The following is a 144,179-nucleotide window of genomic DNA, read 5'->3' as shown; positions in this document are numbered from 1 at the left end:
CAGCACGCACAGACCTAGATGTTCTGCATGGGGTGGGTGGGGAAGAGCAATAAAGACATGCTTACAGATTAATTAGCAAGACTGAATGACCCGACAAACAAGAATGAAGTTCTTATATTTCTTTTCCAATGACAAGTATATCCTCCTATGCCTTTTCGTCCTATATCCTCCCCCACCAAGGAGCAACCAAAACCAAACCAAAGCTTTAGTCTAGACAAGAGCAACTAATAGTTTGAAATTGTTGAGTTCTTGTCTATATTCTTCCACACAAGGAAAGTAATTTATAATGAGGAAAACAGGAAGAGGAGGATGAAAAGACAAATTGATTTAACACCTCATTACTAGACTCCCAATCTCCTGGAACTTCTAGTTTTGTTAGATGGAGAATGTCCTATAGCGCAGAACATCCTTGAATGCACTGTGTAGCTGTGAACCAAGCTGACCTGGAACCATGGGTGATCCTCCCTCCATCCTTGGTCTCTAAGTACTGGGATAACATGAACCACTATGTCTAGTTTCTTGAAATTTTCAGCAGGTGGTCTCAGAGTCACCAAGCACTCTCCTCTTGGCATGGCACCTAGACAAACCTAATAGAAAAAGGCACAGACATTTTCAATTCATGGTGTGGGAACATGTGTGCTCACCTTCAGGAAGGGGATGTTATTTCTGACCCAGGAGCCAATTCTATCTATAAGGTAGAGGCTCAAAGATCCCTGAATCTCTCCTGTCTGTTGAGCTGGGGCATGGGTCCATTGGAATGGGACCTGCCTGATTTGATTTTCTCAGATCCAACTACCAGCATAGGCACAATTCAGCATCTTGGCTATTGGGTGAAAAGGGAACCTTCCCTACATGGTAGGCAGGTCATGGCCTGTGAAGGTCTATATTTGTCCTCCAAATCCTCTCAGGACTAGCACCTGGAATTTGCACCTCTTTCTCTGATGCCCAATGTCATTATGCTCAGATGCTCAGAGAGGTGATATCTGTCTCTTCTAACCATCCTATGAGGGCTAGTGTGAGACATTCATTGAAGGGAATGGGCCACAACATTCAAATTGAGTAATTCAACTACTACTCCCTATGAGTCAGAGCACAGAACAAATGCTAATGGTTAACTTCATGCTAATTATTTAAAATATTTATTTCTCTTAACATAGAATAACATGAAATACCAGCTAGAAAAGACAATGTACTATGTATGTCAAGAGGGATATTTTATTCTGTATTCTTGTTTGAATGCCTTCTCTGTTTATGGATATATGTATGGGATCAAATCCATCCAATAGTTCTATCCTTTGGCCTGAAGGTCCATTGTAATAAATCTAGGGAAGTATTGAGGGTTTTGTAACCTGTGCTAGGACAGAAGTCCTCTTTCTGTTTGCATGGTTTTTACCTCCAGACATTAACTGCTCCATTATAACCTACTCAGCTTCTTTCTCTAATCCCCAACAGAGCTCAACGTCCAAAAAGATACCATTACACCATATACAGGACACATGTATATAAGATACAGGATGCATGGTATATAAAATATTAAATGCATGGATGATAAGAGACAGTATATGATCAGTGCTGAGTCAGGACTAGAGAGAGAGAGACCCATGAGAAAAATGTTGTAACAGTGTTTTCTAGATCACAGTTCAGGTTAAAATTTTCCTACAGGTTGTAAGGGCTCAGAGCAAAAATGCGAAAACTGTTAGGGTCCCATTTCCAGATGTCCTTGGATCTCCATCTAGGTCTGTGTAGCCCTGGCTGTTCTGGAACTCACTCTATAGACTAAGCTGACCTTAAACTCAGAGATCTGCCTCCTGAGTGCTGGGATTAAAGGTATGCACCACACCTGCCTGGCTCATATACTTGTCTTGCAGATCTCAGGAAGCCATCAAAACCTTGTGAGCCAATGTTTTCCAGTGTGGAGGTCCCCTAGTGTATCATAGTTTGACTTACAAGTCTTCACCCATTCACAGTGAGACAAGTGATTTGCATTAAAAAAAAAAAAGAGGCTTAAAACTTTTAACTTTCCCAGACTTGCAATGTGTGCAACAATATTCTCTCAAGGTACTAGGCAGTTCAGTCTACCTGATTATGACAAAATAATTGACATTCTCAAGTACAGCACACTGCTAAAACAGACAGGGTAGGTATATCCAATGCATTTTCTTAAAGTATCTACAATCTATAATGAGTTTATCAGAGCAAAACCCCAGACACTGACTGGATTAGTTTTGCCAAAGAATAAACAGTTAACCCTGAAGCTATATATTTGCAGCAAATATTTCCTTAATTGAGACTCTCTGTTCCGTCTGCCTTCCAAAATCACAATCACAAACCCAAAGGATCCAAATATAAGAGGCAATTAATTTCTACAGCTGCCCCAGAGAGTCCAAGGAAGTTGAAGTGTAAATCTTGATTTCAAGAGAAAAAATGCATATGGTGTTAACATCTCAATAATTGGAAAGGGATTTAGGTACTTTCAGTAATGATGTCTGATGTGCTTCATGGTGGCAGTCCTATTCTCAAATATGGATCCAAAAACTCTTCTTAAATAGGTGAACGCAAGGTGTTCTATCTATTTCTTGGGGTCTAATTTCTTCTACCAGGAACATATTGCCAGTTGAAATGGAACCAGCATAGACTCATCTAATCTCCCTGTCCTTACACACACACACACACACACACACACACACACACACTCACACACATCTAACAACATGCATGACTCATGGTGAATTATTGACTTGGTGCCAACCTGTCACCAGCTGTGTTATTAAACACAGTGCTCTAGCCATGCCCACCTTGCTCCTTGCCCTCTGTCTCACCTCCCACTGACCTGGCTGCCTTTCATTTTTAATTGAAGCCCTCATTATGGGAATCGAAGAGAGTTCTTTCTCCATTGAAAAAGAAAACTTTTACCCTATGATCTCTGGTTGGTTGTCTCTATGTGTCTAATCTTTCCAGCCACTGCACAAAATCAAATGTGGCACATTTCTCCACAAATACACACTAAAATGGGGGTGGAGTGCTCTTTGCCAATTCAAATGATAATGGAGACAAAAATGGTAAATTCTATAGTTCAGCAGTAAAATAATAGCTTGTGATTCTCTAACTGATATGGCTAACAATTCTGTCTTGAAAATATGCATCTGAAATTTTCTCTTCTTCACAAAGACTTTTACCTTCCAGAAATACAGCTAATAATTTGGTTCATTGAATTTTATCATCTATGTTCTGGATTGACAATATGTTCTCAGAGAAACAAAGCCAACGGTATTGGAACCAGTCATCACAAAAACTGCAGCTCAAAGGTTTTCCCTACTTTAAAGATAGCTGACTTTCCCCAAAAATTATGTTCTACAATATTTTTATAAAACTCAAAAAAAATCGCTTCTGACATAAAATAAATAACTCTTTATAGATTTCTTTCATGTACCACTTTCCTTTCAGGGTCTCTTTTATTGCTTATGCTCTTAGGGGATTCTGTGATGGTTTGCACTAATGCAAAATATGGAATTATCCTAAAAGGACAGGTTCTGTGCATATTTGATGTTGGTTGTAGGGTCACAGGAAACCCTCATCTATTTTTTTAAACTTAAAAGAATAAGCTAGTACAAAGTAATGAGTCTCATTTCAACATTTACATACCTGTGTGTCATTATATTTGTCCTCACTTCTCACTCACTGCTACCACCCACCTCCATGCCCCCTCTGCCTAGTCTCCTTTTTCTCCTAAGTAGTATTCCTACTACTTTCATGTCACATGAGTTCCATTACTTTATCTTTATTGTCCTCCATCTTCTCTAAAGACCCCTTTAATGGCCTTATGGTTACCTTTCTACTTTCATGATCTACACACACACACACACACACACACACACACACACACACTATATATATATATATATATATATATATATATATATATATATATATTCTATGCATGAGAGGAAATATTCAATATTTGTCTGAGTTTGGCTTATTTCACTTAACATAATGATTCCAGTTCCTTCTATTTTCCTGAAAATCTCATGATTTCACTTTTATGATTGAAGAAAATGTCTTTGTGTATGTGTACCACATTTTTTTTACCCATTCATCTTTCTTTTTCTTTTTTTTTTTTTTTTTGGTTTTTCGAGACAGGGTTTCTCTGTAGCTTTGGAGGCTGTCCTGGACCTGCTTTGTAGACCAGGCTGGCCTTGAACTCACAGAGATCCACCTGCCTCTGCCTCTGAGTGTTGTGATTACAAACATGAGCCACCACCGCCCGGCCCCATTCATCTTTCTATGGGCATGAGCTGGTGCCATTCCTTAGTTATCCTGAATAGTGCCTCAATAAACATGGATGTACATGTATCTATCTCCATGTTGAATTAGAATCCTTTTGTTATAGACCCAGGAGTAGTAAAGCTGGATCAATGGTAGTTCTATTTTGGTTCTTGAAAGGACATTGAGAGTGACTGACTACAGAGGAAGAGCAAGTCGCATATAAAGGCAGGCACAACAGAGCCACACCTGACTTTTTTATTTTATAATTTATTTTAATTTTACATATCAGCCATAGATTCCCCTGTCCTCCCTCCTCCCGCCCCCACCCCCACCTTCCCCCCAGCCCACCCCCCATTCCCATCTCCTCCAGGGCAAAGACTCCCCTGGGGATTCAGCTCAACCTGGTAGATTCAGTACAGGCAGGTCCAGTCCCCTCCTCCCAGGCTGAGCAAAGTGTCCCTGCATAAGCCCCAGGTTCCAAACAGCCAGCTCATGCACTAAGGACAGGTCCAGGTCCCACTGCCTAGGTGCCTCGCAAACAGTTCAAGCTATTCAATTGTCTCACTTATCCAGAGGGCCTGATCCAGTTGGGGGCTCCACAGCTATTGGTTCATAGTTCATGTGTTTCCATTAACTTGGCTATTTGTCCCCCTGTGCTTTTTCCAATCCTGGTCTCAACAATTTTCGATCATACAATCCCTCCTCTTTCTCGCCAATTGGACTCCTGGAGCTCCACCTGAGGCCTGGCAGTGGATCTCTGCATCTGATTCCATCAGTCATTGGATGAGATTTCTAGCATGACAGTTAGGGTGTTTGGCCATCCTATTACCAGAGTAGGTCAGTTTGGGCTTTCTCTCTACCATTGCCAGTAGTCTATTGTGAAGGTATCTTTGTGGATTTCTGGGTACCTCTCTAGCACTTTGATTCTTCCTAATGTCATGTGGTCTTCATTTATCATGGTCTGTTATTTCTTGTTCTCCCTCTCTGTTCTTGATCCAGCTGGGATTCCCCACTCTCCTAAGCTCTCTTTCCCTCGACCCTTGCCCTTCATTACCTCCACTCACGTCCAGGTTGTTCATGTAAATCTCATCCATTTTGTAATAGCCAGAACCTGGAAACAACCTAGATGCCCTTCAACTGAAGAATGGATAAAGAAAATGTGGTACATATATACAATGGAGTACTACTCAGTAGAGAAAAACAATGACATCATGAGGTTTGCAGGCAAATGGATGAAAAAAATCATCCTGAGTGAGGTAACCCAGACTCAGAAAGACAAACATGGTATGTACTCACTCATAGGAGGATACTAGATGTAAAACAAAGATGACTAGACTGCTACACAACTCCAGGGAGGCTACCTAGAAAACGGGACCCTAAGAAAGACACAAGGATCACATCTGACTTTTAATGGAAATTTTGGAAGCTAGAAGGGCCTTGGCTGATGCTTTACAAGTTCTAAAAGACCACAGATGCCAGCTCAAACTATTATACCCAATAAAACTATGACATAATCAAAGGGTAAAGAGAAAATATTCATAATCAAACAGATTTAAGGAATTTATGTCTAAAAAAGTCAGCTCCATAGAAGATTTTAGAAGAAAAATTTAGGTCAAAAGAGAAGATTAAACTTAACCAAGAGGACCTAGAAATACATAATCCCAGAATAGCTAAACAAAAGAAGTCAAAGAAACTCCACCATCACCATCACAAAATAGCATGAATATTTAATACTAAATAATAACTCTCATCATTAGTATTAATGGCCTCATTTCTCCCAATAAAAAGATACAGACTAACAGATTTGTTTAGAAAACAATTCATCTTTTTGCTGCTTCCAAGAAATACACCTCACCATAAATGATAGACATCACCTTAGAGTAAGAGGATGGAAAAAGGTGTGGTTCTTTGGATGGAAATGACCCTCACAGGCTCATATACTTGCACACTTTGTCTCCAGTTGATGAACTGTTTGGAAAGGATTAGTAGGTATAGCCTTGTTGGAGGGGATGTGTTAATGAACGTGCACTTTGAGATTTCCAAAGCTCACACCAAGCCCAGTATCACCCTCTCCACCTGCTGCCTGTGGATCAGAATGCAAAGCTCTCAGCTCCTTCTCTGGCATCATTGCCTGCTTGTGTGCTTCCTGTCATGGTAATCATGGTGACCTTCTGAAACTGTACGTTCTCGATTAATGCTTTCTTTATAAGAGTTGCCTTGGTCATGGTGTTTGATCACAGCAATAGTAATCCTAAGATACAAGGAAATAAGATGGGGAAAAAGAAAGTGTAGCTACTCTAATATCTGACACAATAGACCAAAACTAGTCAAAGAGAAAGGGAAAGACATTCCATATTCATTAAAGTGAAAATCCACTGAGTAGATATTTACACACAAACATAGGGACACTGATTTTCATAAAATAAACATTATTGGAGCTAAAGTCATACATTGGGCTGGGTTTGGTGTGCATCCCTTTAATCCTAGCACTTGAGAAGCCAAGGCAAGTGGGTCTCTGTGAGTTCAAAGTCAGCCTGGTCTACATAATGAGTTCCAGGCCAGCCAGGGTTATTATACGGTTTGACTCTGTCTCAAAATAAATAAATATAGAATCATAGATTCACTCCAGCACAAGAAAGAGTGTGTGACTTTAATACTCAACTATCACCAATAGATAGATCATCCAAATAAAAGCTAAACAAAGAAACTTTAGAGCTAAATGACATCATAAATCAAAATAGATCTAACAGATATCTAGAAGGAAGAAGATAAGGATGTTCACTCTCTCTGTTCCTGTTTGATATGTAGAGGGTTTGAAGTCAGCTAAAGTAATAAAGTAAGTAGAGGAAATAAAAGAAATACAAATAGAAAAGAAGTAAAATTACCTTTATTTGTAGATATATAATTCTATAAATGAAAGATCCTAAAAATGCCACCAGAAAATTCCTACACTTGATATTTTCGGTGAAGTACTAGGATACAAAATTAACACAAAAATTAGTAGCTTTCCCATATATAAATGATAAACCATGTTGAGAAAAAATTATGAAAACCATCTCATTCAGAATAGGCTGGAAAATAAATAAATAGGACTTACATACTAAAAACACTAAGAAATTAATGGAACAAATTGAGGAATATACCAGGAGATGGAAAAGACTACTCATGCTCAAGGATTGATAGGATTAATATTGCAAAAATAGCCATCTAACCAAATGCAGCTTGCAGATTTAACGTAATCCCCATCAAAATTGCAATTCTTCACATAAATTAGAAAAACAAATTGAGGAGCTGTAACAATGGCTCACTGGTTAAGAGTACTCATCGCTCTTTCAGAGGCCCTGGGTTCAACTTCCAGAATCCACATGGTTGCTCGAAACCATCTGTTACTCCAGGTCCAGGGGATCAGATGTTCTTCTGACTTCTGTGAGCACCAGGCACAGGTGGTATATATACAAGCAAAACACTCATGCACATAAAATAAATATTTTAAAGAAGAAAAAATTGGCTTCATTTGGAAACACAAACTACCTAAGACAGTCAAAACAGTCCCAGACAATAAAAGAACTGCTAGAGGTATAACCATGCCTGATTTTAAGTAATGCTATGGAGTACAGTAATAGAACCAGCATAGATCTGGCATATAAATAGATACACTGGTCAATGGAATAGAACAGATAGAAGGCCACATACCTACAGGCACTTGAGATTTTTTCAAAGAAGCCAAAAACACAACTAGACAACATTGTGAACAAATGGTGTGTCAAACTGGATTGGCTGCTTGTAGAAGAATGAATACCACACTGCTCAAACTCAACTCCAGATGGACCGAAGACTTCAACAAAAAGCCAGATACCTTGAATCTGACTGAAGATAAAGGAAGGAATTGTCTTAAACTCATTGTTCCAGGAAAGGACTTTCAGAACAGGACACTGTTAGCACAGGCACTAAGACCAACAGCTGATAATGGAACCTCATGAAGCAGAAAAGCTTCTGGCTGGCAAAGAACTCTATCATTTGGGTGAAAAGGCTGACCAGAGAATGGGAAAATAATCTTTACCAACTACACATCTAACAGAGAGCTAGTATCTAGGATATGCAAAGAACTCAAAGAAAGGGGGTACTAAACAGAGATTTCTCAAAAATGAAATACAAATAACTGAGAAACATTTTTCAAAATGTTTAACATCTTAGGCAAAAGGGAAATTGAAACTGAGATTTCATCTTACCCCAGCCAGAATGGTCAGGATTAAAAAAAAAATGACAAAAGATGTTTCTGAGGTTGCAAGAAAGGTATCACTTAACTTATTCACTGCTGGTAAGAGTGCAAACTGGGAAAATCTATGTGGAGGGTGCTCACAAAGATGGAAAAATAGATCTAATGCATGATCCAGCTACACCACTCTAAATATACCCAAAGGACTCTACATCTTCCCCATAGAGATACTTGCTCATCCATGCTCATTGCTACCCTATGCACAATAGCCAGGAAAAACATCCTGGATTTCCATAAACTGGTGAATGCATAATAAAATATAAGTATATACAATGGAGCATTACCCGGCTAGTTAGAAAAATAAAATTAGAAAATTTACAGGTAAATGGATGAAGCTTAAAAAAAAAAATCCAGAAGCATAAGGACAAATTGCATGTTTTCTTTCATTTCTGGAGGCTAGCTTTTAATCTTCAGATATGTGTATTTCATTTGGAATGCTCATGGAAGTCAGGAATTTAGTATGGGGCCAAAGGAAATGGGGCTTTCAAGGGAGAGGAAATAGAACAGTTACTTCAAAAGGTTAAAGGGGAATAAGAGAACAGGAAGAATTAAATGGGGTGGAGGAAGAAACAGCAGGGAGGGAAACACTAAAAGCTTTTTTGAAGCCAAATGAAAATCTACTGCAACAGAAGCTCCCTAAAGCATATGCATATTTTAAAGAGAGTTTAATGGCGTTGTCACACTGCAGGGGACAGCACCACACTAGGTGACTCACACTAGCAAATAGAACCTCAGTACCAGAAATGGATGCCTTTGTCTTTGGTTTTCCGAGACAGGGTTTCTCTGTGTAGCTTTGTGCCTTTCCTGGAACTCACTTTGTAGCTCAGGCTGGCCTTGAACTCACAGAGATCTGCCTGCCTCTGTCTCCTGAGTGCTGGGATTAAAGGCGTGTGCCACCACCACTGGCCCAGCGGATTAACTTTTTTTTTAATTGTTGGCCAATTGGTTCCCATAGATTACCCAAGCGTTGTAAGTTATTACCAACACTCTCGGATACCATCCAGAGTTTGACATACAGTTATTGGTGAATATACCACATATTTATTTCACAGAACATGGGGAAGTTTCATCCAACAAGCTAGCTTTTATAGTACTGAAACGTGTTATGAATCTGACTGGAGAAGAAAAGTAATCATCAATCTCACTCAGTTGCAAACCCTAAAATTGTAACAATGACTAGTCTGAAAAGATATGTCCATTGGTGCAACATTGGCGCAAATGTTATGGGAACAACCAATCACTTCTTGATTAAAGCCAAGGCCTACTCCATGAAATGGAACCCATACTTGGCACTCTTAATGGGGCCAAGAACCTGTGGCTAGTTATCCTTAGAGGAGAGCCCAGCACTACTATTTTGATAAAATGAATATATGATTAAAATGATTTCTTTTCATTTTTCTTTTTGGGTTTTCAAGACAGAGTTTTTCTGTGTAGCCCTGGTTGCCCCTGAAACTCAGTCTGTAGACTAGGCTAATGAATGCCTGCTACACAAATGTATCAGCGCATCTCTCAACCCTCGTTAGAATAACTTCTCACAGTAGATGACAATTATCTCGGAGACCCTCAACTAGGTCAATGTGCAACAATTAGAGATGGCAGAATGTTCAATTCTAAATATGATGTACAAATTATACCCCTCCTCCAAAGACTCACGGATCTTCTCCAAAGAGGGGGAAGAAAGATTGTAAGAGCCAGAGGTGATGAATAACATCAAGGAAACAATTTTCCAGATATGACATGGCAATTAAAAACATGAACTCATAGCTGTTATGACAGCAAATATAAGACTTGTGCAAGCTCAAACCAGACAAAATTTCAGCATGGAGGGGAGAAGGTGGCTACGAAATCCCGCTAATAGTTGAGGAGAATTTGATCGCTTCTGGGAGAGGGAGAGAAAATTTTCTTTAATGATGTGACCCCTGGTGGGTTGACCACACTCTAGGGTAGGCCTGACTCCTAACTCCTAAGAGTAGTTTGGGAAAACAACCTGGATTTGATGGGGTGGGGGGTGGATCTTAAAGGAGAAAACTTGGTTAGGTAAGTAGAGAGGGTATGAGAGGAGCTGGGGAAAATCGATTAATAGGATAAAAATAATACTACACAGCACTCTCTGTTGGGGGCCTTATGGAGAGCCTGCTCTAAGGCCACCTCCACAGTAATACAAGAAAATGCATGAAGGCAGCGAGGGCTAGACTTTTTCTATCTGAGGGTATTTAGGAACAAGTTTCAATCTACCTGTGACTGGTGAAGTAAGGAAACACACATGCTTTCTGATGATAACTTTCTCTTTCACGCCATCCTAAAAATAGTCTCTGACTCTTTCTGTCTCTGCACAGCTACATATCTTTACATACATACATTTTTCACCTGGCCACACATCTTTCTTTACATACAGTTTTCTTCTACATCTCTTTTCTATACAGCTTCCTCTTCCTTGCCTCCACACAGCCACAGCTAAGCATCTCATTTACGTATCACCATACAGCAGCGCTTTACACAGTTCCTAGGCACAGCACAGCTCCTCTGCACAGCAGCAGCTCTTTCACATAACCATCTCTCTCTGTCTCTCTCTCACACACACACACTTCTCTTTACTCATTCACTCTTTCACCCACCCACTTCCTCACACTTCTCTCATGATGCTTCTTTTTCTTCATCTCTCACTTAGTACACACACCCCCACACACCCACACCCTCCCCACTACACACACTTCACTTACATTCTGCAGCAGCTCTCACATACTTCTACACAGCCATCTTTCTCCACACAACCGCTGCTGCTCCCTCACAGCCAAACTCTGGATGATTACAAGTTACATTTTCAGTGCCCTATCTATTCTCAAAACACAAAATAAGTCACAGTTTCTCTTAGGCTAGTCATGTCACATTGAGCCATGCATGTAGCTGTAAGTTGGTGAGGGGTCCCAGACAGTAAACAATTGGCTGTCTTGAGCAGTCAGGGTACATGCAGAAAGGGAGCTGCTCCAAGGACTATGTCTTGATGTAAACAGCCTGGCCTTGATTTAGCAATAAACAATACCTGGGAATTAGTCTTTGTGTATATTCTATCGGGACAGCTTAGTCTGCTTTGGATTAGTCCTTTCTTCCTTTTCTTCCTTTCTTCCTTTCTTAACTTTATGTGCATTGGTGTGAAGGTGTCAAATCCCCTGGAACTAGAATTACAGACAGTTGTGAGCTGCCATGTGGGTGCTGGGAATTGAACCCGGGTCCCCTGAAAGAGCAGCCAGTGCTCTTAACCACCGGGCCATCTCTCCAGCCCTTGGACTAGTTCTAAGGTCTTTGAAAAATGTGTAAAAGGCTGTCTTTGAGACTGAGAATACTGTTACTTTTCTGTGTCAGTAAAGAGGAATATTCTGATATAATTTCTATACTTCAGAATTATACAGCTTAAAGAGAAATCATAACCTGGCCACCCACAACTATAAGTATGCCCAGAGATGTAAAACACACCCCACAGCTGTCCTCATTAGGGAGGCATAACAGTGACATGAGAAAGTTACTGACAGAAACAACCGGTTTCCACAGCCAGTGACCCACAGCTCTGCCAGGTGGGGCTCCCAAAAGGGAGTTGTTCATCTGGTGGATCAACCTGTCCAACACTAGTCATCACCTGCTGTATACTGCCACAGCTCTCGGCAATTTCCAAACAATACAGTATTGTTTTTAAAACTTAGGCAGCTGTAGCTTTGTGAGATTTCTCTGGGTGTTCTTTGCTGTTAGTCTAATGTCTGTTTTTGTGTCCGTGCTATGTTTTTATTACTATGGCTCTATAATGTAGTTTGAGATAGAGTATTATAATACCCCCAGCATTTTTTCTTTTTAGGATTGCACCGGCTATTTAGGGACTTTAATTTTAAGACTGTCTTTTTCCAATTCTGTGATGAATATGCTTGCAATTTTGATGGAAATTGCCTTAAATTTTTAGATAGATTTGGTGAGACAATGATTTTTACAGTATTAGTCCTACCAATCCTCAAACATGGAAAGTCTTCCCATCTTCTAGTGTCTTCTTCAAAGTCTTAAAGTTTTTATTGTAGAGGTCATTCACCTATTTGGTTAGATTTATTTCCATATATTTAAAAAAAAGCTATTATGGGTGGTTTTCCCCTTTTTTCTCTCAACAAGTTCGTTTACTGGTATGCCCACCTAGTTTGCTAAAAACACGTATCTCTCATCGAAACTAAGAGCTTTCTGGTGGGGTCTTTATGGTCTTTTGAACCACAGGACCGTGTTGCATGCAAAGTTCCTTTCCTGTTTGTGTCCTGTTGTCTCATTTTATTCCTCTAGATAAAAACTCAAGCACAGTATTGAGCAATAGTGGTTAAGAGTGGGCACTCTTGTCTTGTTACCTATCTCAGAGGAGATACTTTCAGTTAACCCCATTCTACAGTATGTTGTAACCAGCTTTTTAATATAGTCTTTATTATGTTGAGATATGCTTACACTGAAACAGTCTTATATCCCTGAAATAAAACCAACTGGGTCATGCTGTATGATCTTAATGTGCTCTTCAACATGACTAGCAAGAATTTTATTGAGAATCTTTGAATGTATGTTTAACAAGGAAATTGGTCAACAGTATTTTCTCTTTGTAAGTTTAGTGAATTTTTGTATCAGAATAATACTGGTTCCATGGAATGAGTTTGGTAGTATCCTTTCCTTTTCTATTTAGAAGACTTTGAAGGATATTGGTAGCTCTCCTTTAAAAGTTTGGGAGAATTCACCAGTAAACCTATCAGGTCCTGGGATTTCTCCCCCCCCCCCCCCCCTTTTTTTTAAAGATTTACTTTATTTTAGTTATATGTATGTGTGTGGTGGTTATGTGCATGTGAGTGCAGAGTCTAGGTGCCCATGGATGCCAGAAGTGTCAGATCCCCCCCCCCCCGGAACTGGAGGTATAGGCAATTGTGAGTCTCCCAATTGGGAAGCAACCTTGAGTTTTCCTTTTTTTGTGTGGTTTTCTTTCTTTTTTTTTCATTCAATTTTTTTATTCATTTTACATACCAACCACATATCCCCCTCTCATCCCTCCTTCTGATTTCCCTTTCTCCTCCACCTCACCCCTATCCCCTTCTCCAAAAGGGTAAGTTATCTCATGAAGAGGACAGCTAAGCCTGGTACATTCAGCTGAGGCAGAACCAAGTGCCTCCTGTTGCATCAAGGATGAGCAAAGTGTCTGACAATAGATAATAGGATCCAGAAAGCCAGCTCATACACCAGGGATAGATCCTGATCACACTGCCAGGGGCCCCTCAAACAGACTTAGCTACACAACTGTCTCCTGTATGCAGAGGGTCTAGTATGTTGCCATAGAGGTTCCACAGCTGTCAGCCTAAAGTTCGTGAGTTCCTATGCAAGCTTAGTTTTCTGCAAGAACAGTATGAGCTCTTAACTGCTGAGCTGCCTGGTATCTTTGTAGGAAGCAATTATACTACTTTTTCAACCTCATTGCATGTTATAGATCTGCATACACATACACACACATATACATGTATGTATATATATAGTCATGATTTAACTTTTGTAGGTCACATGTGTTTCCTTTGCTGTGAAAAGCTTTTTAGTTTTATGAGATCCTATTTATCAGTTGTTAGTCTTATTTCCCATACTATCAAAGTCTTTGCTTAACAAAAGCAGTCTATAACTATAATTCAGTCTCATTCAAAATTCTAGGGACATTCTTCATAGACACAGAGAAAACAATCCAAAATGTATGTGAAAATACAAAAGACTAAGGATAGCCAAAATGGTCCTGAACAAAAAGAATACCACAGCAGATATCATATTTTCTTTCTTTCTTTCTTTCTTTCTTTCTTTCTTTCTTTCCTTCCTTCCTTCCTTCCTTCCTTCCTTCCTTCCTTCCTTCCTTCATCTTTTTTTTTTAAATGGGAAACTGCTTTCTCTTTATTTAGACCTTAGAAGGAAAAAATTTAAAAAAAAAAAAAATCCAGTTTTACATATTTGTAAATACACAGGACTAAATGAGCAGAGAAATAATTTCTTCTGTAAAAACTGGCCAAATTTTATCAAAACTTAACCCTACAGTGAAATCAAATTATATAAAGACATTTTTGCTTGCAACCTTCTGAACGATGTGACGGCTGCACCTCCGCCCACCACTGTCCTGTGCTGGCTCCTGTGCTGCTCCGATCTGAGAGCAGAGACTTAACAAGCATGGACTGTCAACAGTGGTCTGCAGTGTGGCAGCGTGGCCAGCGGCAGGAATATCCAGGATGGGCAAGGACAGGTCTACTTTAACAAAGTGGAATCAAGGGAACATTTCTCATGAACACGTCACAGTATCAAATGAATCATATAAGAGAAAAATAGGAACAAACCTAAAACACAAAGATGAAAGAGCCACCACAAACAAAGTAAGTGCCCCCATAATGCATCTGCAGGGGTGGAAAGGTGGGGAGAGGGCTGACATGCTACTGTGAAGGGAGGGAAGCTGAGTACAGTATTTACTTCTCATTGTATACAACTCTGACTCTTTACAAAAACGGTTATAGTCATGCCCGGAAAAGTGTAACCCATGGCATTTGACAGCAAACACTCTTTGTAGTTATTTTAAAGGGCCTTTTGAAAAATTATAACACAAAGGTCTGTGCTCAGCAGTCCTCCACTGTGCATTATAACAATACCGCTGCCTTTTAATACAAAGAGTAAGTGTTTAAAAGATATGAGCCACTGGACTTGACAATATCTTATAACTGTTCTTCGCATCATTTTTTTGCTCTTTGGGTTTTCTGTGTCATCAGGATGCTCAGCAGCATGGAGTTCTTCTGCAGACTCCTCCTTCTCAGGCTCAGAGTCACTGTCTGAGTCATCTGGATTCTCAGCATCAGACAAGTCGTCGTCATCAGCATCATCATCTCCAGCCACATCACCTTCCCCATCATGATCTTCTACCTCACTGAAGCCAAGTCCACGGTGCCGCCAGTATTGGCCTGATAGTTTACTGTCCATGCTCTGCTGTTACTAAGACTCCAGCTCTTCATTAATGTTCTTGTCTTTGTCCTCTGTTTGGAAGTGAGAAGTTGATTTGTGATCTCCTATAACAAGATGATCAGTGTGCTCTTTCTTTCCTGTATCAATAAGTCTCAAGAACTTTTGTTTTCTCTCTTCATTGCCTAAGTCTGCTGCTTCCCAATTGCAGGATCTTCATCAGGGGAGGATGAACGCTTCACCCCGTGTGGGTGAGACTCCCTGGCAGCACTCATCATGGCTGGGATCCTGACCTGGATATGCTGAACACACTCGCAGTTCTCCTCAAATGCGACACCAGCAGCCCTCACTCAGCCACCCATCCAAGCAGCACCACTCCAGAACGCAGAGTCCCTCCCACCATATCTTATTTCAAGTTCTACTACAGAGCTATAGTAATAAGAACAGCGAGGTGCTGGTGCAAGCAAGCATGTGCACGAGAACACACACACACACACACACACACACACACACACACACACACACACAGAGATCAACTAAACAGAAGAGAGATCCCAGGGGCTAGAAGAGATGGCTGAGGGCTTAAGAGCACTAGCTGCTCTTCCAGAGGACTCAAGTTCAATTCCAAGCACCTACATGGAAGCTCACAATTGTCTGTAAGTCTGGTTTCAGGGCATCTGGCACCCTCACACAGACATACATGCAGGCCAAACACCAATTTGTCTATACAATTAAGGCTGAGCTGGGGGTACATGCCTATAATATCAGCACTGGCTGTGTGTATATGTATGTCTGGGGGTTGGTAAATAGGTAGAGAAAGGCATACCATATCTCTGTAAGCTCAAGGCCAGCATGGTTTATATATGGAGTTCCAGAACAGCCAGAACTACCCAGAGAGATAAAAAATCCACACAGGAAAAAAAAAAAAAAGCATCTTCAACAAATGGTGCTTGGAAAACTGGATATCAACATGTAGAAGAATGAAACTAGATCCTTATCTCTCACTCTGCATGAAATTTCAAATGGAATCAAGGACCTATTGAGTTCTTTTGTTGACTCAGATAGGGCCTCATGTAGCCCAGGTTCTGTATTCCCTATGAATCTGACGTCAGCATTGTCTCTTGAGGTTGTCTCTACCTCCTGAGTGCTGAGATAACAGACATATGCCACCATGCCTCATCCCAGCTACTCTATTATTCTTAGGGGGATAAAAATAATCAAGAACATATCTCAATATTTAAAAGGGAGAGATTAGTTACAGCTGGGAAAATGTAATAGAAATCTAATAGTAGAAATCTAATCATGGGTGTTAGGCTTTGGCCACCCACTTCAAGTAATAGACCTATCTATCCACTTTGGTTTAACTAAGTAGACCTCTCTCTGAACATCCATCTTTAAAAAAAATATTTTTTAAATTCTTTAACAATTATATATATAATTGTTATATATAATTATATGTATAACTATATATATATATATATAATTGTGATATATATCACAATGAATTTGCTATTTACCTCCAATTTTCTCTCACACTCTTCCAGAGCCCCAGTGTATACCCTTTCCACCTGCCTTTGTCTTTTTCTTTTCTTTAATTATTATTTTTTAAATAGTCCACTGAACCAAATTAGTGCTTACGCATGAGTATAGGCAACATACCAGTGACCACATCTCTGGGGAAAAATGGCTTCCCTCTCCCAGCAGCCTTTAGTTGCTAATAACTCCCAGCTAGGGGTGGAGTCCCATGATCAACTCTGCCATCCATGCTGGAATTACTAGTTGGCTTGATTGGATGCAGGTCTTATGCAGGAAGCCAGAACTTGAGCATCCCATCTTTGAATGGGAATCTTTCTCTACCTACCACTCTAGCCTAGCTCTGAGACATGGCTTTCTATTCTCATCTTGAAATGTTTTATTCAAAAGGGATGGAATTTGGGGACTATATGACAAACAAACTCCTTGAAAGAAAGAAAAATAGTTTTTAAATTATATACTCACATTGCTTCTCCTTCATCTTCACACATGTGAAGATTCTATATTTCACACCAGGAAAATGCTAGCAGATCAAAGAGAACCAATGAACCTTAAGTTAAGGCCCATTCAAAACTGCCCAGACATCTACTAACTTTTACATTTTAGGCAGATGGATTAAATTCTTGGTGGCCCAAATGCCTATGTCCCCCATTCTTTTAGGAAATGTATAGGATCCAAAGCATTTTTATTAATTACTTTCAATTGTACACACAGGGATCCAGTTGGTCTTAGGAGTGCAATCCTTGGTGGTGGTTTCTGACAAATTTCCCCCATTATCCCCTTCCATCCTTTCTTGTGCACTCTTCCCTTCCTAGAAGAGTTCAGTTTTCAATGTCTAAGTCTGTTTATTGCACACAAAGGAAACGAAGGGTTTCCTACCTCCACTTTTTTTTTTGCTCAGGGCATCTCCAGACACAGACATGCCACACAGCCTTTGTGGAGCATGGTTTCCTTTCCTTTTCTTCTTCTTTTTTTTTAATCTTTTTTTTTCTTTTTCTGGAGCTGAGGACCAAACCCAGGGCCTTGTACTTGCTAGGCAAGCGCTCTACCACTGAGCTAAATCCCCAACCCCATGCATGGTTTTCTTAAAGGGATGGGGAGCACAGATTCAATCTAGTTGGCAAGAGTGCTGGGCTTCACCCTTGCTGCCCAGCATGAGAACAGAAATGGAAGGGTCCTCAGGTTACATGAAAGCAAGGAAAAAAAGCACAATTACTCCCTGAAGATTGCTCACCAGGCCAGTAATTGGGCATTAGTCACAATGATAAAGAGCCAGCATTGAACTCACAGGACACGTCCTGGAGTTAAGGACCTGGGTGATTTGGGAATTGATTTTCCATCATGTAATCAATAGGATGCTTGATTATGACTCACCAAACCCCACAGACATTCCCTGGAGGCATGGGTGATGCCTTGCATTAAACTCATCTCCACAAAACAGAGAATGCAACTGTGTGATTTCACCACTTACTATAAACCCAGAGACAAGAAAAAAGAAGAAAATAAGCAAGCAAAAGTAACTCCTCACCCCAGTTAGCACATCTTCTTCAGTATAGAAAAACATTTTATTTCTCTTCTTTCTAAACCTGGATTTTGTTTAATGGATCATGCTCCATCATATACACCCCCTTTAAAACTTGTTTTAAGTTTAGACCAAGTAATCATCAACAAATAGAAAATCATGAACTGTAGCTATGTTCATTTACAGCACAAGAGAAGAAAACTAAATATGTCTAGTGCTTTTAACAGATCTTGCCTGATTAAATCTCAAATATTAGACACACATTTCTTATGTGCTCACCAGGAGAATATGAATGTCATGCCAAAAGACCAGAAGATGTGCATAAGGCAAAAAGTAAAGTTTATCATTCAAAACCATGAACATAAAATGGAGAACTTAGATTACAGTCAAGGCTTGTGGACTTGCATAGAAACAGTAAACCATGGTCTCCTACTGAGAAAAGGGCTAAAAGTCAGGCCAGTCACAAGTCCTGTCACATTGAGCTGACCAACAAAAAATGGAATTGAACACGGTGAACTGGATGCTCAATATTTGATGTGCTGAATCAATAGCATGGAGATGAGTACAAGAATGGGAAGATGGACTGTGGAGAGCTGAACTCCATAGCAGCATTGATTACTGATGAAACCATTTAAGATCAGGAAAAGGCATTGAAAGGAAAATTCTCAACTTCGTATGGAAAAACAAAAAAAAAACCCCGGCTAGTTAGACAATCCTGAATAATAGAAGAACTGTTGGAGGTATCACCAGCTCTGATTTCAAATGGTCCTACAGAACTATGGCAATAAAAAGTGCATGGTATTGGCATAAAAAATAGACATGTTGATAAATGAAATAAAATAGAAGATCCAGACCTAAATCCACACACCTATGGACACCTGATTTTTGATAAAGAAGCCAGAAATATACAATGGAACAAAGAAAGTATCTTCAACAAATGGTATAGATCAAACTGGATGTCTACATGTAGAAAAATGTAAATAGATCCTTATTTATCACTCTGCACAAACCTCAAGTCCAAGTGGATCAAAGACCTCAATATAAAACTAGATACACAGAACCTGATAGAAGAGAAAGTGGGGAATAGCCTTGAACTCATTGGCACAGGAGACAACTTCCTAAACAGAACACCAATAGGGCAGGCACTAAGACAGAAAATAAATGGGACCCGATGAAACTGAAAAGCTTCTGTAAGGCAAAGGGCATTGCTGAAAGGACAAAAGAACAACCTACAGAATGGGAAAAGATTTTTACCAACTCCATATCTGACAGAGGGATAATGTCCAAAATATATAAAGACCTCAAGAAGCTAGACATCAAAAAATACAACCCAATTAGATATGGGGCACAGATCTAAACAGAGAATTCTCAATAGAGGAATCTCAAACAGTTGAGGAACACTCAAAGAAATGTTCAACACATTAAATTGTAGCCGTATGTTTCTTGGATCCCCTTGACCCAGGACAGTCCAGACAAATCTATCTCACCTGTGATCCTGCAGCTGCTCAGACCCAATTAAACACACAGAGGCTTATATTATTTACAGACTGTATGGTCTATGACAGGCTTCTTGCTAGCTAGCTCTTATAACTTAATCCACTTCTATTTATCCATAAGTTGCCACGTGACTGTGGCTTATTGGTACTTTCACATCTTGCTTCTCTTGGAGGTACTGACGTCTCTTTAGATTCTGCCTTTCTTCTTCCTTTCTTTCTCCTTGGATTTCCTGCCTGCCTCTAAGCTGCCTTGCCATAGGCCAAAGCAGCTCATTTATTAACCAATGGTAACAATATATATTCACAGAATACAGAAAGATATTTACCAGCATTTAACAATCAGGGAAATGCAAATCAAAACCACTATGAGAGTTAATCTTATACCTATCAGAAGGGCTAAGATCAAAAACACAAGTGACAACTCATGATGGTGAGAATATAGAGTAAGAGGAGCACTCATCCATTGCTGGTGGTAATGCAAACTTGTACAGCCACTATGGAAATAATATGACGAGAAAATTGGGAATTGATCTACCTCAAGACCTAGCTATACCACTCTTGGGCATGTACTCAAAGGACATTTCATCCTACCACAAAGACACTTGTTCAACCATGTTCATTGAGGCTTAATTCATAGTTGTCAGAAACTGGAAAAAAACCTAGATGTCCCTCAACCAAAGAATGGATAAAGAAAATGTAGTTCATTTACACAATAGGATATTACTCAGCTATTTAAAAAAATGACATCATGAAATTCACAGGAAAATGGATTGAACTAGAAAAAAATCATTCAGAGTGGCCAACCCAGACCCAGAAAGACAAATATTCACTTATAACTGGATATTAGCTGTTAAGTAAATGACAACAAAGCTACAATTCATAGGCTCAGATAGGTTAGGTAAAGAGGAGGGCTCTGGTGGGGGACACATAGATCTTTTGGGGAAGGGAAAATAAAATAGATTTTTGCAGGTAGACTGGGGGTGGATGGGGACAAGATTGGGAAGAATCAGATTAGGGGGAGATAGGACAGAGGGAGAAGAGTGCAGGAAGAGACAGCTGGAATTTGGAGGGGCACATTTTGAGGGTAGTGTGAAAACCAGTGCAGTGGAAATTTCCTGGAATCCATGAAGGTGATCTTAATGAGGACTCCCAGTAATGGGGGATATAGAGTCTCTTCTAGCCAGGCAAGGCTTCCAGTGACAGGATCTGGGTTATAGTCAATTGAATTGTTGACCAAGGGGTCCCTTGGAAATTCCCAAATAACCAAGGCTGACACTAAGACAAAAGATTGCTCTCCAAAAACTGACTGAGGACAAAATCCACACAATTCATTGAACATTGAGAAGTCAACCTAGTACCTACACTGAGCCTTTACCCCTGTGTTCTAGTCTGTTTGGTGTGGGAAAGTACTCTTGTATGGTCTGAGAAAATGCTGAAGGAAGACCTCAGACTCAAATAGTATGTAAAAGCAAAGAGTATTTATTAATATTCCAGCATATGTGGGGTCATTCACCTGTACAAGATGGTGACGACCCTAAGAGGAGTGTGTAGGCTCCTTTTAAGCACAGTTAAGAGAAGTTTTAGAAACAATTAGGTCATCTCAAATATGATTGGTTAAACAAGCAGCAGTTATATTAGTATATTTTTAATTAGTTTAGGTTTAGTCTCATCATTTTTGGACATATTTGCACAAGTTTTGGCAAGTCTGGATGTGGCTCAGAAGGGGGTTGTTGGGTTTGTCCTTGAGACACTGTGAGGCTGACTGAAGCCCTGTGTTTGTTCTCTTCCTCGACCCTGAATGTAAGGCCCTTGTGGATAAATAACCCTTTGTTGGGAGAGACACCTGTTTTGTCCTTTATAGAGAACTGGAACTTAAATTCAGTTGTGAGGGTGGGAGAGTCTAACCCCTTCACTTCTAAGGTTACAGAAAGAGAAAAATGAGAATACAAACCCAGCCACAAAGCCTTTGACTTACAATCTGTCCTGTTCGCAAAATGTGCTAGGGCAATGTAGCACAGAACTCATGGGAATAGTCATCCAATGTCTGATTTGACTTAAGGCCCATTCCACAAGAAGGAACTCATACCCAGACACTGCTTGGGTGTAATAGGAATCTTAAAGAGTCTTATTAATAAAACTCGAACATGAGGCCAGTTATTGGGGTGAATGCTGGAAGATCAGAGACACAGAACAAGCCACAGTTTCCTCACCTCGCCAGTCCCTCAGCTGGTTTTGTTTCGTCAGACTGGAAGCTTCTGAGTCCTCCTTCCAATGGCTCTCAGCTAGACTGTGCTGCTCCAAAGCCCTAATACTTCTTCAGCCAAATGCTTAACTAACTAAATGCTTAACCCTTAGTTCCTGGCCCTCATGCCTTATATACCTTTCTCTTTCTGTCCCCACTCCCTGGGGTTAAAGGTTGGGTTTCTGGGATTAAAGGCATGGGTCACCATGCTTAGCTGTTTCTAAAGTGGCCTTGAACACACAGAGATCCACCTGGCTCTGCCTCCCAAGTGTTGGGATTAAAGGCGTGTGCCACCACCACCCAACTTCTGTTATGGCTTACTCTTCCCATTTTCTAGCCACCATTTTTGGCTTTGTTCTAGTGGCTGTCTGTTCTCTGACCCCAGATATGTTTATTTCAGGGAACACACAATATTTCAGGGAACACAATACCCACCACATTTCCCCTGTTTTTGTCTAAAATTAAAAAAAGGTTATAACTAATACAAGAAAAATCATATCCAATAAGTATATATAATATACATAGTCAAGATTACATTAATGATGTCTAGTCCATTAACATTTGACAGATTCAGGGGAAAAACTCCATTATATATAACAATGTCCAGTCCAGTAACATTTGATAAACTCAGACAAAAATTTTTCATTACTTATCCTATCTTTTTTCTTTTCATAGTAGATTCAGTAGTCTACCTTTTGTCATTTTTTATATCTTCTCCTTTTTCCTTTTTAGAGTAGATTCAGTGATCTACCCATTTATCCTATTATTTCTTTATCTTTTTCTCAGGGTAGATTCAGTGATCTACCTCATATCTATATTCTTTTTTCTTTTTTCTTTTTAAACAAAACCTCTGAATCTAATCTCCATGTTCAGCTCTTTTCCTGACCATTAACAATTAACAACTTGTAACCAAGCATCATAAACAATGACAATATCCAAAACTCATTAAACAACCGAAAACCTCCCATCCCACTTTTTGGGGATGTGGGCGTCATCTTCTTAAAATTACTTCCATCTTTAGAGGATCCTGAAAAGAAAATTTTTGGGTTAATTGTCAAGTCCCGTATCATTTGTCCCACCGCTGCATAATGAGAAAGTTCAGGGCTTGTTTCAAGTCCTTGTTCAAGTAGTCTGTTAGGCTGGATCATCTCGAAATTGTCCTGAGCAGTTTGTAGTCCAGAGTCGATCTTTCCATGGTGTTAATGGCTTTACCATAGTCCATGTGGCATCATAGTCCATTGTGGAGTCCCATCATCCTTTTGAAGATTTCAAAGTCACTGTTAGGCATGATCATGGTTCCCTTTAGAATCATGGTTCCCTTTAGATTTCTTCTTCTTCTTTTTTTTTTTTTTGGTGCTTCCTCTGTGGTTTGGAGCAATTACAATCTCATGTCTGTCTGTCTTTCGGAACCATGAACGTTCTTCCCTAAAAGAGAAAATCTTCACAGCAATTTCTCCCCAGCATTTCTCTTGCCAACCTTTTCCAAACTGACCTTTGCCGATACTTTCTTCTAATATGCTGGTCCTGGCAATTCTTCTCTGAACAAGCAGCAGTAAATTCTTTGTTCCAGGTAGCAGTATCACCAAAGTCACCAACACGATGAGAAACAGCCAGTAACTCAAAGCAGCAGCCACTGCCTCCATGGTCCTACCGACGCTGTTTCTGTCTCTGCCCCGGCTGAAGCTTCTCCGTAGCTTCTCCTAGGCTGGCCTCAACTTGGGATCCTCCTGCCTCTGCCTTCTTCAGTAAATCTTACCGGCATGTGCCACCACAGCCGGCCGAGTGTACCTCGGGCCTGAGCTGAGCCCACAAGGCCACAGGCAAGAGGCTATTTCATGAATTCATACCACTAACGTTGGGCGCCAGATGTAATAGGAATCTTAAAGAGTCTTATTAATAAAACTCGAACATGAGGCCAGTTATTGGGGTGAATGCTGGAAGATCAGAGACACAGAACAAGCCACAGTTTCCTCACCTCGCCAGTCCCTCAGCTGGTTTTGTTTCGTCAGACTGGAAGCTTCTGAGTCCTCCTTCCAATGGCTCTCAGCTAGACTGTGCTGCTCCAAAGCCCTAATACTTCTTCAGCCAAATGCTTAACTAACTAAATGCTTAACCCTTAGTTCCTGGCCCTCATGCCTTATATACCTTTCTCTTTCTGTCCCCACTCCCTGGGGTTAAAGGTTGGGTTTCTGGGATTAAAGGCATGGGTCACCATGCTTAGCTGTTTCTAAAGTGGCCTTGAACACACAGAGATCCACCTGGCTCTGCCTCCCAAGTGTTGGGATTAAAGGCGTGTGCCACCACCACCCAACTTCTGTTATGGCTTACTCTTCCCATTTTCTAGCCACCATTTTTGGCTTTGTTCTAGTGGCTGTCTGTTCTCTGACCCCAGATATGTTTATTTCAGGGAACACACAATATTTCAGGGAACACAATACCCACCACACTTGGGTAATCAAGAACCAAAGACTAGATTGCCCAAAGATCCAGGATAAAACGAAACATGACTGGTCAAAAAAACAAAACAAAACAAACAAACAAAACCAATAAAATAGTCCCTAATGATATTCTGCTGTACTCACAGATCAGCACCTTATTCAGTTATCATCAAAGAAGCTTTCTGTGGCAGCACATGGGAATGGATGCAGAGACACACAGCCAGACATTATGTAGAGAGAGTCTAAATGGAAGTCTCCATCAAATCCCTCTGCTCAGAGCTCAGGGAACCCTGCAGAAGGGGAGGGAGGAAGAATATGAGAGTCAGAGGGATCGGAGGACACCGGGAGAACCAGCCCTTTGAATCAAGTAAGCAAGGCACATGCCAGCTCACAGAGACAGAGACTGAAGCAGGAAGCCCAGGGCCTACATGCCTCTGCATTAGGTTTTCTGTGTGTATATCACAGCTATTAGCTTAGTGTTTTTATGGGACTCCTGACTGTGAGACCAAGTGCAGCTTGGACTCTTGCACCTGCTCTTGGGACACTTTTTATCCTGTTGGGCTGCCATGTCCAACTTCGATAAAGTTTTTGCTTGATCTTATTACATTTTATTTTGTCATGTTTGGTTGTTGTCTCTTAGAAGCCTGTTCTCTTCTAATAAGAGACAGAAAGGGAGTGGATCCAGAGAGGAGGGGAGGTGATGAGGAATTGGGAGGAGTAGAGGGAGGGGAAACTATCATCAGGGTGTACTGTATGGGAAAAGAATCTATTTTCAACTAAAACAAAACAAAACAAACCAAGAAGCCATGATGGAAAGAGCATGCAGACTTAAGTAACAAAGGAAGCACTTCCCTTTGTGAAGACTCAGCTCTAGTTTCTATGGGGCATCACTTTGTTGTTTCCTATCTGTGAATGTCTACCCTCCACTTTAGCTTGTGGATATTTTTATTCATTGTACATAACAGTCCTTTCAAATCATAGGTTATCATCTGCCCACATCATCAAGGCCCATGCTCTGATTGATAAGAGAAGTACTGGATAACTAGCAGTTATGTGTTCTCACAATGGGCATTTCTCTACTTAAACACGTCAGAGAATAAAACATTCCCATCTTTCTTTTTGCCAATACTGGGGACTAAACCCAGGCCTTACACATACTAGGCACATGCTCCACCACTGAGCTGTATCCTTGTCCCATCTTCTATCATCAATCAAGCCATTGTGGTGACGCCTAAGTTCTGAACAACAGAAATCCATACTGTGTCTGTAGATACCATCCCTGGATTAACCCCACCATACTTAATTTTGCTACTTCATGCTATTCAGCCTACACCAGTAATTCCCATGAATCTTCTCAGTGAAAAAAAAATATTTCTCTTTTTCCATTATTCACTTCATTTTCCTAGACTTGAGGACCCCTAGTTTTAGTTCCCCAACATTTATCAATTCTTACTAGCACAAAAAGTGACATCAGAAGAATTTTGGGGTACAGTCAAGGTGAACCATTATCAGGCATGGGAAGGAGTGATATTCTATTTCTCTCTTTTCCTTATCTATGAACACATACATTTCCCTCTGCAACTCACTTTGGTATGCTGACAATTTCTCCTAAAGGGAACATGGGCATGGGACTTAGGCTGTCATTTTTTACCTTTTTCATTATGAGGCCCTGCTCCTGCTACTTCCCCCTTCCCTGTGTACCCCTAACATAGCACCTCCATGCTATTTCTCCAGCACATCTCACCTATGTCTTCAGCTTTATCAGCATCCTCCATAATCAGTGTGTCTAGGAACTAGACTAAGATTGAAGGCATGAGAATGAATCCCAGCTCTCCTCCTTATTCCTTAGTTTCCTTATCTGGATAGAGATGAAGAATTCAAATAGATGATTTCTAAGAGCCTTCCAACTCTATCAATTGACAGTATTCTTCTTACATGGCAAAGTCTTGCAAGGGTTCATGTCCCATATGTTTGTAATAATAGGTACCCAGGATGCACTTAATAAATGGAGACTACCACTGCCTCCTGCATGAATATCAATAGTTACATTGTCTCCGGGCTATAGAAATGGAAAGACTGCATTCTTCATGATCCCAGTTAGCAGGAGACAGAACAACATGGAAAGAACATTCCCTATAGAAGGGATAAACCAACAGGACCACAGGACCACACTTACTTTTTGGTGCCTGTGGATCAGAGGTCTGGGCCCATAGATAGTGGCAGCTTGTATGGAAGCTGGAGGAGACTGAGACTGGGTTTCTTCCTGCGGTCTCCCATCCTTAGTAACATTCTTATCTATCTGGACTTTACACGAAAGAAATCAAGTGGGGACGATTTCCAATCTTCCAAACGGATGTGAGCACCTTATAATGGCTTGCTAAACCCGATGGATATGGGTGATCATAAGAAAACAACTTTTGGAAGTCCTTATAATTCTGTAGAGATTCTGAAGGTACATCAACTGGCAAGTGAGAATTTGAATCAAATTCACTCAAACCTTCAAAAAACATGAACCCTATCTGTCACTTATCACTTATAATCTATTTCTCTGTTGGTAACTGGGGCACAGGTGCACCCTTGATCTACTAAAAGGTAAACATGATGAGCTATAGTTAATGTGCTGAAATGAGATAAAACTTTTTTTTTTTTTTTTTTTTTTTTTTTTTTGCTTATCACTAAGCCAACACTCAGCAAAATGAAAGTATTTCCTTTAAAGCAGATGGTGACACAGGTCTTGAGACAAGTTTCTTTATCCATGAAGATAATCTGCCATAATGAATTCAGTAAGGGTATTTGATTTTATACCCACACAAAGTATTAACTATAGTTAAAGTTTATAACAATTCAACAGTTAATAACATCTAAATCAAATATACCCATAAAAGAAAACCAAAAAAATGGTCAGCATTATTTTGAGCAGGAGATAGAGTGAGGTGAAAGTAATTCCACTCCCCATCTCCCCAGAAACAGAGCAGTTATGAATATACTCAAGTTCATTTAATAAGATGGAACAACTAATGTAGAATTGGCATTCTCTCTTAAGCTCTCAGCTACTCTTGACTGAAACATAACATCTAAGCCCAACATCTCAGAATGTGCTTAACTTAGCAGTAGGATCATTAAGTGAAAACCACCCTGCCCACAGTGTGGGAAGTGGCAAGCCAGAAAGCGAGAGAGAAAAGAAGTCGTTCTGAAATTAGCTTCCAGAGGTACCTCTTGCCCCCAAATAAAGACTTTATCATGTTTTCCACTGATTATAAAAGAAGCATATTTTGTTCTAGATGATTAAACAATATAGAAGAGGTATTCCGATGTCCCTTCTCATAAGAACACAAAACCCTACAGAAAGGATACCACCCTTATGAAGTCTTGTAACATCATCAACAAAAAGGCTCTATCTTCAAACAGTACAGTTGCATTAAAGGTTAAGCCTTCAAAGAATCCACAACACTTTTCTATTAAGGTTTAGTAGATGTTTAAGTTCATTTTAATGTAGGTCTATATGATCACTAATAGTTATATATTATTGTTGTCATTTATTGTGAGATTAGTTCCAGGATCCCAATAAAATATTTATATGCTCAAGTCCCTTATTTAAACTGGCACAGGGTTGGTATATTGCCTATGTATACCTGTCCACACGCTTTATATCTCCAGCACGCCTGAAACACCAAATACAGTGTGATTAGTAAAAGGAACAGATGTGTAAGACACGGCCCCCACCAGTAGCCATCACACCCTAGGAGCATCCAGATGCTGCTGCAGCTGCCCCAGTCACTGTCGCTGCATGCAGAACAGGAGCAAGGCAGAGGCACAGCAGCTGTCTACTCCCATACCACCTCAGGGATGTAGCCACTGAGGCTGTCACTAACTGCAGCCAGCAGTACACAGGGTGGCTTCTGTTCACAACACATGCCCAGCAGGTCATCCCTCCAAAAAAGGTTTATGACAGTAAAATGGCTCAATGAAATGACTGGATATGGTTTCTCCCACAGGAATGACAGCAAGGAAAATGTATTTGTACATCAGATGCCCCGGAGAATGACCCCAAGAAGTACCTTCACAGTATAGGAGCCAGAGAGCCTGGGGCTTGGTGCTGGTGAAGGAGAAGGATGTGGAGACCGCTGATGTTACAGGTCCTGACAGGGGCCAGTTCACAGCAAGAACTACACAACCAGCTGTAACCACTAAGGATGCTTCTTGCTCTTGAGGAGCACTTGCCAGGAGATGACCAGAAGAGTAAAGGGAAGAAGGAGGTATTGAGATTCCCTGAGGCAAGGTACAGCAAAGCCAGCCCTTTCCCTGGTCAAGGTTCCCACCTCACCACATATGGAAGCCCTGTGGTTGCCTCTCAGAGTTTTCAAACCTGCCTGTGCAGGGAGAAGTGGCCACAGGTACTGAAAATGAGGATGCAGAACAGGTAGCAAGAGTGAGGCCGAATTCGTGGGGCTGCAGGCCATGATGTCACCAACACTGCTCACCAAAGAGGCCTAGAGAGGATGGCAATCAAAGGACAAGGAGGGCCAAGATGAGACCCAAGGTCAGTGGCAAGGAGTGTCAAGATGAGACCCAAGGTCAGCAGCTGCCTCAAGGTCGGTACCTACCACAGCAACTTCATTTGCACACAGTTGCCCAGGGAAACTCAATCCAAATAGCAAAGAGAAAGATAGATCCGCCAGCTGAGAAAGCCGCTGCCCCTGGCAGGCTGAACAGAGTGAGTTCCAGTACATGAAGCTTACATACTCACCATCATCCACTTTAGTGACTGAGCAAAGGGAAATAAACACACAATTTCAGCAATAGGCAATTCCAGCAATAAGAACTGAATGAGGGCTGGGGGGTGGTGGCGTGGTGGCGCACGCCTTTAATCCCAGCACTCAGGAGGCAGAGCCAGGCGGATCTCTGTGAGTTCGAGGCCAGCCTGGTCTCCAAAGCGAGTATCAGGAAAGGCTACACAGAGAAACCCTGTCTCAAAAAACAAAGCAAAACAAAAAAAGAATTGAACAAGGGACCAGGGAACTGGCTCAATGGACTGCCAAGCCTGACAACTGGGTTTAATCTCCTGGACCTATGTGGTGGATGGAGAGAACATGTTCTCTCCTCTGAACATACACACTGAAATCTGAATTTTCAATGTATCTATACATGTTTTCAAAAATTCTCCCATCTGTCACATCTCATAGTTTTTCCACTTATTACTACATGCATTTCTGAGCAAGTTTCATCTTTATATTTAATTGATACCTGGTTCATTGTATTTTATAATGAGGTTCAGTCAATAGCTGTAAAACCCATAGCGTACCAGTTTTTTTTTTCCTGCTTTTTGCAAAATTACTTCATTCAGGTTCAGGTTCCTATTTAATGTTCTACATGATTAGCAATATTGCACATATAAAGCAATTATTTATCCCTTACATTCTAGTTATTTTAAACCACCATTTTAATTGAAAATAAGTTCGTAACATGATTCTTTACTGAATCTTTGGGAATTTCACATCATACAGCCCAATCCTGCTCACCTCCCAGTTACTCCGTATCTGCCCCTCACCCCTGTAGCATCCCCCCAAAAGAAAATGCCCCAACATTAATTAAAAACAAAATAAAAAGCTCACCTTGTTCCTCCATTTTTCCAGCACCTCTTCATTCATCCTAGAGGAAGCTGTCGTGTGTCTGCAGTATATCCTATGGTCTAATCATCCCCCCCTGCAAAATGTTCACTGCAACGAGTCACTGGTCTCATTCAAGGCCTCTGGCACACCATCATCACTGGACCCTCACCAAAACTCCTCTCCAGCATCCTGCTGTTGCCTCGAGTCACGGAAATCCTGTGGCTATTTGGTAGGATCAGTCCCTTCATGTACTCCAGCAGGTCATAGATGGGGTAGATGTTAGGGTAGGCCAACCCAAAGCCTAGGATGTGAGTCTGGATGGTAGCTGAGCTGGTTAATCTAGGCCACTTCCGGGACTGCACCCCTCAGGCAAGGGGCAGAGCCAGCCCTCCTAGGTCCATGCTATGGAGGCCAGCTTTCCTATGCCTATGGTCTCCCAAATGTGGGACCAGTTCTCCTGCTGCAATGTCCAGTGAGGGGCAGGGCCAGCTCAGCACAGTGCTCAGATTTCAACACATGTGGCTCCTATGACCCCCTGTGGTAATACGGGCCATGGATATCAACAGAGACCCCACACAGACATGGCCCTAGGCAGTTCCCGGCCTAGATGTTATCATGGTCTCAGTGGCAGCACGGGCCACCCAAATCAATATGGCCCCAGCAGCAGCAAGGCCCTTTCAGGGTGCTGACCAGACCCCAGGCATCCACACAGCCCTTGATGGTAACAGGAGCCATGGACATCAACTTAGACCCTGGCTGCTGCAGGGCCATGAACCTAGACATGGCCCTAAGCAGCAGCCCAGGCCCGGATGTCACCATGGCCCCAAGTGGCAGCACAGGCCATTCAGAGCAGGATGCCCTCCTCCCTCTCCCCAGCAGGTAGCATGGCCCTCAGACACCAACATGGTCCTAGATGGGGGCCCAGACTCCTGGCCTTAGCATGGCCTTTGATGGTATCAGGAGCCACAGACATCAACACAGATCCTGGCTATGGTAGGGAAATGGACCCAGACATAGCCCTCAGCAGCAGCCCCAGCCTGGGTGACAGCATGGCCCCAAGCGATAGCACAGGCCACTCAGATCCACATGACCCTGGCAGGGGCATGGCCCTTGGGCACCCACATGGTCGCAGGTTGCAGCCTAGACATCAGGCATCTGTGTGGCCTTTGGTGACACTATGGGCCACAGACATCAACATAGACCTGGGCTGTGGTAGGACCATGGAACCAGACATGGTCCTTATATTTTGATCATGTTTTTCCATTCCCTCAATTTCTCCCAGGTCCTCCTCTCCTCCCTACCCACCCAACTTTATGTTCTTTTTTTTCTCTCTTTAGAAAACAAACAAAACACAAAGATTATATTTTATAGTCAGCCATTTAACTTAATTTTTACTGAGCTTTTTCAGTCAATTAGTTACAAACAATAACCATATTTTTAATTTTTAATTAATTTATTTAAAAAATTTTTTCATTGATGTTTTGCCATGGTTGTTGTGTCCCCTGGAAGTGGAGTTACAGACAGCTGTGAGCTGCCATATGGGTGCTGGGAATTGAACCTGGGTCCTCTGGAAGAGCAGTCAGTGAACTTAACCACTGGGCCATCTCGCCAGCCCCTTAATTCTTTTATTTTTTGAGATGTCTCACTATGTAACCCTGATTTGCCTTGAACTCATAGAGCTTGACCTGTTTCTGTATTTAGGTGCTGAGGTAAAAGGAGTGTGACACTACATCGGGCTGAATCTTGGCTTTTACTCTGCTGAATTTAGGGTACCCAAATAAGAGAACTGAAAATGATGTGTTCAGGTAACTGGATAACTTTTAATATAGTTTCTGTGCAGTATTTTAAAATGTACCAATCCTGAAAATATTTCTTACTTATCTGACACCCAAATTGAATTTTTATTGGATAGATCTGTCCACTCTAGTTTTCATCTCTAACACTGCAAGGATCGGGCCAAATAGTGACCATAGTGAGGCCATATGACCTCATATTTTACTAGCAATTACTTTAGAGTGTCTCATTCCATGAATAAAATGAAACCAGAAATTATTGTAAGGGCAATCCTAGAACAGCACCTGGCATACAGTATGAAGTCAATGGGTTATGATTTATTAACAAAGTTCATTAAACCTTGACAAAATTATATTGCTTACATTGTACCACTTTGCTAAAGTATGATGGATGTTTCACTCAATAGGAAAACTAGGATAACTAGACACAAAGTAATATGAGAAGTTAATAGCAATTGAGGCTAGATTGAGCTGGGGGTGCTGGCATGTGCCTGCAGTCCTAACTATACAGGAAGCTGCGGCAGCAGCATCACGTCAGTCCAGAAATCCAAGACCAGACTGAGTAAAGTAAGTAGTAAAACCTGTCTTCATGCATCAGAATCACACCATTTAGGTTCACATCTAGCCTCTACTTTTTTTAAATGACTTTCTGCTTCTAGATGATTCTACTGAGTCTCACTTTGAACATCTATAAAATGAAAAAAAAAAAAAAAAGATCGTGTCTACCTCACAAGATGGCTACCAACACTGATGGAGACAGTTAGTGGAAACTTAGCACAGTGTTTGGCGGATAGCATTTTAGTAAATGATAGCTACTAATAGGTAACTGCTAATCGTTATTCTAATAGGTATTCAAGGTAACTGCTATTCACTGAACAGTTGGTAAGAGCTTATACTGTCCCAAGTATTTCTATACATCTTAAACAATGGTGATACCATCTACCTCTTTTCTCTACTTCAGAAAATCAAAACCAAGAAAACAATTCAACTCTCTCAGAAGTCTGTACATTGGTAGTAACAGAGGACTTGCAAAAGTCTTAAATCAGGCAATGATTTTCAAACTGTATGCCAAGCACACGAGTATTCCCAGGTGTGTGGATTTTCTAACAGATCACCACAAGCACATTGACTTGAACAACACAAAAGGATTACCTCTCAGCTTCCAGAAGTCACATGGGTCTCTGCTTAGTGCACCCAGGCTGAAGTCCAATCCTGCACAGGGCAGCACTCTTTTTCAGAAGTTCAATAGATGAATTCATCCAAGCTCATTCAGGTCGTCAGAGCTCTGTTGCTTGTAGGACCAAGGTTCCTGTTTCCTTGAGTCCTTGGGGAGTCACTCTTCACACCTAAGGGTCAACTTCTTGGCTTGTCACCTTCTCCATCTTCAAAGCCAGCAAGAGCAAAGTGACCCTTCCTCCTGTTACATCTCCCTGACTCTTCCTCAGTCTCACAGCCTACCTCTCCTGTTTTTAAAGGCTCAGTGATTTCATTGGGCACACCTGCACATTCAGGGCAAGCTCTTGATTTTACAACCAGCTGATAAATGCCTTAACGCCATCTGCAAAATCCCTTCATAGCAGCACCTTAGTTGGTGTTTAATTATGGGTGTTCTTAGTAGAATATCTTTAAAAATCTGCCTATGACCTATGGGGAACTTTCAGACACTCATTATCAATTATTACAATTTTAGTGTTAGTGGTGATGAGACTCGGTTGGATTTTTAATTGACACAAGTGAGAAATTTTTACTTTTTAAAAAATTTATTTTCATTTTTATGTGTGGAGGTTTAGCCTGCATGTACATCTCTGTACCACATGTGTACCTGGTATCCGTGTACAGGCCAGAAGAAGGTACCTGATCATCTAGAACTGGAGTCGTAGACAGTTGTGAGCTGCTATATGGGTCCTGGGAATTAAACCCTAGTCCCCTGGAAGATCAGCCAGTACATTTAACTACCAAGCCATGTCTCCAGACCTCAATTTTGTTTCTTAAAGCAAAAACAATTATATGTACCTTCTGGAAAGGGAGTCTAAGGAGAAGTTCTTCATCATGGACCAAAAAAAAAAAAAAAATATGCATGCTTAAGAATGCATGAGCAGGGCTCAGGTGTTTAGCATGTTTTATTGGTAAAGTGTCAGTTGTGCAAGCATGACTCGAATAAAAGCCAGTCATATGGAAGGACAGAGGCAGGTGGGTCCCCAGCACTCATATGCTCCCAGCTCAGCCAATTGGTGAGCTCCACATTCAGTGAGAGACCTGGTCTCAAGAAATTAGGTGGGGATGATAGAGGGAGACACATACTGTTGACCCTGGCCATGCACATGACCACATTCACCACACACATATATACACCATAAATAAACACATACACATGAAGCCAGGTGTGGCATTGTATGTCTATCTGCCATCACAGCTTTGCGAAGATGAAGCAAGAGGGTCAAGAGTTTGAGGCCAGCCTGAACTACATAGCAAGACCCTGTCTCTCTATATATATAACAAGAAGAGCACATGAGGAAATCCACAGTAGAGCTGGGATTCTCTTCATGTCCAGACAGCTCATAGCTCTGAAGGGCTGAACAGGGCCTCTCAGAGGCCATTGTTTGCTCATTATTTGCCTCCTTGGTTTGCCCCTTTGCTTCTCATGGCTCCAAACATGGATGTCTCAAGTGAAATGCAATCTGTACGGAAGACTGTGTGGTGAATGAGTGACAGAAAAGAGGAGAGAACATGGGAGCTGCGGGGGAAACAAATCAGAGTTCATTTCCCCACTAGCCAGACTACACATTCGCAGGGTGCAAACCCAGGCTGGACGGTTGACTTCCTGCCTACACGTGTGGATCCTTTTGTACCCCAGGATGGTAGTACATGTGTTAAAGTCATTGCTACATACAGAATAAGATGGCAAAACATGTTCTTGCAAATGAAATAGCAAAATAGAATGCAGTTGTTCCAACCAACAATATAATATGCTTCATTAGCTCAGTAGCACTCATACTAGGTTATAGATCTGATGTAGAATCAAAATTATATCTCATATGCCTTACAACCTCAGCAGAGTATGGACATATAAATGACTCTGTTAGCATCCCTCCCTCCATAGGATCTGGATTTTAGATCAAACCCCAAAGCCTAATTGGGGCTATGCTGGCCTAATTGACCCACACTTTCATTAAACCAGTCAATTGTAATGTTTTACATCACTGAGGTTTCAAGACATTCATTTGGGGTTAAATAATTATGAAATTTGTTTTCAGGTATGATGGCAGAGTGGATGTCCCTCCAATAAGCTTTAAATATACCCCTACTGAAGCAATCTGGCTGTCAAAGCTGTTGAGACTCGTTTGTATAGTACAAAGGTCTTTGCTAACCTTTTTGTCTCCCTGTGTATTTCTGAAGCTGAAAGGTTTGTTTCTGTTTCAAGCCGGTGCTACACATCAAAGTAGGCTCAGCCTCGGGCCCCAAGCCTGTGTTATGTCCGTTTCCATCGTTTACCCCAAAGGATCAGTGTCAATGTGGGGTGTCAGTAAGTCGTGGATCTCAGAGCTAAGGGCAATCAAAAACAATTTAGGCAATAGCAGTTAACTATCTAGAGAAGGAGTCTTTTTGGGAAGCTGCTGTATGTGAGAGGAGAAAGAAGAAACCATGCCACACCACAACTCTGAGCAGAAATCTGCAGGTCTCATCCGGGCATGCTGGCTTGATTATCTGCTTTTTAGCTCAGTGGAAAGACAAGCCCCTACTCTTAGCCCTAGTCTCCAATTGCTCCAGGCATTTTATTGGCTCATTAAATACAGGATTTTGCTTGCATTAAGCCAAAGCTGATGTGTTATCCAAACAGAAAGTATGATGAGACCTAAAATACCAGACGCAGGCGCTTCTCTTTCCCTTGCTTATGCAGCTCAGGTCCCAAATGTCCCACCTCATTAGAGCCCAGGATCCCTTCTGAGAGGACCCGGGAGGCAACCCCTGCAGGCTGCTCCAGCCCACTCCTTTATTTAGCAATGTTTCCAAACCTGTGTCACATAGATGGCTCTGTTACTTCAAAGGACCGACAGAGCAGATGACGGTGAAGAGATGTGGAGGACTTACCTGGCAGAGGCAATCGGCCAGGAGGCACGGCAACTGCTCTAAGCCGGAAGTCAGTGTTGAGCAAACTGCTAGAGCTGCTTTAGAAGCTCAAGGCAAGTCTAGAAGTTTCCACCTAGGTTAGCTGTCCAAGGAGGGATAAGGTGCTCATCGGATTGAACTTCGCTGTGAAAAAAATGTTTAGCTCAGTTTATACCTGTGACTGACTCTTTCACATACCTGTGACTCACTTTTCACAGGGACCAACGGATTGAATGGGTAAAGTGAGCCTGGCACGAGAGAGCTGGCGTCCCATCCCAGCCGGCCTGGAACTTCCTTCCTCTCCTCCCAGATTCTTCCTTCTTCCTTTGGAAGCAGCAGTTTAGAAAAGGTGAGAAGGTATGTCTTAAAGCAACCTGCCCCCACATTTGGCATATACCAAATCCTGCTGGGTTACTTAGAAATAATGAATGCTGAAATGACGTAACTACTGTGAGGGATGCAGTAAAGTCAAACACACTCACAGCATCACTCTGAAGGGATGAAGCCCCAAGAGCAAGAGTGTGTGTCACAAAATAAAAGTATGTTTATACAGTTTGACTGAGGGATTCCCATCTTGTGGAATTTGTCCAATAATAAGGACACAGTAGAGAAAGTCATAGACTGAATTTCTGTAAGAATTTGAAGGAAGTCATAGACTGAATCTCTGGCAGAACTTGAAGGGCTGGAAAGATTGGCTCAGTGGTCAAGAATGATTACTGTCCTTCGAGAAGACCTGGCTTGGTTCTCATGCACACACACACACACACACACACACACACACACACACTCATCATCGTCACCACCACCACCATCATAATAAATTAAAAAATTATCAAGCACTATTTCAGCCCTTTACTTAATATTCATCTTACAAATATAAAAAATAACGTGTTTTTACTTATAAACTTCAACCCTGCTTTTATCTAATGAGGAAATAGAGAGACCTAAATAGTCACAATATACTAAAGCAAACACCTTAAGAGTACCACAGGAGTGGAGGAAGAAATACAGGGGCATTTATTTATTCAATCCAAGTTGCACAGCAACTTCTAAGGGATGTGCATGGTTCAGAGAGGAGGAGGAAGAGGAGAAGGAGGAAGTGGGGGAGCAAGATAAATCATGCCTGCACTCACGGTGTCCACAGTGGTCTAGAGACTTCAGTCGAGGAGAGCAGCCCATGCACTGACCCTCAGGGATGCAGACAATTAGCATCCAGGAGTACTTAAACGTACTGCAGCATCTCTGGAGCACAGAGACAAGGTTAGAGCAGAAGTAAAGTGAGAGGAGAGGACAGGCTGGGGAGAACCTGCTGGCCACACACATAAAAGCCTGCAAACGGGGTCTAGCCTTTGGATGTGGTATAGCCACTGAAGGATATGATAAGAAAGTAATGATGAAGGGCGATGGTTAATGTAACGGTCAAATTGACTGAATTTAGAATCACCATGGAAACATGCCTCTGTGTATCTGTGCCTCTGGGTGTCTATGGCAGTGTTGGCAGAAGAAAGAATGCCCACCTTGAACGTGGGTGGTACCATGTTGTGGATTGGGGACCTGGACTGAGTAAAAGGAGAGAAGGCAAACTGAGTATTTGCTTTGCTCTGTGAATATGGATCCCACGTGACTAGCTGCCTCATGCTCCTGTCGCCTTAAGGAATTGTACTTGAGCCATGAGCTAAGCCAAGTCCTTCCCAAAATTGTGTTGGCCAGGTTTTCTCACAGCAGCAAAGTAACCAATACACAGGGTCAGATTGTTTTTGTTTTGTTTTTTTTTTTTGTTTTTGTTTTTTTGTTGTTTTGTTTGTTTTGTTTTGTTTTGTTTTTTGAGACAGGGTTTCTCTGTATAGCTTTGGAGCTTGTACTGGATCTTCTCAGTTTGTAGATCAGGCTGGCCTCTAACTCACAAAGATCTGCCTGCCTCTGCCTCCTGAGTGCTGGGATTAAAGGCATGCACAACTACTACCTGGCCAGATTTTCTTTTTAAATAGGGATTTTGTTACCTGCGTGAACAATGAGGTGGGTGGGCCTGGACAGAGGCAACCAATGAAAGAGGGACAATAAGACCCGATGGGAGTCTGCTACAGCAGTCCAGAGGAGTCACATAGACTTGAAGAAGGTGATTGACAAAGGGGACAGGTGGAAGAGAAGCCCTTGGAAAGTCTGCTCTAGCAGCCTTTGACCATCGCAGTGGACATGCCCTAAAGATATGGCTGTGTTTACAGAAGTGCCTTCCTTTCTCCCGAACACCTTTCCATTTAGAGAGTTCTGCCTGTGCCTATCTGAAGCCATCAGTTATGACTTTCCTTTTCACTTGAACATTTTTAGTGTTCCCTCACCATGCTGAAGATGGTGATAGGCTTTCCTGAACCACTGTCAAATAGACACTCCACTCATGTACCCAGATGATGCTCTTTCCAGGGATGCCCAACCTGCAGCCTGTGGCCCTCACACCCCGGTACAGCTATAGATGCAGCCCCACACAAAATTGTTGGCTTACATAAAGAATTGTGAAACTGTTGTGCGTTTCCCCTGTAACTTAATTGTGCCATTCTTGAGCATGACGTTTGCAGGTGAAGACATCATATTGCAAATGTCAGAGATGTACTCGGCTGTTTATTCTTCTGTCATTACCCCACATAGTCATTTCTTTACAGAATCACATTTAATAAGAAATAAAGGCTTGTTTGGTGATTTTAAAGACTAGGGCATGCAAGCCACTGTAAGCCCTAGAGTGGGGGCAGAGTGCCTGACAGTGTGACCTGAGACACAACCTAAAGAGACGAGTGGTTCATTCTGATTTGTGGTTTCAGGAAGTTCAGCCTGTCGTGGGCAGCTGCTTGAGTAGTGAGCATCATAGTGGTGGGGACATGTGGCAGAATCTACTGGCCTCAGGGTGGACAGGAAGCAGAGAGAGGGACAGGAAAAGACTGGAAATAAAAGACCCCTATGATTCCAGCCCCAGTAGACTGCTGCCTCCAGTATACCTCCTGAAGTTTCTAGTATTTTCTAAAATATCACCATAAGCTGAGGGGTTATGAAGGGAATATTTCATGTTTAAATCATCATGCCACCATCATGGTACATCATGTGTCTGAGCATATAATGCAATAATGCTTATAAAGCAGTTTGTAAGAGTATATAGACAGCTTTCGAGAACTATTAGTCATATAGAATAACTTAAAGCAATGCAGGTATCAAATGATTTATCTTCATTCTAGTATCAATGAAAAAAATATACATGTAGAACATGAAGAACCTCAAAACTATAGTAAAGTAAAAAGAAAAAGGTGAAGTCGCACATGCATATCTTTTTCAGATAAAGAAGTTTATGAACAGTTTTGTATGAGGAAAACAACAAATGCTAGAGCTCATAGATTGTTTCTATTTTAAAAATTAAATGATGAAAAGAAGCCCAATTATTTTAGGAGAACAAATCCATTCTTTCAGGATAATGTGGTTATTAATATCACCTGACATTTTCACTGTCCTTTGCTGGAAGTACAAGCTCACATGCTAAGCGATATGAGCTTTCAAATGTTATGAAGATGTTCTTAGGTTCCTATCCTGCACATGTGGATTTCCAGTGTTAGTTTCTCTCCTCCTCTTCCTGCTCTTCATCTAACCTTTCAAAAGTTTACATGTCTATCAAAGGTCACTTAATGTCATGAGGATTCATGCAAATTGAAGTTCTTACCTCTGGTATAAAAATAAAGGTTATCACCTACGCGAACAAACGAGGTTCACCTCTCCAAAGGTTGCCTCACATCCTTCATCATCACAGTGTTGTAAATAATTGCTTTTTAAATGGACAGATTCAAACTTCTTTCAGGGACAGAAATTTTATGGCAAGGGATTCTTGAGATGCAGATTTACAGGAGTGAGAGCTCTAAGCTAACCAGCAACATCAGCATCCATGGATGCTCCAGTCTCCATGAAAGGCCAGGTGAGTTTGAACCAGCATTCTAACAGATCTTGTAATCCAAGCACATTGAAGTTTGAGTTTAATTACGCTTAAATCTGTGGCATATGCCTATAAGCTTTTATTTATTACTTCCATCACTATTATGTGGTCATTAACTTAGCAATTTGGATGTATATACTTATTTTTTTCTCTTTATCATAGAGTCTCACATAGTCAAGGCTGGTCTTGAACTCAATAAATAGCCAGAGATGATCTTTAATTTCTGATTTCCTGCCTCCAACTGTTAAGATTACAGATAATGTCCCACCACGGCTAGTTTTATGGAATGCTTAAGCACATGGCTTTTCATATACTAGACAAGCACTCTATCACATGAATTATATTCCAAGCTATTTGAGTATGTATTTCTAACACTGTTATTTTTCTTAAAGAAAATTCATTTGTTTGCATACTTATTTGTTTGCATATATTTTTAACAACTGGGTGGTACTAGCTGCTGTGTTTTAATTATGAAATGCTCCCCTTAGGCTCACCTGTCTGAATACTTAACCCCCATAGTGTTGTTGTTAGGGAAAGATATGGAATCTGTAGGAGGTTGAACCTTGTTGGAGGAAGCACATTACTGGGGGTGGCCTTTGAGGTTTTATAGTGGGGCTCCACTTCCTGTTTGCTTTCTGTTTCCTGGGTACAGATGAGATGTGATCAACTAGCTTCCTGGCACCATGCCTTCCCTACCATGTTATACTCCATCATTCTAGGACTATAAGCCAAAATAAACACTTTCTTTTTTAATTTGCTGTTTTTATGATATTTTATCACAGTAACAGTAAGGAAACTAGTACACTGACCATTGCTTGGATTGAGAGAGGAGAATACTGAGAAAGGTAGATGGCCTTTCCAAGTGGTGCAGGAATAGTAGTAACCACAAGGACAAAGATGTGCTGACAGGCACGGTTCTCACGGTCCAACATAAAGGCAAGTGCAACAGGAACTGCTACAAGTAACTCCATTTCTGGCTGAGGCAGGAGCACTTCCTGGAGTCCATGGATGAAGGGAAGATAAACAGTTTGGGAAGAAAAAGCCATGGGTTTCATAGCTAGAGATGCTGATCCCCATGTAGTTTCCAGGTTACAGGTCTGAAAGATGGCTGAATGCAAGGATTGAGCTAAGGAGGAAAGTTTGAACTGAGAAGATGATGAAATGGATAATGAATGAATGCTTATGCATGCCCCAAAGCAGCCTCCTCCAGTATCTGTAGTAAAGCTGCTTTATCATGCCATCTCTACCCAACCCTTGCCACAAGGGATGTGTGTCCAGATGCTTAATGTCCACGCAACAGACAGATTGGCATGTCTCAGTGAGAATTGATGTGCCCACCATGACTTCACAGAAGGAATAAAAGAGGATTTTGTCTCATTAAGCCCAATGTGGGCAATTTCTTTAAGTCAGTAGCAGAGTTAATGGGATCCAGGAAGAATGAATACAGATCCTTGATGCTATGCTAAGTGAGGCTGAAGACTAGAATTCCCCACCACAAGTTTTCAAACTTAGTAGTTCAGGTTCTCAGTCAGCTCTCCAAGATCCAAGAACATGCCTTTCTTCTCATAACATCCAAAGCAGGGGTTTCTGTGAGACGCTGTCCGTCAACAGTACCAGTGTGCGTACAAGCAAATCTGACCTGAGACTAAAGCAAAGGTTAACCTCAAAGGGTCAAGGGTGAAAAGCTTCAAGAGAGAAATGATAGGCACATGTTAGGTGATGTCACCTACCTGTGTGAAATCAATTAAAAAAAAAAATCTTTCAGAGGAAAGTTCACTTTTTGCCTTTATAATTATTGGTTTTAAAAATTTCCTAGCAAGTGGACAAATGTTAAAAGCTTGATATATTAAGAAATGAAACACAAAAAGAAAAACTATATGGCATTTTTTTTTAAAACTTTGAAGTCACCTGGTATTTAATAACAACTTTAGAACTGAGGCTTATTGGGATAATTCTTTCTTCTGCAGAAATTATCACCTCTAGATAGGTATTGCAACTGTTACCGCATAAAACCAAAGCTGTCTTCATGCCCACTTCATCTCGTTCTTCTAAATTAAAATATTTGAATTCCAAATATAGCCCAATTTAAGCAGGCAGAAAATACCACTTCTTTGGTAGTGCCCCCTTCTCTCTGCTTGTCTGGCACTTTTTCCTGGGCAGGCAAGAGGTGCTAAGAGTAAATTTGACTTTATCACTAAAACATGCATCTTCCATTCATACTATCTAGCTCTGGATAACAATGATCTCAACAAAATCAATGAAAAGAGAGAAACATTTTTAGTCTAAGAAATTGGTCAGTAACCATGCATCTTTTACATAAACTCGTGGAAATGACTCAAATAATTTGTGCAGTTGTTGTGCTAGGTAGCTTTTCAAATTACCATCGGATTATTTACCCATAGTCAGTAAGGGTGTGTGGTAAGCACCAATGAGATCAAGAGACCAGAATCCTGCCAGAAAGAATGGGGTCACAGAAATACCAACTGCGGAACACCTTCACCTTGTGGTCATTTTGGTCTGGAAGGAGATTTTTCGTAAGTATCACATGATTGCTAGTTCTGTGACTGTCCTTCTCTGACAGGTGCAGAAAAATGCTGGCTTCAAAGACGAAGTAGATGAGGACCCATGGCCTTTGCCCCTCAGCTATGTCAGGCCATGGGTTCCAGCTAGAAGCTATACAGACAGTATCTCTGATTCTTTGCATGTACCAGGCAGGTGTTATCCATGATATTTTCTATACAGCACCTCACTGACCTTCAGTTGTCAGTTCAGTTATAGGGACTCCTATCACCTTTACTTTATTCTATTTGCATCTTTACCAGTACCTCAGCAAAGAGTAGAGTATCACATGATCAAAGCCTGACCCATCAAATCATAGCTAAGTAGACCAGAGATGGACAGCTGAGGTCAGGTAAGCTAAGACAATACCACTTAAATTTGTAGGGATTTACACTTAGTCATAGATAAAATATTAGAACTATCAAATACCCTAAGGGAGAAACCATGTGGGATCCATTTGCAAGCTTCTGCAGAGAATGAAGTTATTTGAAGTCCAAAGCTAACTTGGCTATGGTGCAGGCTGACTCAGAATTGCCATTCTTTCCAGTTCCCACACTCACTTGCTTCTGAGGCCACCACGCTTTCTTTCTGTGTGGATTTCTAAGGCATTCTGTGTCCTTACAGTGAGCTTTCCTTTCTTCCCTAAATTACCTGGAACAGCCTAAAGGAAACTACTTAATATAGTCAGTACAACACTATGGTCTCCAAGAAAATGTCCTTATCCTCATTTTCTGGACAAGGAAATAGAGAATCTATACAAGCAGTGTAAGGTGAAGTAAATTCATGTCTCTATGACCGATAGTTTGTGGTTTTCAACCACCAGAATGGCTTAGATCCAAACTTTTCAACACCTGTTGTCTGCTCAAGCCATCTCAGTACAGCATGCACAAAACTGTGATTTTCAGAAGTTATTACTATCTTACTAGTTAGAATTAAGATCCCAAACAATTGCTCACTGGCAACAGGCATCAAGCATCTGTACTTTCAGTCTGAGATGGGAAGCTTCCTGCTCCCTGGCCGAGTTGGCCTTCTTTCAAAAACTCCGACTCTAATGGTTTCTGCAAAAGTTCTTCATTTCTAACTAGCTGGACTCATCTCTTCCCAAAGACAAATTTTGAGTTTTCTGGTCAATTTTGTTTGCATAATTGATCATCACCAGACCATCCCTGTTGTTTATCTTCATGAACTTCTTCCCAGAAAAAAACTGACCTGTCCTTTTTTCTTCCTAACTAGGCGCAAGCCCAGAGTAACTCATGGAGCCCCCCAATTGCTCAGCTTGAATGTTCAGCTTTTAACCTTCCTTTATGGAGGAAGCAAGCTCACTGAAGTGATCCAGTTATCATGTGTAAGCTCCCCTGGCTTTTGTCTTGGAATGTGAGACTTCACCACTGTATCCCACTATATATAACTACTTGAGTCACATGAATCTCCGACTCAATGATTACGTGTGAAGCTTAGTTAAGATGCTTTCACTGTAATACAAGCAGAAAGCTACCACTCTACATAAACACATCAATTTCAGTAAATTGGTTATATATTCATAACAATATGTTATTAGCAGTAATTTGTAAAACAACAGCAACAAGAACAAGCAAGGTCCTAAAACATAACCAGCTAGATATTCTTTTGCCTGACAGTGATTCCACATGTATCCATCTTTCTGGGCAAAAAAATCAGACAGAAGATGAGGGGAGCTTTCTTCATGAATAGCATCCAAAAGCAACAGAAAACTCAGCTGGGAATCACTGATGTGACTTTTCATACTGTGAACAATGCAGGCCATAAAGGGACATGCAGCACAAGTTGAAGCTAATGTTGTCTCTGGGTACTCAAAGTTGTATGTCTCCATGTTTTCACCAAAAAGGTCCCAATGTCTTCCAGAAGAATCTACTAAGTACTGTTTTCTCTTATCCGACATCAGCCAAGACTTGAGAGTACTTCAGGTCCTTCTGGCCCTGGACATCTTGTAGTGCTCTCAGATAGGCATCTCTTGATAGCAATTTAAGCCCAGAGAAACATAAATCCAGGCAACCAAAACCTATTGCTTATTCTTAGAACACACTTACACACACTTTTTGACACAAATGTTTGTTTCCTTATAAAATGCAAATGCATTTTATTATAAAAATACAAACACATGGACCCTCAGAACAACAAGATGAGCAGAAGGTGTTGGGTGGGGTGGATGAGAGTATACCTAGAGTTGCTTTTGGTTTTTTTTTTTTTAGATTTATTACATAGTGTTCTGTCTGCATGTATCCCTGCCCACCAGAAGAGGGCGCCAGATCTCACTACAGATAGTGAGCCACCATGTGGTTCCTGGGAATTGAACTCAGAACCTCTGGAAGAGCAGCCAGTGCTCTTACCTCTGAGCCATCTCTCCAGTCTCGAGTTTCTTATTGTGCTCCTCATCCTTCAGCTTCATCTTTTTCTAAATCAAGTTCTAGTTCAAAAAAGCCTTGTAATCCCATACATTATTACTGATTTTTCGAACGCCACAGCACACCCCGTCGACATGTTTAGAATATTTGACTCTCAAAAAAGCCTGCTTCTGTTGGAGTGTCCTCCTGGGGCTTACTTCATTCCGAGCTGGGCCCTCTCCCTGTGGAAAGTCCTTCCTGTAGCATCACAAGGACCTTCTTGCTTTTTATCACGACCATAATGAATTGTTGCTCAGGCGTTTGGTGATTAACAGACACAATGATGTTACACTTAACTGTTTCCGGGCCATTTCCTATGCTCAAGACGAAGTGAATGAGTCAGTTGGTCACCTTGCAACCAAGATAGTAGACTATTTTGAACCATAGCTGCCATAGATTTAATGAAGTCAACACCTTTACCCAGCAGGTACAAACTGAGTATGGGTACAGGCAACACATGTGCCAGCAAACATTTACTAGGAAGGGGACCCTGTGCCACGCTTCAGTGAAGTGTTACAGATTGTAGTATAATTAGTCTATTGAGAATGGAATACATCTGTAAAGTCACTCTCCCAATAGCCAAAGTCACCTGTTCTCAGTCTCCTTCACCACTCTAGGCAGCTCTCTCTTTGCCCCTCCCCCACTTCTGCCATAGATTCACTGACACCCATAATTCTCATTCTCCTCACAGGGCCGGCCTGTTCTCTTCACAGCTGCCACTGCCTCCTGCTTCCACAGGGCAGTCACAGAAGCCAGGTGCAAGTGTTGCAGCTCTGAGGGGAAAGGTATTCTGGCAGGTGGGAGCCAAGGGATACTGCAAAGTCATACCTCATAACAAACCTCACACAGAGATTTACTGGAAAAGACACAAGAGGGTGGCTGTGGCTGCCTCTGCCCAGGCAAGCAGCAAGGAACTGAGCAGGAGACAGGCTTATATAGGGTCTCTTGGGGGAGGAGTTTTCTTGTGGTGGAGATTTCCATGGTAGGGATTGGTGGGATTTCAAGCAAGCCCAGGGACTGGTGGAATTTCTAGCTCCAGGATTGCGGAGCTGAGGACCGAACCCAGGGCCTTGCGCTTGCTAGGCAAGCACTCTACCATTGAGCTAAATCCCCAGCCCCCAGGATTAGTAGGTTTTGATAAGGTTTCAAATCTGGATGTGGGCTCAGACCTTTTGCCCTACACCAAGCACCCACAGACCTCTATATGTGGCTTCTTGGTATTTCCTGGGACATGTAAGTAAAGGAAAATTAAGCTGAAGTAGACTGACTTCTCAAAGGACATTTAAAGGCAAGGATGAACCTGAGCTTCAGATACACCCAGGACAGCACTCAAAACATTAGATTTTTGCAACGTTTTTCTGTAAATTTAATTTTTTTCTGCACATTTCATTTTCCTTTGAATTAGTCTTGTTGAGTTTTTGTTTTCTTGGTACTCTGAGGGGTCAAACACTGGGTTTGGTGCAAGGCAAGCGCTTTACCATTGAGTCACATCCTGAGCCCTCAACTCCAGGTTATTAACTTAAGTCAGTGACTGGCTCAGCTAACACTCAGGTCTTGAATCCATTAATTCTTTAGAGTGCTAGAATTACAGACATTTGCCATCACATTCTACTGTGTTCAGACTTTCTCCTAAAAATGCAGGTAAATGTATTTACTTGTGCCGTTCTAAATCACTCATTCCTCTATTTCTTAGATATAATCCACAACTCAAAATTTTGGAGACATATAAAAATTAATGCTTTAGATGACATAACCTCTTACCAAGTGGCTTAACTACTCATAATTGCCCTGTGTTTTGGATGTAGCATATTTTCCCTTGTCTAGACTGTCTTTACCTTACGAATATTCAGAGAAAAGCATTCCCTATAATGTATCTCAGTTTTGACTGGCGAAGTCCATGAAATTTTCTCAAAGCATGGTAACTGATCTCCCTCCAAACACACTCTTCTGCAGACCCATATGAATTCCCATTGTAACAGGAACCTTACAATGGTGCGCAGTCCCTTACCTCCTAGTTTTCACCCTTGTATAATCTCTTCTCTAGACTGTAGGCTGAACCTAGTGTCTTGTTTTTAAGTAACAGAATTCAGCAAATCTGATATGAAATCACGTTCACAATTAGGATCCAAGGGTCGCAGATGCTGTCTTGCTGGAAGACTCTTTAACTTTCTTGGTTTCTACACTTTGGTAAGGCAAGCTAGTCCACAGTGGAGAGCACAGCGTGATTAAGAAAACAAGCAACAAACAGAAATTCTCTTCATTGCTAGCATTTAAGTCTGGAAGCTAAGGCCTTCTCCAGCCAAGCCTTGGCATAACCTAAAATATGGGACTCAATTAAGTTCAGCCTAGATCTGAGAGAGGTGTTGTTTTGAGTGGTCACATTTTGTTTTAATTTGTTACTCATCAATAAATGATGAAGTGACACAATTTCAAAGGTAAAGCTAGTATAATTTTACCTTTTTAAATGGTTCATGTGGTGATAATTTATTTATGCTGAAATGTGCCTCGGCCTTCCGAACACTTTCTGGATAGGAACTATAGGTACATAATATTGCATCTGGCCACCACACAATGCTGTTTGCACACACAGCACAGAGGAAGCAACGCACAGAGGGAAGAACAATCAGACAAGAAAAAGCCATGACCGGGTTCAGAACACCACGCTTCAAGCCTGCTCTGTCCCTGGCTGTGTGGCTTTAAGCAACCAACATTTGTGCATTCTCTTTTCCTCTGCATATAAGCAAAATTCCTAACTGTTTAAATAGTTCCACATCCTAAATCCTCTTTCAGATTTAGAAAAGCAACTGCAGGAGGTGGGCCTATAATAGCAGCACGTAAGTAGAGGCAGGAGGATCAAAAGTTTAAGGTCATACTCAGCCACTTAGTGAATTCAAAGCCAGCCTGGGCTACATGATCCCCTGTCTTCAAACACCAAACAGAAAAGGCAACTTGCAGTCCACAGCTCTTGGACCTTTGCATGTATGTGTATGAGCACCCGTTGTGTGTGTGTGTGTGTGTGCGCGCGCGCGCGCTTCTGGAAGCACTAGGGAGGATTTCTAATATCATAAACTTCAATGTTTGAACACATTCTAGAGACAACATCGATATTATAACATTCATGGACAGGACAGTGTTTTGAAAGGTGGAGGGTGTCAGGATTGAGAAATGAAACTGTGCTTTCAGAGCCGCAAGCTCTGCAAGATTCCTGAGTAGGATTTTTAAGTATTTCTGTAAACGGAACAAAGATATCAGAAGAACGACATCTGATATTGCGGGAAAGGAAGGAGAAAAAGTGGCTTTTCCATGAGAAAAACATTTATGAAATAGAGTAGTTTGGGATAAGTAGCTCTAAGTGGGACAGATGCCCTTTAATACCATTTTTATGAGACTATCAATTGAGCTGTTTCTATCAGATCCACATGGTTCATGTGCCTCGCCTTTTTCGCTATGTGCCAGTCACTCTCCTTAGGTTACTCGTGGTCTCCCATTAGTGTGCTGCTCACGTCGTTTCTGATCTGAAACTCTCCTTCGAGGTCAGGAGGTCACATTTGAAACATGGAAGTTATTATCGGTAATTATACCCAAACTCTGAAGAAAGCCGTTCTGGAAAAAGAATGTTGGCCTTTGAGCCCAAGTCTATTTTTATTATCAAGTATTGTGTGTTTATTTTTGTCTCATATTGTATAAAAGGCAGCAGTAAACATGTGATGTTCAGGCTTGAATGCTAGCCTTGTTCCCAGGGGCATCCCAGAAATCTTGTGTGAGAACTCCCAAAATGTCTTGACTATGACTGCTAGATAAATTCCTCCAGAGAAAAACCCCAATGAGTAGCATTAATTAACCACCGTGTGGGCAGCAAAATGTTTTAGGTAGCATTAAGAAGGTCCAAGAGATATGTAAAGAACGGGAGAGGGGATGCTGCTGTGTCTGTCTTGACCTAGGCAGGTGTTTATCACATTCATTTAGACTCCACAGCAAAGCAGGTCATTTAGAAAGGGTTTTAAACCAGCTTGAAATGGTGAGTAGGATTTTAAGTGAGAATAAGGCAAATTGGGGGAAAAAAGAAATGTAATATTTAACATTGTATCTTGGGCTGGAGAGATGCCTCAGTATAATGATATTTTATTTGTATTGAAATATGATTTTATTTGTATGTCAATAAAATTGCCTTGAGGTCAGAGCAAGCCAGAACAGAAGCCGAGCAATAGTGGGGCACGCCCTTAATCCCAGCCTTGGGAGGCAGAGCTAGGCGGATCTCTGTGTGTTCAAGGACACAGCCAGCATAGCAGACACACGCCTTTAATTTCAATACCAACCATAGAAGACCTGGAGGTCTGTACAAACAGGCAGTGACGAGGAGGTCATGTGGCTGGGTTACAACCAATGAGGGAGGAGAACAGAAAGTCTTTAAATAGGACGCACAGAAGTAGGTCTCTTGCGGAGAGGAGGAACCGCAGAAGCAGTGAAGGGTAAGGTTTTCTGCTTTGGCTCTGACCTCATGGTTTTTAACTCTGCAACTGGCTCTGTGTTTCTTATTTAACAAGCAGGATACATCTACACCTCAGAGGTTAAGAGCACTGACTGCTCTTCCAGAGGTCTTGAGTTCAATTCCCAACAACCTCATGGTGGTTCACAACCATCTGTAATGAGATCTGGCGCCCTCTTCTGTATACATAATAAATATCTTTTTAAAAAGATAAAAGGAAAAAAAACATTGTATCTTAAGATTAATGAATTTCCTAACTCTAGGGATGGAATCCATACACATTAAAATAAAATAAACTAACTTAAAACAATTGGTACAGGGCTGGCAAGATGGCTGAGTGTGTAAAGATGCTTGCCACCGAGCCTGACAACCAGCATTCGATCACTCATCACACACACACACACACACACACACACACACACACACACACACACATGTAATTTAAAACCCTGATACTTGAGAGTTAAGCTTCCATTTTGGGGGAGGGTGCCCTTAACATGAATGGATTCTTCTGTTTCAAAGCTCTCACTTGGGCTTTTGGAATGAAAGAGAGAAACTCCTCTCAATGCTTTGAACAGCAGCATCAGAAGACACACCAGGTGCCAAAGGCCTGTGATTTCCAGCACTCCACTCACCCTTTATAAACCTAATATGATTAGTCAAACAGAAAAAGTATCCATCTTTCTCACAGGGCACCGTATCAATGTAATTCAACAAATAAGAATTGCTAATGTATAAAACAAATGCTTTAAAAACTGTCATAATCATAATCAGTCTCAGTGATTCTATAATTCTATAATTCAGTAGGAGAGATGATAGGAACAGTTCTCAAACAAGCCAGAAGGATCTAAATACTATCCATCAATTACAGTGCAGAAAAAAACTGCTTTCCTCTATCGGGGCTGGGGAAAGTCTCAGAAGAGGCCACATTTTCGCTGAGTTTAAGGATCAGAACCAGCTCAAGCAGCAACATGAGGACACCACGAAAGGGCATCAGGTGGTCTCGGTGTCCGCAGCTAGACCTCTGTTCCATGCCATCATTAGGGAACTTCTTACACAGAAGAGGCAGGGAGCAGTTTCTGGGCTGCACAGATCAGTATGGATCTGACCGGGAGGGGCAGGGAGCTCAGTTGACTTGCTGGTTTGGTTGGTTTTGTCCACTTGAGGATGGACAGATGTTGACATATGAGGTTGGGCCCTGACTCCCAGCACCCACACTCTGCTCTTCAGCTGTGAACTCCTGCTACAGGAAGATGATTCCTGACCATCCTCAAGTACAGGGCCACAGCTCACATCTGCCACCCCATGTTTGAGGCTTTAGCCGATTAAGACTATAGCATTCTTCGATGACTTCTTTCAAAACTGTTCCCATCTATTTTATTCACTTTTAATGCAGTGTCTCATTGAAAGCGTTACAACATTATCTGCATTTCAAACTTGAGACAGGTGATGGGAAGGAATAACTTAGTCCTGCAGCAGGCTCTCCCTTGATTGAGGCATCTACAGTGCCTCCACCAGTTAGCTCAGCACACATTTTCAGAGCCCACATACAGATTTTTTGTTTGAAGGTGAGACTTGGGTCTCATATTCAAATCTTAAAACAAATCACAGAAATCAATAACAACATTAGAATCCAATAAAGAAGCAAAGAAAATAATAGGGAACATTTAATCTATTATGAATAGCACTAAGAAAATGGTCATTCTGACAGAGAGCTCCGCAGACCTCACTGGCAATCACCAACACATACCTTGCACAGCACACCGATGGAAGATGGACATGACAGAGGCTAAAAAGAACTTGAAGATTGGAATTGTGTAATAACATGATAATGTAAGGCAAAGGGCGAGACATAAGGCATGCCCTGACCTAGCTCACAGTCACGGACTCCTTTCTCAGAATAATCATCAACACAATTAGTGAGCACACTGACTCCTAACAGCGCGTGTTCACGGTAAGGGGTGGACCCCTCCGTAGGACAGCAGTGCTAATGGCAGCAGGTATGGGATATCCATGAGCACGAGACCACGAAACAAACACTGTTAAAACCCTGACATTTTCAGTTTGGGGAAAATGAATCTTGGATAGTGACCTTCTGAGTCATCCACCCATGGGAACTGACTTCGGGTACAACCTAACGGCCCACCCGGTGGTCACTTTGGGCTTTCTCATCTGTTTAGACAGTTTTAATAATAATACACTGTACTATTTTCCAGTGGTTTTCCTTTCTAAGTACTTAGTATTAAATTTATTCAATTTAATTGCCACACAGGACTGGGCTGGGGAAGATTAAATTAGATAATCTGGAAGGCATTTCTAAAATAATTACAAGAGACCAACTCAACAAAATGTGATTGTCACCATAACAATGGTGACAACTAGGGTTGGTGTGGCCATCCTTTGCAGAGCAGAAGTGATGCTCTAGGTTTGATCCCCAGTTCCACAATAGTAACACATTTTTTTTTTTCCAAGACAGGGTCCCTCTGTGTAGCCCTGGCTGTCCTGGAGCTCATTCTGTAGACCAGGCTAGCCTCAAACACAGAGATCCACCGACTCTGCCTCCTAAATGCTGGGATTAAAGGTGTGCATCACCACTGCTGAGCATAACAATGATTTAATTAACTTTATGTATTATTTATGAAAAATCGAAGCAAACTTTGACCAGTGATGTGTTACCTCTTGAAAAGTTTTGATAAATAGGTAGCCCCTGGGTACTGCTGCCAGGGAAGGGGAAGCAGGCTCACCTAGATATGTTCCTTTCAATACACTGAAGATATTCTGTTCGCACAGGTAGACTAATCTAGCCCCTCCCTGAAAAAATCAGCTTCCTTTTTTTAAATTGCAAGGTTAAGTGTTCTTTATTCTCATTTTATGTTTTATTTTCACAATTTAAGTCAGGGCCTTGTTAGGGTTTCTATCACTGTACTCAAACACCATGACCAAAAGCAACTTGCAGAGAGGGTGCATATTAGCTTACAAACATTCAGGTCACGCACGCTCTATCAGTAAGGGAAGTCAGGGCAGGAACTCAAGGCAAGGAGCTGAAGCAGAGGCCATGGAGGAACACTGCTTACTGGCTCGCTCTCAGGGCCTGTTCAGTCTGCTTTCTTTTACTACCCAGGATCATCTTCCAGGGGTAGCATGGCCCCAATGGGCTGTCACTCCCTGCCTCACCCCCATCCACTAGCAAATTAAGAAAATGTACCACAGTTGCCTGCAGATAATCTGATGGAGGCATTTTCTGAATTACGGTTCTTTTCCCCACACAATTCTAGCTTATATCAAGCTGACAAAAAAACCAAAACAACACCACCATCCCCAAAACCCACCAAGCAGGACAGTCAGCATAATATTAAAAATATATTCCTCCTTGGTGCTTTTTGTCCCTCAACAGAGTTCACATATTCCCAAAGACTTCAAGAAAACATTGCTGGGGCTGGGGAGACAATTATGTCAACACGAAGACCCAAGTACCATCCATCCCCTGTAAAAAACCTAGCATGGTGGCATGTGATTATAATTCCAGAGCTGGGGAGGCAGAGACAGGAAGCTCCCCGAGGCTCTTTGGCTCACCAAGTCCTGGGTCCCAGTAACAGATCCTGTCTCCAAGAAAATGGTGAGTGATGCCTGTGGAGTAATGATACCAGAGGTTGTCATCTGACCTCCACATGTACTCCACATACTTATGTATACTAAATATTTGCTCGTGGTTTAACCATTATAATCTGTCTTTATCTTCATCTGTAAGAGAAGGATGCTATTTTGCCTTCATTATAAGCAAGATACATCATGCATAACAGGCTGAAAAATCCATGGAATGTACACCTTAAGAGTCAATAGTTCAAATCCAGTCTCTGAAATTTAAACTTTGTTGTTGTTGTTTTTGTTGTTGTTGTTTTTCGAGACAGGGTTTCTTTGTGCAGTTTTGCGCCTTTCCTGGAACTCACTTTGTAGACCAGGCTGGCCTCGAACTCACAGAGATCTTCCTGCCTCTGCTTCCTGAGTGCTGAGATTAAAGGCATGCGCCACCACCACCCGGCAGTCTCTGAAATTTATTAGCTATGTGATGTTGGGCAAGTTATAGAATAATTCAGAACTCCAAATACAAAGTGAGCAACACCAGTTTATAGGGTGTATGCAGCATGCTGCTTTCTAAAACACACCCTGATACACCAAAGGTGCACAGTAAATGGAAAACAGTATTGTAATGCCAAACAGTGTTTTGCCAACCCCAAAACATATTAGTGAATTCAATGATCATGAAACCAATAGAAAGGGAAAGGAAAAAAAGCTATGGTTACCACCAAAAGGGTAACACAGTTGTGGGGGTGTGAAAATACATGTCTACAGAGTGGGTAGCACAGCAGGGCAGAGGATACATTTCTGGAGAAAATGAAAATGCAGTTTTTATTCTCAGGAATAAAAGAGTTATTGAAAGTATTTTCAGAAAACCTAAGAAAATAACTGCTTGGAAATATGGAAGATGAGATTGGAGCAAAGCTAGAGAGGGAACAGTCACTTGGTAAGGAGGCTTGAGCATGAAGCTGAGCTAGAGCCATGGGGACAAGACAGAGGCCCATAGAAGAGACTGGGTGAGGGGGTGGGGGAATGCCTGATGAAGGAGGGCAGTGGATGTGTGTAAAGGAATACAGAGGACATTCATGAATGAGGTGCGATTCGGTATGATTTCAAGGAGGAATTTAATCCCATAAGTTTGGACAAGAGGAGTAAAGGACCTTTAAAGAGATGTCTAAACAGAGTTCTTCCTCTGGGGATCTGAAAGCTCCATGGAGATGAGAATTAAAATCGAAGGGATGAAAAGAGTGAAAAGCTGGAAGGGGTAAGGGCCTCTGCCACAACAAATCACAGGAAAGAGCTTTAATGCATATAACACATTTATATAACAACGCTAAGAGGACAGCTTGGTTCAAAAAGCCTTTATCAGTGATGGACTTGAAAAGAATCAAGAAGTATGTAAATAATAATAATAGTATTGGTAAAAATTTTATTGTTAAATTTATGATTTTTACATTTAACCAATACAACATTTAGACGTGAAGTCATTAATCAAACAATGCCTTTAGATTTCATTGTGAAATCTTTTTTTCTTTTTCTTGTATCAGTAAATATCTAAAAGACAGAAAAGTTCAAATGTCAGTGTTTATTTACAAGTTTATTTAAAAAGTTTTAGAACAATGATGTTTTGACAGGAAGTCATCAAATGGGCTGGGCATCAGCTTGCTTCTCAAGAGCACTAAGGGAAAAGGAGCCTCAGGAATCCTCAGAGGTTGAAATCTTACTGCAGTACCTCCAGTGTCCCCGTCAGTTGAGGAAGTACCACCTATCTTCTGTTCAAGTGTGGGGAGGGGGAAGAGAAAGGAATGAAGAGGGAAGAAGGAAGAATGAGACAATGTTTAGTTTACATCTGTAGGAACTATTTAGACATTAGTATTAGAATTTTTTCCTTTTTTTTTTTCTTTTCTTTTTTGAGACAGGGTTTCTCTGTGTACCTTTGGCACTTGTCCTGAAACTCACTCTGCAGACCAGGCTCTCCTCAAATCCACAGCCTGCCTCTGCCTCCTGAGTGCTGGGATTAAAGGAATGTGCCACCACCGCTTGGAGTCTATATAATCTTAGCATGTCATCTCTCTACTTAAGATTAGCTACTGCTTCCAGTTCTCCTATTTTCTCAGTTGACTCAAGCCCCATATAAAACTACATTAAAAATTCTAGAGCCTGCTCATGGTATTTTTCTGGCCCCCTTTGGAGGCATTTTAGTCACTAATGAACAATGCAGACGTTAGCCCTTTAGCAACAATAGAAAAACTTCTTTGCTGTAAAATCTGATTGTTCATTAAATACCCAAAAGGAGATATACTGCAAAGAAAGTCTGACTGGCCAGCAGATAAGAATCATACCTGCTTTCCTCTAGAATTGAGTCTAGGGACACCCTCCTTCCTAACCATCTCACAGCTGGATGAAGTAAATTGTTCTCATTTTCCCTCCAAGTTCATTAAATTGAATATCCTAATGTTTTTATATAAAAAGGTCAAAAGCCTTGTCATATTTTGAAAGATACATTGTATGTATATATGCTTACATTCTGAAATTGTTACTGAAGAATACTTCTACTTGTTCCTCAAAGTGGCTTCAAATAATGATAACCAAGGACATGGAACTTAGTTTTAACCCTATGATATATTTTGGTTTTAAGACTTTCAATTAAAATAAATGACTTATAAAATGCCTAGAGATAATAAAAGTATGTCTTTTAGACTCAAGTTTCTGGAGTCATCTGAAGTTTATCAGAACCGGCAGGAATCTCTCATGACTCACACACACACACACACACACACACACACACACACACACACACACACAGAGCTGCAGTATGAGCACCATCACATGTGTAAGCCACACTGCAACACACTATAGTAGCAACGAGAAGGCCTAAGCAAGTCAGATGGAGGGGCTTAATCACCAAGTAATCCAATTATCTAGGCTCAAAATAACAAATGTGCTCCTCATTTCCTGAAGTTGGGCAAATGATACTTTATCAGAGCAATGTAATGACCATCTGAAATCTACTTAATTTACATAACTCAAACTAATTTTATTTATTTATTGGTTTCCATTACTATAAACAGATTTGTACATTTTGCTCTCAATAACTATAACAGGGCCAGTGAGATAGTTCAGGGTGAGGGTACCTGCTGCCAAGCCTGGTGACCAGAGTTCTAACCCTAGAGTCTCTGAAGGAAGGAGAAAGACACCCCAACAGTACACACTCCCATTCTCTCTCTTAAAAATCACAAATAACTTTTAAAAAGAAACATACTGTACCTTCCATATCGCTTATTTTACTCATTGAAGGTGTTGGGATCTAAAAGATAAAACAGTAAAGAATTAATATATTCAATATTTATATATGGAAAGTGAATCCAAAAATATTTTTTCATGAGATTATAGAATAAAACTGTACTCTACCTTCAAAAAAGTAAAAAATCCTTTGCTTTATTGGGCTGTTCACTCTTTCTAATGAACAAGCCTTGGAAGTAGAGTCAAATAAAAGAAAGCATGCTCAGAAAATTTTTCTATCAGCAGCCCAAGTGGCCAGCCCAGCACCCCATAGCTGAGTATGTGAAGACATTTTCCTTCAAGCCACACTTAGACAACAGCCCACAGGAACCACCTTTTTATTTTTATTTTTTGTTTTTCAAGACAGGGTTTCTCTGTGTAGCTTTACGCCTTTTCCTGGAACTTGCTTTTGGAGACCAGGCTGGCCTCAAACTCACAGAGATCTGCCTGCCTCTGCCTCCCGAGTGCTGGGATTAAAGGCGTGTACCACCACCGCCCAGCCCAGGAACCACCTTTAAGCAGTCTGTACTGTTAACCTCATCCACACCCAACTTAACATGGTTGCCATCTCTGCGGTGGCATTACCCAAGCAAAGATCTTGATCGGTCATCGATGGAATCCTTCTAGAATTCCATCAGTGTTTTATGATCTTCAGTTAAAGCAGGGGCAGCAAGCCATAAAAGTAGCTAGAATGCCTTGGTCTGTTGGCTGGTGTCTGGAGGCAAAAACAACACTTTGATGTTGGGATGACTATCACTAATAAATGTATGTGAGAGGATTAACTACAATAAGCACAATCTTGGCCACTGTGCCATGCCCTCAACAGCCCTGCCCCACTTCAGCCCAAAGCTGTGTAGGGGCATCCTGGGGAGGCATGTACCCTCCACCTGGCTCGATCAGGCCTCCTTACTGGGGCTATAATATGATGCAGTATGTGCTTACTCATGTGACGGTGCTCACTCTGCAGCGCACAAAGGTTTCAGCTTGTGGCCGACAACACTATTCAGTTTTGTTGGTAGCAATAAAATACCGAGAATTGGGGAATGACCTAAACTAAATGTGAAGAGAGTTTGGAGTGTGAAGACCATGCAGAGAGGTATCCCCGTATGCACTGTAGCAACCACAGCCAAAGCCAAGTTTGTGATGTTGAGTTGAGAAGGGGCTGGACTTGATGGCAACGTCAATAGTAGTAGGCCCAGTGGGTTAAACAGTTCTAGAATTGTCCTTTACATAAATGTGGAAGTGGTGAGCCTGTGAGTACTGATGTGACGGCAGTTGAGGATTTGTGGAAACAGTAGGTAAGTTAAGGGAGAGGAGAATTAGTTGTCATAGAGAATCTTTACTATGGATAAAATTCCCCATTCTTGAACCGGATGCCTGGGAGGACTGTGATGCACAGGAAGCCAATGCCAGGTCCAGGATGTTTCGGGAATGACAATTAATTGCTGGCTAGGAAAGCAGCTCCAGTCACATTGTCCCTGTCCTTCAAGACTGTAGTTACTGTGGAATGGGACATACCTGACTGGTTAATAACAACTAATTTTCAACCTGATAATCCTTAACCACTTTTTCTTGCACTTCTATGGCAATCATTTGATATGGCTTCTCAGTGGCAACATTAGCAGTAGATTTGATCTCATTAGGGGCCATGATAGAGAGCAGAGCAAGCCCAAGATAAATGATATAAATAAATAAAAGATTAACACTTAGGATGTGTGGGGCTGTTGCCAGTGTAACGCAGTACACTGTTTACTGCAAACTCTTAAAAGGCAAGAGTATATTCTGTAACAATAAAAAGCATCATATATGATGTAGCATTATATGAAGCAGTAATGACATAATTATTTATCATCACTGTCAAGTATGACGTACCGATATAGCTGTATGTGCAATCCTTTTAAATGACTGGTAGAGCAATAGCTTTGGTTAAGCCAACATCACTCAGCATTTTTGAGCTCTAAGATACATATGAAACCACTATCATGTTCACGGTCTGTCATCGACAAATGGTGGCATGAATGTACACATAACCACTGGTTCTATTCCTCTGAAGATCCCTAATAATTTTTTTGTTAATTTTCCTTGAAATATGTGGAGAAGGAAGAGCAGGCAGAGGATTGCTACTATTATTTAATAGTTTCCTCTCTCACACAAAACATGCTCGTGGGCGGTGGATGTAAGAGTAACTGCAACAGGCACCAACCTCCCACTCGGGTGAAGCATTTGAAATCTGATGGCAAAATTCTCCTACACAGATTATAACCTTCTCATTTTTTGACATTGTTGTATCTTTTTAAGTCATACAATACCTTTTATAAAATTCTTTGGAAAATTCACTGGTTAGATTTCCTGTCTAAAATTAACATCTGTTTCTAACTGGCACTGCCAAATGCTTCAGAGAGAGAAAATGAATGGTACACACACACACACACATAATCAAACAATTGAGCAATTTGTTAGCCTAAAAACCACCCCAAAAGTAGCAAACAAGTTCTCTTAAAACATATATCATGACATTACTTGAAAAAATAATCTCAAGAATTATTTTTTCATTGTTAGGACAGATTTCTTGACTGGATGAATATATTCAGAACACATAAACTCTTATTTAAAAGAGAACCACCATTATGGAAAGTCAGATAATGGCGTTCAGAGTTTTGTCATGGACAAGAAACATGTTTTTCACATTAGTGAAGAGAATGATATTTAAATTTGAAAGTAACAACAATGGTCTCATGAAAAGCAGCAGACATTTAACTCTTCATTATTGGTAATGATTTCCTGATATCCTCCTAACCCACCCAACTCCACACCTTTCTGTCCTGATTTATAAACATGACAAGTATAACAGTGCATGGGGACAGTTGATTTCCATAATTTTATCAATGGATACCTAGTTTCAAATTTTCCCTGTCTGGCTTTATAGGTATATGCATTAGTATGTCTATAAGACATATCTAGAAGGCCAACTGCAGAAAGGTCAGCATCTTCAGTCTCCATAGGAACTACTTAGCGTTCTTTGAAGAAATCACAACAATTTATATTGAAAGGTACTCATTGAGTACAGGGCTTGTAAACATCTATTATCATCAGACTTTGTAAACTTTTGGCATCTGATAACTGCAAAACTGCATTGTATCTTGTGATTTATTGGTTTTGTGAGACACAGTTTCACTCCCTAGCCCAGGTTGCCTTGGAACTCAGTATGTAGCTTGAGTTAGTCCCAAATTCCCAGGAATCCTCCGTGTCCCTCGCTAGCAGACAGGCATCCTTCTGCCCTGTGGCCTTGGGCCTGGAAGGCTCTCCCTTGAGCTGCTCAGTGTGCTCTCTCCTTTGCTTTCCACAGGCCTGAGCTCATCTGCATGCTCCTTTCCTGTGAGGCTGTCCCAGACCACTGCTTAATGTCTAGAACTCCCATCCTCTTCCTGCTCATTTTTCAGCATGGTTATTTATTATCTATTGAAAGTCTACTTCATTTCTACATTTATTATTTATCTTCCCAACTAAACTGTAATTCTCAAAAGGACACACATGTTTGCATCTTTTTTCATGTGCACTCTAGCACTCATAAATTATCGCAGAGCAGGTTATAATTGAATAACTGATGAATTAGTGGTGAAAAACCCAACAAATTAAAAGCAGCCATAATTTTAGTTGTTCATAAAGATCTAAATTTTCTAGTTTCTAGGTCATAATTAGTTAAAAGCCCTTAATTTATACAGGGGATTTTAAAGCCCAAGATCTCTGTTAAACACACCTTATATTCCCAATTATCCAAATATTAATTTTCTTATTTAGTGCTCTCTAATTAAGAATTAATACACTGGTAAATACAGTTGCCTCCATGCAGCATTATCACTCAGGCAGGGAGGTCCTCGAAGCAAATCTTGTGAGGTGTGTGAGCTACGTGGAAACGACATGGAGGGGTTTAGGCACTTCCAGCTCTTGAGCCAAAATGCACCTGCCCCATGAAGATAACATGAGGGACCACCTACTGGGACCAGAGTGCACAGAGAACAAATGTCCACAGATGACCGTGGCCTGGGAACAGGAGGACAATTTGAACACCAAATTTAAGAATTGAACTAGGAGATTTAATAGCCTCTGATTTAAATTGCCCAGCTTTTAAAAAAATGCTAACTTCAATAGCATTCTTTCATTTCACACTTCCCAAGGGTCTTGACATGTTTCACTGCTAGACATTTCAGAAGCACTGCTGTGTTCTCATGACGTCTATAAAATAAAGGATACCTTGGACACCGGATCCTTACCGATTCAACTAATGATCTTGCTTCCTCCGGAGTGCAATGGAAAGGGCTATCACAGACGTGCACATTCGTGCTGCAGAAGAAAAGAGAATGTTAGTTCACATGGCCCAAAATGAGCATCACCAAAAGAAAACCAACCACAGACAGTCCACACTGGCTATATGATGACAGCCAAGGAACAGAGAACGGAACAAGTTAAGACCAGAACACCTAAAGCTACTGTACGCACAAATATGGAGTCATACACCACACCGCACTCTCCACAATTAAAATAAGTCAAAATGGTGTAATATCAAAACCATTTCCTGTTGTATATACAAACATCACAACCACACTTAACCTTTATTAAGAGTCAAATCCAACACACAGAATGACACCATGTGGAGACATTTTCCTCTAAGGAATAGGCACTGGAATTGGAGAGGTAGAGATTCTCTTTCTCAGAGAGATACAGAAGATTAAGGATAAGAAGAAATGATAACACATGACTTATAAGTTGGACAGTCCAGAAAGGCAGAGACCAGCCTTAGCTTGTTCTTCAATCAGCCAGGGCTTGGAAACTCATGCCCTTCTTTGTTTGATAGACCCCAAAGCATGCCACCACTGCACAAGGCCCGCCCCCCAGATGACAGCAGAGGCTACCATCCCTCTTACATAGAATAAGGCCAATCTCTAAAAATTTCACAGAAAAGCTGGCAGGTTGAAATGGATGTATAAAGCATTAGTAAAGAAAGGGGCTAAAACCAAATTACTTTTTCAGTCCCCAAGAGGTGAATGGAGCAAACACAAACACTTATTTTCCCTCAAATGGACCTAACAGATAGACATTAGCAAATTTATCTTACAACTGCTTTGTGAAATATGTTGGGAATTTATCACAAGAAGATCTATTTATTCATTTACTTTTTGCACTCCACCTGGCCATAACTGGCAGCACAGATTGCAGAAGGTTTTCCTTCTGGTTATCATCGTAACTTGGTGTGGGACTTACTTTCTCTTGTGCCATGAACAACATTCCATTTTTAAAATGACTGTAGGTTTTTTAACGGCATTATTGATTTAGGTGTTTGTGTGTGTGTCTGTTTATTCACTTGTGTGTGGTGTGGAATCCCATCTGCTGGGGGAGCAGAGGATGGAAGACAAGCTCCAGGCCTGCCCAGGGCAGGAAAGCCCCAGGACAATATGGACAAGGAGAAGAGAAAGGAAGTCCAGACAGCACTGCTTTGTATCCATCTGCCAGCTCAAACTATTATACCATGTGTCCAAGGCTTTCCTAGAGGCTGGGACTAAAACATGGAGCCAGTGAGTCCTTATGTACCTTGAAATCTCTAAATCTTTTCAGCTCTCAAACTGACAGTGGCCTGTAGAGAAGCTGATAATGTGGAGGAAGCTGATCAACAGCTGACTGGGATGCTGGCACCTACTGCTAAAACATGCTTTCCTTCTTTTTTGGAATTTTGAAGTACTAAATATTTTGTTCTAAATTTATAAATGTCCTAGCACTACAAAACTAAATAGACAATTTTTAAATGTTATATGGTACACGAACAATCTCAGTGACTAAGCCAGGAAGATGTTGCATTGGAGTTAAAAATCACCAGTGTCAAAAATGCTGGACACAACAAACAAAAATTATATTTAGAAATTAAAAAGACATAATAAAAATAGATTAACAGTACAAAACAACTGATTAAATAAAAGAAATGATTATCAGAAAATCACAGATACAAAAGAAAACTTATGAAGTTCAGAGTATGGAAATGTAATCCACGGAAAATCCTTTTCTTCAAGTCAGTCTAAGTCTGATGAAGGCTCACGGTCATGGTCAAAGTCGGTATCCAGGGTTCACACTGTCAAGGCTTTTCACTTTAAAGCACCAAGAAAAAATGGGGCGGGGGGATAATACAAAACCGTGATTCAGATCATGACCTCTCGAGTTTGCAGAAGGAAATGGCACTGGGGCAAAAGTACGCAGAACTAAATGAACTGGTACAGATTGGCACAGAAAACAAACAAAAAAAAAAAACCACATCATTTACAAAAACATTGTGTGTGTGTGTGTGTGTGTGTGTGTGTGTGTGTGTGTGTGTGTGTCTGTCGTGCGTGCCGCATGTGCCCTTATTCCTGTGCATGGATGTCAGGTGGAGAGGTGCATGCATACCACAGTCCATGTATGGAGGCAACTCTGTGCAGTTGGTTTCTCCCACTACTTTTACATGGGTCTGGGGGATTGAAATCAGGTCACCTGGCTTCCAAAGGAAGCGCTGTTGTTTGCCAAGACATCTCACTGGTGCTACGAAAGTACTGTCAATGAATTAAATGTTCCTTCCTTCAGGGAGGTGAAAAACTAAACAGACAACTTCAAGACATAATTAATTTGGGATCATTGAAAATATATTTCTTTGGTCAAAACTCCCTTCTGTGCTATGTCCTGCTTATATGCTAAAGCTCAGAGTCAGTACACAGCACAGCAGCTAACGCTCTGGCTGTCCACTAGGGAATGTAGAGCAGTGGGGTGTGGGTCCAGGATGTGAGCAGCAGAAGTGACAGCTAAGATGCTTCTGGAATAGGAGACATTTATGGTACAAAGACAGCTGGCAGGGAGAGAAGCAGGTCTCAATGGTGCTCAACTGAAGAGCTGGATTAAACCCCACAACTGATTGTGATTCAGACTTCAGGATCTTTATTTTATATTTCACATAATGCTAGTAGATGTAGGAAAAAAATCCACATGGAATCAATGTAGAAAAGGGCTTACCCCTACAGCCACAGTTTGATAAATAAGTATATAGTTAGATGTTTCAAATTAAATGGAATGCATGCATTTTATTACTGTTTGATTCCTCTTAATCTTTTAATGGTCCAGGTTATGTGGGACAAAAGACTACCTGAGTTCATGCCCTGAATCTACAAGGTGGAGAGAGAGAAATGAATCTCGAGAGTTGTTCTCTGACTGCCATATTTGTACCATGTGTGAACACAGACAGATGCACGCAGAAAAATACAGGTTAAAAAAGAAAAACAACAGCTTTTACTGTTTATAAGAAATGATATGGTAGTTTTTATGTAAACAAAGTAACCACATTTTTAAATATTGGAAACTGTTGTTTTTACTGTATCTTTGCACCTAAATAGTAGATTGCCTTAAGTATTTGTTTACTTGTCAGTATATCTTAGTGAAATAAAATCATTTGGAAAAAATGAACCACATTCGATTCCTAGCTGCATAGTGACAGCCAGCACTCAGCAATGACCCTTAAAGACTGGCTCCACAAAGTGGGCAGTGCTGCTACACACCTTTAATCCCAGCACTGGGAAGGCAGAGACAGAGGCAGAGGCAGGTGGATCTCTGTGAGTTCGAGGCCAGTCTGGTCTACAGAGTGAGTTCCAGGACAGCCAGAGCTACAAAGCGAAATGCTGTCTCAAAAAAACAAAACAAAACAAAACAAAACAAAAGACATGCTTTGAAAGTCTGGGATTTGAGCAATGTTATGTGGCTGTGGAGCAGAAGCTGACAATAAATTAACATTATACATTCTTACCAATTGATAGTTCCACGGTCACGTTTCTTCATGAGCATTGCTTTCCAACATTCATGTGCGGAGTTCACAACTTCAAGAGCGAAGGCCTAGCTCCAATAAAAAACAGACATAGTTGCAACCTAGTTCCCACCCAAATCAGTGTTAGATCCACACAGAACTACTAGTAAACTGTTGAGAGAGCTTGAACTTGAGCAGAAAACCTTCCTTAGTCACCAGCTGTGATGCAGGTGCTTAACTTCACCAAGCCTTAACTTCCTGTTCTGAGGAATAGCACAGAATGAGGTGGGGGTCGGGTACAATCGAGACAAGGGGCAGGCAAATGAAAGCCTGTGGGTCACACATATGGGCTGCCATCAGTCTTTGGCCGACAGATGCTCTAATGGAATGGAATGTTGAGAAGAGGTTTGGGAACCACAGGCATCGTTGTAAGGCCTTAAAAATTTACTATCTGACCTGTACAGACACAGTTTGCCCATCTCAGATCTAAACTACAGGGTTAATGAATCAATAAATAAAATGATGCCCAGCAAAGTGCTTAGCCTGGTCCACAACCTGAGAGGAAGCAAGCACATATTTATTCCATCACTGCCAAGAGTGCACAGTCTAACTGTAATTTTAGACAACTCCCTGACTGAAAGCAATACATCTTTTTAGAAGGCCCCAACTTTTTCTTGGTACTAATTCATAAAATACCCCAAACTGTATAATCAGAAATAAACATTTTGCTAGGTACACATCTAGTAACACTACATAACAAAAAATCTTCTTTCATCTTCAAAGGAGAAAATTAGTTTTACTTCTTTTTTCAAAGTTAGTTTATGTGTATTTGTGTGCCTGAGTATACGTATGTGCATGTGTGCAGCAGCCCTGGAGGTCAGAAGAGGGAGTCAGATGCCCCTGAAGTGGCGTTTCAGGCCCTCTGCAAAAGCAGTAAGTAAGGTTTGTTTTTTTTTTTTTCTTTTTCTTTAAGGTGGATCCTTGTTTATTAGCTAATTCATACTACTTTATTCTCCTTAATCACAACTAATTATTATCATACCAAAGTATCTCCTGGGCTCTGCGATGGGATTGTAATGGGAAATTTAACCTGTGAAATAAAAGTCCTCTCAAGACTGCAGAGTGCTGAGAAAAAAGGAGAATGGCTTCACTCTCAACAAGGTGGCATTGGGGTACTGTTTTAGACAGGGGATAAGAAACAGAAATTACTCTGTGAATAATACAGGGAAAGATTTTTTTAGATAAAATCATTTAGATAATTCTGCCTGTAATAGATTCTAGTGCTTGCTTCATGAAATGGGCAGGGAAACTCTAGAATTCCAAATGATAGCCATCTTTCAACCACAGAAAAGAGGCATAATGAAATGTCCTTGACTTAGGCTCTGTATTTTAATGGCAATGGTAAAAAGCAATGCATAAATTGACTATTTTTGGAAATGTTACCAGAATGACCCAGTAATCATACAGAAGAAAATAAATGTTCATCAAAAGCCACTAGGACACAAAAGACACCTGAGTCTATAAATTCAAAACTTGCCAGGCTTCCTTTAAGGCAACAGAGATATGTGTGTGTGTGATTTGCATAATTTCAAACGAAGAAATATAAATTTTGAAATAAAAGAACAATTTAAAAAATATCCAACACTCCATTTCTAAGACAAGTCTAAAATACTTTTATATTTTAAAGCTCTAAACGAAGTATTTATGGTATTAAGAATTCTTTTAATGAGCCTTTCAAAAAAACACTGAGTCTAGCAATCAATTCTTTCTGAGCAATACTTGCCGTCAGTTTTGAGCTTTGTCTCAGTTATAGAATGTACTTTCTGTACCCACTTAGAAGCTGGTTAAAGTACGCAGTTTGGTTGTGGATCTCTGCATCTGCTTCCATTACTTATTGGATGAAGGCTCTGATGACAGAGTTTCACCAATCTGATTACCAGGGCAAGCCAGTTCAGGCACCCTCACCACTACTGCTGGGAATTTCCTGAGCACCAGGTTTCCTCCTTACCTCATAATACCTCCCTCTATCAAGATATCTCTTTCATTGCTCTCCCACTCTGTCCCTCCCCAGCTCAAACATCCCGTTTCCTCATGTTCTCATCCCCCATCCTCTCCCCTCTATTGCCCCCATGACCCCAAGTTTACTGAGGAGATTTCATCTATTTCCCCTTCCCAAGATGATCTGTACATCCCTCTTAGGGTCCTCCTTGTTTCCTAGTTTCTCTGGGGCTGTGGGTTGCAGTCTGATTTTCCTTTGCTTTACATCTAGCATCCAGCAAGCTCCAGGAGTCCAGTCAAAGAGAGGGAAGAAGGATCATATGAGCAAAGGGGGTCAAGATCACGATGGGGACATCTACAGAGACAACTGAACCAAGCTCACAGGAACTCACAAACTTTAGACCGACGGCTGTGGAACCTGCACAGGAACCTGCATGTGGGAGACAGTTGTGTAGTTGGGTCTGTTTGAGGGGCCCCTGGCAGTGATCAGGATCTATCCCTGGTGCATGAGCTGGCTTTCTGGATCCCATTACCTATGGTTGGATGTGGAAGCCCACAGAGGTTTCCTAGGGAGAGCTTGCTTTACTGAGCTAAGAGGATGATTGGACCATGGGCCTGGATACCAGGTGTTTGGAAGGCCCTACACTTGGCTGTATCTAGCAAGGGGGAAGTCTTTTGCCCCCCACCTTGGCATTGTTATAAAAAGCCCTTTTGAATAAAGTTCTGGGCCGTTGGGTATTGACCCAGATCTTCCCAAAGCTATGCTATGTTTCTGTCTTTCCTCTCATTGGCTAGGCCTATCATTCTATCTAAAAGTTCTCTATTCCTTTCTCCTCCTCATAGGAACCCTGGGAAAGGTGGTGGCTGGTCTCCCACAGACATCTTGCTCACCCTTGAAACAGGGGGAGGAGCTGGATCCTGCCTCAACTGAGTACCAGTCTTTGCTGTCCCCCCATGTGAGAATTTACCCTTTTGGAGGAAGGGATGAGGGGTGGGCTTAGGGAGGGGAAGTAGGTGGGGGTAGAGGGGATGGGAGGAGGGATGAGTGGGGGATGTATGTGGTTGGTATGTAAAATGACCAAATAAAATTTTTTAATTAAAAAAGAGTATGCAATTTATTTAGTGTTAACAGCTTTTTAAAAATATTCCATATTTTCGACTTCAGCTTCTTGGCTGGTTTTCTTCATTTGTGTCATATTAGATTAGAGACATTTTATGGAAGCTTTTCAGCATTCTAATGGAAAAATGCTCTACCAGAAAGATAATTCAAGTCGTCTCCTAATTGTTAAGCAACTTCATTCAGCCATGGTAAAATTTAGTCAGGAGGGAATCCTGGATGGATTCTCATTAAGGGAAAGTAACCTCCTCAAACCAGGAACTAGTGCAGTTTTCTTCATACACAATTGGCAAGGTTTAAACTAATTGCAGAATTCCCTTACTTTCTGGGATGAGCTGTATGTAGATCGACTGTGTGAAAAAAAATGTTAATATTAATTCCCTTAAATATGGAAGCCAGTAAAATGCACATTGTCTTCCTTCTATATATGAATATTCACATCAGATTGTCTATGTGAAGCATGCCATCAGACACTGAGAGGTGCACTTTCAAAAACAGATTCTCATCTTTACCTTGTTTCTGAATTCTCCATTAAAAGCAAACTTGTTTTCTGGTTTTCCATCTGGTACCTTATAAAGTCTCAACCAGTTAAGAGTGGCTTCCAGGTAACCTGGTTTGAACTTCTTAACATCATCAATATCTGTGAAGGAAGAAACAAATATGTTAGTTAAAAATCAATTATACTCAGTAATACAGTCAGTGCTGGTCTGAGGAAGCCAGGAAATCTAGCTGACTTCATAACCAATGGTGCTAGTGATGGTTGACATGTCTCATATTACATGCAGACTTCTATTTCCCCACATAAAATACTGTTCCTTCATCCCACAAACATGTACTGAGACCCTCCAGGACACAGGTTTCTCTCCGTCTGGAAGTTTACAGGGCTCACAGTACAGGACACAGACAGATAGCAAACAGTGATGAGGTATCACAGACAGGATGGTGATGTCAGATGAGGGAATGAAAGAAAGCACCTCAGAAGACGGAGTCCCACGAGCAGTCAGACAGAGGTAGAAAAAGAAGAAAGGACAGCACAGAGGAAGCATGTACCATAACAGGGATTGGTGTCTTCTGACAGGTGACGGCAGGTTTAAACTGGTCAAATCACAGTATCAGGATTCATGCTTTTAGAAGAACTGGTGTAAAAAGTCTGAACATGGATGAGAATGGTACTCAGAAAACAGTGCACTGGCCAAGAAAGGCTGTGTGATTTTTTTTTTTTTTATCCAGAGGTGAGATAGGTCAATGAAAACACCTGCCTACAACTGTCATGGCCGACACTGCAGGAAGAAGCCGGCAGCAAAGACACACGTGTTCAGTGGCAAAAGTCCCAGAAAGAAACATGAAGCCAAACAGGAAGCCAAGGAATGAGTCAGGGGATTTAAACAGGGCAGTCCCTAAAAATTTATCCTAATTCAGCCATGGTTTTCAGGATTTGCTTTTGATGACACTGGCTAGAAGGTACTTGGAAATGAAGTTACTACATTGAGATTGATAAATTCCTTGTTCAGTGAGGTGCCCAGGGAAGCAGCCTTTCTAATATACAAGTTAAAAGTATACAAAAACAAAACAAGCCAGGTGGTGGTGGCGCATGCCTTTAATCCCAGCACTTGGGAGGCAGAGACAGGCAGATCTCTATGAGTTCGAGGCTAGCCTGGTCTACAAGAGCGAGTTCCAGGAAAGGCTCCAAAGCTACATGGAGAAACCCTTTCTCAAAAAACCAAACCAAAACAACAACAACAACAACAAAATAACAAGTACTTTCCAAAATACTGTTAAGTAATGGAGAAGTTTAGAATCATCCTCTGATGTACAATAATCACAACAAATAACAAACAGACTTGGTCAAACTTGAAAAATTATAAAAACCAGGAGATGATATACACATGGGAATAATCCACAAACTACTTGGTTCGACATCTTGTCGAAACCACCATCTTCTCGCTTAACAGGGAAAGGCCAGTGTTCCGTGGGCACTGGTCACACAGACAAGCATTATTCCCATGCTTTTTCCCACTTAACCCTTGCCTGGTAGACAGGAGTTCAGCACCTCCAGGGCTGGAGGTCTCACATAAGCGAGATGAATGTGGTGGGGTAGAGCCCAGGGGAAGGTTCAGTTTGCTGCCAAATAGTCTTCTGATTTAAAGTTTGAAAGGATACTGAAGGCCGCACATCTATCCAAAATATTTTGAAACAAAAAAGCATCAATGTTACAATTAATTAAAGGAAAAATAGAGATTTGCTTGAAATGAAATGCAGGTTACAGTTGCTTCATTACCAAGTATCAACATATACTTATTGAGAAATTGTAACTGATGACAGATGGCTAGGCAGTGAGTGTCATAGAGTGTACCCTTTAAAGAATGCACACTGTGCCCAGGGTTATAGAGTCCTTTGTAATGCCCCAAACCCAGAATCCAGTAAACTCTTTACCTAATCCAGTGCTGTTTATTATTATTAAAAATAAATTCTATTTATCGTATTTTCTGCTTATCTGAAAAGTTATTTCTAAGGTAAACTTTCCATTGATCATTTTCTTATATCCTACTATTCTTACAAAGCATCCCTGTAAATTGAATAATTCCTAGTTTTTCCAACTTAATGTTATCATATTTGCTTGGGAAAATATTTTAGTATACTAAACTCAAATAACTAGAAATGTACTTTAATTTCCAAAATAATTTCTTATACTTCAATCTGATTGATGACTCTAGCCCTGTACCTCACCCAACCTACTGGTTTTTATCCCACTGTATAAAACATTTATTTAATTATCTTTATTTAACTCACCAATTTCAAAGAAAGAATCTAATTATCCAATACCCTTTTCAGCCTAGGAAGCTCTTTGCTCAGAACTCATGGAGGGGACCTTTAAGACACCAGTAATTAAAAATGCCAAACATTTAATAATGCCAAAAAGAAGTAGAAACCTCCAGAAGAAGCTAAACTTGCCAATTCTCAATTAATTACATCCCAGGAGAAAACAGCTGCATTTTCATAAACAACAAAAATCTCAGACAAAATTGGAAGCATGCAATTTTAACATTTTAAAAACCTCAATAGCAAATGTCCAGCCAGAAATCCAACTCAGGGAATTACTTTTCTGAAAGCATGAAACATTGCATCTACAAGTGATAAGCGGACCCACGGCCTACAGAACACATGTGTGTTAATCATAAGGAAAGTACAGTAAAGAGAGCAGAAGACATTTGCTAAAATGTGTGACAGGGGCTGCACCATACAAACCATGAGACGTTTAATCCTTAACCTGTTTTTCTTGCCGTTGCATTGATACATTGCCTGGCCAAAGGTATTAAAAACAAATACAGATGTGTTTATACTTTTTTTTTCCTACTATGTTAAAATCTGCACAGCATAATGCTGTCTCCTGTAGTCATTTTAGGGATATAAGTCAGTGACGTGGTGCTCATCCATAATGTCTAATTGGCACCACTGTCCATCTGCTGGACTTCTCTGCCAGATGCGTTTTTATAATTTATGCCATTTTAAAGAAAAGTAGCAATTTTCTAGTACCCATTTATTCTCACTTTTAGGGTTTTATGCAAAACATTATAATATAGACAATTATGGCATTTAGTGCATAGGAGAACCTGGAAGTACCTATTTATAAAATCAAGCTAAATATACCTCAGTTTCTCTTCTGCAGCAATTAAGTCCTTTTAATTGAACTTCAACTTATCACTTTACTGAATTAACAAAGATTCTGCACTGTGTAAAGTATTCTGACTGTAGTGTATGCTGAGTCTGGTGGAAACCTCTAGAAGGAAGTACGCATGTCTCCACCATCAGTTGGGTTTTATCTTTGCCAAGTCTCAGGTGGCCTCTTCCCAAGGCATTCTGCAATAGTATCTGTGGCTACAGTAAAGGACTTAAAGAAATATCATGTAAGCAGGTGAATCTATTAATACAAAAGTGTTGGCTTCCGTGAAATTAATTTTGAATGTTCTGAAAGAACCCAATAAAAGTGGTTACTAAAAACATCTGTCATCAATTTAGGGCCGGGTAATAAAGCAGCTGAGTAAGAGGAAAAACCAAACATCTCCAATGCATGCAGACTGCTGAGCCAGTGAGTGGGAACAGCATCTTACATAACAGAAGTCAAGCTCATATAAAACGCACTTCAGCGAACTCCTTTTTAAAAAGATTTTTTAAATTTCATTTTTATTTTAGGTGTGTGAGTGTTTGCCTTTGGAGGCAAGAAAGGGCATTTTGGACCCCCTGGGACTGGGGTTACCAACAGTTGTGAGCTGCTACATGGGTGCTGGGACTCAAACCATGGTCCCATGAAGAGCATCCAGTGCTCTTAGCCACTGAGTCACCTCTCCAGCCCCTTCAAAGGAGTCTTGTATGAACTGTAGGAACAACTATTCAGATTTCTGCCATTCGTGTTTTTAAGGAGGAAGATAGAAAGGAAGAATAGCATGAGGTCCAAGTGTGCTTTAATATTTGAGGATGGGAAAACCTAAGTCCTGTGGCTAGAACTCAGTGAACAATGGAGCTTGTGAGAAGGGAGGGTAGCCACATACTTGTCACACACCACTCTCAGGGTCACACTGAGGACTTTGGCTTTTATGTCGAAATGGTTCAGGGCAGGGGCATACATGCTGGAAGGAGACCTTTCCATCTGCCAGGTGGAGAAACCACCACCCTGTACAGAGGAGAAAATGAAGCAGGAGACCTAGTAATGGGCATGTGGTGCACATTTAATCTCAGCATTTGTGAGGCAGAGGCAGGTGGATCTCTGCAGTGGGTAGCTGGTCCAGCTTTGACCTGAAAGGACTACCCACACTGAGGCTTCGGTAACCGTCCCGCCTAGGCGGGGCAAGACAGGAGCCCTTAAGACCCAAGATCGGGATGTGCCGGCTCTCTTGGTTCCTGGACCCTGGACGCTGGAGGTATACCTAGCAGTTCTCCAGAGAACACAACTGGACTGCGCCAACACCTTTCCCAGACCCTGCAACCTATCCTTTCACTTGTAAGTTATCCCACAAGATAAACCTCCCTTTTAACTACGTGGAGTGACCTTAATACTACAACCAATAGATCTCTGTGATCTGGAGGCCAGCCTGGTCTACCTGGACAGCTAGGACTATGTACAGAGACCCTGCCTCAAAAAAAAAAAAAAAAAAAAAAAAGCAACCAAAAGAAAAGAGAGTGGGGGCAGGGAGAGAGACAGTGAGAATTATAAGAATGTCTACACCATTGAAGAAAGAAATTGAAGAAGATATCAGAAGATGGAAATATCTCCTATGCTCATGGATAGGCAGGATTAATATAGTAAAAATGGCCATCCTACCCAAAGCAATCTACAGATTCAATACAATCCCCATCAAAATTCCAACACAATTCTTCACAGAACTTGAAAGGACAATTCTCAGTTTTATATGGAAACACATACACAAAAAAACCTAGAATAGCTAAAACATAAAATTAAAGAAATAAACAAAACATGAGAAGTATCACCATCCCTTATTTAAAATTTTACCACAGAGATATAGTAATAAACACACACACACATTGATAAATGGAATTGAACTGAAGACCCAGATATAAATCCATACTCCTAGAGACTCCTGACTTTTGGTAAAGAAGCCAGAAATACACACTGGAAAAAAGACAGCATCTTCAACCAATGGTACTGGGCAAACTGATGGCTGCATATAAAAGAACATAAATAGATCCATATTTATCATCCTGCACAAAACTCAACTTCAAAAGGATCAAGGATCCAACATAAGGCCAGATACACTGAACCTGATAAATGAAAAATGAGGAATAGTCTTAAACTCACTGGCACAGGAAAAGACTTTCTGAACAAAACATTGATAATACAGGCACTAAAATCAACAATTAATAAATGGGGCCTCATGACACTGAAAAGCTTTTCTATGGCAAAGGACACCATCATTTGGACAAAGTAGTAGCCTAAAGAATGGGAAAAGATACTTACCAATTATACATCTGATAGAGGGGTAATATCTAAAATAAACAAGTAACTGGGAAAAAAAACAGACATCAAAAACCAAATAACCCAATTAAAATGGGGTACAGAACTAAACAGAATTCTCAAAAGATGAAACATAAATGGCTGAGAAATACTTAATAAAATGGTCAACATCCTTGGTCATCAGGGAAAAATGCAATCAAAACTGCAATAGTCAGAATGGCCAAGATCAATAAAATAAATGAAAGTTTACGCTGGCAAGAATGTGGGGTAAGAGGCACGCCTCTAATCCCAGCACTGGGGAGGCAGAGACAGGTGGATCTCTGTGAGTTCCAGGAAAAGGCGCAAAGCTACACACAGAGAAACCCTTGTCTCAAAAAATCTGTCTCAAAAAAAGAATGTGGGGTAAGGAAAAAGCTCACTCACTGCAAATTTGTACAGCCACTATGGTAATCAGTGTGGTAGTTCCTCAGGAAGCAGGGAATCTATCTATGCCACTCTACTAGAGACACTTGCTCAACCATGTTCATTGCTGCTCTATTCATAATAGCCAGAAACTGGAAGCAGACCATATATCTGTCAATGGGTGAATGGATAAACACAATGAGTACATTGACACAATGGAATATTACTCAGCTGTTAAAAAAAACATGAAATTCATAGGTAAATGGATGGAACTAGAAAAAATCATTCTGGGTGAGGAAACACTGACCCCAAAAGACAAATATGATATGTATTAACTTATATGTGGATGGTAGCTGTTAAGTCTTCATTAAGCAAGTTACAATCTGTAGAACCAGAGGTTAGGTAGAAAGTAAGCGAGAAGGTGAGAGGGAAGGATCTCCCTCTGAAGGGAAATAGAATAGAGTCAAAATATCAAAAACTCCATAAAATAATAATCTAAAATACAGAAGAGCAAAGAGATTTATCAAAGGGTTTTTTTTGTTTGTTTGTTTGTTTGGTTGGTTGGTTTGGTTTGGTTTTGAGACAGGGTCTTTCTATGTAGCCCCAGCTACCCTGAAACTCACTATGTAGACAGGCTGGCCTCCAACTTACAAAGACTGCCCGCCTTTGCCTTCTGAGTGTTGGGATCAAAGGCCATTGCCAGCATGCCTGGCTCACCCCGGGTTTTTAAATACAGTTTTCATGGGGTGTCATAACTTAACCGTCTAAAACTATGATTCCTTTATAACAGAGATGTGTCCAAATTTAATTAATAAGTATAGTCTCTGTATAATTTTTATATTAAAATGATAACACAATGCTTTACAAAGTATCATATCACCTACACAAAGTCACTGAAAATTGCAGAATTGTTGATGAGGTGCCAGCTAATAAGCAGAAGAGATACTAACAAACTATAATAACAGACAGATCCAAAGCCTGAGTCCTTCTAAGTCCAAGTTCTTCATTTTATTTTTAACTTGATTTATGTTTCTATAAAAACAAAGAAATAAATCTAAAATACTTTAATTAAAACCTACCATTCTATCTTTGCAGGAGATACAGAAGCTAAACCTAGCTCCACTTGAGGAGGGCTGTTAGTTATTAGCTTCAGTACTTATTTAACATGTATTTGAGTCAAAAAATTATGTCAGTTGCCAAATATGAATTATCATTTCTTTTTTTTTCTGAGTTGAGGATTGAACCCAGGACTTTGCGCTTGCTAGGCGAGCGCTCTATCACTGAGCTAAATCCCCAACCCGAATTATCATTTCTTAAACGTCCTAAAATTTTACCTATGGATGCAGTCATGATTCTACTTAAGAGGAAAACCTATAGCCTTCTTCTCTGTTACCTTTTGAAATAAGAACATGAATTAATGATTTAGAGAGATGATATAAACATTTTAACTAATATTAACCGTTTTTGCAGTCTACACTGCTACCGAGAAATCAATATAGCACTGGTCTAAACATATGCTAAAAATAACACAAGCAAAAAGGATGTGGACACACACAACACACATATACATGCATATAACTATTCAAAATATTTTTCTACAAACGTATGTTTTACTTGTTGATACTGAAGAGCAGACACAAAATGAATTTCTAAACTAAAAATATAGTGTTGGAGACTGAACCCAGGACTTCCTGCACACATGCTGGACAGGTACTACCACCAAGGTAGACCCTTAACTAATTATAAATTAATTTCTTACTTACAAGCCATGGTGGCACATGAATGGGAGGCAGACGACAACTGATGAGTCATTTTTCTCTTTCCATGTGGGCCACTAGGATTGAGTTCGGGTCACCAAGCTTGTTGGGGAAGCACCTTTACCCCGAGTCCTCTCATGGCCCCAATTTAGTTCTTACAATTTTTTCTTGGCATGTGTCTGAATTAAACGATCATTTAAAGACACATTTACAACAGAGAGTATATCTTCCTTCATATGTAAGTAAAGCAGATGAGACTTTCACTCAGTTCTAGTACTTGAACCAAAGCACCAGCAATTATGAACATTCCTCAACTGGGAATTTTACTTTAGGAAAATAGAGATCGCTAAGGAAAAGAAGATTTGGAAAGCATGTCTTAGCACGCCACCGCGGTGAACTCACAGTAAAGCAGATAATGTGTGAGAAGAGAAAGCAAAACACCAAAACCAACCCAACAAGCCGACAGTGACAAAGCCATCGGGCCCCAAAACCTGTCCAGCAGAACAAAACAATGGGCGTGTGGGTCTGACTCTACGGCTGAAAACAGACTCGGGGCTCCACTGAGCATACTGGAGTATTTCTAAGGTCTGCATCAAGTAAAAAGTAGCTGACAGAAATTAATTCTAAAATGACCCACATAACCAGTTACCATAGTAAATCCATCCACAGTGGAGCCTGTGCCCCCGAGAACCCCCGTCCATCCCATATGCTTTAGTTACATATTGTTTTAAAATATTAGGTAGCTACTGTGAATATGTTCAAGGACCTTCAGGAAATATAACACTATATGAATGCAAATGAATCTTATCTGAGGAAAAGGAACTATAAAACAATAAAAATAAAATAAAATAAATAAAATAAAAATAAAAATAAAAAAAGAAGAACCAGGTGAGAGAGTATCTGGAATGGAAACTCAGCTCTTAACAAACTTAGATATGATGAAATAATAAATGTTAGGGGCCCACAGGGCGCAGCAGTAGAAATGACCTGGTCTGAGAAACAGCAGAGACAAAAGTTTATGCAATGAAAATGGCATTAAAGTGATGTAAGGTACAGGTATCACGAGGCTCAGAAGAAAGGTAAGAAAATGAATGAAAAAAAAGTGTAAAAAAAGAAACCAGCAGCATAAATTTCTCAAATTCAACAAGACCCAGCAAGGTGAACACCGACAAAAGGACCCGGTAGCACAGCACAGACAAGCATGCTGGACTCCAAAGGCAAATAGAAACAGACACGGGCCTCCAAAACCCAGTCAAACAGAAACACACAATAGGCATGGGTCTCACGCTACGGCTATAAACAGACTCTTCAAATCAATCTGAGAAAAACAATACTTTTATAACACAAATGGCTGCTGACACGTTAGAAACATCAGAGAGAAGAAACAGACATGGGGAAGGGGAAGGCAGGCTCATGTTTATGGAACTTAGAAAATAAAACCTATTAACTCGAAACACTGTATCCAGTGAAACTATATTTCCAAATGAAAAGACAATACAAATTTAAATAAATTAAGTGAAGGGAAGTTTATCACCAGCAGCACTAGACTACGACACACTGAAGGGAAAGGGGATGTGGACCTAGGTGGGGGCCTTCTGGAAGGGAGTGAGTGGGCATGAAAATGGGAACTGTGGATGCTAAACAATCCTTAAATATGTGCGCATTTCTCCTAACTACTACTACTACTACTACTACTACTACTACTACTACTTATTATTATTATTATTATTATTATTATTATTATCATTATTACTATTATTATTATTATGATTTCTCAGGACAGGGCTTCTCTGTGTAGCTCGGCTGTCCTGGAACTCACTCTGTGGACCAGGCTGGCCTCAAACACATAGATTTGCCTGCCTCTGCCTCTGCCTCCCAAAGTGCTGAGATAAAAGGCATGAGCCACCACCGTCCAGCAGTTCTCTTAATTTTTAAAAGGTATTTTATTATTTTTAAAAGTGTGTAACAGAAGTACACTTGCTCTTTCATATACTTGTGGAAAGGCATCAGTACACTTGGACAGAGAGCTAACCAGCCTACAATACATGTCTTATAATTACATGAGTATTTCCTCACAGGAAATGAAACACATTTCCCATCAAGACTTCAGTGTCCATATCAGCCCCAAACTGGAAATCCAAATGTCCATTCACCAGTGACACCACTGGGTATGGATCCCAGAGTTCCATCCAGTGATAAAATGGAACACACTGCTCTGCCCAGCATATGACTCTCCAGAACATGCACAAGAGCAGGAAGTCATATCTGAGGGCCATGCTTCACACCACAGGGCGCCTGTTAGATCACTGACACCAGACCACACCAATGCAAGTTCCAGAGAAGACTATCAGGACAGAAAGGAGAGTTGCTGGGGATGCTGAGAATGTGTTGCTCTGATTGATCAATAAAATGCTGATTGGCCAGTAGCCAGACAGGAAGTATAGTGTATGCGGAATAAGGAGAGAGGAGAATTCTTGGAGGGGGAAGGCTGAGGCAGAGAGACACTGCCAGCCACCACGAGGAGAAGCATGAGCCACGTGGAAAGGTACAGATTTATAGAACCAGGTTAATTTAAGATATAAGAACAGATAGCAAGCAGCCTGCCATGGCCATACAGCTTATAAGTAATATAAGTCTCTGTGTGTTTACTGGGGAGACGCGAGTGGGAGAGATTTGTTCTGATTGCCGCAGGCCAGGACACAGGAAAACTTCAGCTACAGAGAGTGATGTTTGCCATGGGCTTAGGATAGGAAGGGGGCTCATTGGCTATACAGAGGCAAGGGGGAATTTGTGGGTAACAGAAACATTGGGTATTAGGACAAACATACATAGTTGTCAGAAGCCCTTAAACTCTCTATTTAAAGTGCAGATTGGAGATGCTTGTGAGGTCAAAGTGAGAAAATCAGTAACAGATTATGTATTGGTGACTTAGCAATGACATGTAGATGACAAATGTCACAGATAAAAAATAAGGTAACATACATGACACTAAAGAAAGAACTACAATCAGTTATAAGGTCAAAAATCCAAGTTTAAAATGAATGTTTTTCTCCTGTTGAAATCAATGAAAATATACCTATTTTGAAAGTATTTTCAGAATTCATTCAAAATGTCCATTTTCGTTTCTTAATACATATACATCCCCTTATGTGTCAATTCAAAAATGAAGAAATTTAGTACTTATGTTATACTGGACAGTACACAGAGGCAGCCACAGAATGTTACACCTAATCTTACTGTTCATCCTCACCAACTGAGAACCACCTGTACTTACAGAGATTTGAAGGGAAATCCATGCTGCTTTTATCTGGGTTATTCACACCAAACCTTAACATAAGGAAATGAAGGCATTTATCCCACTGAGGAATTTTCATATTTAGACAAAACCCAGTAATACAAGTGTAATGCCATTTCTTTGCTTCTGTTATGTAAAAGAATTTTTTTTAAAAAGACACCAGGAAATTGAGCTAGACATGTATACAACCAGCCCCTCTAAACAAAATCCATGGGAGGCAAGAGCATGTGTTTTTAATGCTGCTCATAAATATTCACAAGGAACACCACTCAATCCCTAATGCTCACCACATCTTCTGCACCACAAGCAGAGACTCCTACTCAGAGAATGATTCCTTAACTGTGCTTACTCAGGACCTCCAAAGACGTTCATGTTGCCAGGCCTTTCCAGACGCTTATGTCTGTCTGATACACACACGCTTATGTCTGATGCACACACTTAGGTCTAATGTACACGCTTATGTGTGATGCACACACCTAGGTCTAATGTACACGCTTATGTCTGATGCACACACTTAGGTCTAATGTACACACTTAAGTCTGATGCACACACTTAGGTCTAATGTACACGCTTAGGTCTAATGTACATGCTTACGTCTGATGAACACACTTAGGTCTAATGTACACGCTTATGTCTGATGCACACAATTATGTCTAATGCACACGCTTATGTCTGATGCACACATGTAGGTCTAATGCACACGCTTATGTCTGATGTACACACTTATGTCTGGTGCACACACTTATGTCTAATGCACACACTTAGGTCTAATGCACACACTTATGTCTGATGCACACGCTTATGTCTGATGCACACGCTTATGTCTGATGCACACACTTATGTCTAATGCACACACTTAGGTCTAATGCAAACACTTACGTCTGATGGACATGCTTATGTCTGATGCACACGTTTATGTCTAATGCACACACTTAGGTCTAATGCACACACTTATGTCTAATGTACACGCTTATGTCTGATGCACACGCTTATGTTTGATGCACACACTTAGGTCTAATGCACACGCTTATGTCTGATGCACACGCTTAGGTCTAATGTACACTTATGTCTGATGCACACACTTATGTCTGATGCACACGCTTAGGTCTAATGTACACGCTTAGGTCTAATGTACATGCTTATGTCTAATGCACACACGTCTAATGCACACGCTTATGTCTGATGCACATGCTTAGGTCTAACACACAGGGGCTACAAGGATACCATCACTGTGCTCTCCTTTCATTCTCCATGCTCCTCTCTGCCCCACAAAGTGGACTCTTCCCAAGTAAAAACCTGTACCAAAAATATACTTACCACATGGAAATGGAAATTAATACTATTCTAAGTCTTTCTGTAAATCTAAATACATCAGAAAACAATCTCAAAAAGAGATAATAGATTCTTTACAAAAATATACTCATTACTAATTAATAAGGAACTTTGCATGAACCCACAAATGAAAACCAAACCCTGTGCAAAGACATTTCAATGCTTCCCTAATGCAATTTTATTTGAAGCATATGCAAAGTGGCTACAAGAAGAGACAGGCATGGTGCCGAGACTGCCCCCGAATCTCCAGTTCTAACACTTAAGACTCTCCCTAAGACAGATTAAGAAGTGTGCTGTGCTCCCAAGAAGATCCCATAGTTGAAGTTATAATTCTGCAATGTATACAGGTGTGAAAACCCCACAGCAAACACCATCAATGTGTGTAATTGATACACTGCTAATAATTTCAATAAACTTCCCTTTAGCAATGACCCTCAAGACAGTTCTGTTTGCTTCACAGGAAGGCAGGTAAAAGGTATTGCTGGAAGGAACTCAGAAATGGGGAACAAGTAAAAGGACAACCCACAGCTCGAGGATGGAGGCACTGGGGGGCACCCCTTCAGGAATGGGTAAGAGGGCAACCCACAGCTCGAGGATGGAGGCGCTGGGGTTGGAGGGCGGAGGGCACAAATGACTTTCCCAAGCAAATGGGAACATTTTAGAACTTTCCCCCATGTTACTGCATCACAGGAATATGACCAAAGCCCTAAAAGCTACAGGGGTCAAGGTTCAAAACAGCAGCAACAGATTGCTAGTAATTAATTCCTAATGATAGCACCACACCCTCTGCCCAACACCAAGCCTCTCCACCATTAATGAAATCGAAAGGACAGACATCAAAGGAGCTACCTCTCTAGCCGACTTCTAATTATCACCAGCTCATTACTGCCTCCGGGAAAATGGTCAGCACCCCCCGAAGTTATAAATACACTAGACTAACTCTGCTTTAGAAGAGCAAGGAGGCACAGCAGTGAAGTTCCTGGGGTCTGGATCTAGACTGGATTTGAATGGCTGAAGTTTTATTTTGTTATTAATTCTCCCTTCCCCTGGCCAGCTCAGCACACACTAGGGCTCTAGGAGTCCAGCAGTGATGCAATGCCCTTCCAGGGCCCAAGAGCACCCTCCACTGTCTTCCAAGAGCGCCCTCCACTGGAGGAAGAAGGAACACTACCTCTGGTCTCAACAGTCAGCAGACTCTGCTCAGCACTGCTGTGCCAACCTAGCTCCCTTCCTCCTACTTTGTCTTCAGTGACAAAATGTCATTCCAATAACAGTAAGACATTGTGCTATAGGAAGAAGAAAATCAAACACATGTTAATTTGATTATTTTGTAAGTGGTAGGGGCACTAGACATGTTTACACAGAAAGTGAAATTCTAGCCAAACTGATGCGCTTGCCACATGTTCATTCCTGCCCTGAAAGACAATAGAAGGGCCCATGAAGTTTATTTGATGTTTTAATTTTCCTAAATGTGTGTTCAAATTCTATACATTTGAAACACTTAAAACTCTGTTAACTTGAGGACAATTTTGACGCTGGCCTTTGAAAAATGTCCGAACTCCCTACTGTAAAATAAGTTCCTCAGATAAATTGCTCATTCAGAATGTACCAAAATCAACACAATTGTTCTGATTTTTAGTTTTGGTTTTTAGGCTTTCATTTTTTCAAAAGTATAAAATCACCTCACAGGCAAAAGTTCTTAAAGGACAAAAGACAACAGTTTTCATTTAGTTAAAGACAAAACCATTAGAAATGTGTGAGCTGCCACGCCCTACTAAGGTCCTCAGGTGGTTAATCAAACCAAGACTGACCAGAGCCCTTCCCCCCACTTCAGTGTTCTTAAAAAGCTCTGAACTTGGTTATTTCTTAACCTATCATTATTATCTCTAATGGCCCAGTCATCTCCAGTATAGTTAGGTGCCCAGGGAGTCTTATTAACTCTTTCAGGCCATTAGGGTACCATTATGAAGCATTAAGGTCTAGAAACTAATTACAGTTGATTAAATGTTCTCAGTGCTCGCCAAGTGTTAATGAGCCAAAAAAAAAAAAAAAAAAGGAAAAATACCAAGTTTCTATCAGGGAGGGGTATTTCATTTCATTTCAAACTTTATTAGGCCTTTAAAAGATTTCAGTGTCCAATACATCTACAGAATGTGAAACTTGATAGCAGTGTTAATTTTTTAAATGAGACTCACTGTGTGGTCCATGTTGACCTGAAACTCACAGTGATCTTCTTGTTTCAGCCTCTCAAGTGTTGGGGTTTATAGATGTAAGCGGCTATGCCCGGCTATTAATGTTAAGATTACATTCATCCGGCCAGGAAAAATAGACTTTGCTAAGTGAAACATGTTCTCTCATGCACTGGCTTCTTCCAGTTCAGTCATGTCAAAGCTAAAAACCATAAGCACAAAGTGGTGCACTGTAGCCTACTAATGGCTGCACATGTTTTCCATTGGATAGAATGAAAGCAACAATTTCATTATAAACAAAATCTCTCCAAAACTCTCTTGGGAAGCCTACAAGCATGTCTCTATTAGTATAGTAAGAGATATATAGATGAGTATGCTGTGGTCACGTTGTACCCTGCTTTAAATTACTCTGTACCCTATGGAACAACAGCTTTCGGGCTGTTTCTTGGACTAAGTGGACCTGATTTGCAATGCAGCACTTGGCTCCACCAGGGCTAAGGCATTATTCTTATCATTCTCCTGCAGGGAATCCACCAATGCCTGTCCAGCACACAGCACAAGGTGCAGAATAGTCAACTTACACCAATAAAAAGTGCCGCTTACTGGTCAGCTGGTGGGAGTGTTAGCTCAGCCACTGTGTGAATTATAACAGAGGTCCCTCAAAGAACTACAAACGGAACTATCAAATCAGCAAGATATCCTCCCCCCCCCACACACACAAAAGGAGAAAGCAGACCCACAAACTTATCAAACACTAGAACAAAAAATGTACAACCCCCCCCCTCCCCACGGTCATATAGAAGAAGATTTATAACAACCACTGACCCATCGTCAGACAAATGAGTCAGCAGAGCACAGGAGGGCCCGGGACTCTGGCTGCCCGGGCTGGATGACCTGGCTTCATGCAGCCCACTGAGACTACAGCCAGCCACATCCTCACAGACAGCGCTGTGACTGTGCCCCTTTCAGTTACCATCTTGCCTGACCACCTGCAAGGACGCATCTGCATCTGCTCTTGGCCTTTGCCTTGGCAGACAGAGAAAAGGGGAGGCTATTTTAAAAGCTTTCAGAGTAGTGCCCTTCCCTAATTTTTGAAAAATCTTTCCTCTTATCTTTGTCTATGAAAAATTCCCAGAAGTAGCAAAAGACCAAGGACAGTCAAGCAACCCTGGACAGAAGGTATCGCCAAACCCGATTTCAGCCCACCCTCAGTAATTAAAAACAGCACAGTACCGGAACAAAGATGGATACACACATTAATGAAGTAGAACTGAGTACCTGGATCAAGTCCCCAGTTGGATGTCAAAAACATACATTAGAGAAAAGACAGTATCTTAAATGGTGGTAGGAAAATGGGATTTCAAAATACTGAAAGGTGAAACTAGATCCTTATCTCTCACTCAGCTACAAATGGATCAAAGACAAGTGTTGGTTTGAATAAGAAAGGGCTCCACAATCTCAGGCAGTGAACACTAGGTCCCCAGGTGGTGGCACTGTTTGGGAAGGTTTAACAAGGTGTGGCCTTGCCCGAGGAAGTGTGTCATTAGGGTGGGCTATGAGATAAAAAGCCTCTTGCTATTTCCAGTTCTCTCTTTCATGTTTCCATTTGAAGAGGAAGCTCTCTGCCTCCTCTTCCTGCTGCCATACCTCCCCACCTCCCCATCATGATAGACTCATCCCCTAGAACTGGAAGCCAAATGAACCTTTTTATAAGTTTCCTTGGCTGTGGTGTTTTAGCAAAACAAAAGTAACTAATGCAATAGGACCTGAAACTATGAAACCACTAGAAGAAAAACAGGAAGTATACTTTAACATCCAGGCACAGGGGAGGGCTTTCTGAACACGACTCCAGTAGTACAGGAGATAATACTACCCACCAACAAATGAGATCTCGTGAAACTGAAAAGCTTCTGTACAGCAAAGGGGACTATCAATAGACTGAAGAGACATCTGGATGGTAGAAAATCTTTGATAGCTACCCACTGGACAGAAAATTAGTGTCTAGAATATGCAAATAACGAAAAAAAAACCCCAACTATCCAATTAAAAAAATGGGTTGTTGATCTGAATAGAAATTTCTCAAAAGAAATACACATGATTAATAAATATTTTTTAAAAGGTGTTCAACATTCTTAGCCAATGGAGAAGTGCAAATTAAAGGTACTTTAAGAGTCAATCTCAACCTAGTCAAACAGTATCATCAGAACAGAAATGGTAACAAATGCCGGTGTGGACCTAGCAAAGCTCCTATACATCGCTAGTGGGAGTGTACGCTAGTGCCCCACTGTAGAAATCAGTCTAGAAGCTTCTCAAGAAACTAGCCACAGAACTGTAGTCTGACCCAGCTATAATACTCCTGGGCACATACCCAATGGACTCGATATCCTACTGCGTAAATATGTGCACATCCCTGATCAATGGCCCTCTATGTACAATTGCTAGGAAACTGAATTAAACTAGATGCCCACCATTAGGAGACTGGAGAAGGAAGTGTGGTACATATACACAGCGGAAAATCACTCAGCTGTAAAGAAAAGTAAGATCATGAAATGAGCGTGTAAATGGGTAGAACTGGAAAGTACCATACTTAGTGAGGTCCCCCAGACCAGAACACAAACTCTGCATGTTCTCTCTCAAGTGGAGAGCCAGGCTTCCAAGCTTTTGTTTTGTGTAACTAGGGGCTCAAGTGGAAGCCAGGGAACTAGAAAGGGGCCACTGGGTGTGTTTAGGGGTGTACTTCCGGGATGAGGGACAATAGGTGAAATGAAAGCTGTGATGCAGAACGCTGAGGGCAGATAGGCTTAAAAACGGGGAGACAAGGATAGGAAACGTGGGGGAGGATTAACTTAAAGGAGTTATTTAAAAAGCCCATGGAAACCCACCATCTCTCCACTCAAAAATTGTAATCGGAGGGAGCTAACAATGAAAATAAAAAATCAGTAACAAAAAAGTAACATTGAAGACTATATATAGCCTAAGACCCGGCCTGGGAGGACACTAGAGAGATGCCTGGAATGGCTGGGCAGCAGGCTCAGAGGAGCCCATGCAGAATTGATCACTTAATAGATCTCATCAATTAACTGATCACTTAATGCTACACAGTACCACTGTAAACTCCACCTAGTTTTAAATTTTAAGATTTAACCAAGAGACAAAGCATGGACAAATAATATTTAAAGAATATAATGTACCTGTGGCGGCACACACCTTTAATCCCAGCACTCCTTGGGAGGCAGAGGCAGGTGGATCTCTGTGAGTTCGAGGCCAGCCTGGTCTACAGAGCGAGATCCAGGACAGGCACCAAAACTACACTGAGAAACCCTGTCTCGGACCCCCCCCCCCCCGCAAAAAAAAACAAGCCAAACCAAAACAAAAGAATATAATGTAAAGACAGTCATTTTTTTTCTGTTATCACAAAGCTTCCAGAAACATGTTAGACACACACTGTACATGTACAGACAAATAGTAAGGCTGTGAGGAGCTAGGTTGTCAGGGATAGATGAGAAAGACAAAGAAATTTCAAAACCCTAAATTCTACACGCGGTAGTCTGGAGTCACCGCTTGAAGTTGGGGAAGTGACAAATCTCATACAGTGCTTCGTCCAAGCGTGACAGTGGCCATCTCCATCAGAGCAGAGTGAGTGCGTGTGGGGGGTCCTCAGGACCAGGGCCTGGTGATGTCCTCTCCTTGAAGGAAGACAGCAGAGATGGCTATCGGACCGTTAACAGATCCTGCCACTCCCAGCTACCATGTATAACTCTGCCTTAACTGCACATCCCCTTGTTACCCTTAAGAGGGGCTAGAGCATACAGACTATGGAAGGTTACCTGAAGGGCATTCCTTCTATATCGAAGTCACCGTCCATAAAAGGATGGCTTCCTGCTGCTTCCATGTCACCTATGTGCCTGTAAAAAACCGTCCCCCATGCTCTGAAGGGAGCCCAATAAACTCACTGGCTCCCCAAGGTGGACTTCAGTGGAATGTACTTAGGTTTGTTGTTGGAAGAAGGGAGTAGATGCTTGTTCACCTCTCCCCAGGAAAAGAGTTTCCCCAACATAAATACAGCTTGAGATGTGATACTCAGAATTACTGGGATAATTGAGGAAGAAACACAAAACATTAAAAAAGAAATAGAGAAGAATCATCAGGAAATTTTTCATCCCTGTCTTTCTTTTTTTTTAATTATAAGATTTATTTATTTATTATGTATACAGCATGTATGCCTGCAGGCCAGAAGAGGGCACCAGACCTCATTACCTCATTACAGATGGCTGTGAGCCACCATGTGGGTGCTGGGAATTGAACTCAGGACCTCTGGAAGAGCAGTGGGTGCTCTTAACCACTGAGCCACCTCTCCAGCCCCTATCCCTGTCTTTCTAAGTGACAACTAAGCCATTACAGAAAGTACACAAATTAAGAACTAGCCACATAAACATGTTGCTTACAGAACGAAAGCAGCTAGTCAAAGAACGAAGAACATATGGGGAAAAAGAACCAGGGAGGAGGAAGTGGGGAGACAAGACGGAAGGAGAGGAAGAGGAAGGGGAAGAGGAAGGGGAAGGAAGTACACAGGAATAGACACAGCAAATTTCTTTGTATCTCATACAAAATATCATTTGTCTGTCTCATATTTTTCTTTTCCCTTCTTCCTCCTAGCAATATGACACAGCTCATTAAAAAATGTTAGACTGACCTCTGTGGTCTACAGAGTTTTAAAATATATTAGACTGACCTCTGTGGTCTACAGAGTTTTAAAATGCCACTTAACCCGTAAATACACAAATTGTGTTTTACATTATTTCCCCTTTCAGTTCTAAGAATGCCAAAGACACGCTGATTTACTTCTGTTTTCTAGAAAGATCCAGACTTACCATGAAATTTTTCAGCCTCAGGATCATTCACATTGATAGCAATTATTTTCCAATCTGTGGCACCTTCATCGATAAGTGCCAGAACCCCAAGGATCTTCACATGGATCACATCTCCACAGGAAAGAACCTTCACAGAGAACAGATGGCGTCATTTGCAAGACTTGGGAGTGTTTAACCATAAACCCACACTCACACGATGGAAACGTAATAGTTGTAGTAAATACAAACCATGCAAAAATGTCCAGGAAGCCTGCCTTGCAGTGTCTTTTCCAAGAATGAGTATCTCAAAACTTCTACTTCCACCCATGAAAGCATTGCTGATTAAATAACCAAAACAAACAAACAAACAAACAAACAAAATGTCTACCCTTCCAGAAACCAGACATCAAACACCTGACAGTGTGGGACCATGACGCAGAGGGGAGCTGCCCAAGGAGGAGGGTCCTGCAAATTGCCTGAGGTTTCTGACCAGCTGTGGAGCACAGGCCATAGCAAGGGAAGCCAACAGGTGTCCCCGGACCTCTACATCTCTTTCATGGCATGAGCACACGTGCTTGAGCACACACTTACACACACAAACACACACACACACATACACACACACACACACACACACACACACACACACACTCTAAATACATAAATGCAATTTAAAAATTAGAAGAAGAACCACCACCACCAGGGAGGGCGAGGTATAGACTGGAGTTAAGATTTTACTCTAGAAATATACACAGTGTAGAAGAGGCTGAAAGTGTCCTTAAGGAAAAACTACTTCATACCTGCCCCAACAAGTATTCTATTTTTCTGCCTAAAAACTATCAAAAAGATTGTCTTAAGAAGACAACAAATGATATTGAGACAATTGTTAATGTTAGAGACAAAACAGGTTTCATGAGGTGCTTAAAAGTGAGTTTAGGCTAAATTAAATAAGAAGAAGCTGGGTGCTGAGGGCCCTGGGAGCACACAGCAGGTAACAGCTAGTGTGGCAGGTCAACCCACCAGATGACTTCCTGCTGGGGAGCCCCACCTGGCCAGGCCATGGGGTCACTGGCTGTGGAAACCGTTGTTTTCTGTCTGTAACTTTCTCATGTGCCACCACTATACCTCCCTAAAAAGAACAGCTGTGGGGTTCCTTCCACGGCCTATTGGTAGTGTGTTTTACATCTTTGGACACACTTACAGCTGTGGATGGTCAGGAAGATGATTTCTGCTTAAGTAGTATAATTCTGATGAATAGAAATAATACCAGAATATTTTTCTTTACGGACTCAGGAAAGTATCAATATTCTCAGTCTCAAAGACAGCTAATTTTAGACTTCAGAACAAATTCGAAACAGACTAAGCTGCCCCTGCAAATAAAATCACAAAGATCCCAGGTGTCATTTGTTGTAGCTATGTAGAGACAGATTTTCAGAGAAAGACGTTTTTCTAAGATGAAGTAAAAGAGAAAGTTACGCCGGGCGGGGGTGGTGCACGCCTTTAATCCAAGCGCTCAGGAGGCAGAGGCAGGCAGATCTCTGCAAGTTCAAGGCTAGCCTGGGCTACAGAGTGAGTTCCAGGAAAGGTGCAAAACAAGAGAGAGAGAGAGAGAGAGAGAGAGAGAGAGAGAGAGAGAGAGAGAGAGAGAGAAAGTTACTGACAGAAAGCATGTGTGTTCATTTTTTCCCCTCAGATAGAAAAAGTCTAGCTCTCAGATAGACAATTTTTCCTAAGCTCTCACTACTTTGAGGCATTCTTTCTGCTACCCAGGAGCAGATCTGGGAGCTGGCCTCCCACTGTCTGAGATAGCTGGGCTAGGGAAATGGCTCCGTCACACAGCGCTTGCTATGCAAGCATGAGAACCTGAGTTCAAGTCCCAGGACTCTTGTCAAAAGCTGGATATAGGCTTGTAACCCCAGGCTATCAGAAGCAGGGGGAACCATGACTCTCTCTGATAAAGCAATTCAGCAAAAGCCTGAGGTCCCTGAGAAACTGTCTCAAAAAACAAAGTGGATGCCACCTGAGGAAGACTGACACCAGAGGCTGACTTCTGGCACCCACATCATGTAACATATGTGCACATGCCCTCTCCCATGTACTCACACATGTCTACACACAGGTACATACACCACTCTACCAGAAGTGGACTCTGATACTCTGCTGCTTGGGAAAGTGATTTCACTGCCCTCAGGTCGCCAACATCTGAAATCTTCCTATATTCCTTTATTTTCAAAGGTTAATAGGCTAGAGAATTCCCATGTAAGTTTACACTTTAAATATGTTTCAGGAAACAAATTTCTTTGGTCCAAAATGCAGCTTTACATTGAAAAAATAAGTATGCAAAACAAAACCATTTATTCACCCCCAAAATGTTTAGAGAAAATGATGTGAAACCATAAAATCAAGTAAATTCATTTAAAACCTTTGCAAAATGACAAGTCTTAATCTAAGTGTACGTGAAGTGATTATCACACAGCAGATTAGTGTGTGACTGTACAAATGACATTGAAATTGAAGCCTCCTTCGTTAGAGAAGACACACAATCACATTAGGGTCTCCTGTGGCTAGTCTATCACCAGTTAAATACCTGGGACTGTAGCAGGCACCGTGAGGGGAAGAAAGTCAGTGGAGTGGGCAGGGGGAGGGAGAAAGAGAACAAGAGAGAGAGGGGAAAGAATCTCTAAAGATTTACTACCTTGTCTGGAACACCTGTACACTGCAGGTCAAGACAGAAAGACAAGAAGAGAGAAAGGACCTCAAATACAAAGGCTCTACCATCTCACATCTCAACCGCTGGAATAACACGGCCCAACCTGAAATTTCACAGGACAGGGATGGAATGCATATGGATGTGCATCAGTCTTCACAAGTATCAGCTCTGGAGGCAGAACCTTGCGGAAGCCAGAAACAGTCTCCAGAATCACATGTCTGGGATTTGATCCTACTCTTGACGATTTCCAGTCATGTGAGGCAAAAGTGAGACAATGCATAGTTTTAGACTCATAATTTTCCCTGATCGTCAACATGAAAGTTTGGATTTCTAAAGGAAATCGGAATTTCACAGTATTCCCATTCACAGTAAATAAAAATGTTAGGGAGGATTTAAAAAAAACTGGTAAGAAAACAAATAAAAGGCTTGTCCCTTAAGTATATCTAAAAGACAAAGACCTAAATGGACTTCCTACAATGCTCTAACTCTAGAAAGAGCATGTATCTACCATTCTTGGTATACTTAAGGACATACCAAAATCTCAGATTTAACTTCCTTTTTCATAAGAAGAAGCCCATCTTCAGTATACTGGCTTACTATAGATCACAAAAACTGAGTTTCTTCCACCCCAACATAGAGTCCCAACCAAGCCCGTGGAAAGCTCTGGGATGCCCAGGAGGCTCTTGGTTCTAGGGAGGAGCACAGGGAGACAGGGGTGTAACTGCAGGCCTCGCTGATCTGACCTTGCCCTGTCTGATCAGCTTGGAAGCTCTTTTCGGAAGCCCGCAGGGCTAAGAGAATGCCACTCTGTGAAGGAAACAGAAGAACAACCTTGCCTTTTGCAGTTTGGGTCTTAAACTCTTGATCTCCAAGTCCCAAAGGGAGATGTATAGATACTTATGAAAGAGGGTGGTGATATTTACTGCTCTGAGCAGGCCTACTTTCAAATCTGAAGCACTTCACAGAGACTGCAGCTGGTAGGTAAGGCTAACACAGGCTGAATCATACAGTGTTCACTGGTGGTGGTTCTGCATTCTAAAGAGGATGTGGACAGAGAAGAATGGAGAATCTAGGACACTGTCAGGTAAATCAATTACAGCATCTGGACTACAAACCCTTGAGGACAAGGCTTCAGGGAGGCAGGGTACACAAGACCAAAGAAATTGTAAGGTCTTCATAAAACATCTTGAGTTTGAGTAAAACAACATTTCCTTCTCTAGTGGTTATGAGTTGGAATTAAAAAAAAAAATGTCATGAAACTAAAATGAAACAAATCATCTTTATAAGGCTGGGCAGTGGTGGCGCACACCTTTAATCCCAGCACTCGGGAGGCAGAGCCAGGCGGATCTCTGTGAGTTCGAGGCCAACCTGAGCTACCAAGTGAGCTCCAGAAAAGGCGCAAAGCTACACAGAGAAACCCTGTCTCGAAAAACCAAAAAAAAAAAAAAAAAAAAAAAAATCTTGAGTTTGAAGTTACTGTGCAATTATCAAGGAAAAGCTGCTCTTGTTGGGTAACTCACAGACACACTGATTGGGTCTCAACCGAGGCAGTTTTAACCTCTGGGAGACACTGGCGGTCTGACGACACTTTTGGTTTACGAGCATCTCCACGGAAGAGGGCGTGGATGTTCCCGAGACACACTGCTCTAACAAAGATTTAACCATCTCAAACATCAGCCGTGCTACAGAGGTGGGCAGCAGAGGAGTTCTTGAGAACTTCATTCTCAGTTCCTTTGTTTTCTTACTCAGAGAACTCATTTCCCAGCAGCACAGCCCACCGAGAGTCTATCCTGGAGACTTTGAGGCCACCAGAAAGCAAGTGCAGCCACGCCAAGTTCCATCAGATGAAATAGCTTCTGCTCTCAGAACAGAGAGAACCTTATTTCAAACAAGCCATTGCTTGGCTGGAATACCTTCCAAACAGAGAGGCAGTCTCAACCCCCAAACTATAAAGGATGCTTAGGAACAAATGGTAAAATCCTTATGAAGCTGCCACACTCCAGTTTAAATCAATTCAACAAATTTATGCTGGCTGCATATATAGTTTTCTCACAAAAGCAAATGAATAATACATAATCTCTTAAGAAGTTCACAACGTTCAACATTTCTAGATGTCTGTGGCCCTCAGTCCAGTATTAATTTATAGGACACTGTTTCTTTCCTGCACCCATTAGCCATGTGTGTTCACACAGTGTTTTAGATTTTAGTTTCTCAACAGCAAATTGAAGATGATTTTAGTTCCACACACTCTTGAAGAGTCAAGGAAACTAGACATATGAACTCAAGGCCAAGAGGTCATCTACTGGGATCTACCCCGACTTATTAAAATATACCTACCAAGTGCTTAATTCTCAGGAGCCTGGAATAAGCAAATGTACAAGGGGCCTATAAAACCCAGGCTCTATGCTGACTCAGTTCTGAGGAAGGCAAACCTCAATCATGCACAGTTAAAAACAGAAAATAATGGGAAGTACAGTGTTTAAAGCATTTTAACTTGTGGACTGGGTTTTCTATTGCTGTGTAATAAGTTATTGCAAGTTAAAGGCTTAAATAGTGTAACTTTTCATGGACGAAGAAAAGTCCATGCCAGGCACAGGTGGATTTTCTGCCCAGGGTTTAAACAGTAGTCAGGCCTACAATACTGTAAGTTCTAGAATCAACTTAGCAAAAATATAACAATAATTAATTAATATATTCTTTAGTAATTATACATTAAAAATCACATATTAACAATCTTTAATTTTATGTCATACAGTCCACAACTTGTAAACCTGTATTTTAAAACCCACATTGAGATTCCTTAGTCATTCTTGGCTTACAGATAAGTGTGACTGTGCCAAGTCAGTTTATCAGCTACAAATGTTGCTAACATGTCTTCTAGTTCCTACCTCACTAATTACATGTTCAATGACACACCACTGGGTCAGAATAAGACACCTCTGTTTAAGCTTTTTGCTCATATCAAGTTCAAATTGACTGAATATTTTGCACTAAATATGAACTGACTAACCTCCAAGAGTTATAAAATTAAGAGAACTGTTTTAAACACATAATATTTCCAGGAATGAAAAGTCACCTAACTTAGCCATCTTTACTTATTATGAAATAAGATATGGACAGGAAAGCAAAGAGCTTAGCATGGATTCTAGGAATAGGAGGCATTCATTAGGATCTTTTATTCCTTTTTATCCCTCTTAGGAGAAAATGTTAAAAAAAAAAAAAAAATTAGTTCAGAAAACTATAGCTTAAAGTTGAAAAAAAAAAAGTTGTAATTTGTTCATACGTCTGTTGAAGATATGTGCCAGGCAAGGAAAACAGTAACATACACATGCATTCTAACAAATCTGTTTATTAAATCAGAATTGTGAGGTAGAGAATAAGAATCCCTCACCTCATAAAAAAGGAGAGAAATAACAAGAGGAAGAGAGTGGGGAGGTGCAGGTGAGGAGGGTGCAGGTGAGGAGGATGCAGGTGAGGAGGATGCAGGATGCAGGAGAGGGGGATGCAGGAGAGGAGGATGCAGGAGAGGAGGATGCAGGAGGAGAGTACAGGAGAGGAGAGTGCAGGAGAGGAGGATGCAGGAGAGGAGGATGCAGGAGAGGAGGGTGCAGGAGAGGAGAATGCAGGAGAGGAGAGTGCAGGAGAGGAGGATGCAGGAGAGGAGGGTGCAGGAGAGGAGGATGCAGGAGAGGAGGATGCAGGAGAGGAGGGTGCAGGAGAGGAGAATGCAGGAGAGGAAGATGCAGGAGAGGAGAGTGCAGGAGAGGAAGATGCAGGAGAGGAGAATGCAGGAGAGGAAGATGCAGGAGAGAATGCAGGAGAGGAGGATGCAGGAGAGGAGGGTGTAGGAGAGGAGGATGCAGGTGAGAAGGATGCAGGTGAGGAGGGTGCAGGAGAGGAGAGTGCAGGAGAGGAAGATGCAGGAGAGGAGAATGCAGGAGAGGAAGATGCAGGAGAGGAAGATGCAGGAGAGGAGGATGCAGGAGAGGAGGATGCAGGACAGGAAGGTACAGGTGAGGAGGGTGCAGGTGAGGAGGATGCAGGAGAAGAGGGTGCATGTGAGGAGGGTGCATGTGAGGAGGGTGCATGTGAGGAGGGTGCATGTGAGGAGAATGCAGATGAGGAGAGTGCAGGAGAGGAGAGTGCAGGAGAGGAAGATGCAGGAGAGGAGAATGCAGGAGAGGAAGTGGCAGGAGAGGAAGATGCAGGAGAGGAGGATGCAGATGAGGAGGGTGTAGGAGGGGAGGGTGTAGGAGAGGAGGGTGCAGGTGAGGAAGATGCAGGAGAGGAGGATGCTAAAGGAAGAAAAGAGGAAGAAAAAAATCAGAGACAAAGCAGCAAAAGACAGGAAACACTCAGAGGGACTGAAGAGGGGAATCAGAATGATGAAGAACCTCAAAAACAAGAGGAAAGAAAAAACAGTAAGTAAACAGATAACTATTACCTGAAGATGCTAATGTAAGTTTCCAACAACTGACTTCAACTAAGGCAGAAGAACACAACAACTTGGCCAGGAAAGCATGTAGGAGCCTAGTCCCAAAAGGAGCACAGCAGTGGCGTGTGACAGTGACTCAGCGAGTCACTGTGAGATAGTGACACATTAACAGTGCACCAGAGGCAGCAAGAAGGGGGAAACCAGTTCTGAGAGCTCTTCCAGACATACAACCAATACTGCATCACAAGCCGGTGAAGAGAGGCAAACAACCAAGAGGACCCGTGTCTGGAGGAAGAGGATGGAGATGGGAAAGGAAGGGGCCATGTTGTCTTCAGGCAGTAGTCTCTATTTATTTACTATTCTTTCTCTTGCTCCCCTCTTCCCCAGGCCCCGTGGAAAATACTGAGAGCTGTATTTAGAAAAAAGGAAAAAGTGAACGTAGCTTGGGACACAAACTTGAGAGGCCCAGGAGACATCTGAGTACAGATATAGGCAGCTGAATGCAAGGATATGAGCTGATGGTGTCAATTGTAAGAGCAAAGCCAGGTGCCCTTGGGCCTGGCTCAGGGAGGGAAGAGCACAGGTGGAGGACAGGACAGGACAGGGGTTCACCCTCCTGCTCCCAGGACTAACGAACAGGCAGGAGGAAATGCACTTGCAAATGAAACCATGGTGGGGGGCCAGAATGCTGGCCAAGGGAACAACTGACTACACCTCAGAGGAGGAAAAGGAAATGGCGGGGAGAGAGCACTGAGGGAAATCCAAAGGCCTCTACAGGGGCTATCTGTAACCCCAATGATGGCGGTTTGATTGACCTGATGGTGGAGGAGGAGCCAACTTCACAACGGAGTGACAGCTAGGAAAGATGGAGATGGGGACAGGGACAGGGATGGGGACTGGGCCGGGATGGGGATGGGGACAGGGATGGGGACAGGGATGGGGATGGAGATGGGGACAGGGATGGGGATGGGGATGGAGACGAGGATGGGGATGGGGATGGGGATGGGGATGGAGATGAGGATGGGGATGGGGATGGAGATGAGGATGGGGATGGGGACGGGGACGGGGATGGAATGGGGAGGGGGATGGGGATGGGGAGGGGGAGGGGGATGGAGATGGGGATGGGGATGGGGATGGGGATGGGGACAGGGATGGGGATGGAGATGGGGATGGGGATGGAGATGGAGATGGGGATGGGGATGGAGATGGAGATGGGGATGGGGATGGAGATGGGGACAGGGATGGGGATGGGGATGGAGATGGGGACGGGGATGGGGATGGGGATGGGGATGGGGATGGGGATGGGGATGGGGATGGGGATGGGGATGGAGATGAGGATGGGGATGGAGATGGAGATGGGGATGGGGATGGAGATGGAGATGGGGATGGGGATGGAGATGGGGACAGGGATGGGGATGGGGATGGAGATGGGGACGGGGATGGGGATGGGGATGGGGATGGGGATGGGGATGAGGATGGGGATGGGGATGGGGATGGAGATGAGGATGGGGATGGGGACGGGGACGGGGATGGAATGGGGAGGGGGATGGGGATGGGGACGGGGAGGGGGAGGGGGATGGGGATGGGGATGGGGAGGGGGATGGGGATGGGGATGGAGATGGGGATGGAGATGGAGATGGAGATGGGGATGGGGATGGGGACAGGGATGGGGACAGGGATGGGGATGGGGATGGAGATGGGGATGGGGATGGAGATGGAGATGGAGATGGGGATGGGGATGGGGACAGGGAGGGGGATGGGGATGGGGATGGGGACGGGGAGGGGGATGGGGATGAGGATGGAGATGGGGATGAGGATGGGGATGGAGATGGAGATGGAGATGGGGATGGGGACAGGGATGGGGACAGGGATGGGGATGGGGACAGGGATGGGGATGGAGATGGAGATGGGGATGGGGATGGGGATGGGGACAGGATGGAGATGGAGATGGAGATGGGGACAGGGACGGGGACAGGGACGGGGACGGTGATGGGGATAGGGACAGGATGGAGATGGGTACCGAAAGCTTTCCTTCCGGGTCTCCGTGTAAAGGGTAAGAGAGGGTGCACGTGATAAGAAGCCAAAGAAGAAAGAGGAATTGTTGGTACTGAAGAGAAAGGAGAAGAAAACACCACTTACAGGTAGGAAGTGTGAACTCTAGAGCAGTTATGGGGGTGGCATGGACCACCACACACAGTTCTGAGGGGAATGATGAGGGAGCTCGCCCCTGCTGATGTCTACGAAAGCTCTGGCTCGAAGACGGGAGGGAGGCTGTCCTGGGGAAGCACACCAGATCCAGATAGGAGCGGTACAGAACAACAGACTCAATAGAAACAGCGGAACTGAACAGACAGAAGAGCTAACAGCAGTACCAGCCCACAGGCTTGCGGACCTTGTTTCTCTCCACAGGGCTTGGCAGCCTGGAGGCAGGCACGAAAAGAAAAAGGAGGGTTTTCTTGTTGGTTTTTTCATGTGTGTGGGCACCTGTACACACACGTGCCAGTGCAGGCACACATGTCTGTGGTCAGAAGACAACCCCCAGGGCCACTGCTTAGGCTCCTTGTACCTCTCATTTGAGACAAGGTCTTCCCATCGCCAGGAACTTCACCAAACAGGCCCAGCTGGTTGGCCAGCAAGGTCCAGGGGTCTGCTTGTCTTTGCCTCCCCAGAATTGGCATTATAGGTGTGTGTCGCTGTGCTTGGCTTCCCCCTGGGTTCTGGGGATCTGAACTCTGATTAGCACACTCTCTGGGCATGTATTTTACCACTGAAGCCACTTCCCCATCTCCAGCAGTTGGTTCCCATCAGTACTGAAGTTTCTGTCTAGACAATGGCAAAGAATCTGAAGACGGGGCTTGGCAAATGTCCAGTCAAGGGTCAGATGGCAAATACTTTAGGACTTACAGTCCCTGTTACATGTCCTCAGCCCTGCTACTGTGATGGGAGGGCAGCCCTAGACAAGCACACATGAACGCAGCTGTGTCATGGACAGAATCAGAAGCTGGAGGCGGCTGGACCCCACCTGCTGTGGTTCACCAAGCCCAGACTTAGGAAAAAGAAGTAAAGATATATGAAGAGTCTGAGTATCAGAGGAATAAATAGGCTCAGACTTTGAAGGGTGGAAGAACTAGAAGCCAAAATGAAATTTTAGGACGTAAATAAACCAAAACACAGGTGAGGATTAACGCAGTCCATAGAACAAACCTTTGAGCCTATTTCACAAACATCAACGGGATCGTTATCTCCATAACAGTTTGTGCTCTTATCTTTTTGATGAGGATCTTCCCAGGTCTAAAAAGAAAAAACAACAAAACAAAACAAAATCAAAAAATGAGGCAGAAATGTAGGTTAATACTCACTGCAGTATATGCTGATCTTTCCACATGATCATGAAGTTGTATAGCTAGCTAGGATTCAAAGGAAAAATTATCCGACATTATGACACAGGCTCTGGGTAACACACCAGTGCACGGTACACCCACAAGCATCACAATAATTAAAACAGACTTAAGCACTTCCTCTGTCTCTAATTTGTCTGTCATCTCCTCTGAAAGTAGGTGGTATTTCCAGAATATTCATCTTCCCAGCTTAGTCAGTGGTAATATTCACATTCACAAATCTCAGAGTTTCACTCTCTCTTCCTACCAACCGTCTTATCTGTGGCCACCGTCACTCACTGCTCCATCTGACATGGTGGTAGCCTCTCGGTCTTGCTTGTCACATCTGCAACCAACTTCCTATCAGTTAAGTGTGCCCTACTGCTCGAAACAGCCTTCCCTCCAGAAACAAAGGACAAGACATGATTTACTCCAGCAAAGAAAAACCCTATCTTCGTCTCATTTCCCTCCCTTAAAAACTTCTCTTCCTCTGTCACTAAATTTCAGGATCCCAACCAAAATCACGCAAATAAGTCAACTCTTGGGTCTACTGGGAAGATGATAACCCGTTACCTACAAAATATATGTTACAGTTCTGGAGATGAATAATGTAATGGGAATTTGCCATCAATTTAAAATCTCTCCTACGCATCATCTCTTCCCAGATGCTTCATAACTGCTTGACTCTGAATCAAACTACAGAAATTGACTAAAATGATTTGTCTTAAATTGATGTGAGAAGGGATGAGAAACTGCAATCTCAAGATTCAGCCAGAGATCATCCCGGCATTTACATTATCCATGTTTACTTTCTCTATTTTATGTAGGTAACTAAAAATGAACATTTATTTACAGGCAACCCTAGAAAAACTCCAGTACTTTCCATCTAGTCTTAATTATAATACATCTACTGATTCATCTTTACTTTAAAAACAAACAAACAAACAAAAATCAGGTCCAGCCAGTATGCCCTAAACTACTAAAAACCAATAACAACCAATATAATTGTTAACCTTACATACCAGCCACACGTGTCAGATATTTTCTAACACACAACACACACACACACACACACACACACACACACACACACACACACACACACAGAGACACACATCTTGTGAGGAACACATCATTATTCACCCAATAGTAGAAATAAACTGAAACAGTTTACAATGGTCAAAGCTCACCGAGTTCCTAAGTAGCAGAGATAGGGTTACAGACTCCACAGCATGAATCAGAACTCACGATGCTCGCATTCAGTGACAACAGCAGATTCTGTCTCCCAGTTTCCCTCTTGACACACCTCTCCATACTCTCAGAATGTCTCTGTGCACTTCCCTGCAGCAGCTCTGTTCTCTCCTAGTCTGCCCATCACTGCTGCTTCTTTCCTACTGCTGAGTACCAGGCATTCGAATCCACTCACAAGGCTGGATACTGACTACCCACTCTGGGCCAGGAGTTGCCATGAATAAGGCAGGCTGAGTAACTAAGAGAGTGCTGTGTTAATAAATGGTGTAACATTTGTCTCAGTGTGTGGGGAGAACCAATATGGGACCAAACTGAAATCAACAAACTAGACCAGAAATATCCACCAGTTTCTTCTTCCTAAGGCATGAGTCCCACTTCCATGGAGTTGAACCAGAAGTCATGCTGGCCAAAAGAAGACAGCTACATACCATTCCTGCCTCAGCCACAATGACTTTGACTAACATCTAGACTTCAGTTTCTTCAACTACATAAACAATGACACCCAGTAAGATAATGTTTGGATACCTCCCAGCCCTGGTCCTGATTGTCAGTGTTCATTCACAATCTCCATGCAGACTACCACTGAACAGGAAGCTCACAGATTCATGGGATAACTTAGTCTCTATAGAGCAACACTGATTTTAAAGAACTCTTTCCTTATATTGTCATCTTGGTTGTAAGCCAAGCCTATAAGAGCTGAGCCATCTCTACAGCCCTCATCCCTTATATTGAGGCAAAAGTGTCTTCTCATAACATGTACACCATATGGCTTTGGGGAATTTTTCCCTATTTCTTTTTTTAGATTTATTTTAAATGTATGAATGTTTGCATGCATGTATATATGTGCACCATGTTTGTGCCTGGTCCCTGTGGAGGCCAGAAGAGGGCACTGGATCCCTTGGAACTGGAGTTACAGATGACTGTGAACCATCATGTGGATGCTGGGAAATGAAGCTGGGTCCTCTGCAAGAACCCAAATCACTGGGCTATCTCTCCAGCCCCTTGGTGAATTTGTCTGTTTCTTGACTGGCTGACTGAATTCACTCTCACTACTCTACTGTCAATACTGGCTACCAGTTTACTTTCTAATGTTGAGGAATTAAAAATATAATGAAATATTTTAAGCCATTCAAAACTGTTACTTTTAGGGCCATTTCTTCATGATTTTCTGTACTAGAAAAACAAAAAAACCAAAAACACCAAAACAAACAAACAAACAAAAACAAACAAAAAAAAAACAAAACACAGACTGGTCCCTTCCCCACTTCTGACTTTAGTATTTCACATCTTCAGGCTTTAGTTGTATTCCAAAGTTGGTACGTTAAGTGCATCAAGTTTTAACTTGAAAATCAAGTGTCATTTCAACAGGTGAGGACACCATAACAATGTAAACTTTGAGAGTGCCCTCTAGTGGAAGTTTACATGAACAACGGAGCAGAGGAAAGAAAAAGCTCAGACCAGTGATATATCAAGAGGGGAACATTCAAACTCTTCAACTAAGTAAGAAAAAGGCAAACAGGACAAAATGGGTTAAAGACACAAACAGGTAATTTGAGGGAAAAAATATGGAAGATTTTATACATTTAAGAAAAGTTGTTGGTCTGACAACCATAAACTAAAAGTACATTTCAACACTATTTCAAAGAATTTAAAGATCTGATAACCCAAAATAGCAGGTAACCTATAGGTTACCTGGAACCCTCTATAATTCTGGTAAGAGTGTAAATTGTTATATTTTCTTATATGACTAATCTGAGAATATTTAATAAAGTAGAATGGGTATATAACTCACAATTTGACTCATAAATGTCTCTCTAGTAAAGTGGTTCTCAACCTTCCTTTAATGCAGTTCATGTTGTGGTGATCCCCAACCATAAAATTATTTTCGTTGCTACTTCATAACTGTGATTTTGTCTACTGTTATGAATCATAACGTAAATATCTGTGTTTTGCAATGGTCTTAGGTGACCCCTGTGAAAAGGTCACTTGACCCTCAAAGGAGTCGCAACCTATAAGTTGAGAACCACTGATCCGGTAGATAATCTAAAAATAAAAAGTCTTAGCATGGAACCAAGAAAAGCATAATCAATAGTCACAAACAATCTATCAAGAAATGATTATAAATCTATGAATATGAAATCAGAATACGTATTGACATGGCCTAAAACAAATCCTAGCTTTGTACAGGAATTGGAGATCATTACCTTACAATCTATATCAACCAATATGCTTGTAATCACTGCTCTCTCTGGGCCTTTGGTCTCTGAAAATCATTGAAAATTAAAAGAAACAGCTGTCCACACAGGAAGGACAAGTTGACAAGTTCTTGCTGATCACCTAGAGTTCCTAACTCCAAATTAGAGGGAGTAAGAGCTACTACTCATCCCAATCTGCATCAAACTGGATCAAACTGGATTGACAGTCTGTTGCCTTTATCACCCTAAACTAAAAATCAGTGGTAACAGTTGCATCGCAGAACTAACATTTCTGAGAACTAACTCCAGAGCTCCCCTTGGACCACCTCCTTCATCACAATAGCCTCTCCGGGTATTAGAATTCCAGGAATCAAGATCACACAGATGAATAAACAGGCCTAGAGAGATTTAGTCTCTTGTCTCAGGATCTAAATCTAGCAACTAACATGTGGTCAATGACTCAAATTTGCAATGCAGTTTAAAATAATTAACAAGTCAATACTGTATTCAGACTGAGGCTGAATTTTAAAGAGAGACTGATTCTTTAATATTATCTAGACGAGTGTTCTAAATATGCACTCAGAGAATACTGGAATGACCTTGTTCAATGTGGGTAAACTTAAATATAAGTCCGTGGGAGGAGAAAGATGATTTTTATTCAAGCTAGAGTCAAAGTCAGAGGAAAAGGTCTAAGATGATGATGTCACATTGATGACTCACAAGCTCATCAATAAAATTTCTACTTAGTGTTCTGCTGCTTAAATGTCCTTCCAAGCAGTTGGCTTGGTAACTGTTCTCAACAAATTTCCTCCTCAATCAAGACAAAATACAGGTAACCAAATAAACAATATCCTGTGCTGGATTGGCTGTTTTTTGTGTTAATTTGACTCAAGCTAGAGTCATCAGAGAGGAAGGAGCCTCAGTTGAGGAAATTCCTCCATGAGATGCAGCTGTTAGCATCTTCTCAATTAGTGATCAATGGGGGAGGGCCCAGCCTACTGTGGGTGGTGTTATCCCTGGGCGGGTAGTCCTGGGTTCTGTAAAAAAGCAGGCTGAACCCAGGGCCATGGTGTGGTGTAATCAGGGCCTGGGCTGCTGCAAAGGGCCATGTCTGGGTCCGTGGCCCTGCTGCAGCCTCAGTCTGTGGCTGTAGTTACCACTGAAGAGAGTAAGGACAGAGCTGTACAGTGGCCCTGCCCCTCACTGGCTGCAGTACTAGGGAGAACTGGCCATGCCCCTCCTAACTGCAGCACTCAGGAGAGCAGACCCTGACCTCATTGGCAGGAGTGCAGGTGAGCCAGTCCTGAAGGCAGGAGAGCTAGCCCCACTGTCTGTCATGAGGTGGCATGGGTAAGGGAGAGATACCTCCCTTGCCCCTCACCATCTACTGCAGTTGGCAAAAGCTAGTCTGGGAGAAAGGTTAACAAGAGTTGGAGAGTGGACTCTGCCCCTCATCAGCTGCAGTACTTGGAATAACAGGTCCTGCACCTTGCCAGAACAGCACAATTGGGGAGGGGTAGGATATGGATAGATATGCAGGTGATCTGGCCAAAGAACATGGTGGGAGATCTGGCCCTACCCTTTATCTGTCATACGGTAGAGTGGGTGAGAGAGAGAAGACCTCCTCCCTACCTCACCCCTCACTGCCTGTGGTGGGTGGGAGAGCAGGCCCTGCACCTTACTCAGGCAGCAAAGCAGAGCTGACCCTGTTGGTTTGGATGCAGCTGAGCCAGCCATCAGGTGAGAGCAGGAGAGCTGATACCCCCCCCAATATGGCCCCTACTGCAATCAGGAAAGCAAGTGCATGGTCAAAACAGTAAAGCTGGCCCTGGTGGGTGCGGGGGAGCTGGACCCAAGGGTGGGAGAGGAGGAGAGCTGGACCACTCCTTGCTGTCTGCTGCATGTGGGTGAGCTAGCTGAGGCAGTGCTGGAGAGCTCACCCAGATGGTGATGATGAGGGAAAGCTGTCAGGCTGACCAACCCAGCTACCACCCAGGCCCCGAACCAGGGCTACGAGTTGGCCCACCCCAACATCCACCTCATCTATGAACTGCAAGAGCATGTAAAGGGGCTGGACCTGCAGATTCAAAACTTCAGGATCTCCATGACATAGGACAACAACAGGATATCTAAGAGGAGTCCCAGTGAGGGCCATTACCAATAGCACAGCAGAAGTCAGAGGCCTCAAACCAGACTATAGTGATATTTTATTTGTATTGAAATGTGATTTTATTTGTATGTCAATAAAGTTGCCTTGAGGTCAGAGCAAGCCAGAGCAGAAGCAGAGCACTAGTGGGGCACGCCTTTAATCCCATCACTTGGGAGGCAGAGCTAGGCGGATCTCTGTGTGTTCAAGGACACAGCCAGCATGGCAGACACACGCCTTTAATCTCAATACCAACCATAGAAGACCTGGAGGTCTGTACAAACAGGCAGTGACCAGGAGGTCATGTGGCTGGGTTTACAACCAATGAGAGAGGAGAACAGAAAGTCTTTAAATAGACAGGACGCAGAGAAGTAGGTCTCTTGCGGAGAGGAAGAACCGCAGAAGCAGTGAAGGGTAAGGTTTTCCGCTCTTGCTCGTGGTTTTTAACTCTGCAATCGGTTCTGTGTTTCTTATTTAACAAGCCGGATACATCTACACCAGACCAAGATTCATAGCAATGAATACTTACAAGTAAAAATGTATAGACTAAAGGGCATACTATGTGACTCACTGGACCACACTACGGCTTCCATGCTGAAAATTTTGTTTTGTTTTCGGGGGGGGGGGGGTTGCAAGGGCAGAGGGTGGATGCAAGGGGATGGGGAGACGAGTGGGATTGGGATGAATAATGTGAATACACAAAGAATCAGTAAAAATATTTTTTTAAAAAAAGAAAGTAGGCTGAGCAAGCCAGGGGAAGCAATCCAGTAAGCAGCTCCCCTTCATGGCTTCTGCATCAGCTCCTGCCTCCAGGTTCCTGCCCTGTTTGAGTTCCTGTCTTGACTTCCTTCAATATAGAGCAATATACAGGTGTAAGCCAAATAAATCCTTTTCTCCCCAACTTGCTTTTTCATCATGGTGTCTTGTTGCAGCAATAGAAACCTTAAGACATGTGCCTATGAAGCAAACACCTCCTCAGTGAAGTCATCAACTTGTGCATCCCAAACTGTTTGCTGTTGTGCACAGTGCTACACTCCTGTACCTAGCACTTGGGAAGGCTGAGGAAGGTGTTTTCAGTGAACCTCACGAAACAAACACAAAATTATTGATCACCAATTTAATGTGTCAAGAATCAAATTGAACCACTGAAATATAACCACCAATAAAACAGAATTCCTGAGCCACCTTATAACTTCAAGAAACTGACAGTAAACAAAATAAATTATACTCAGTTATAATTTGGAGGATATTTAGAAGAAGGGAGAGTAATGCATGGGAATAGTAAAGTATAATAATAGTATATCATATATAACAATATATATTATATATATAATTAAATATATTAAATATAATATAATATATATTAATAATTATATATGTATATATATATATATATATATATATAAATATATAATAGTAACAGGCAGGGTGAAAAGATTTACAAACATTGAGAGACATTACAAACATTCCAGTCAGTGAGCTGTGCCTAATGGAAAGGGATCAGCTTGAAGGTGGGAAGGGAATGAGGAAAAGAGAGGAGAAGGAAGCAGTTTTTATGTGAGAGACAACTAACATATGCAATCTTTAGTGAAGCTGTTTATGGATGCGCGCGCGCGCACACACACACACACACACACACACACACACACAGTTTTAAAGAAGGAAGGCTCTCTGGATGAAAACGGAAGGAAGGACAGATGTGGGCTGCTTCTCTCCTTCCTGTCCAGCCTCCTCTTAGCCGACTAACCCTTGTTACTTGAGCACACGCAGCCTACACCGACTCAGGCCCATTGCATGCACAGTTCCCGCTGCTGCACTCTGCTCCCAATTCCCACTCCACTGCTCCCCTCGTTTCTCTTAGGTCTTTCTTTATTCAGACAAGGACATCTCACGGGGACCGTCTCGCTGTCTAATGGACACACTCCTTACACGCCCCACAGCCCAATTCCCTGCTTTCCTTTTCTCTCACACATCCTTTTTTCAAAATCAATTTTATTTATCTTATGTGTATGGTTGTTTTGTCTACATGTATGTATGTGCAGACATGTGTGTGGCTGGTGCCCCAGGAGGCCAGAAGAGGGCACTGGATGCCCTGGGACTTGGAGCCTCCATGTGGATGCTAGGAATTGAGCCTGAGTTCTCTGGAAGAGCACCCTGTGCTCTTAACCTCTGAGCCATCTCTCCAGATACTCCTTTCATATTTTTAACCATCTGACATGTCAGTGTTTTGTTTACTGTCTGACTTTCTATCTGGAATAAAAGTTCCCATGGAATTTTATCACCTTTTGCCTGCTGTTCATCCAGTACTTGGGACAAGAACAGTCCCTGGCAAGGATCAAGCACCAGTGAGTGTGTGCTGAGGGGAGAGGCACCATGGAGGCCAGAGATCAGAACACTGGCCAACCTGCAGGGAACCAGTGCAGAAGGACAGGTCTGCCCATGAGTCTCAGAGTCACACAGGGCAAGGGGCAGGCTAAGAACTCCAGACTGTTCTCCTCCCAAGAGGAAACCACTGAAAGGTTCTCGTGTGGGAAAAACATTACCAGACTGTGTTGCTGTTGAGATGGCTGTCCCACAACTCTGTATGTAGCCCAGGCTGGCCTCGAACTCACAGAGATCCACCAGCCTCTGCCTCCAGAGTGCTGGGAGATCTTTATTTTTAAAGCATCGTTTTAGACGTTGATTGGAGTAATGGAGAATGCACAGTAGACAGTAAATTAAGAGACAGCTCTAGTTTAATTCAACTGAATTAAAACAAACACACACACACACACACACACACACACACACACTCACACACACACACACACACACACACACACACACACACACACACACACACACTTACTCCCAGCATTTGGGAGGCAGAGGTAGATGGATCTCTGAGTTTAAGGCCAGCCTGGTCTCAGAGAGAGTTCCAGGACAGCCAGGGCTAGAGAGAGAAACCACCTCCTACAAAAAACAAGAAAGAAAGAACAACTGTACCTCACAGACGAAACATGGGCAGGTAAGACCACCCTGGCGGTTCACACACACCCAGAGCAGCACAAAAACGTCCCTGTTCTCTAAAGAGAAAACCACAGCAGGTCCTTTCACTTTCCGTCACCACCTCACAGCCCTTCCGTTCTCATTAGTGGATCCGCATTTGGTTCCCTTATTAATTTTAACAGGGGTGGGGAGTGGGTGTAGGGTGAGACTGAGCCTTACTATATATCACCTAATCCAGCTTCAAACTGGCAATAACCCTCTTGCCTCAGCCTCCTAAATGCTGAGATTACAGGAGTGGAGTACCATGCCCAGCTCTGCCTTATAGTTATTTTTAATAAAATAAATAGAATCGGTGAGAGTCGTGCTACACTGTAACCAGTGACATAGTTATCCAGGGCTCTAATCCAGCGGTTCTCAACCTGTGGGCCCTGCCCCCATGACAAACCTCTTCTCTCCAACAGTATTTACATTACGATTCATAACAGTAGCAACTTTATAGTTATGAAGTATCAGTGAAAATAACATTATGGTTGGGGTCACCACAACACGAGGAACTGTATTAAAGGGCCCTGGCATTGGGAAGGTCGAGAACCACTGTACCAAGCATTAATCATCGAGATAAAAAATAACTGCTGCCCATCACAGGCTGCTCTAACGAAACGGTCTCATGCCCCTCTGCACAGCCCCGTGCAGTAGGTGTCCATGTTTGCCACTTTACAGAAGGAGAGAGGCAGATGCACCAAGGGTCTTGTTCAAGGTCACCGTGCTGGTGTGACAGCCAGGCTCTCATGCCTACCCGCTCAGTCTGCCGTCACTCTGCGGGGCCTCATGCCTACTTCTCCATCTTCCCACCTGTGGCTCCTAGCACAGCACCCTTAAGAAGTAGCTCAGTGGTTAGAGCACTTGCCTAGCAAGCGCAAGGCCCTGGGTTCGGTCCTCAGCTCCGGGGGGGGGGGGGGGGGGGGGGGAGTAGCTCAAGATGAATATTAGTTTATTCCCCAACTGCTCAACCTCACCTGTCTCTGTTTTTGCCTCTAGTCAGTAGCTTCTCTGGCCCTCTTTTCACCCACACAGCCTCCTCACCCAGAATTCCCTGAGCTCTACGGCACTGTTTTCAACCTTTCACTGGTAGGTCCAACAGAGTCGTCTGTGTAGAAACCTAAGAAGTCGAGACAATTGCCTTTACGGCGTGAACATACATTCACTTCTAGCCGTCATTTCAAGAGTCATGGTTTTAACCAAGAGTGCATCCAAGTGGGTATCTAGCTACACCAAAGGGGAAGCAGCTCTAGAAAGATCAATTTCCTCTTCCTTCTCATGTGAATGCTTATTATCTAATCTGCTTTTCTCAGCTGCCCTTTTCCTGCACAGCCCATGTCGATTTTCATGTAATTAAAAATTAATACATAAGACTATAAACATGGAATTTCCACACAGCTGATGGTCAAATGGGCTTTGTGATCATAAAGAAGAAATGCTTCTCCAGGGATCCAAAACCCAGCCTTCGGCTCAGACACACTGAGTTTTACTCACTAGATAATCAGGAAGAGTTGCTCCTTCCAGGAGTGGGGAAACTGAGGTAAGTGGGAAGGGGCAAGGATGGCAACATGGTTCTGCAGCAGGAAAGAGCACTTGCCATCACACAGGCCTTAACTTCCTCGTTCAGCCAGTCACAATTCCGGACTCATACCAGTGAGTTCCGTAAGTAATGTAACTCAATTAGATTTATTAAATTAAAACCCATCCCGTCATATAGAAATATTTACAAAAGCATCTTAAAGGAACGACTAGACAAAGATTTGCTGAGAACTTCCCACTGACCACAGCTAAATCCATGAAAAGAGATGTGTTCAAATGTCAACTGCCAGTCTTCCACACGCCTGCCTCCAAGAACCTGAGGAATGACTCTGTATATGGTTTGAGGTCAAGTTTACTGATACAAACAAATGCCACGTTAAAAATTTTAAGTTCACAAATCTCTGAAACTGGTATGTTCTAGGAGCTAATTTAAATTCAGGGAGTTCACAGAATTTACAAGGGGATCCCTTTAGAAGACGTAAAATTGACCATTATAACGTTACCTGAGGGAGGGCTCCGTAATTCCATATATATCCCTTGTGTGGGAAGATATTTGGTATATAGCGCAACTTTCCATTCTTTTCATCTTGTTTAATGGGATTCAGCGGCTCCTCGGTGGCAATCTAGGCAGATCACAAGGGAGGGCAGGAAGAGGGGGCAAAACGATTAGCTCTGTATCCAATGACAGATTTTAAATCTACCACAGTATAACCCAACCTAATGGTCGAAGGTTCCTTAAAGTGAGCTAAGGCAACTCTTCAGTTTGTTTGTTTGATTTTGGTTTTTTGTTTGTTTGTTTGTTTGTTTGTTTGTTTTTTTGGTTTTCCAAGACAAGGTAACAGTCCTAGTTGTTCTGGAATTTGCTCTGTAGCCCAGGCTGGCCTCAAACGCACAGAGATCCGCCTGGCTCTGCCTCCTGAGTGCTGGGATTAAAGGTGTGCAGCACCACCACCCGGCAGGTCAATTCTTATTACCAATTAACAATGGTAATTGGTACCATGTAAGAAAAATCGTTTGGAAAGAAGACATCTAATTATATATCTAGACTCAAATTACTTATATACTGCATTGTTTCTAACAAAAACAGTAAGATGACTGGAAAGATAGGAGGCTAAAAGTTAATCAATATTGTTGTTGTTGTTGTTGTTGCTAACCTTGGGGCTTTCACTGCCAACATTATGGTATTATAGTTAACTCAAAGATGTTTACCTAGATGGCAAGCATCTAGAGAGACGGCCTCAAGATTAAGGGAGCTTGCTCTGCAATCAGATGAACCAGAGTTCAGATACTAACACATGTAACAAGCCAGGTATCTCTGCAAGCACTGGGAACCCAGCTCTGGGTGTGGTGGAGTCAGGAGGACCACTGGGGTTTTGCTGACTCCCAGTGTGGAGGAGACACAAGCTGTAGGTTCTAGAGACACTGCCTCGGTAGACCAAGTGGAGAGTGACAGAGAAGCACATCTAACACCCTCTCTGGCCTCTGTAGCTCCTGCACACTGACACTGAAGGATGGATGCACATGCATGCATGCACACACACACACACACACACACACACACACACACACACACATACAAGCACGCACAGAGACAGAGAGATAAAGGGGAGAGACAGAGAGATAGAGGGGGAGAGAGAGAGAATCACTAAATGAATGTAGTAAATTTGCAGGAAAAGATCGACACAGAAACCTCCTAAGCATTTCCATATATTACCAACGAACTGTTCAAAGCAGAAACCAAGAGACTATCCTATTTACAGAAAAACAACAACAACAACAACAAAACCCAGTACCTGGGAATAAATTTAACGGAGGAAGAGCAAGATTTGTTCCTACTGAAAACTGAGATGATGATGAAAACAATCTGAGGCACAAAGGGAAAGACATCCAGAGTTAGACTGAAGGAGCATGATTCAGGGTCACTGTAATCCACAGTGAGGCTCCAAAGTCATTTAAAAAGAATAGAAATAGGAAGAGCAAACCTTGAAGTTTCCATGGAAACACCACACACACACACACACACACACACACACACACCCTAAAAAGCCACGGCAATTATGAACAAAAAGACAAAGCACCACATTACTGATTCCCAACGACACTCCAAAGCCACAGTAATAAAGTCAGATGGAATTTGCAAAAGTCAAACTCGGACACACAGATAGGCAAGACGAAGCACAAGTGATTTCCAGCAGAGGTGCCAGCAACACACAACAGGAAAAGAACACGCCCTTTAAGACACTGTACTGGGAAAACAGAATGTGTGGAAGAGCCAACCGAGAATGGGTTCCTGAAATACAAGGCAGAAGCTGTAACACTGGCACCATTTTCAGGAGAAAAGGACAAACTGGTATGGACAACAACTTCTGGGATCTGACCACAGAGACACAGGCAATAAAAGCAAAAGTAGACAAATGGGATTACATCAAATTAAAAAGCTTCTGAATAGCAAGAGAAACAACCAACAGAGTGAGGACACAATATACTGTTGTAGAATATCAGTTTAAGGTGTGGTACATTCGTTTATGCTGTGGAACATTTGTTCAGTGATGCAAAGATGGGTTGTCTTCTTTCATGTTGCATTTGTTTCACTCGGTGACGCTGAGTTACTGTGCCTGCCAAGAACACCTGATGGTCTAATAAAGAACTGACTGGCCAGTAGCCAGAAAGGAGCAAGGGTAGGCGGCGCTGCCAGGCAGAGAGACTAAACAGAGGAGGAAAAGAAAAGGAGGAGAAGGGAACATCAGGGGCCAGCCACCCAGCCACCCAGCCACCCAGCCAGCCACAGAGTGAGAAGGAAAGAAAGACATATAGAACAGAGAAAGAGAAAAGCCCAGGGGCAAAAGGTAGAGGGGTAAGTTAAGAAAAGCTAGCCAGAAGCAAGCCATGCTAAGGTCAGGCTTTCATAAGAAAGAATAAGTCTCTGTGTGATTTTTGGGAGCTAGGTGGTGGACCTTCCAAAGAGGCAAAGAGTTGAAAAAAAAAACAAAAACCAACTGCAATATACATCATGGGAGAAAGTATATTTCAAATCATACATCTGACAAGGGCTTAAAAGCCAAAATATACAAGAAACTAAATAGAAAAATAAAGCAAAAAAACTACAATTAAAAAATGGACAGTAGACTTATTTCTCAAGAAGATACACAAATGGTCAACGAGAACAAGAAAAAGAAATAGTCAATATGTCTATCAGGAATATTCCAGTCAAAACAATACAGAGGGAACCAGCAGGATGGCTCAGAGAGCAAAAGCCTGAGTCTGTCAAGGCCTGAGTCTGAATACCAGGTACATCACATGGTGGAGGGGCAGAACCAAGCCTCCCATTTACACATACACACATAAATGTTTAATAGCAACAACAAAGTGAAACCACAGTGAGGGTTCACTCACGCTGGTAATGAAAGACTATTATCAAAAAGACGATAGGTACTAAGTGCCGGTAAAGATGCAGAGGGAAAGTCTACACTGTGGAGGGAACAGAAATTAGTACAGCCATCAGGGAACACAGAGGTTATCTGGGAAATGGAAAACAGAGCTGACACAGCACGCAGTTCAATTCCAAACACAAAGGAAAGGATGGCAGTGTGCTAACTTGGCATCTGGTGGCACCTCACTGTTCACAACAGCCAAGGTATGGAAACAGGGTCCACCAACAGATGAATGGACAACAACAACAACAACAAAAATGGGCTCCATGGCTGATCTCCAAGAGCCTGAGAGCCAAACAGTGGATCCCACAGGCCCAAAAGGATGGGGAAGCTTGACCCAAGGGTAGAAGAGTGAGAGGCTCTGGTGACATCTGCACAGTGTGGGGACAACTGCAAACAATAGGGTGTATTTCAAAACGGAGAAAGGACCTGGAAAGTGTTCACTGTGGGAATTATATATGTTTACAGACAGATGAGTTTAACAGGATTCAAACATTATATATCTATCTATGTAAGCACATCATGGCATGATGTTTATGTTTTCTAAGTCACAGTTAATAATTAATTAGAATTAAAATAACAGATTTAAACTTTAAAAAGCAGAACAAAATGGTGGCAATGGTCAAAGAGTATAAAATTTATATGAGAACAGTGTGTTGTGTTTTGTTTTGTGTTATGCATGGCAGTGAACACAGTTACAGTGTATTACACATTTCAAAACTGCTAAGAAAGTACAACTTTGAAATGACCTCACCAGAGAGTTCAGATTGTATGTTAACTTGACTAAATTTTTATGTCATATTCATAAATCACATTTGTACTCTACAAATATATATTGCTCATTTACAGTAATTATTTTTTAAAGTCAAGCTCAGATCTCTGTCAAGTGACCTCATTTTAAAGCTCTTTTTTTCTGTCAAACATATTCACATTAATACTGAGAGAGGACCAAAAAATCTGCTATTAAATAAACAAACTAAACAATGAAGTAAAGAGACAAAGTACCCCACTTGAGAATTCACTCGAAACTATAAAGGGCACATCAGATGAAAGAAGAGAGCAAGCCATGCCAAGTCAAGAGGGATTCTCGACAGCTTTGGGTATCATGGAAAACATTAAAATCAAGTTTTTGAAAAGGCTTAACAAGGGCAAAAGTAGGCGCTTGTGGTGGTATTGTGTTCCCCACAATATTGTGCACCCTAATAAATTTATCTGGGGTCAGAGAACAGACAGCCACTAAAACAGAGCCAGAAATGGTGGCTAGAATATGGGTCAGAGCAAGCCATAGCAGAAGTTGGGCGGTGGTGGAGCACGCCTTTAATCCCAGTACTTGGGAGGCAGAGCTAGCCGGATCTCTGAGTTCAAGGCCACCTTAGAAACAGCTAAGCATGGTGACCCATGCCTTTAATCCCAGAAATCCAGCCTTTAATCCCAGGGAGTGATAGCAGAAAGCAGAAAGGTATATAAGGCGTGAGGACCAGGAACTAAGTTAGTTAAGCATTTGGCTGGTTTAGTGTTCAGGCTTTGGAGCAGCACAGTTCAGGTGAGAACCATTGGGATGAGGACACAGAAGCTTGCAGTCTGAAGAAACAAGACCAGCTGAGGAACTGGTGAGGTGAGGAAACTGGCTTGTTCTGTTTCTCTGACTTTCCAGCATTTACCCCAATAACTGGCCTTGGGTTTGATTTTATTAATAAGAACTTCTAACCATTCTGCTACAGGCGCTCTTAGATAAGATCCACAAACCCGGGAGAAGAAACTGTTCCCAGGCAACAGAAAACTCTAAAGGACTAAGTCCCCAGAAACCAAAACCGCCATCAGCACCAGACACTAAATACAGAGCAGACTCTGAATCAAACTTGAAAGTGTTCGCCATCATGTCAAGAAAAGGGCAAGGAAAATTACATTAATGCATGCCTAAAAAATGGGGAAACATTCTTTAAAGTGAATATGCAGTTCAAACCATTTTCTTCTTGAAATTAAGGTCTAAGTTCACAAGAATATTTTAAATTATCTCCTGCATGGAGAAGTCTGTCATCCCTCCTCCAAATATGCCATGTAGCTAGAAAAGATGCTTTTATATTATTAATTTAGCATTTCAACTTTACGTTATTAAAATATATCTGTACCTCCATTTTGGCATTTGTCCACCGAGGTATTTCCACAACCATATTAAACAAATTCTGCAGTTAAAAAAAAAAATAAAGACAGAACCTTAACATTTTTATTCACCTTTTATTTTTTTCATTTGGTATTGGGAGACTATATGTTAAATGAAAATCAGTACAGCCTCTCATAAAAGAATAGCACAAGTTTCCGTCCCACACATAAAATGTTTAGTGCCTACCTTCTCGATCCACCCATGCCATAAACCCCTTCTTACAGTGAGAGAGGCCACTAACACTCAGAGGCACCATGCATCTGATCACCACTGCACAGCATGAAAGGGCACTGAACATCTGGAAGCATGAAAGGGCACTGAACATCTGGAAGCATGAAAGGGCACTGAACATCTGGCAGGGCACTGATAATACTGGGAGTCAGAAGATGTGTTCTCTTTCACTTACTTGTTTTGAGGCAGAGTCTTAGCATGTAACTCTGGCTAGGCTAGAACTTGCTATCCAAGCTGGCCTTCAACAGACAGAGGTCTACCTGCCTTTGCCATCTGGGTACTAGAATTAAAGGCATGCACCACCACACCTGCAGAAGATAAGCTTTGATATTTATTTTCCAGCTAAAACAGTACAATAGACCACTTCTGCTCTACTCAGGACAATGTGGTTAAAACACCACTATGTAACTTTTTTTTTTTTTTTTTTTTTTTTTGGTTTTTTCAAGACAGGGTTTCTCTGTAGCTTTGGAGCCTGTCCTGGAACTGGCTTTGTAGACCAGGCTGGCCTCGAACTCGCAGAGATCCACCTGCCTCTGTCTCCCGAGTGCTGGGATTACAGGTGTGCGCCACTACTGCCCGGCCTTGATGGTGTTTTTAAAAAGTACCTCATACAGTCTTTTACCACCGATTATTAGGAAAGCAAAAATTTAATATATCTCCCCTCGCACATATAAAAATTACTAGGTGAGCTTTAGCAAACAAACCCACAAAAACAAAACACAGAATGATTCCTTAGGGCTCCACTACCTACCTTTTCAATTCAACTGGTCTAGGGTGAAGCAAGGGAATTGCTACCTTAAAAAGCTCTCTGAGGAATTTGAATATAAAGTCCAAGCTGGCTTAAAGCACTGCTCACACACAGTCTAGGACTTTCTTGGTGAAACACAGGTGCTATTAACTCAAAGAATGCCACCTAGCAGCCATGGTTTTTTATTTAAATTGTCTTTAGAAGACAAAGCTGGGAATGGCACCTCACACCTACAGTCTCACCTCACACAACCCTGCTGTTCTGTTTCATTTCCTATGCTCTTTCGTGAGGGACCCTTGTACCTGTTTAAATATGTCTGAAAATTTGTGAAAGAGAAAAACCTAAGTATATGGCAGATGCTTCCACGATTCGTTCATCTTTGAAAGCCTGGCTGTAAGAGAAACAACGCTGATGGATGAAAACAAGGTGATGATAACGGGACCCTGCTGGTTAACAGTTGTGCAACAACATCTACCTGCTGAGAGCTGCTGGTTGCAATAGCTTTACCAGTGGCCATGAGAGTATACAACAGGTGACAGCTAGTATTCAACAGGCTGACCCACCAGACAAATCACTAATTCTCTGGTGGGGAGCCCCACTTGGCAAAGACGGTGTGGGTCACTGACTCTCAATCTGTTTATTTCTGTCTGTAATTTTCTCATGTGCCACTACATTTCTTCTCTAAAAACTGCTATGGGTGTTTTCCTACTGTTTGTGTGTTTATCTCATGTAAATATTCCATCTTTGGGCACACATTTAGTTGTGGATGGTCAGGAAGATGACTTCTGCTTCAGCTGTATAATTCTAATGAATTAATAGAAATAATACTAGGATATTTTTCATAACCGACATAGGAAAGTAATAGTATTCTCAGTCATAAAAACAGGCTTTTACACATTTAGTTAAGACTTTAGAACATTCAAGACTATTCAGAATAGACTAGTTGCCCCAGGGAGACGAAGTGCTCAAGGGCAGGTTTCCAGATGTCTGTCTATTGAACCAAAGTCAGGCTGATAGCATTAAGATATAAACTTCTTGCAGCAACTGACTTTCTGCATGTACTCCTGGCCTCAAGGTTCAGCCAACTAACTGTTTATTGTTTAAGTCGTAAATTTCAATGTCACTCTCTGGCTTCGTGCCTATTTTACTCACCATGCCCAGTCAGCACGACCTCCCTAGCCTGAGAGACACTGTGTGACTGGCATGTGTTATGAGAATGGGTCAGGCCCTGCATATGTAACTCATAATTGTCCAGAGTTTGGCTGCTGAGAGGTACGTGTGTGCTCAAAGGGAGGTGTCGCTGAGTGTGTAGAGAGAGAATGTGTGGAGACAAGGAAGATGAAGCTGTAGAGAAAAGAGATGTAACTGTATATAGAAATATATGGCTGCCCTGTGTGTACATAGGGCAGAAATGTGTGTGTAGAGGAGAGTGAATGAGTGGGAGAATGAGGAAATGAAAGGCTGAGTGAATGTAAGTGATGTAGACCAGAAATGTAAGTTACGAGTGAAGAAATGTAGCAGGGAAGAGAAGAAGTGTGTATAGAAGAGAGCTGTGTAGTGGGATAGAGATGTGGGTGAAGAGAAAAGTGTGTGAAAAGAGGTGAAACTGTGTATAAGAGATGTGTGCAGAACATAGTTATGTGGAAACAGTTTTTGTTTTTTTTCGAGACAGGGTTTCTCTGTGTAGCTTTGCGCCTTTCCTGGAACTCACTTGGTAGACCAGGCTGGCCTCGAACTCACAAAGATCCGCCTGCCTCTGCTTCCTGAGTGCTGGGATTAAAGGTGTGCACCACCGCTGCCCGGCGTGGAATCAGATTTAAAGAGAAGAATTTCTTCCCAATGCAGTAATAAAGTTACCTTCAGAACGTGTGAGTTTTTTCCTAAAGACCTTTACACAGATAAGATTTTTTTCTAACCCCGCTACTCTGCTGTCAGTTCTTTTTGCTACCCTGGAGCAGTTCTGGGAGCTGGTCTCTCAGCCTAAGTTACCTACCAAAGCCACTTGCACAGATCTGAACTGGGCCAAAAAAGCAGCAGATGAGGAACAGGTTTGAAACTGGAGCCTGCAAGCCACAGTCTCAGTCACCATTTTCACTTGATGATCAGGGGCTCCTGCTACCTCGCCCTTCTCCTCTCCAGCTGCAGTGTGCTCTGACTGTAATTTATCAAAGCCAGTATCAGTCTTATTTTCCTAAGATTAACATTAGTAATAAGTCAACAACTGCCTATCAACATTTATCAGAAAATCAAAGATACATATTTCAAATCAGAAATATGGCAGGGAAATCTAATCCCTCCTTTAGTCCTTTTTCTTTTTCTTTTTCCCCTGGAGAAGGGAATAAGATAACAGATAAATATAAACCAGTCTCCAACATATAATCCGTGTTACAAGAATTAAATTTTAATCTGACACTCAGAACTTGGAATATATTTTTCCCCATTGAAAAGACTACTTCAGACTAATAATGCAAGGTCTCTGGAACTAGAGCCTCGAGTGCCCGAGTGCCACCTCCCTCATAGAGCAGTGGCTCTTCATTACACTGGAACTGTACTTACTGAAACACAGACTAACCAGACCCCATTGAGCAGAGATTCTGATCAGTAGAGACACAAAAGGGCCCAGAATCTAAATTTCCAACAAGCACTGGAGGGGGTCCCAGTGGAGATGACCCAAGGCTACCTGACAACTGCTTTAGGAAAACAGAATATGGAAGGCAGGCAATGGATAGGAATTTAACAGCCTCCACAGCTATGTGTGAAAGCATACTCAGAGGCTGGGGACAATAATTTCAGCTATCAGAATAAGACTACAGAGGCAAAGGGTAGCAGGGAAAATTGTCCCCTGGAGCAAGATGGCAAGGAGTCAATCAAATGTTTTGGTCCTAAGTAGTAACATATAGCTGCTCTAACTCGTTTTTCTACTTCCAAATGACTGCTGTGCCTTAATTCTAAAACAGACTCTAAAGCTATATTCTGTGTTTTGATCTAAAAAAGAAATAAACTGGGACAGGAAAGATGGCTCAGTGGGAAAGAGCACACTTACATGTTAGAAAAGGATAAAATAATAAATTTTATGCTATGAATATTTTAACACAATAAAAAAAGGTTAAATGGTGATGCTGCCCCAGATGCCTTAAAGAGATGTTAGAAGAAAAACATCAGAATTTACATGAACGTCTTGCAGGGGAAAAATTAGAAGCAGTTTAAAAACGCAAACTATCACCAAGGTCATTAACAGACAGTCTAAGAGGGACTGAAGAGGCTGGAGGAAAGGTTCCATGGTTAAAAGTGCTTGCCGCTCTTCCAGAGGACCCAAGTGGGGTTCCTAGCACCCAAGCCAGACGGCTCACAACCATCTGTAACACCAGCTGAATGGGATCTGGCACCCTCTGTGGGCCTCCACAAGTATCTACCTGCATGCATGCGCACATACAGGCACCAACATACAAACATATACAGAATAAAAATTTAAATGATTCAAACAACCAAAACTTCAAAATATACCTTATATTCATCATTTCGTGCTTTCTTTCTGGGAATGATATTTTCCTGGAAGAGCAAAGATGGTAATTATGATTAGAACATCTCATAAACGAATGCAGGATGCACAGCACAGCAACAAAGACATGCATACTGCATACAAGTTGTATTAGCTGCTGTCCAGAAATCAGACTCAGCAGACAACCTGCCTGTAATGTCTGTCGTCACCCCCAACCCCCCATATCCCCAGCCTCAAATGGGCAGAGGTTCAAAGGGTTTTAATAGTAAATTATCGGAAAAGCCAACACTCTTTCAGGTAACTTGCCAAGTCTGCCTGACGGAAGCAAAGGCTCTGCACGTGTGTAGAGAGACCGGCAAGCTGCAGTGACTGCATCTCCAACAGTCATTTCATTATCGAAATGAAGCTCCTGGGAGCTTGGCTAACAAGCTGTGAAAGTGCTTGGCTATACCGCCTGCCTGGGAATCCTATCAAGGTGTGATTACTGTGCCTCCACTAAGCATTTTTAAATTAAGCCAGACTACATGGTGGGGTGGGAAGAAAGATTATGCCATTCACAAATGTTCACGAGGTCTATGTGACACTTACACACCAAAATGACTACTAAGGAAGAGACAAAATAAACAGAAAATGATTCCAAGTCACACTCTCTTGAAACATTATTCTTGTTCTGGAAACTATATCCCAAGATACAAGGCACAAAAATTCTAATCATGACTGGCTTAAAAGTGGGGAATCCTGTTGATATACATGCTGTGTGTCTCCATCCCTGCACCTCTAGAACTCACTGGCCTCTGCCTTATAATTTGTCCTGTCTCATCCTCAGAGTCCACAGGCAGAATGTTACCCCACAGAAGGGTGCCTATGCTTGTTCCACACTCACTCCTCCTCCCCACTCCCAATTTTCAAACACCACAGCTCTAGTATTTTTATAACACATTTGTTACGACGAACCCCAGATTAGACACTACATATCAGTCATTCTTCCCCCTACATTCTCCTTTACAGTATTAAACACAATCTGACTGACCTCTTCTCTGGCTGGCTGTGTCTTCCCTCCAAGTGTGAGCAACATCTAACTTGCTCACCACTGCACACCCAGTGCCTCAAATAGACCATGGCATATAATAAGTGTGCAATGATTGTTTACTGAATGAATAAACAAATGCACACACACCTTCAGCCAAATGTGAGGTGTTGGGAAGACAAGGGGTATCTGATAGCTCCTCGTACATCAGAACACTGAAATAACAGGTGGAGCACTACATCTACACTTAACCCAATCTCACAATAGTCTACATTTGTGACCAGGGGCAAGGTATGGGACCTCATCAAGAAGTAAGTTAGTAACAGCAGCAGCCATCAGAATTACAATAACTCATGGCAAACACGGAGCACTTGCCTAAATGTACCCAAACTTCGGGTCCCCTAGGCTCTCCCTCAGGCAGTGCTTCTCACAACCCTACTTCACCTTCCGACCATCAAATGGTTTTCACAAGAACAGCTAATGAAATGCTAGGTTTTTCCAGGTCTACATCTGTGTTTCATAGCGTGGCTTCTGACCATGGAGAGGCCAGCTCCAAACTTGGCTCCCTGGCACTTGCCAACTGTGCACTGCCAGGCAAACCAATGAAACGCCTGCTGCCTCATGGCCCTTGAGCAGCTTATGGCAACTTAGCATGGGCTGAAAAAAAAATGAAACATTCACGTAGTGGCTAGCACACAGAAGTCACCCGCAAATGTTAACTACATTAAGATTCAAAATAAGCAGATTAATTTCCCACATCACTACCCTTGAATCTTGTGTTCCCACCAAAGTCTAAACTTCACAGACCACAAATACCCCGTTTTCCTTAGCTTCACACAAATCTTAATTCACAAAGGAGGCTGACAGCCCTGTTCCAGCTCCTTGGTTTCTTCTCCTGCCTGAAAAACCACATCTTTACTATATCAAGGCCAATAGTAAAGTATCATTTTCGTACTCTCAGGTACAAGAAGTTTTTCAACCCCAAAACAAATAAAAGTAATACCTTTTTAAGGTCCACCTTCAGAGGAATATCGTGGAAAGGGGAAATGTAGTGACCAGCTACATTCTCTGCAAAGGAAAAGGCAACAGAATTACAGCGATGCACACACTGTGCTTCATAGCAACAGGTCCTGATCTACTTCTGGACTTGTGTGCTTTTAGTAACGCCAACTTTACACCTTAAAATTTTAATTCAACTCTCAGAACTTGTTCCAGCCTGAAGAGAAATATATGCCAACTACCCATACTCAGTGGCTGAAATCATTTCGCTCAATATTGTGCTTGGCTTCAAACGCTAGGTGCAGAAAATATCAAAGGTAGACTAACCTTCCAAGTAGGAAAATTCTGACTTTTGAAAAGAGACTCATTACTAAGTGAATTAGACTAAACTGATATCCATTTCCTTAGGAGAAAACTAACAGTATAATCTACAATTTCTACCTACAACCCTTAGGAAGAAAGGTCCAGCTGGAGCTGGCAAGATGCTGGGTCAAAAGGTGAAAATAAACAAGTTAACAAAATTATCATAGAAGGGCAGACTAAACAACAAATGATGAGTTCTGGGTTCAGTTCAATAAGAGCAGAGGTGTACAACTTAACAATGACATCATCGTATTAAATGTCCCCCCTTCCCCACACCCCAGGTCACCAGAAGCACTAGGAATAAGTTCTGAGGGAAAGTTCTTGTTGGCTCTTGGTTCTGTCTCTTTGTTACACTTTCCCAGCATGGGAAAGGTGGCGAGCACCTAACTGGCAGTCAGTAGTTATGAAATAAACGACTCAACACTATCTCATTTCTCCCCCTATCTAAGCTATTAATTCCCTTCACCTACCCTGGCAACAAGGTAAAACTTAGAGACATGTGACATGGTATGGACAGAGCTGAGGAAGAGCATGATGGCAAAGAGGAGACTTATCCACGTTTATTTGGTGTTCTGTTATTTTTACTTTGCCTGCAGTATGAACGTACACCACGTGCATGCCTGGTACCTCCGGAGTTCAGCAGAGGGCATCCCCTGGAACTGGAGTTATGGATGGTTATGAGCTACCAAGTGAGTGCTGAGGAGTAACCCTGGGTCCCCTGCAAGGGTAACAAGTGCTTTTAACCAATGAGCCATCTCCCATCACCCCCATTCACGTTTACATATTCAAATTCGCATGCTTCTGATTTCTGTTTTTCCTATTTACTAGGTTTCCTTACAGTAACTCATTTGGTAATTATTTACAGAACACATGTGCTTTCCCAAACACTATTCTGTGTGCCAGGAATACATATTCTAATTTCCTGCTCTCATGCACATCATATTCTAGTGGGAGACTGGAGTGATTAATATGTATAAACTGCAGCCGGAATGGTAAGCACTAGAAATCACACGAGGTCAAGTACAGAGTGAATGCTGGTGGCTTTGCACGGCCTGGAGGTTATCTCTCACACAGGCAGCAGGTCAGCAGCGGCCCGGGGAGTGAGGAAGAGGGTCCAGAATCTATAGAGGAAGATGCCGAGGAGACCATCACAGAGGAGATGATGAGAAACACCAAGGAGGCCGCCCAGGCAGGAGTGCAACCGTCAAAGGCAAAGGGATGGTTGGCAGTGACATGAGGGGAGTGTCCCGCGTCCCATCATAAAGGACCTTGCATCCTAACTTCGTCTATCAAATTTCTGTTGAGTAAAATAGAAAGAACACTGGGCTTGAACAGAACCTTCTAAAAGGGACAACGTGTCTTTGGTGTGTAAAGCAGACCAAAGAGAAAGAATCAGGAGGCTTCTGGGATTAATCAACTAAAGATGATGGTGACATGGGTGATGTGGAAAGGATGGAGGTGGACAGAAAAAAAAAATGTATTCTGCATATATTTCAAAAGTGGAGCTGGGTATGTCCCCAAAGGATATGATGCCAATGACTCAGATGTGGAACAAAGGTAAGAGAAAGGACAAGCAGGTTATGGGGGAAGGAGAGTGGAGAGGTTAGCTGAAGGCACATCACCGCAGTTACACCAGGCCCCACAGATCGCTAGTGACCACAGCTAATAAAGTGGACCATGTACTTTCCAACAGCTAGACGAGAAGCTTCCAATATCCTTGCTACAAACAAATAATAAACATTTGAGGCAATGAATCCGCTAATTCCATTTACTTGATCAAAACAGATAAACGTGTTGGGCAGAGGTAGGTGAACTGTAATATGCTTTGTAGTGAAGGAGAAATACAGGGTGCAAAGCTGGCCATGTGAGTCCTGCCTCAAGACTTGAGACTGATGATGTAAGCCTAGGACTTACAGAGGACTCCCAATGCTAAGGCACATAGTAGGTCCACCCAGATCATAGCCATAGTCAGCTGACACTGGTTGCTGATGGCAGAGTGTCCAAACACAGTGCGGAGCAGTTATGACTAAGATGGGTAGTCCCTCTCAGTCATATGGCTATGAATTGAATCCTGAGGCATTTCAAAGGCTAGAGTTCAGAAATAAAAGAAGGGTCACATAAAGGACAATAGAGCGAGAAAGACATCAAAATAACTGTTACCAATTTTGAGAGCCACATATCACACTCACTCTTCTCCTATCTCAATGTGCCCACAATGCCTAAAACCCTGCAAAACAGCTAAACTTGCTCCTAACTCCATCAGGTCTGACATACACACTCAGGCTACATCATCACAGCCATACTTCTTTTTTAAAGAAATGATAAAATATTGTGCATCCTCGAGCTCTGGTGGCTCCCTTGTTGTCTACAGATTGCTCTTTCTTACTCTCATTATGACTTTAGTATGGTATTTATTAGAAAGCTGACCAGAGAAATGGCTGTAGTCACCACATTTTGTCTTGGTAGAAAGGCAGTCTGCATCGCTAGACGAGAATGAATGAACGCCATCAGGCTTATCAACATACACCAGGCATTCCAGCCTCACAACTTCCCCTTCAACTGCTCTAAAAATACTTTTTGTTCTTTCACTCGCTAAGTTTTCCATGCTCTCACTCTCTCAGGTTGCTGAAAATTCATTAGTTGTATTTGCAATTGAGAAAATCGGATAGACCGTGGAACCCTTACCTAGTATGTCTGCATTTTGGTTTTTTGAGACAGGGTTTCTCTGTGTAATATTCCTGGCTGTCCTGGAACTCACTTTGTAGACCAGGCTGGCCTTGAACTCACTGAGATCTGCCTGGCTCTGCCTTCCGAGTGCTGGGATTAGAGGCGTGCGCCGCCACCACCCAGCTACCAAATATTTATAATATAATATAAATAACATAATATCATACATTATGTAATATACTAAATTGTTATAATATGCAGCACATAATTGTATGTGATGTAATGTGTACTATATAAAATTATATATTATAACATATAACATTTATACATAAAATAGCTATAGTTATACCAAACACCAACATACACAACATTACCGACCCATTTACAGAGATTCTCGCTGGAAGCTTGATAATGAATAAAACAAAAATGAGCTTTGTATTACTTTCTAATAAGATTAAGAAATTTAAAAGATGAGCTTCAGTGAAAATGTGCCATGTGCTTCATAAAATCACAGGATTTCTATTTTACAGCTCTTCATTCAGAAAACTAAGGTTCCATAAACTAACATCAAATAAATATAACTTTTAAATGTTTACCTAGTAGCTATTATATCTTAATGTACTGATTGAAGTTTACAGGAACTTATTTGTAGGAAGTTTTACTAAGTTCAAACACGCAACCACCCACTGCTCAAATGATGTAATTAAGAAAACATACAGTAATTTCAGCCCCTATTTACAAAAAAGAGAAAAAGAGAAAGAAATCACATTATTAAGGAAGACGTGTATGACTCAGTCCTATTATAAATAAAAGTAACTTGAATTACATACAACGCTGTTTCCAAACTATGGAAATCATGGGTTTTCCCCAAGCCTTTAAGAAAAACGTAAAATCTAAAATAAGTAACTTTCAAGTTACCACCCCCAACAAAAACCACCTGCAGTGGTTCAAAGGGACTAGACAGGCCGTATTGCATGCACCTTGAATCCTATGTAAGCAAGTGGGTTCATTACCACTGCACAGCTAATTCAACACTGCAAGGCTACATCCACTAAAGTTCTGAAAACTGGAAGTTTCCAAAAATTCAATCTTACATTCTCTCCATCACTGTCGCTCTGCACAGAATTTAACAAAAAGAACGCGGCCTTAATGCTACGGCTCTGTATCATAATTTGAAGTCAGATATGGGGATACCACTCACAGTATTGTTCTGTTCAGTATTGCTTCGATTATTCAGGGTCTTTTGTCCCCCATAAATTTTGGTTTTTCCTATGTCTGGTGAAAACAACATTGGGATACTGTTGGGATTGCACTGCATCTGTAGATTGCTTCGTAAAGATGCTATTTTCACAATCTTGTTTCTAATCCACGAGCAAAGCATGCCTTTCCATCTTCTAGGGGCTCACCTTCTTTCCTCGGTGTCCTCAATTTTCATTGCAGAGGTCTTTCGTTTCCTTGGTTAGGTTTATTTCCAGGTGCGTGTGTGAGTGCATGTGATTGTGCATGCATGCATGTGTGTGTACGTGTGTGTGTGTGTGTGTGTGTGTGTGTGTGTGTGTAGTGTAGTGTGTCTCCTGTGAATAGAACTGTTTCTCTAATTTCTTTTTTTGGTATGTTTGTCATTGGTAAATAGGAAGGCTACTTATTTTTGTGTGTTAATTTTGTATCCAGCCACTTTGCTGAAATTATTTATTAGTTCTTAAAAATTCAAAATTAAAAACGGCATGGTACTGACACAAAAACAGACAGGCACTTGACTAGAATCAAGGACCCAGCAAGAAGACCACACAAGTGCATTTCCCTGATTGTTGACAAAGATGTCAACAACACACACTGTGCAAATGCAGCATCTTCAACAAATGATGCCAGGAGGACCGGCTTTAACACACAGAAAGATGACACAGGTCTTCATCTCTCACCCCTCACAGACGGACAAGGACCTCAGCATTCAGACCTGACACTGCTGGGGGAAAGGAGGGGCGAACTTCAGCTCGCAGGCGCAGGAGAGGGCTTTCCTGGTAAAATTTTGGTGGCACAAAAAAGATCACTAGGAAATGGAATCAAACTAGATGTCCATCAACAGACAATGGATAAGGAAAACGTGGCACATACACACGACGGAATATTAGTTAGCTGTGAAGTGTATAAAGCATAAAAAAATTAAATTTGCATGTAAATGTATGAGACTGGAAAAAAATTACACTTCGTGAGGTCAGGCCTAACAACACAAATTCTGCATTTTCTCTCTCGAGTGGGGACTCCGGCTTCCAATCTTTTGTGTTGTAGGCTCGACTTGGAGCGTGAGAGGAAGTCAGTGAAGAGAAGAAGGCCTTTGGGAGGAGCCGTGTTCAGGCAGGGTGACAGATGACAGGAAAAATGAGAGCAGTGAGGTGGAACGCTGTGGGGAGACGGGTGGGGGCCTCCAGAGGATGGGTTTCACTGGCATGGGCGGGGAAGGGCTAACTTAAATGGTGTGTAAAAAAAGCCATAGGAAAACCCACTACTTCTCATAAAACATAACTGGCCGGGCGGTGGTGGTGCACACCTTTAATCCCAGCACTCGGGAGGCAGAGGCAGGCGGATCTCTGTGAGTTCAAGGCCAGCCTGGGCTACAGAGTGAGTTCCAGGAAAGGCGCAAAGCTACACAGAGAAACCCTGTCTCGAAAAACAAAAACAAACAATAGAAAACAAACAAACAAACAAAAACCTGGAAGGAGGTCAAATACATGGAATATGAAATAAGATGGGGAAATAATAGGGGTGAAAGATTAAGGGGCAATAGAGGCAAGGGGGGGGGGGGAAGAGGGGTGATAAAGAAGTTAACCCAAACTAAGGATCTATGAAAAAGCCTTATGGAAACCCACTAGTTAATGAGCTCACTTAAAAATCTAATTTAAAACAAGGAGCTCAAATGAGGTACCCTATATGAGTAGACAATGACACTTTTAGAAGAAGTTAGGAAATGAAAATCCCAAGGCAAGGTGTGGGATATCCTGCTATGAGTTACTAGTCAGGGAGGACCAGAGCTCTTCAAACACACAGGACACTGCCAGGGCCCTTGGTTACCCACAATAATTACATCGTAAGACTCCATGGCTGAAGACACCACATGCTAACAGGGGAACTTCCTCTCTGTTGGCTACTTTTCACAGTGCCAGATGCGCTATGCAGGCTGCTGGGGAAGAAAACACACTCCTGGTCTTTACCCTGCACTGGACCCTTCACGCTGTGATATTGGTGTAACACTGGCACAACCACTTTCAAGTTGGATTTGAAGCCTGCTCCCTAGGACTTTCAGGCCTTGTACTAGACTCTTGGTCAACAGCCCATGGCTGGGAGAAGTCACAGGCACCAGACTAGAAGTTGTTATTGTTGTTTTGCTAAATGGTCATGTTATCAAACTGCTTTCTAAGGATTTATACTTATACCCATAGACCTGGACTGCTGTCAACCTTGGTCAAAAAAAAAAAAAAAAAAAGAAAGAAAGAAAGAAAGAAAGAAAAGTACAGTAGTCACCAGTCAATAGAGAGATACGTAATTTGTCAAAGTGCTAAGACCAAGAGACCGAGTGTGAAGCCCTAAACAGGACATCTGTATTCCTCCCACTGTAACCACGGTGCAGAGAGCATCAAGGAATAGGTGAAAGGAATTTAAAAGCCCAAGTAGACGGAGCAGTGCAGTGACATGCTGTCATCTGGGTACGACCCAGCCACTGTAGTCATGAACTCACTGCAGCTATGGTCGCCTGCACAAGACCTACACAAGATCAAGCCAGCTAAAACAGGGACAGGTGGGGTAGATGATCTACAGGCCTCCCCCACTAGTGAGAAGCCGCTGGCCGTGAGTAATCGCTGGGGGAGAGAGAATCATTCATTTTGGAGGATGGGACCACTGCTGGATTTCCCACATTCCAGAGCATAGTCCCACACCCATGCACACATACATGGGTAGCTCTAGCTAGACTTAATGAAGTCTAAAAAATGTGGCCAGGAGGGATTGGGGAAGAGTTGGAAAAGGAAAGTGGGGGTAGATGTGAGATTTTATTGTATACAACTATAAGATTCTTAAAAATAAAGAAAAACTAAAATGGCTAATTCCTTAAAATGCAAGAGAAAAGAAATAGCATAACTCAGTGACTGCTGCCATGGGACACTGACTACCTTCCACATTCCACACTGTATGCACACCTCCTTGAGCAGCCACAGTAATTCTCGATTGCTACTACCCCTATGCTAGAGAGAAACTGATGTTTCTCAAAGATGTCTTCTGAGGTCATCAAGGTCATGCCATGGTTAGCTCGGCCCGGTTCAAGCCTCTCATTCCACGATTTGTAAAATGACGTTCAGAAACAAAGCGACATGACAGAAGTCCAGTAAGTCACTACGGAAGACTCAAGGCAGGGAGGGGGTGGCAGCCTGAGATGTGCTTTCTCATTATCACTCAGTTTCGTGTCTATTTCTACAAAGTTCAACACCATTCCTTAAAAGGCATTTCATCAGTCAATTACCCTCATTAATCAATCATGAGGGGGTAAAGAAAACCCACTGAAGCTCAAAAACGTCCTACTGCCGACTGAACCGGGATCTCAAACTGGGCAATGTTTCCATTGTAATAACGCTGAATGATGATTTTCAGCCCCTAACTCCTACTTTTCTTCTTTTGAAACAGAACACCCTTGAACTGCTCATCCATCTTGTTTGATATTACAATGAATTACTGTAGTATCAAATATAACCAAGAGTTAGCATTTCCATCTTGGATTACTCACCCTTCAAACTCTCCTTCAGTTACTGTGACTGTCTGGATAAAAAGCAACATGCTCTTCATATCCCTTTCCTCAACTCAGCTAGTAGACTCCCATCCTTTCATCCACCCCTTTCAGCAAGTAGAAAACAGTCCTGGGGCATTAGTGCCATCTGGCGGTAGGTTCGGGAACTGTTTAACTCAACTCTCAGTCAGAGCCCCACCATTTGAACCCTCCCCCCAGATAGTAAGTACTTGCTTTTTTTCCGGATTCTTGCCATTTATTTCAGTAAAACCTTTTGTTTATTTTCCCTTATTCTGTTCTGCCCTATTTACTCAACTGAATAAAAATCAATTTTACTTATGGCATCCAAGTTCATTAGAACAGCAGTTTTTCAGGCTGTGCCTCGCCCGACAAACCCCATTTTACAAGCAGAATCTGACTCTCTTTTGCATCAAATGCAGAGGCAGGAGGACTCTGCACCTTGATAGACATGTACACAACACCCCCCGGACAGCACCACCAGTATGGACTGATAAATAAATAATACAGATAGATACATAAGTCACTCCTAAAAGTACACACAGGGATATTCTATCCAATTAGCCAAGTAAATTGGAACCAAATGAGCATATAGTGTATTAAAGCGCTGGCCAGGTAGCTCAGTGCCTAAAGATGCTTGCTGCCAAACATGATAACCTGTATTTGATCTCCAGGACCCACATGTGGGAGGGTGAGAACCAACTCCCACATGTAGCTGGGATGTGTGTATACACACACACACACACACACACACACACACACACACACACAACCTCAATATTCACAAAGGTAACAAAATCCTATCAGGAAAGCCAGGCCCCAAAACTTATCAAACAAAACAGATAAATGAAAAGGTCCGGTGGCATCCTCACCTGGATGCTGCAAAGAAAAGTATGCTCCCAGAAACTGTGGGGAGCCCCACATTGGGAACCATATGTTACTGGGCAAATTAGGATTTCCTCTTTGTGGCTCTAGTCTTACTAATAAAAGAATTTAGAAACAGACTTGAAAGGAAGTGTGGCAGCAATTTTATTAGAAATGGAGAGAAAACTCTTCAGAGGTTGCAGGCTGTGAATCGTGGCGGCTCCTGGAAGAAGAGTGCAGAGAGGAAGAAAAAGCCATCGTTTGTGAGCAGGCGTAGCTTCAGAGAAAGAATGAGAAAGCCCAGAGAATCAGGAAAGTCATGTTTAAGCTTTGGAAAAAAGAAAGTTGTTTTCTAAGTAACTCAGCAAAGTGGGCAGGCTCAGCTGTGCTTGGAAGCTCTGCAGCAGCCATGCGGAGCATGGGGTTTCTGGGACGGATAAGTACATTATCCTTATTACAGACTAAAGGGGTAATTATTCCTCCCATCTCCTTAGCATTGCTTGGGAGTATCAGCCACTCTTGACAAGGTGATTGACAGGCCCAGATGGATTAACTTAAGGGAGGAGTCAAAGACACATAATGTTCTATCTTTGGAGCACATCATAATGTCTTGTCTTCACCCAGGGCCAAAGGTTATGTTCTTTTGGCCAGAATGAAATTGCTTTCCCTCACCGCGAGCCACAACAGAGCTTTATATACACCCTCAGTGGTTACCCCCAACAATCTCTAAGGTAATTTACAAGATGGGCAGAGAAAGGGAATAGAAATAACTCATTTCCACCATGAAAATCTAGAGTTCCACAAGGGATCAGTGTCTGGACTGGGCTTTCAGTCACACCTTTATACATCCCTCCCAGAAGAGACAAGGGCCCAGAGCCCCCTTACAGCACTTTCGGCATCTGGCCCAGACAGAACCAAGGACATTCCCACTTTTAACTAAGAAAAACTTGTCTACTTTAAGAGTCCTCTAACTGCCTATCCTATCTCCCGTCCTCATCAAGAACACTTAACACCGAAGGGTTGGGACTACCACTGGCCTGTCATCTAGTCATCAGCTGGGTCAAAGGACCAGTAGACGGAGAACTCCGGAATTCTTCGGCCTACTCCTCTGACTGGACCTGGTTCTGCCCATCAGCTTCCACACTCCCACCACATCACGTGGACAACTTAACGTCGAAGCTCAGCTCAACTCAACTCTGACCCTGTGGCTCTTGGCCAGATTCAAACCTCAGGCTTATCTGATTTCCCAGCACCTTAAACAAACACCTACAGAGATTCTCTGTGCATCTGCATCAGCCTGTTTCCTACCTTCCAGTAAGGCATCTGGAACCCCTCCAACAGCTACAATCTCTTCAAGTCTTCGGCCGTCACTAAGTAGCCTACACATACAGATGTATTTGCTGCATGGTGTGTGATGTGTGATCTCGGAGTCAACAGGAAACAAGACTGGTACAAAAGAGCCTGTCTGAGCTGGGTAGAGAGCTAAGCTGGGAAAGCGCTTAACTGTGCCAGCATGAAGGATCTGAGTCTGCTCCCTGGAACCCATGTGAAAAAGCCAGGCTTGGGGGTGCATGATGATTATCCCAGTGCTAGCGAGGCACTGATGTGTCTCTTTGGCTCACTGTCCATCCAGTCTCACTTATCTCCAGACCACTGAGACTCTGCTTCAAAAACTACAGCAGACAGCACCCAGGAACAACACTTTAAGACCTCTGGCCTCCACGTGAGTATGCACGCACCTGTGAGAAAAGAACCTGTGTTTGTCTGGGCCAGCGATGGAGGGAAACTGAGATGACTTGGCAAAGTGGGGCCCCCCAAAACCCAAATAGCTTCTAAATTTACTTTTATTCAATCAATTCTAACATTGTAGAAAGACTGATGTGTTTGTTTCTGACAGAACACATTCACTATGTATTACTGTACTTACTGAAAACCTACAACACTTTCACCATAAGTAAACGCTTTTCTGCTTAGGAAGCTAATTGCCATCATGTAACAGTAGCTCTATGGAGAACATGGCCAATAACTGTTACGTTGTAACTGTGGAGATACAGTCCATTCAGAAATGAGTCTACTTATTAAATCTACTTGGGTTTTTTTGTTTTTGTTGTTGTTTTTGAGACAGGTGTCTTACCCAGGCTCCCATTGGGTGCACAGCCCCTCTTTTAAAAAGACCTAATCAGTCTTGCCTAAACAAGACAGGATGGAAAAACTGTAGCACAGAAGCTAATTTTGCAGAAACTATTTAGTACCAGATGCATTACAACCACAAGGGTTTGCCAATCGAAGAAGCCCATGTGTTCAATCCTGGAGGCAGAGGCAGACCCTGTCTCAAAAGACAAAAGAAAACAAAAAGACAAGAGTTTAAGTTAGCTTTGCTCCTTTATCATAAAACAATCCTCAACCTTAAGTTTCAGAAAGGTAACCATAAACATCCAAGTATACTTATTAATAACTATACACTCTAGCCCAGTGTTATACTATAAGCCAGGTGACTACTTTACACCCGCATAGCAATTTCTGCAACCCTATTTTACAAGATGAAAAAAACTAATGCTCAGCAAGTTAGGAAATAAGACAAGGATGGGGTCTCAGAGCAAAAACTATGAGTTTCCAAGATTCTAGCTTCACCACTTTAGGGGGAACCTCCTAACAGGTGTGCATGAGACTGCATCGCTACAGCACTCACTCCTCGGGGCTGTGAAATCAATGGGGCATGAAGACAACTGGACCTACCGGGCTATTTTAATATTACGGTAAAAAAAATAAAATAAAATAAAAAAGTTCACACAGCGATAAGAAAAGGGGCGTGGCCAAGAGCTTTTCCGCCTTTGGTGGCCAGCTCAGGGTAGCACCAGACACCTCGCTGGAGATTTATTTGCTCAACGTGCAAGGCAAGAGGTGGTGCCACCATCTTGCTAGAACGCCAGTCAGTTTCCTGTCTGTGGATGGCATTCGGGGTGCCAACTCTTTAAAACTCAGTTTATTGTTGTTGCTGTTTCTTTTTTCCCCCCAAGTTACCCTACAAATAACTGGGTTCCTTAGGGCATTTGCACAGGAGCCTATCCCAGTGCCTGGCTCACACTCTCCTCCCACTTCCTCCCTCCCACTACGCCTGCGCTCCCAGCCAGGGGGCGTGCAGACTCGGTTCTCTTTCCGAGGGAAGCCCCGGGTCCGTTCGGAGGGGGATGGGCCCGGCCCGGCCCGCTGCTCCCGGGAGGGCGGCGGGCCGCGCCGCGGAGGTCGGCGGGTGGAGCGCGGCGCCGCGGGCCGCCGGCCTGCGGTCGCTGCAGAGGGCGGTTGGCCCCGCGCCGCCCTGCGCGTCCGCGATGCGTACCGAGCCACCGGTCCCCGTCGGCCCGGGCTGGGCACGGGCTGCGGACCCGGCCTGGCAGAGCACGGCGGCGCGGCTGCTCCTCGGGCCGGCGCGGAGCTGGGCGAGCGACTTACTGAAGAACAGGCGGTAGTCCGACGAGTGGGGAAGGCCGCGCTCCTCCGTGCGGTACAGGGACATGACGCGACGCGGGGGGCGGGCGGCGGCCCCCACGCGCCAGCCTCGGCCGACGCTCAGCAGCGGCAGCAGCGCGCGCATGGCGGACGGACGGCGCCGGTCGGCCGGCGGTCGGGACTGAGCCCGCCGCGGCCGCACCACGGCGCCCCCTGCCGCGCGGAACCCGCACTGCCTCCCGGGACGGCCTCCCTTCACCTTCCTCCTCCGAGCGCCCCCACACCTTCGCCCCGGGAATTCACCACCATGCACTCATTCACACGCTGTCAGTGTCTACGGTCATACTTTCATGACCTTAGTGTAGTATTGGTTGCACGGCTCTAGAAGCTGCTCAAAGACTGTCCAAACCAGGAGAGGACACACACACACACACACACACACACACACACACACACACACACACGCACACGACTGTAACACATGATCGAGCCTCCTCGTGAAGACCTTTGATACAGACTTAACCAAAATCTGTAATTCCCTCAAATGCCACTTCCTCCACAAAGCCCTTTAATATTTAACCCAAGCGGAGGCAACGGCCAACTTCCCGGCAATTGCACACATCCCAAGTGTTTATACCTAGGCTAGTAGTTACAACAGTCTTTCTTTGTTCCTTTTCTGTGGACCAGCATTTTTTTTTTTGGCGGGGGGGGGGGGGATTCTCATTGGAAAGATCTTCAAGATCTCTACCAGCTTCTACTCAACTGTGAGCAGAGGTCTCATCCTCACCTACTGGACACTTGGGTTCTTTCTAGACCTACATTGCGACAGAATTAAAACGGGTCAGGTCCCAGAAAGGACCTCTAAGGGATGTCACTAGCCACTTGTGCTGCTCAGCCTGTAGACCCTAAAATAGTTTTGACAACATTGGTGGCTTTGTAATGTCAGCTTGATTAGACTGAATTGTTCTATGAAAAGTAAGGGAAGCATTTAATTGTGCATGTATGTCATTGAGTCATATAATTTTGTTGCTTATGTATTTAACAAAAAGCTAATTTTTCAGTTAAACTTCAAAGATTAGATATTTGAACAAAACAAATTCCTACTGAAACAAGGTTATGTGCTGCCTAATGGTCTACATTCTTAAAATTAGCATCCAACTCTTCCAAGTATGTGATTTAGAGACATACTTATTACTTTGTGGCATTAAAAGCAATGGCTTGTTTTTGAAACACATAAATTTCCATCTTTTATTTTCTATCATTTCCTGAAATACATGGTGGATCAAAATTAAACATATGACATGTGGTATGTAAACAAGGTTGGCTTACTGGATAACTTTACAATACAAATTTCTGAGGATATTTATTATATAACACTTGCCTATTTCAAATGTAAACATTTGAGACCTAACTCATTGAATTTCCTCCATGGACATCTGTCATCATGTAGCAAGTATGAGTCTTAATTCTTAATTCTAGGACTTTACAAGATGGAAGATAAAGACAAATGTGCAAAAGCTCTTGAACACATCTCCAGAATTTACAAACAAAATGGAAAACTACTAGGATTTGGATGGTTGGTTTTGGTCTTTTGAGACAGTCTCACCTCCTCCAAGGTGTGTCTAGTAGGTAGCCAAGGTTAGTTAGCGTACTGACTTTTTTATCTGAGGGTAGTGAGACCTCCAAGCCAATCCAGTGTGGATCCCAGGAGACAACTATAACATGGAAAGTGAAGGATTCTGAATAAGATCTTTCACAATAAACAAAAATCACCAGGCTGTAGACATCAAAGTCAAATTTTGCAGTTTTCAGACTTTCTGTTAATTAACTTTCCTGTTCCTGAAGTATATGTGAAGCAGATGCCGTTGGCTTTCCAACTAAAAAGTAAGTGGAGGTGGTCCAAGTAAGAGGTCATATGTGCTTTAGGCTGTAGAGCTGAGTGGGCAGCAGTACCCACCACCCCACACAAGACCCAGATGATTCCATCATGATCCCCAAATGCCAGATGTGGAACTGCAGAATTTGGTGATTTCCTTATTGGGTTTAGGTCTTACTATGGTCCCATCATTACTAACTATGACCTGTTGTTGTTTATTGTTTTTTTACTCTTTACTCTTTGGGGAACTTCCACCCAGATCCCAAATAAATCACACAGGGAGGCTTATTCTTGATTATAAATGTTCAGCCTTAGCTTAGCTTGTTTCTAGCCAATTCTTCTTAACTTTAAATTATCCCGTCTACCTTTTACCTCTGGGCTTTTCCTTTTCTTACTTCTCTATATCTTACTTTCACTCTTGCTCTGTGGCTGACCCCTTGCATCCTCCTTTCCTCCTCCCAGATTTCTCCTTCTGTATCTTCTCTCTGCCTGCCAGCCCCGTCTATTTCTCCTGCCTTGCTATTGGCCGTTTAGCTCTTTATTAGACCATCAGGTGTTTCAGTCAGTCAAAGAATCACAGCTTCACAGAGTTAAACAAATGCAACATAAGCAAAAGTAACACAATCTTAAAAAAACAGCAATAACCTTATTTCTCTCTTTTGGACTTTGTGCCATTGTATATTGAAAGTATGTAACTTTTTTTTTCACATTGTCTCACAAGAGATTGGCTGAGCTTCAGTAGAGACTTTGTGCTTAGACTTTTGAACATTACTGGAACTTTGGGTAAGTACCTTTTTGCATTATAAAGTGAACATGAGATTTTTATGGGATAGAGGTAGCATGTCATGATTTCAAATGGCATTTGGCTGACATGTTGACAGAGTGGACTTGTGATTTTCAATCTGCACTGTCACCTAGATTTTGGATCACTTAAGAGACACACCTCTAATTGTGACTGTGAGGTTGTTTCCAAAGGGGTTTAACTAGAGAGGAAGAAACCTAACCAGAATGTGGATGGCACTGTCCTTGGACTGGGGTCTTGGGCTGAATAAAAAGGACAAAGAAGAAAGCGAGCTGAGCGTCAGCATTCATCTCTCTCTGCTTGCTGAGGACAGACACAATGTGACTGTAGGGGGAAGTTTCTGTCCTGCCTGCCTGTTCCCAAATACCTGGCAGCCACTTCTTAAATAATTGACTCTGAGGCTTAATATTACTTATAAATGTTCAGCTGGTAGCTCAGGCTTATTACTAACTAGCTCTCACACTTAAATTAACCCATAATTCTTATCTGTGTTTAGCCACTTGACGTGGTACCTCTTCTCAGTCCAGTAATCCTCATCTTGCTTCCTCTGAATCTGGCTGGAGACTCCTGACTCTGCCTTTCCTCTTCCCAGAATTCTCCTAGTCTGGTTACCCACCTATACTTCCTGCCTGGCTTCTGGCCAATCAGCATTTTATTAAACCAATTCAAGTGATAGATCTCTACAGTGTACAGAGCATTATCCCACAGTATGTGACCAGATGCCTCACACTCTTGATGCCATGCCTTCCCCACCTTGATGGACTGTATCCTCAAACTGTGAGCCAAAAATAACCCCCTGCCCTTAAGCTGGATTTGTCACATATATTTTCACAGCACCAAGAAATGTGTCTCTAACATAAAATCAAAATCTCTATGTTCTGCCCAATCCTTCTGTGAACATAAAACTGCTCTTTTTTTTTTTTAAAGAAAGCCACACAACTAAACAATGATAGTAAAATGTGGTGGTATTGTGTTCCCCAAAATATTGTGTGTCCCCCAAAATAAACTTATCTGGGGTCAGAGAACAGGATGGCCACAATATTAAACATGAGAATAGGCAGTGGTAGCACATGCCTTTAATCCTAGCATTTCAGAGACAGAAATACCTCTGGATCTCTGAGTTCAAGGCCACATTAGAAACAGCCAGGCATGGTGACACATGCCTTTAATCCCAGAAATCCAGCCTTTAATCCCAGGGAGTGATAGCAGAAAGTAGAAAGATTATATAAGGCGTGAAAACCAGGCACCAGAGCTCTCCACTCAGACTGGCATTCCTGAGACCAGCCTACTCAGATATGTATATTGCAGCCTAGGCTAAAATAACCATCACCCCTTGAATGTTAAATGGAGCTGTAGCTAAAAGGTACTTCCATTCTTTAAGAGATTTTGATATACTATTTTCTTTTAGTAGCATTTTGTTTAACTTTATTCTAAGCAAATACTTGTTTATTTTTATTTCATAAACCTTTATTTCCTTCATCATCCACACCTCTCGTAACTTGATGAATAAAGCTTAAGTCCTCAAAACCCCCTTTGAACACCTACTTTAAGATAACAATATTACTTAAAAAACACAGAGCTGTTGTATAGCATCTAATTTAGCTCCAATTTTACAGCACTTAAATATAAACAGGGTGTTTCTGAATGAGGCAGTAATTTATTGGTAATCATTTTGTATGTGTTTCCTACATCTCTTAAATCTTCCAGTTCCATGGAAATTCTTGAAAAGATGGCTCACCTCAACTCAGCTATATTAGCATATAGCTCTGTTGTGGGATATTTGTACTCTATGTGAAACAACATTGCTATGCTTAGTGTAATAGAAAGCTGAATAGCCAATAGCGAGGCAGAAGATACAGGTAGGACTCCAGAGCAGTGTGAGAACTCTGGGAAGAAGAAGGTGGAGTCACCAGCCACACACAGGAAGCAACATGAGTTGTATGGGGAGATCATAGATTAAATAAATGGGATCTGACTCTCCTGAAATAATTGGCCCAAGAAGGAGACTGATCCAGCAAGTAGAAACAGCTTGAAGGATGACAGATTACTTTTATTCTCCCTCTCTGGGAAAAGAAAAAAATTGTTGGCATGTTAAAAGTCTTGCTAGAATGATTTCATCTGGTGAAAACAAGCCTATGTCCTGAGGTCATTCACCTCTTAAACACTGAAGAGAACTGGTAAGTTACTTTTATGCAAGTCCCAGGGATTTGCAGAATGTACTTGGTATTAAACACTCAGTCTTTCTGGCTCCTCACTAAATTGGACTTAAGAACATTTATCCATCATACGAGAGTCACATATGAGCTAAGAACATACTATTAAGTGGCATGAGGAAAACAAAGTTTTCCTTGACTAACTGCTTTTAGGCTAAAATAGTATGAGAAATTTCAGCCCCAATCACACATTATAAATACCTTATATTATTATAAATACAGAAACCATAGTGATACTCTAATTCAATTCAAGGGCTGAGCCAGTAAATGGGTAATAATAGGTCCTGAAAAAAATCTAATAAGACATCCATCTTTTCTGCCCATTTTGTATATTTTTCCCTTTAGGCCTTGAACAATGGGAATTAACTTTGTTTTTAAATGAGTTAACCTTAGAACTATTTTTTTCCTTTCTCATACATATTCTAATTACATGGAAGAATGGGTTTCATATTGTATTCAAAAGAAGTCTGGGTTCTAAAGGAAGTTCTTTCAAATAAATTTTATATAACCCATCACCTGAAAATGTGGACAGGATTAGTGTATATCAGACCCCATGCTGACCCCTAAAAAGAATCTCAGCCTCCATCCCTGAAATAGTTCAGCATGGCCTAAGAATTTCAATTCTTGATTTTTGTGATGAGAAGGCTTTAAAACCAAGTAGCTGATTTTTAAAAAACGTATTTTTTTTTCTTAAAAACCCACATTTTCTTTTCCCCTCCTGTATTCAAACCTTCATTCATTTGACTAACATTTGTTTAAACAAATATTATTGGCCAGAAGTAGAACAGCAACTGTACATAAAACAATGGAAAAATAAGAGAGGAAGAAAAGAAGAGGGGGAGAAGAAGAAAAAGAAGAGGAAGAGGAGGGGGGGGGAGAAGGTTGTGCCCCCTGGTGATTAAAGCCTGGTGGAAGATTCAGGCATTAAGCAAATAACCACTTCTGCCTATAGCTAGAATGAAAACCCAATCAACTTCAATCACTGTGGAAAGTGCAGGAGCTGTTACAGAGGAGCCGAGAGGTTCAGTTTGGACTAAGGATGACAGGAGGTTTCCGTACAAACATGACACTCCAGGAGACAGTCAATGGAAAGGCAGCCATGGGGCTGAGAAGATACCAAGGTCCAGAGGCAATATTTATTTGAAAAATACTTCCTAGTCAAAAAGGTTGTGACAGTAATATGTATTTCCTCAGCTTGGATTTTCCGGGGAGAGGAAGATGCCGAGACAGGGTTGCTTTCAAGGAAGCATTCTTGTAAACAGCACATGAGGAAGGCAGACTGGAGACGACAGATAGAGTGGGTGGGGCAGGGAGAGATTGTTTAATAGCAACCCGGACCCCAAACCAGCTTTGATCAACTGACAGTGAGCATTAGGGGTGACAGTGCTTGTTAGAAGTGTCTCCTGGTGGACCAGAATCATGGGACCTTTATAAGCCCTCTCTTCCACATCAGTTGAGGATGCAAACATTTTGGGAGGTATTTCCAGACAGTCTGATAGTTGAAGGCATTCCCTGAGGCTCAGAAAATAAATCCTTCCTTGAAGTGTGTCTGAGTGGCACATCTTTCATGTCCACCACAATGCTCAATTTTATAAGCTTTTACAGACAAGAAATAAACTACTAATACAATAGAAGACAAAAGTAGGAAATTCACACCTGTAAAAATCATAAATTATCAACAAATAAATACTAAATATGTTCAAACATTGTTGGTAGTAAGGAAGATGAAAGTTGGGAGACATTTCTTTTCTGGTTTAATTTCATCTTTTATGTATTGCCTTGGCAACAGCATTTCTGCTTATTGTGGGATCTCTGGATATGACATGCTTCTTTGGTGAAGGGGCATCTCCAAAGATGGTTCATTAGAATTTACTGTAAGGCGGGGGGAGAATTTCCTCACTGCAGGGGGAAAACATAATAATATTAATTGATAAATTCATGTGACTATCTCTGTCAGTTTTGGTGATATATTGTATACCCTAATAAATTTGCCTGAAGATCAGAGAACAGAACAAACCACCAGATTAAACATAAAAGCCAGGCAGTAGGGGCACACACCTTTAATCCTAGCACTCACAAGGCAGAGATCCATCTGGATCTCTGTGAGTTCAAAGCCACCCTGAACTACATGAGATTGACTCAGTTTATGAGAGAAACAGAGCCAGGCAGTGGTGGCACACACCTTTAATCCCAATACTTGGGAGTCACACGCCTTTAATCCCAGCACTAGGAAAGTTGAGATAGGAAATAATATGGGTGGGCAGAGAAAGGTATATAAGGCATGAGGAGACAGAAACTAAAGTCTTCCAGCTGAGGAAAGCTTTTCAGGCTGAGGAATCCTAGAGGTAAGAGGTGGCGGTGGCTTGTTCCTTTCTCTCTCTGATCTTTCAGCATCCACCCCAATATCAGCCAATTGGAAAGTAAACAAAAATCTTCTATAAGTTTTGATCTTAAATGCATCTCAAATTGTAGTATAGGTGGATGTTTCTGTCCCGCCTGGTCCCGCAGCCATTCAGCCCCAAATAAACACACAGAGGCTTGTGTTAATTATGAACTGTTTGGCCTATTGCTCAGGCTTATAGCTAGCTAGCTCTTATGCTGAAATCAACCTGTAATTCATGTCTGGTTTAGCCATGTGGCTTGGTACCTCTTCTCAGTCCAACATTCTCATCTTACTTCCTCTTCGTCTGGCTGGCAACTCCATCTCTGCCTTTCCTCTTCCCAGCCTTCTCCTAGTCTGGTCACCCCGCCTACACTTCCTGCCTGGCTACTTGCCAGTCAGTGTTTCATTAAACCAATAGGAGTGACAAATCTTTACAGTGTACAAGAGCATTATCCATAGCATTCTAGCCTTCTGTTCTGAGTATACCCATTCCTAGAACATTTACAGTGTTTTTCTTTGTCTAAAAAGGAACTTACCTGATTTTACATACAGTTAACAGATGTAAAGAAAACTCTAAAAGCACCCATGAAGCTTAATTTGATCACTTGGCACTGTTGGACATGCATGCATTATTTTAGCCTTGTTTTGAGCACATGATGCCTTCAATACAGATAATATTTTCTGAGCCATCCATTGGGTAATAATTTGCAAAGGTTTATACAACCACCATGTGGTGGACAACCTCTGTTCTGGCAGCCCATGACACTTACTAAGAAGCACCTCTACTATGACCCTACAGTAGCTTCCCCCCCAAAAAAAATTTCAGATACAAAGAAAGGGAAGATAGAACAGAGCATTGAATATATATATATATATATATATATATATATATATGTGTGTGTGTGTGTGTGTGTGTGTGTGTGTGTGTGTGTATAATCTCCATTTCAGGTTTAATGAGAAACGGCTGGGACTGCCCATGGTCTCTAGTGATCATCGTAGACCAGTATGGAATCAGAACATTGGTATAGTGAACACGTACAAAAGCCCTGACCTAATTCTAATATGCATGCTTATAAAATATGACTACCATATTATAACATAAGATATGTGAATTATTTATTGTATATCATCTTAGTTTTTCATTTTCTCCTTAAAACTTTTGTATTAAACTTTATTCCAATTGTAAATTTTATTAGTTTTATATAACTAGTCATTGTTCAGACCTTTTCAGATGAAATTTAATTTCATGGTGCAGTTGACTTGATCAACAGATACAAAAACGTACTGCCATATGCCTCTAACACAAAAGCAGACTGGTGACTGATTTAGCCTCCTGTGGTGGAATCATTTTTCTTCCTAATTTTTTTTGTTTCTTTAGCTGAGAAATAGTTTCTGTAAGTAAAAGAAAATTTCAGAAGTGTACTTAAAATAACTTCCCAGTCTCCATGTCTAAAACTCCAAAGTAATAGTGATGGTATACACTAACACTGTGGAGATGCAGTCTTACAAAGAGGAAAAGGGGTGACAGAGCTGAAGTGTTTTCTTGTCGTTGTTAGAAATCAATCATTGGCCCCTTGCCTTCAATTCCCCTACTTTTCTAATAACCATTGTTGACTTATCCCTGTACAATTTCAGCTTTTCCCAAGCTGTAAATGAAGCTTGATTCTCCCTGCTCCCCAGACACTAGATGAGAGAGATGATACTAACTCAGTCTTACTTTTAAACAAAGATCACACAGGCATTTTGTGCCTTTGTTGAAAATAGTGGTTACCTCAGTCACCCTCATTTTGCTCAGAACATTTTAGGTACTCTCTTCCTGGAAACGTCTTCGAGACTAGGTTATCAGGTACAAGAAGAGTTTCTGAAACCAGAGGCAGAAGAGATGGCTCACCACTGAAGAGCATTCGCTTCACTTTGCGAGGACCGAGTTCAGTTCCCAGCACCCATGTCAGGCAGCTCACAACTGCCTGGAGCTCCAGCTCCAGGGATGCCAGAGACCACTCTTGGCTTCCAGAGGCACTACAGTAATGTGCACATACCCATTTATAGGCACACATGGAAAAACAAAAATAAAAACCCTAAAAAAAAAGAATGTCCGTAGATGCTTACAAAGTTTTTAAAGAAAGTTAAAGCTTCTCAACTCATTTATTCCTTGTGTGTCATTAGTTTATTACAAAGAGAGAAACTGAAGCCTGGAATCATTGTTTCATTCACTCTTTTGTTCATTTAATATACATTTATGTGGTGCTTACTAGGAGCTAATGTTGACCAATCACATACTATGTCTGACGTTACCTGGGTCACAAAACAAGCCTAATTTTCTGTTCCACCATGGACTGCACAAAGAAACTTCTCTGATGAGGCCCAAGAGTTGCAACAGTCTACAGGAGAGAGACATGAATTAAGAGGGCAGTTTGATACTATGTCTATTGATGAGAATAACAGTCTTAGTTCTACTCTCCCGAAGAGTCTCACACCTGGGGTCTGTGAGTTCTCCAGCCACGGGTTCTTGGCCAGATTTGCAGTGTTTCCTGCCAGGGAGAGGGTCTTAAATAGCCCACACCCAGGTCATTAAGTAACTCCAGGTCTCTTTTCCTCTTATTCTTTTTCCACATCTATCTATGCCCCCACCACTCTCCTCTGTGTGTGCATGTGTGTTCATATGTGTGCATGCATGTGTACCTTTGTGTGTGTGTGTTTGTGTGTGTACCTGTGTGTATGTGTGTGTACCTGTGTGTGTACCTGTGTGTGTATGTGTGTGTATGTGTGTGTGTATGTATGAGTGTGTGTGTGTGTGCACGCGCGCACGCACCTGTGCACATGTGTGTCTTCTTTGACTGCTCTCCATTTTATTTTTTGAGATCAGGTCTCTTGTTGAATCTGAAGCTTAACTGATTCAGCTAGACTAGCTGGCCAATGGGCTCCGGGGCTTAACCTACCTCTGCTCTCCTCTTCCCCAAGAGCTAGTGTAGGGGTGATTGTCTGTGATTCACCCCTGAAGCACTGCCCCTAGTAGGCAGCAGGTAACTGCTAGGTACCTGCCCCTGCCTGGGGCGTGGCCAAGACGGGGACCCCTTAAGACCTGAAATGCTTACGTGTTCTCTTTCTGTTGGCTACCTTGTGGTCTTGGAGGCTGGATGCTAGGACTGCCGACCAAGGCAGAGCCCCCCCAGAGAACTGCATTGGACCACACCTCACTTCTCCTGGACCCTGTAACCAACCCTCCTTTGTTTGTTGTAAGTTAACCCAAAATAAACCCTTTTGACTATCAGACAGACTCTGTGGAATTGCCTTATTAAGCCAGTTTACAGGTTCATACCACAGCACATGGCGCTGGGGATGTGAACCTGTCCTTGCACTTGCGTGGCAAGCAGTTTACCAACTGAGCCATTTCCCAAGGTTCCTTTCTCCAAATCGTCTTAAAAACTTGATTTCTCTCCAAGTGCCAGTTTTACTCTTCCTCAGCAGCTTCCTCAGTGAGGCAGAACCCGAGTTTCTCACTGCTCCTGATGTTGAACTTTGTCCTTGCTATCATCATATTCTTTCCAGCTGTCATCTCACTTTTCAGTGATGGACTGGAATTGGCTATGTCTGCGTCGGGCAATGTCTGTTTGACCAATCATGTCCAAAGATCTGCAAAAGTAGCAGCACATGGTGATGGGTGGTGGTGGTGGTGGTGGTGGTAGTGGCATTATAGTAGATCTTATTGGAAAGGGGTACCACACCTCAGAAGGTATGCATAATGTTATGGTGGCATAGGAGATGGCCAGTGTATGTGCATGCTATAAAACACAGCAGCTAATTTGTGGTAAATGTGCAATGTGTTATCGCATTTATTATAATGATTACTGAACACATCTAATCATCATATAACCATATGACTAATTCATAAACCCACGATGGCAGAGAAGTCTAATATCATAATCTACTGACACTCACTTTGAATCCAAGTATTATGCACCACACCAACAGGCCTTTTTTGGCAACTCACAATTTGGACAAGCCAGTAAAACCTTAGGACTTTTGGTTTTCTGAGAATTTCTGATCATAATCTCCTTTGTAATTTTAAGCCCTTTCATCATGCAATGAGTGAAATTAGTGAGCAGTGTCCCCATCTCAGAAGGCAAATTATGTATCTTAAATAAAATAGGCCAGCCATGCAAGATACATCTCACATGCATAAACTTAAAAAAGAAATGTCCCTTTTTTTCTTCTAGTTAAAAATTGTGGGGTAGAGAAGGCTCAGTGGGTAACATCATTTTCTGTCTGGAATCAATATGGTAGAAGGAAAGAATGAACTCTGGCAAGTTGTCCTCTGACCTCATGGACATAAAAAAATATGGAGAAAAATTTTAATTTGTAAGCTCCTATATGCCCAACCATCAAAGTAGAGAGTAATTAAACAACCTTTAAGTGACCAGACTGTACACATGCCCCATTCATCTCTCAGGACAGTAGTGGGTGTTACAGATCACAAGCAGCTTTTACATCACATCGTCTCCTGAGGAAACATCTGTCACTGGCTGTGTTTCAAGGTGGGCAAAGAAAATCTACTTCTCTGGTCAGGTCCCTAGTGACCCAAGAGCCAGTTTCTCACCCTTGCGTTCTCACTGTGAGTTGGATAGGGCTTTCTTCAGAATGTGGGGTTGCCATAGATACAGCTGTGTTTGTAGAAGCTCTAGCAAGGCTTTAAGTATTTCAGACCATGTTATCAATTTCTGCATTTGAAGTCATACCAGCCCTGCAGGACTAGAC

The 144,179-nt window shown here is 42.0% G+C and overlaps 1 protein-coding gene and 1 pseudogene across 3 annotated transcripts; both read right to left on the bottom strand.

The window, feature by feature from the left end:
• Positions 1-15,233: 15,233 nt before the first annotated feature.
• LOC118586257 lies at positions 15,234-15,783 on the bottom strand (annotated as a pseudogene).
• Positions 15,784-54,662: 38,879 nt separating this feature from the next.
• Ppa2 (inorganic pyrophosphatase 2) lies at positions 54,663-132,388 on the bottom strand. 3 transcript variants are annotated; one of them, XM_036191309.1, is made up of 13 exons: positions 132,154-132,388; positions 120,028-120,092; positions 118,003-118,047; positions 116,492-116,653; positions 113,488-113,541; positions 108,431-108,550; positions 97,597-97,683; positions 87,269-87,395; positions 67,967-68,094; positions 64,343-64,428; positions 60,804-60,873; positions 56,518-56,557; positions 54,663-55,022 (listed from the first exon to the last, which is right to left on the bottom strand). In XM_036191309.1, the coding sequence occupies exons 1-13, from the start codon at positions 132,293-132,295 to the stop codon at positions 54,997-54,999; spliced, it is 1,152 nt and encodes a 383-aa protein (XP_036047202.1). In that variant the 5' UTR covers positions 132,296-132,388; the 3' UTR covers positions 54,663-54,996. The 3 variants fall into 3 exon arrangements, with proteins under 3 accessions (XP_036047202.1, XP_036047203.1, XP_036047205.1); XM_036191310.1 differs by lacking the exon at positions 116,492-116,653 and having other exon boundaries at positions 132,154-132,378; XM_036191312.1 differs by lacking the exons at positions 113,488-113,541; positions 116,492-116,653 and having other exon boundaries at positions 132,154-132,381.
• Between the last annotated feature and the right edge of the window lie 11,791 nt (positions 132,389-144,179).

This window comes from Onychomys torridus, chromosome 6, assembly GCF_903995425.1.
Source record: "Onychomys torridus chromosome 6, mOncTor1.1, whole genome shotgun sequence".
In the NCBI taxonomy this organism is placed as follows: domain Eukaryota; kingdom Metazoa; phylum Chordata; class Mammalia; order Rodentia; family Cricetidae; genus Onychomys; species Onychomys torridus.
This window is presented reverse-complemented; position numbering and strand designations above follow the sequence as displayed.

Bases quoted from the DNA above. Each gene is read 5' to 3' on its own strand.
- Ppa2 (XM_036191309.1), bottom strand. From the start codon at position 132,295: ATGCGCGCGCTGCTGCCGCTGCTGAGCGTCGGCCGAGGCTGGCGCGTG. The intron at 118,048-120,027 runs GTATTACTTTTA...TTGCTCTTCCAG, and splicing joins TGAAGGTGGACCTTAAAAAG to GAAAATATCATTCCCAGAAA. The intron at 56,558-60,803 runs GTAAGGATCCGG...TTTATCTTTTAG, and splicing joins CAAGATCATTAGTTGAATCG to ATCCCAACACCTTCAATGAG.